The sequence below is a fragment of the Xenopus tropicalis genome, chromosome 6 (assembly GCF_000004195.4).
Source record: "Xenopus tropicalis strain Nigerian chromosome 6, UCB_Xtro_10.0, whole genome shotgun sequence".
Classification (NCBI taxonomy): Eukaryota; Metazoa; Chordata; class Amphibia; order Anura; family Pipidae; genus Xenopus; species Xenopus tropicalis.
Window position 1 is genome coordinate 89,278,953 of NC_030682.2, and position 117,286 is coordinate 89,396,238.

Genomic DNA, 117,286 nt, shown 5'->3' on the forward strand with positions numbered 1-117,286 from the left:
GCTCACGACTCTCTGCTTTCCCACCTCTTAGTTTCAGGCAGTGTTAGGAACCACTTCACATAGGTAAATTTCCAACTTTAGCAACTTTAGGTTAATTCCACGACCTTTCCGCTTCCCTTCCCCTTCTGTGCACTTAAAACAGAGTATAGGATGCGCATGTCAGGAGTCACTTGACGTGCACAAAAGGCACAAAAGGGTGATATAAGTAAAAGTCATCACTGGTGTTAAAAAGCACATGAGAGTGCACTTTGTGAAGTAATAACAGTATTACACTATATATTTTTTTTTTTTCTTCTTCTTTTCCTCATAAGACCTCATCGCTAAGTCTAAAGCAGAAGAGGGCACTTTGGAGTTATTTATTGAATTTTATTTAACCTGGGACACGAGGTATCTGAAGTGAGGAGCATACACTGAGAATTGCACTTATTTATATTTGTAAAACCTATTATGATACACAAGAGCCTTGAATAACATGAAAAATATACAGTGAATAATGATGAGCAAATCTGTTGCATTTCACAAAAATTTGCGAAATGGTGAAAAATCTGCGAACCAGATTTGTCACATGAATTTCTTGTCGTGTGCGTCTTTTTTTGTTGTGTGTGTCTTTTTTTATCGTGCACGTCTTTTTTTTGCCACAACTGCACCGACTTTGACCTATTTGTGACTTGGCCGCAACTTTTTTTGATGCGCAACAAATTTTTCAGAGGTGGATTTCCACTGAAGTTTCGCAAGACAATTCGCCAATGGCGAAATACGGAAATTCGCTGTGTTTTTGCGCCATGCCTGGCGAAAAAATTCGCTCATCACTAACAGTGAATAATGTACCCCCCATTATAAAAGATAAAGATATTATGTCACCAAGGAGTTCCCTGAACAAATAAAGGTATGAGGCTGAACGCTGAGTGCTTTAATACATGCATTCTCTCTCACAATATTTATTTTTAATAAAGCAGTTTTTGGGGTGATTAAGCAAATTAATGAAAATATCACCACTCCCTGCTAGAGGTTCTGCCCCATCTTGGACCGTTAGTTTAGATTAAATCAATAGTAATAAATAATATGTTGGACTATTCAAATACCTGTGAGTGAAAAATAAAAGGAGGGTTTGCAGCTGCATTTCATATTCATGTTATGAAGTTACTTATCCTCTGTACAGTCCCCATGAAATTACCAACAGTATTCTTCTTCTTATTCTGTATTTCTCTGTATTGCATACACAGTGCCAAAAAGCTCAGCATTTGCCTTGCTACTGTTAACGGTACCATATATGAATAGTTTATGTAGGAACTATTTCGTGTTTTTTAAAGGCATTGGTTTTTATGCAATGCCTTTACCATAAAGCTTTTTTTATGTGATATAAATATAGATGGTTATACAGAGGTTCTCATACTCTCTGCACCTCCAATTTTAACATATCCCTACCCACAAGAGATGAGTGGATATTTATGGATTTACCATTGATTTAAACACATTTTTGCATTTAACTATTACAATGTAAATCTGCTACTTACAAACCAGAGGAATAATATAAAGTTATAAATCCACATACATTGATACTCACAGGCACAATACCTAACCTGCATGTAATTTATATCATACTAAGTGACATATTATAGAATCTTATCAAACTGTCATATACATATACAGGTATAGGACCCGTTATCCAGAATCCTCGGGACCAAGGGTATTCCGGATAAGGGGTATTTCCGTAATTTGGATCTCCATACCTTAAGTCTACTAAAAAATGAATAAAACATTATTTAAACCCAATAGGATTATTTTGCATCCAATGAGGATTATTTATATCTTAGTTGGGATCAAGTACAAGGTACTGTTCTATTATTACAGAGAAAAAGGAAATCAGTTTTAAAATTCTCACTTATTTGATTATAATGGAGTCTATGGGAGACAGGCTTTCCGTAATTCGGAGCTTTCTGGATAACGGGTTTCCGGATAAGGGATCCCATACCTGTACCTAAATATTGCCCTTTTACCTTGAGCCACCATTGTGATGTTACGTGTGTCACTCACTGATCATATAACAGGAAATAATGCAGCTCTAACTTTAACAGGAACAAGTGCAGGAGTAAAAGGCAGAGCTCTGTTCATTCATTGGCTGATGTAACCTAGCATGTATGTGAGTCCTTGCATTGCGTGTGAGCATAGTAGTGCTTCATACTATACAGAGAATAGACTAGTACTAGCAAATACTACTAGTACTACTAGTACAGGTATCGGACCCCTTATCCGGAAACCCGTTATCCAGAAAGCTCCGAATTACGGAAAGCCCGTCTCCCATAGACTCCATTATAAGCAAATAATTCAGAATTTTAAAACTGATTTCCTTTTTTTATGTAGAAATAAAACAGAACCTTGTAATTGGTCCCAACTAAGATATAAATAATCCTTATTGGATGCAAAACAATTCTATTGGGTTTAATTAATGTTTTATTAATTTTTTAGTAGACTTAAGGTATGGAGATCCAAATTACGGAAAGACCCCTTATCCGGAATACCCTTGGTCCCGAGCATTCTGGATAATGGGTCCTATACCTGTACTACTCTATTCCTCTTGTATTGCTACTTTTATAAAAGAACCATGTATTGGGACACATTTTTCAGATGAACAGTCGAGCTGGACATTTTGAAGGCACTATAATATAGTTAAATAACAACACCACATAATAGTGCTTCATGCCTGCAGGGAACCATTATCTTTGCCCATAAAATGTTGATGAGGGTGCATTTCAGAGCTCTTCTTGGCAATCTGCTTTACATCCTACTTCCAGTCAACATAATTTTCATTCTAACCAAAACAAACTTTCAGATGCACTAAGAAAGCCTAACATAAGCATTTAACATAAGTATTGAAATACTTTCTCAGTTGTTCAAAACTACATCCTGTTCCTGTTTATATCTGCAGTTTTTAGTCACTTTTTAGACATTACAGGAACTGCTTTTGCAGTAATTGATCTGCATTTCAGAACCTGCACTGGAATCTCAGATATTAAGTCTATAGTCAATTCGCCAAACAGTGGGGGTAAGGAATTTGGACATTTTACACAAAACTTTCTGATAATCTGTTAACCCAGTAGTGTTTTGACCCCACATTTCTACACAGCCCCTTTCAATTGCCATGCTAAGTGCAAGGGCAGTTGGCCAGACCTGTAGGACTGGAGCAAAAATCTGTTGGCACTGATAAAATGACACATGATTTAATAAAGGAAGGGCTACTTAATATTTCTGTGTATAAAACAGGCTGCATGTTTTCCACTCAAAGCAGAAGACTGAATATATAAAGTTAAATTATTGTGGGTCTGGGTTTTATGAATATTCACAGTATGTAAAGAGAAGTACAGATTACTGTAGTATTATTAGTCTCATGCTAAGAAAGAGAAGAAACTTACATAAGGCTGAGTGGTTTGCCCATGTCTTAATTATATGGGATTTGGATTGACCACAAATAAACGTGTAACTGAACTGCAAACACAGCAATAGAACACATATGTTTAGTTTTATGAGTTTTAATATTTTGGTTAGCAGAATCTCAATGGGAAAAGGTAAACTTTTGGATCTTGGCATATACATATATATATACTGTACATATATATATATATATATATATATATATAAAATACAAAATAAAACACAACCAGCACCAAGGGTTTCATAGTTCAAACAATCTCAAGAGTATTGCATGTATAACCGACGTTTCGGTCCCTTTTGGAACTTTTTTCAAGGTAGGAACCGAAACGTTGGTTATACATGCAAAACACTTGAGATTGTTTGAACTATAAGACCCTTGGTGCTGGTTGTGTTTTATTTTGTATTCCGTGCACAAGGGCGGCTATCTATTAGCATTTTGGAGTGAGGTGCTGTCGTGAGGACTTATATATATATATTTATTTATTTAAATCAAATGTTCAAAGTAGGGGGAACCAAGGATATTATGAACATGAAGCCTCATTTAATATTTTACAAAAAATAAATACACATAGGATAAAAATAAATTTAGGAAGGCTAGTTTCATAATGATAATGACTAAAGGACTAATGAATGGTAACAATAATAAAAAATGAGTAATAATAAAAATAATAATAATAATAATGTACTAACGACTCCTGGTTTATTCTGTATACCCCATTATTTAACCCTACTGTTTTCATTTGTTTTTTCATCCTTTTTTATCCTGTGAATTTCTATCTCTGATTGTCTATTAGATTTCCCTATGTATTACAGGCCACAAGAACACTGATTGGTTGAACATCTGATAAATTCCTTAATAATTGAATTTTTCTCATATACTATATTAACCCTTGCCTAAACTCAACAATTCTAGTAACTGTAACGCTTGTTTGGCTATATTTAGACAAAACCCAGGCTAGTGTTAGAGCATGGGTTACATGCAACTCTCTTTGACAGGATGGGCCTTCGCTATATGGAAGAGACCAGGCGGAGCAAGGGTGTAGTGACACTACAACTCACTGTAGCAGTGTAGTGCAATTTAGCAAGGATGGACAGAAGATTCTTGCAGTTGAACTATAGTACAGTTTATTGTCCAAGACAAATGATATGCAGGGTTATACTCACAATGCAGATATATACAGTATGTTAAATGAAAGTACTCTCTGAGGACAAACAAGGGAGGATGCACACTGGTTTATCCCACCTCTTTTGGAGTCTGAGCAGGGTAACTGTCCCCGACTTCACTAGAGTGGATGGTAACACTCAGTGGCAAATGGCTTTACTGGGGCCTAGTTCTGCTCCCAGGCTCAGTGGACCTTCACCTGAGATACAGAGGCAGCCAAAGAGGAAGCCACACCTCCTTGCCAGACACTATATGAGACTGCAAGGGGTGTGGACAACCATAATAAGTGCAAACTAGATACAATGGGACTTTGCCCAGTTATAGTAAAAGGAGAAAGTTGTAGGGTTTAAAGACATAGGGGAGCTTAACCCTATGGGTCCCTACATAATATTAATCACAAATTAATTATACATTCATGTTTAACATTCTTCTAAACATTTAATTTTTGGCTTTAAAATGTTTAGCCAGGCTTATTAGCTGTACTTCCCTAACATAATATTAGACTTAGGCTCTAACAACTTCTCTTCCCAGCCTGTAATTGCTTGTCTCAATGCCAGAGGCAAAGCTAAAAGAAGGGAAATACTTCAAAAGCGGTATGTATTTATGTATATTTACACTACTCATGTATGCAATGCTGTACAACAGAACAATAAATTAATAAACAAAGGGTAATTACAATAATAGATAAATTCAGAATACAATAATGAATACAAATAAATAAAAAGTACAGTTGCATTAAAGAGCTAAGTGACAAAGAGACAAGAGGATTGAAGTCCCTGCCCCACAGATAAACAGTGACATATATATCAAAATTAGCTGGGCTATATAAAGTGTACAGTCACATTCCTGCAGAACATATTTAAAACACTTTACCACTTTTATATATGACAGCACTTTGATAAGACTAATGCACTGCCCTGTGGCACTGATTCTTGTCCTTTGTATAAACACAAACTTTTCCCAGTGCCTGGAGCAGATTGGGGCACCAATATGTGTGAGTATGCATTTGGACAATGAAATCCACTTTATGTGCCTGCACAATAGTTCAGGAGGCAGTCATAGGGAAAGGCTGATGCCAGTGTTGGGGCTGAATGAATCCTGTCTGGCATTAGCATTAGTTTCCCTTAAAAATAATTTATAGCGTCCTGTAGAATACAATGCACTGAGACAATTTGCAATTAGTCTTAATTTACCCAGCAATCCAGAAGGAGGGGGCCTGAAAATAAAGATAATCAATAAAAATATAAAAAGAATACCAATATTAAACATGTGTAATTTCCAATATCTAAGATCCAAGTAATCTGGTATTCACCAGAATACTAGCATCTTGGACTCCCTTCTTTATGCAGATGTATTTGTTGTATTTAAAACAGGATAATAATCTCCCTAACATTTTTTCTGTTCCACCATAGTGAATAAATGCCAGTGAATATTAATTTTAACACCAAAATGTAGTAAGTCATGGGGGCACATTTACTAAGACACGAATCTGAACAGAATTGGGAAAATTCCGATTTAAAAACGAACATTTTGCGACTTTTTCGTATTTTTTGCGATTTTTTCGGCGTCTTTACGACTTTTCGGAAAATGACGCGACTTTTTCGTTACCAATACGATTTGCGCGAAAAAACACGAGTTTTTCGTAGCCATTCTGAAAGTTCCGCAAAATCTGGCGATTTTTTCGTAGCGTTAAAACTTGCGCGAAAAGTTGCACCTTTTTCGTAGCGTTAAAACTTAAAAGGTGCGACGTTTTGCGCAAGTTTTAACGCTACGAAAAATCGCCAGATTTTGCGCAATTTTCGGAATGGCTACGAAAAACTCGTGTTTTTTCGCACAAATCGTATTAGTAACGAAAAAGTCGCGACAATTTTCCAAAAAAATCGCAAAATACCGATCATTACGAAAAAAACGCAATCGGACGCATTCGGCCCGTTCGTGGGTTAGTAAATGTGCCCCATGGTGTAGTAAAAGTGCAAACTCTATATATGTTGCTTCTAGACAGAAGAATTGGGGCAGACACATAATTCATAATGGACCCATCAGCCAATCACAGGATAAAATATTATTTCCTCAGTCTGTGGGACATCTGTATGGTTCAGAGAGCTGAGAGCAGGGAGTATGTCCTACATAAATGAGAAAAACTGAAATTTTCAGCTGGCTGGAATGTTATTCACTCAATTAATTTATCTGCATGTCAAGAACTCTTCCTATATAAAGAAAGGCACATTCAAAGTTGCACCAGAAAGAAAACATTGGCAGTGAAACTGCAGTTGCCTGTGGCCTTTTATTTTATTAACACATTCATCAAAGCAGTTTAATAGAGTAGAAATAAATTGATGAATATTTGTACCACATCCACTCAGCAGCTCCCAAACATCATTCCAGTTGTTGGAATGACAAAACCGGATGTCTTGAGAAGTTTATTTAAGGTACAAAGGATACAGGGTGATACTTTTTAAATTGAGGGACATTAAAAAATTATAGGGTGCAGTGAAAGAAGAAGGGAATGTTAAGCAGGCAAGCTAAAATAGAGATGGAAAGGGGTATTGCAGCTAGGAGTAAAAAGAATCCAAAATTATTTTTTAATTATGTGAATAGTAAAAAAATGAAGCTAGTAATTTAGCTACTGACGCATGGGTCACTCAGGAGGAAATTCAAAAGAGACATAAACATGTAAAGGTAAACAAAGGTCCAGGACCGAATGGGATTCATCCCAGGGTATTAAATGAGCTGAGCGCTGTGATTGCCAAACCTCTTCACTTAATTTTTCAGGATTCATTGAGGTCTGGCATGGTGCCGAAAGACTGGCGAATTGCTAATGTGGTGCCGTTATTTAAAAAGGGATCCCGTTTTCAGCCTGTAGTAGGAAAACTTTTGGAAGGGGTAATAAGGGATAGGGTACTTGAATACATTGCAGTTCACAATACTATAAGTTTGTGCCAGCATGGTTTTTTGTGTAACAGATCTTGCCAGACTCATTTAGTCTCCTTTTATGAGGAGGCTGGAATGGCAGTTGATGTCATCTACTTGGACTTTACTAAAGTGTTTGATACAGTACCTCACAGAAGGTTAATGATCAAATTAAGGAATATTGGCCTAGAACATAATATTTGTAATTGGATAGAGAACTGGCTGAAGGATAGATTACAAAGAGTGTTGTAAGTGGAGTACCGCAGGGGTCTGTCCTTGGTCCTTTGCTTTTTAACTTGTTTATTAATGACCTGGAGGTGGGCATAGAGAGTATTGTTTATATTTTTGCTGAAGACACTAAATTGTGCAAAACTATAAGTTCCATGCAGGATGCTGCCGCTTTGCAGAGCGATTTTACAAAATTGGAAAACTGGGCAGCAGACTGGAAAATGAGGTTCGAAGTGGACAAGTGCAAAGTTATGCATTTTGGTAGAAATAATATAAACGCAAACTATCTACTGATAGTAGTGTCATTTTGTGACTACTTAAGCAAATAAAGTGCTGTCTTATATAAAAAAAGGTATTGACTTAAGGGATGAAAACATAATTTTGCCTCTTTATAGGTCCCTGGTAAGGCCTCACCTTGAGTATGCGGTGCAGTTTTGGGCTCCAGTCCTTAACAAGGATATTAATGAGTTGATAGGGGGTGTTGTGTTTTCCCATAAAAGCGATCAATGCACCAGAGGCCACCCCTTTAGATTAGAGGAACGGAGCTTCCATTTGAAGTAGCGTAGGTGGTTTTTCACGGTGAGGGCAGTGAGGTTGTGGAGTGCCTTTTCTAGTGATGTGGTAATGGCAGATTCTGTTAATGCCTTTAAGAGGGGCCGGAATGAGTTCCAAGGCTATTGTGATACTAATATCTACAGTTAATATTAATAGTTGTATACAGGCCCGGATTTGTGGAGAGGCCACAAAGGCCCGGGCCTAGGGCGGCAGAAGTTTAGGGGCGGCATGCCGCCCCGCCGCAAAAAAAAATTTAAATTTGGCTCCCATACAGAGCAGTCGGGACCTCTCCCCACTGCTCCGTATGGGCGTTTTAAGAAACGCATGCGCACTGATGGGGTCGCTTTCGCGCATGCGCACGGGGGGGCGCGCTTTTGCGCATGCGCACTGGGGGGGGCCGCGCTTTTGCGCATGCGCACTGGGGGCCGCGCTTTCGCGCATGCGCACTGGGGGCGCTTTCGCGCATGCGCATGGGTGGGGAGGGGGCGACCGACAGGGGCGGCCTCGGGGCGCCCAAAACAGAAATCCGCCCGTGGTTGTATATATAGTTTGTGTATGTGAGTGTATAGATTGGTAAGTATAGGTTGTGTGTGCTGGGTTTACTTGGAAGGGTTGAACTTGATGGACTCTTTTTTTAATCCTATGTAACTATAACTATGTAACTATGAAGTATCTTATACTGGAGCAGTCTAAATGTATGGGTCTGTGTGGAGACCTACCTGCCAACTGTCCTCTTGGCTACAGCAGAAAAGGGCTAAATAAACATAAACTGTATGTTTGTTTAACTGTGTTCCAGAGTCATGTTACTGAGGATTCATGATTCATATTTATGATTCATTTCAATTTGTGAAATTTTGACAAAGTGCAAGTCACTTGGAAAGCAAAATTACATTGCAGTTTGTCCGGTCAGCATCAATCTTGACACATGGATATCAGAAAGGCCAATCTTGACTCAAGGGATGTTGCCAAATCAATCTTGACACAGCTTTATCAGAGAAGAGAAGTCAGTCTTGAGTCAATCTTGATGCAGGGGAATTCAGAGAATTATATTTTGTCTCCAAAGATATGGATGTTGCAAAAACTAAATCAGGCATGGAGGCATCAGCCGAGTGTCCAAAATTCAACTTGTTACACTTGTATTATCTGAGAGATCCTAGCAGGATTTGCTAGGAGAACTTCAGGAACTGCTGTTGGCTATTTTGAGACTAAACATAGAAATTACTGCATGGCTACTTCTAAAGGAGGACAGAAACATGTGAGCACACAAGTTAATCTTTAAGCACAGATGTTAGAGTTGCATCAGTCTTGATGAAGAGCTATTTGATCCTTCAATTTTGATGCCTGGTGAAACAGACCTCATGGCAAAATTCTAACGTGCTTTCATGAAAAAGTTTGCTCATGCCTAATTCGTAAACAAAATAATGTTGCTAGACTACTACAGAAATGGACCAGAATCCCATTATAAACCACTGCAGAGACAGACTGGAATTCCATGACTGGACTACTGCTGAGAAGGTACAAAGTTAAGTTATGGGGAAGGGATTTTTACTCCGCAAATCCAAATGGTCAAAATCGTAGAAGGACTAAATTGGGTTCCCATAAGGTAATTAATAGAGGGCTCTTTGGAGACTCCTTCTAGCTACTTGGGTTTTAATAAGTTTTTAGTGAATGTGAAGGGATAAAGTATTATTTAAATGATGTTGTTACCTTCCGCAGTGCCTTGTAGAGTAATTCGCAGAGTAATTCCACTTAGATTGTAAGCTAAACTTATAAACAAAATAACAGAACACAAATTTTATTCTAACATAAAAAAATGTGTCACAAAAAAGTTTGATTTCCCTTTTCTCTATTATAATAAGACAGTAGGAGTATTGATGTCCCTGGTGCTTAGGGCTCATTCACTTTTGAATTGTGGTGTTAGCAGGGCAAAGCCAATGCCATAGGCTTTAGCATTGACAATAGCACGTCCTAGGTACTAAGCAATCTAGATAACTAATCCCATACCTGTACTATATAAGTTCCTAAAAATATAATATTGTCTTTTGATCTAAAGGGCAGGCCTAATTTTTTTTTTCGTTCTAACATAAGAAAACAAATGCCTGGGAAACAGCCACTTTTCTCATGTGACATTAATGTTTTAAAAGTTAAAATGTCAATATTAAGGCAATACATGTTTTGTTACCAGCAGCTTTTTAACCAACCCTCTAATTACTTAGTGATCCCTTTTCTTTTCCTTTTTTTATAGTTGTATTTGTGCATTAAAATACCCATATAAATGCATAAATGCGTTTTTACACACTTATTTTCTTTTACAGAGGAAACTCACACATTAACTAAAAAGAACACCAGTGAATTGCACAGATTCGAGCATAAATAAAGAGTTTACAAGCTTTAGTTTATGTTTTTCATGAATTTATGGGAGTGGCTAAAATCCACTGCCAGCTTCTCCCTACAGGAGCAGTGAATAAAGCACATCAAGAACAAGAATATGCATCATGTTGTGTCTAAAAACGCAATGAAACAGGAAACAAAAAGAAAAACCATCCGTGTGTAAAAACCTTAAGACTCGAGGTATGGAACAAAAGGAGGAACACAAAAGCAATCATAATCAATTCTGCTACTTAGTGCAATGCTTGATATGCATAAACAAGCATAGAAAATCATTAAGAACAGGAAAGGACTGTTGCCCATATGTATTTATTCATCTATTTTGGGGCCTCAAAGTTAGAAACTTTGCAGCTGCAATATTTTAGGTTAATTGAGCCAAAGTACAAGAGGAACTGGAAGTGTCTGTAGATTTTAGGATCTAGTGGACTTCTGAACGCTGTGTATTGTTCCATCAATGCGCAAAGTAGAGCCTTATGATCCATTTGTAGACCAAAAACAAGCACAGATGAACACACACAATAAGACTAACTAACACAATAGATTTGGATATTATGTTGTTAAAAAAGCTAAATTTGAGCTCCAGAAGTTTTTAATTAAAATGTCAAACTGCAGAGAAAATGTGATTTTGTTTCATATTTAAATAAGCTAGGGATGTTCTATACCTATAAAAAGCAATGTCTATGGCTTACAATGCACACAATAACATCCGATCAGTAATACACGTTGGCTATGTAAGGTTTGGCCAGCTCCTTTAATTGGTTGCAGTTGAAAAGGTGATTACAATATACATTCCTATCCCCCTGTAAACTGAAACTGAGGGACTTACATAGTAACATAGTAAGTTAGGTTGAAAAAAGACGTACTTCCATCAAGTTCAACCATAATGCCTATATATAACCTGCCTAACTACTAGTTGATCCAGAGGAAGGCAAAAAAAAAACTGAAGCCTCTCTAATGTGCCGCAGTGGGGGAAAAATTACAAGATGGCAAACCAGTCCCTGGATCAACTTGTACTAAGAGCTATCGCCCATAACCCTGTATTTCCTCACTTGCTAAAAAGTCATCCAGCCCTTTCTTAAAGCTGTATAATGTATCAGCCATCAAGAAATGGCGATGATAAGGAAGACAATAGACTTCTTTTTTGGTAAATTTTTCAAATATGTAGAAGGATTTAGGAAAGGTAAAAACTAAGTAAGCTTTATCAAAAAGGTCTATGTAAATACAGCCATAAGCACTTTACAGTAATGCTGCACTGAGTCCTCTATCAAAAGAAACACAGGATTTCTTTTTGGTAAACATGTTTCAGTGTCTCATTTCCTCTTTCAGAAACATCCTTAATTCCTGGGGCCAGAGTCTGCGCAGTTCTTACCTCTCTCCCCTTTCCTGCTCCCACCAGAATGCTAAGAACTTCCTCCCCCCCCTCTCTTAGGGATGTGTGTTCTCAGATATAACGCTAGAGCTGGAGCAAGAAGGAAGCTACTTAAAATGGCAGCTGCTATCTTAAGCAAACGGAGAAAGCTTCTAAAACTGTTTACTCAGGTATGGTAATGGTTTCGGCAGAATAAATATTCTAGGTGGCACTAATGTGGCAAGTCTATTGGCAGTAAAATGCCAAAATGACTTTCCTTCTCCTTTAACACTTGTTTTTTAAAATCTGCATGTTTGATGCATACATTCTAGTGTACTGCACTACAGAACATGGTTTTCCCTTATAAATCATTGTTAATAATAGTTTTGTTTACATAACTTATTATTTAATGTATTATGTACCACTGTAAACTGTTGGTGCCACGATTATTATCAGTTATTACTAAGAATTTTGCAGGGAATGAAGGACACCATTTTACGAAAAAATACTTAAAAATAAAAAAAAGCTTGCAAATTCATGAAGTCAGTGGGGGCTGTCCTAGGGGATATTTAAGTGATTTTTTTCAATTCAAGTTTTTAAAACTTTTTGGAGATTTTATAGACTCATTGAAAATGATTAGTATGATACAAATTCAATGCATTTGAGTTTTTTCATCATTTTATTCAATTTAGTTTTTTAGATTCGATTTTTTTAAAGGAAAATTAAATCCCCCTACCTACAACAGCCCCCTTAACTGCCCTCCATCGGCCCTCCACTTACCTCTCCCTCCCTGCATAGTCTGTTATGTAGAAAGGTACCCCTATTTAAAAATTTGAGCTAAAAAAGCAGAGCAGCGCAGTGGAGTTCCCAGTGGAGAAACCCAAAAGGTCCCAAAAGCATTGGGGGAGCACTTGTGAGTAGGAACCCTTACAGAGGCTTCTGGAACTTTAGGCTTGTAATGCAGTTATTGCTGGACATCTTTTGTTTTTATACAACAAACTGTGTTGATGCAAGACTGATAATCCTATGTTGAAACAAGTGTGCTAAAGTGGTTTATTTGTTCATAATAAAAGCCATTCAAGCTGCATCGAATTTAGGTGGTGCTAAAACTATGCTATGGCTATGGTCCCAGCTAACCTGAACCTTGCAATATAGAGTAAATATGACATTGCTTAAGGCTGCTTAATATTTGTAAATGGTTTCATAGAAAAGAAGAAAATTGTCTAAGTTGCTGAGTAAACTTTACTTCAAATGAAGAAAAAAATCACTCTAGCTGGATTTATATTATCTAAAGGTAAAATTCCAATAGCCTTTTTTTCCCTGAAAATATAACCCCTTTGTTGGTATATTCTCTAAAGTTTGGCTTCTTTTAACATAATCTTTTGCTTTTTGTTTTTCCCAAATTCCACTTCCTGCTCCCCCGGGAAACACCTATGATTATATTATTTTAAAGCACCTTGCCCATAACATGCACACAGTGGGCTGGGTTTGACAGCTGCTCCTGCTTGTGAGTGGTGACATCAGGGTTAGGCAGTGTGTGTGCATGTTATAGAAAGGGGCTTCTGTTTTAGACTGATGTAGTACAGAGAAACAAGACTCACCTCTGAAGCTCCTAAGCAGCTACACCTTCACTACCTGACCCGCAGGTTGATTAACCCCTCTGCATTCAAGGACCTTTCAGCTACAAGAAAGTTCTTCTTTTTAACAAAGGTAAGTGCAGCTGGAATTATGTTTTTCTAAAGATATTTTTAATTGATTTTCACATGAATGCAATACTTTAAGCAGACAAAACTGGAGACCCTTCTCAAATTAAATAAGGTTAACAAATCACTCTGATTCATTGTATTGAATCATTTTTGCTCTGCTTGTCTAGATTCCATCATTCATTATATATTGGACTTTTCTGTCCCGAATTAATCAATGTTGGTACAGAAAATGCCAGTCAGATGGAGACAAGTGTAACAGTGCCATGATTAGAATAATGTGATGGCTAGATAAAACAAATGTCTGCTAATAATTGTAATCTTCGTATCACAAGGGATGAAACAATGGTGATGCCTGTTAAAACAAGCAACAAATCAGTAGTTTGCCTTTGTTGTAATAAAACTATTGCAAAGCAGGCTAGTATATAAATGTTTCTACCTATGCTTTGTATCTCAGAGTGGAAAATTAATGCCATAGGGCTCATTTCCAAAATGCAGGGCATGGTGCAAAGTGTAAAACATGGGCATAAACAGACCTGTTTTTGCACTTCTGCACCCTGTCCCACACTGCAAGCAGGACTCAAGAACAGAGCGCAAAGACCCACTCTTCACCAACATATATATAGGCATACTTGCATTCGGCAGCACCATATTCATGAGGGGAAGGCTTGAGGTGGCAGGTGGGTGACTTCTATTCTGCCCCCTAATGTAAGTATTGATCAGACATGCAAGTTACAGAGTGCTGGCAGACACAAGGTGCAGCAGCGCCCTTTACTTACCACCTTAAATTCCTCAGAAGTTTCTGTAGCAAACTTTGCTCCTTACATTGTTACACTACCCTGTGTAAGTTGTTAGTTTGTATAATTCTGCAGGAAGTTTACGACAACCCAAAATGGCCAATAATTTTGATATTATTGTATGTGTGCCAGGATGCCAGGAGATATAATTTAGGAAGTTCTGAACTGGGAAACGTATTAGGGAAGTCAAACTACCTTCTGAGTAAAACAGCTGGTCCAGTCTTGTAGTTTTAAGGCTTAAGGGGTAATTTACAACCACAAGTGCATTTGTGAAATTTTCCCCACAGTCAGTTGCATGGAACACCCCATTCGTAGGTGCAGCTTCAACTTGCAGTGAATGCAATGGGCACGTGTGTCACTCTTGACACCAAATACCAGGAGTAACGCCAACTAGATTTGGAAAACACAATTGCTCCTGATTTCCAGTGATTTCCAGGGAAGTTTGTGTGCAATGGTGATTAATTTGATGGATTTATCCACAACTACACCAGGGGCAACACCCCCTGTCAATTGCAATATTGCTGCATCTGTACTCAGCTCACTGCACTTGCAATGGCAATTTTTTAGGTCTCTTTATATTTAAAAACATATTTGCTTAAAAGCCATGTTACATCATAGAACAAAATTAATGTTTTAAAAAGTTTTTCAGATATTATCTTAGCACACATATTACTAAGTGATACATCCAGTGTAAAGACTCATTTACAACAGCAAAGGCATTGTGCAAAGTGCAAAACATTATTTCAATCCTTTTTTTCTTAATGATCTTGATAATATCTGCTTATCCACACCTATCACATTGTACATGGTTTGCGGAAGGGAAGTTTTATAGCATGACTTCAAAGGCATAGCCCTGTCATTGGAGTCAACAATAAGGTGAAATAAGATTGCCCTTAAGCTGCAGTTCAGCTCTGCAATAGCATCTACCTTGCCCTTAGAGAGGCACCTTCCTACTATGCTATAGCTGTTTTTCATAGAAAAAAAGGTGTCATGTTGCCATTTTCCTCCAAACATGGGCTGGAGAGGGCTCTATTCCCACTGGTTAACGTGGAAGGCAACAAGACCACTTGATGAAACTTTGGCACGGATTTGGGAAATTTTCACCAATGGCCAAACTGCGAATTTCACCATGAAACTGTGCCATGCAAAAAGGTTTGCTAGTATCTAATTATAAGTGCTTTCGTTTTTCTCATATCCATGTAATTTTCTTTAGTAAATATTATATAGATTTCATTTCATCTTCGGAATGAAATACTGTATTTAATAAAGTTCTGTATAGTAAAGAATTATACATTTTAGCACAATTGGGCTCTTTTAAATGTTTAGAGTGTGGTTTCAGCTATGCAAATACACATATTTGGATATGTGACCCTGGGGATATAAAAGGTGAATTTAGATTCAGAATACATTTAACTCATTATTCATTTAGATGTATAACTCATTATTCATTTTGATGTATGACTTCAGGCACATCTTCAGACACATTCACACTGAACTCTATCAATCACCATTCATATACTGTAAATCTGCCCTTATCTCTGGGTGAGTTTTCTTATTATGTTAAAAGTTTTCAGGAGCAGAAAGCTAGATGGCCTGTGACACTATCAATGATATGAAATCAGTCATTACATTCCTAAGTCATTACACTTAAGCACAAATCAGTAATTCAGCCTTTGGGCCGTTACATGCGCTGACTAGTTGCTTAAGTTCCTGTTTGGAATTCTGGAATACAAAGAGTATCATGGCACTTAATGTTGTTATGAAGGTTTGTGTGCATAACATCCTCTACTAACCCTGATGTGATACAAGACATAAGTACATAATTTCAATTATTTATAAATGTCTATAGATAAGGGTGGCCATTTAAAGAGACATGGGGGTTTATTTATTAAAGCAAGCCAGAATGAAAATGCCACTGCATATTTCTGTGGGATTTATAGGGGCATATTTATCAATGGGTTTACTGTTTGGTAAACATGCCCATAGAAATGAATTGGAAGTGTCAGATTTTCTTCATAGCTGTGCTCTAGTTTCACTCTGATGCCAGGTGCAACAGCATGAAAAAACAGTGGTGCATTTGTTTGCATTTTACCATTTTGAACACATTTCTTTCTTCATGGGTAAATGACGTGTATGTTGTGGCACATACTATTTTGCGCTCAGCAACCATTGTCCTGGTTTTCTAGAGAATATGTTGCATTATGGGCAAAACACGGGCTTTGCATTAATATGCTTGTTATGCGGAGTCCCTTTGAAGAATTAATTTGTGTCTGTAGTTAAGTAGGAGACATAGTGGGCAGTTACTGCATTCAGTAGTCCATGTCATTGTTTTTTTGTTGTTTTCTTCTCCATTATTAATGATGTTCTGTTGTGTTTTTTTGGCATCTAACCCTCAGAAGGCCTTTAATACTAATTTAATACTGTTAGCCAACTTTCTCATTACTTCTTCTCTTATCATCCATTTACTCTTATTATCCATTTACTGTAGTAATTATACTGGCACAACTGGGGTTAATATGCTGATATCCAATTTCTGTAGCAATTATACTAGCATGTCTAGGGTTAAAATCCCTGTTATCTATGTTATCGTCTGGGGTTAATATGGTCATTATCCATTCTGTAGTAATTATACTGGAATGTCTGGGGTATATTTTGGTAAAATTGGTGTGGTATTTAGGGGTGTGTTCACAAAGTGCATGTGGCCAAAAAAAAACTTTTTGTAAGGCTGTGCTCTGCTGATTTTCATGATGTATACTTTTAAATAGCCCCCCTAGTTATACAATCATGTGAGTTCAGGGCAAGTTTAAGGGCCTTGCCAAATAAACTGATTTTCTACAAACTGCTACTTAACAGGCATGTGTTTACAGACTAAGGAAACTACAATTAACTGTGTTGCAAGCTTCCTGGAATGAGATATTATATACATATACATATATATGCTTGCATCAGACCCAAACATCTTTGTGTTTAATATGCTTTTAAAATATCATAGATGGTCCCTATAAACAGTTCCTAAATAAGGCTTTAAGAATTTAAGAATGGCCATTTAAAGAAAAGGCAACGTCTGAAAACAAGGCTCTAGAATATGTCTCCCTTCTAAAATGGCACCGTGCTAAAAAAATCACAGTATTTACAAAAAGGGCCAAAAAAACCCACACCAGCCCACTAAATAGGAACTGTCTATGGCATCTTATAGCAGCCACAACTGCCAGTCCAGGCCTGCTGTTGAATATATCTGTAACCTGCAGTGAATAGATTCTATTTATAGTTGTTGCTTTAAGTAAATATGCATTTTCTGTTTGTTTCAGATCATTTGCAAAAGAAATTGAAAACATGAGACCTACATGCATATATAGAATATTTATGATGAGTCTGCTGCCATACCTATTTCCTGGACAAAAACTTGTTAATAATGATGCACAAGCTGGTATGTTATGTTCTTCCTGGCAATCCTTTTGGGGTACCTTATAAAATTTCATAGCTATAGTGTCAGCTTCCAGTACAAAAGCTTAGCTTCTCAGCCACAGCCCAGAGCACACTGGGAATGTACTGTGTTACTGGCAAGCAAAAGGTAGTCTAACAAGATCAGAGGATGGAGAGTTGTTGATGCCAACTTTAAAGGCATGGATTGTTAGTGTTACAGGGCTGCTGAGTTCCAGGGCTGGTACAGTAAGTACAGCGTTCCCAGCCATGTTTCTTAGGCAGCCATGTTTTTTAGGTTTTTGTTCTCATTATTTCCAGAGTGAGAAAAGGTTTTGCCGACTTAGATATAGTTCTGTGTGAATGCCTAAATAACTAAATTATTGAAGAAAAACTCAGCTAGATATGAAGAATACTCATATCACTATATTTTACTCACATATTCATAATATTGTTCTACAGACCCTACATTAGGAAAGTACAAAGCAAGTATACACTATGATCTCTTCTGACAGTGCAAACCAGAAATCAAACCTCTCTGTACTTCCTCCTAATCTGTCTCTCCTGGTTATAGGACTTTTCTAAACTTACAATGCTGATAAACTTCCTCACACAGGACATATGTGTGACATATGGTGATGTATTTCTGCACATGTTCTGTGTACCAATTGATCAGCATCATTTACTGTCAAAAGTTCCTTTTTAAAACCGATACAAATTTAATTTACAAAAAACACGAGGTCATGTTGTTCATTTTTCTCTAATAGGGCTGCTTTTGTAAGTAATTGTTACTTGAAGTTCCTAAACCTGACTGTTTTGCCAACTTGACTGTCCCTTCTCAACCTGTCAGTTACAGCTTCTAATGCTAATGGACTACTGCTGCACAAATATGCCATACCCTCTCCTAGAGGAACACAGGGGATCAGATAGGTAATATAAAAGCATCCGGCAAATACTTTTGTGGCAAATTATAAATAGCATGCAAAGACAATGTAATGACAAATGTAAAAAGAAAGATTTGATTTGTAAAAAGAAAGTTTGATTTCTGGTGTCAGTATCTCTTTAAGGTAAATTGGACAAGCAGGAAAACTAAAGCTACTCCATGTTTCACCCTTGCAAGGCAGATGATTAAATTAACAGTATACAATCCCTCCCTTACCTCTTCTTACCTCATTGCTATGACTATTTTGTTAGCAGGAGTCCATTATGCACTGTACAATGATACTCCACTATACTCAAGAAATAATGAAAACCATAGATTTTACATGGTTACTACAAAAACAATAGACGCAATGTATGTTCAGCACAAGCCCTATTCATTGTACCCATGATGGGCATAGTGCCCCTTTAAAGCATGCCCTTTGAGTTCTACTATTACATAATTCATGAATATTTAGATGTTTGGTGTCCAAGATCAAGACTGGTACCAATATATTAAAGCATACACATTACCAAAATTTTGGAACCAGATGACATTTTTATGTTACTGGAAATGTAGCATTCAGGAAATTAATTTATACTGTTTAAAGTTTGGACACACATTCTTTAGTGTAACTAAATTTCAAGTTTTTCTTTTTTTTGCCAATACAACTATACATTCAGTGCAAAAAAATCATGAAAGTCTAGTTGTGAGGAACATTGCAGTTCCATTCGTAATTATTTATTCTTTTTAGTTAACGTATAACCAAAACATATATATCTTATAACTTAGCATATAAATTCATTTGCTAGTTGCTGGGGGCGATAATAGGTAAGGATGGGCTTACTGTATCCTCTATGTAATTTATGTGTTACCTGCTTAATTACCAGTTTTATAAGTTATATGCAAATAAAAAGTACACCAATTAGTATAAGGTTTGTTGGGTTCTTTCAAAAGATTAGATGTACAGCCATGAAACCCATGATGTTGCTATTAATTATCCTTGTAAAATAAAAAAAATTCATATTGTAAAAGATGCGCTAATAAAAACACAAGTTGAACACTGAGTTGAACACAGCACATTGAATTATCCAGGCCCAGAGAGTTAAATTATAATCTTGTATAAATTTCAAGTGTCACAAGGAGATTTAATGGACTTGTCTAAGGTATATACAGTATAAGATTAGTAGCTGCTTACTTGTAGCTGAATAGAGACATATGAAATTGTCCTTTTAGTAGTTTATTTGATGGGTACATAATCCAAAGAACTCTACTTACAGACAGGTACATGTAACCATGTCTCAGAGCCTAAGGGACATTTACTAATCCACGAATCCGAATGGGAAAAATTCGGATTGGAAACAAACATTTTGCGACTTTTTCGTCGCCATTACGACTTTTTTGTAAATTGTCGCGACTTTTTCGTAGCTGTTACGACTTGTGCGAATTGTCGCAACTTTTTCATAGCCGTTACGATTTGCTCGTATATTGTCGCAAATTTTTCGTATTGAACACTCGTAAACGGCGGGCAAACCTTTCAGACTTTGCATGATTTTGGAAGCCTCCAATAGGACTCAATAGCACTCTGCAGCTCCAAACTGGCCCAAGGAAAGTCACGATACTGAAGCTTGAATGAATCCAAAACTTTCGTACTCGGCGCGACAGCTACAAAAAAGTCGCGACAATTCGCGCAAGTCGTAACGCTACGAAAAAGTTGCGACAATTTATGAAAAAATCGCAAAATACCGATCATTACGAAAAAAACGTATTCGGACGCTTTTCGGACGTTTGTGGATTAGTAAATGTGCCCCTAAGACTATAGCATTGATTTACTAAAGTGCGTTAAAATGAGCGCAAATTATAGCATGTGTTAAAAATGTTATTGCTTCTTATTTTTTGCGACTTAACTCACAATTCACTATAGGATACTTGCGTTAATTAAGACGCGATGTTGTTTGCGTTATTTAAGTCTATTTAAACGTTTTTCTTGTGGTTTGTTTTTCACAAACCAAACTAATGTTTGATGTTTTTGTAATTTTGTCATTGGTTGGAAGAAAAGTAAAAAAATACAGTCAGGTTGGCAAAACAGGTGTTGAATCATCAAATAACAATTACGGTACTTACAAATGATCAACGTGACCTATAGGTAACTTTTAAAGGAACAGTAACAGCAAAAAATGAAAACTTTATAAAGTAAATGAAATATAATGTACTGTTGCCCTGCACTGGTAAAACTGGTGTGTTTGCCTCAGAAACACTACTATAGTTTATTTAAATAACGTGCTGTGTAGCCATGGGGGCAGTCATTCAAGTTGGAAAAAAGGAGAAAAGGCACAGGTTACATAGCAGATAACAGATAAACTCTGTATAATACAATAATGTTTTATCTGTTATCTGCTATGTAACCTGTGCCTTTTCTCCTTTGAATGGCTGCCCCCATGGCTACACAACATTTTTCTTTATATAAACTATAGTAGTGTTTCTGAGGCAAACACACCAGTTGTACCAGTGCAGGGCAACAGTACATTATATTGGAATTTCTTTTATACACTTGAATTTTTTGATGCTACGGTTCCTTTAATGTGCATGTATATCTTTAATTCTAGTTTTCTAGTGTCTAGTGTCTAGAGACCACAATGTCACTGGTTATTCTGTAGTTAAGTCCAACTAAATTAGCAAATGTAAATACTGAGCAAATCTAAGGACATTGGTAACTGGAGTCCAAGTTGAGGTATTTTGGATTCAAGTGAGTAGCTATTATCACTTAAGCACTTGATAATAATTCCAAAACTAGACAGATAATATTGGGAATTAACATCTAATATGTTAAAGCTAAAATATATCTCTCATTCAGTATGCTGTTAAAGTTTCACCTATTTGCTAAGATTTATAAAACTGATCTTTTATAGGATGCCGAACTGCCGTGAATGACTTAGTTTTCATTGTGGATGGATCATGGAGTGTCAGATACAAAGACTTTGATACTGCCAAGAACTGGCTACTGAATATAACAAGCAGTTTTGATATTGGTCCCTCATATACTCAGGTGGGAGTGGTACAGTACAGTGACTTTCCCCAACTGGAGATACCTCTTGGGCATAATACTTCATACCAGCAACTCTTAAGTGCCCTGAAAAGTATTAAATATTTGGGAGGAAATACTAATACAGGACGTGCAATCAAATTTGCCACCGAAGAAGTTTTTCCTACTTCTAAAAGGCTGAATGTCTCCAAAAACAAAATTGCAATTGTCATCACCGATGGCAAGTCTCAAGATAATGTAGTTAATATTTCCTCAAGTGCCAGAGCTCAGGGTATTATTTTGTTTGCTGTCGGAGTTGGATCTGAAATAACAAAATCTGAACTGGTTGCAATAGCTAACATGCCCTCTACTCACTATGTGCTCTATGCTGAGGACTATACAACCATTGACAGAATTAAGGAAACAATGAGACAGAAGATTTGTGAAGGTAAGTTAATCTCTCTTTCTTTGCAAGTAAGGGGTGATGACTTACTAATGAATAATAGCAATGTAAATTGCAGACTTAACCATGTTGAACCATGTTCTTTTACTGAGATCATTCTACACTTGTAAAGTTTGTCTGAACCAAACACACAACGATTTACAAGTGGACAGTAGCAGTACATTATAGTTAAATGCATGTCAAACCAATTAATTCATTTTTTTTTTGCTATTACTTGTCTTTTAATAGATTTTTTTTCTTCAAACAACTGTAATAGAAAGGCTTCTTTACTGACAGAGGGTGGGGCAATCACCATGTTTTCTACACTTTGCACACTGCCCTGCCATCAACACTTCAGAATGGGGCACAAGGACCCCATCATCCTTCTGAATACTGTGTTGCATGCATACAGCAGAGCTGCTTATGAGGGTCAGACAGGGGGAGGCACATAGGCGTTCACCACCCCTACCCATTTTACAGATTGCTAGTGGATTTTTAATCTGGTGGTAAATGCAGAGTGCAGCAAGTAACCAGACTTCAAAGTGCAGATCTTTTTGAATGAGCACTAAGGGACTCAATTTTGTGCAGATAGTGCTGTAGCACTTGTGATTGGGGGCCTTTTTTAATAATTCCTAGAATCTTGTCAGGTCAAACATGATTCTAGCATTGTATTTCGGTGGTTGTGCTGTTCTTATGTTAATATTTCTTGCGATAAAAATTACCAACATGAACAAATACACTCCCTCTTTGATCGCTGACATTTTTTTCTAGTAAACAAAAAATCTAGCACATTTTAGTCTCTGAATTTGGTTTCTACTTAGCAGACAGAAATCCTTATAGGAACGTCTGTTTTTAGTCAACCGGACTGTTGATAATTTCCAGAATTGGGCTCTGGGTTGAGTATTTTGTTTCAGTATGTGTCTGCATTGGCAATACCATCATTTTTTGGTAGTTCCCCAAAACCAATATGGGCAAGTCTTGCTTATGTAAAATGTTTCAGGTTGAACAAATAAATGATATCACTGTGAATAGATTTGGCCTTAAACACAGCAAAGTAACAAATCCTTCCTTTGTAGTATTACTGAATATTAAATATGATGTATATGTACTCACATAAATATACACACAAAGATACCTACAGTCGCAATGGCCCTTATATTTACCATTTCTTTTATATTAAAAAAAAAAGAAAAAAGTAGAAGGAGAGGACAATGCGCAGGATATATAAACAATCAGCGGGTTTAAAATAGCACTGCCTGTCACAGAACTCAGGACTTCAGCAACTAGTTTCAGATGATCAGCTCTCATAGCCAGGAGATCAGTATTAGTTATACATATAGCACTTTGTTGTCCACAGGTAATAGAAATCCCCATTCTTCAGAATTAATAGATATTTTCAGGCACTTTGTTGCTTGTGGAATAGACAATTACCCATGGACAATCATTGTGCTTAAAAACCACAACAGTGGAATGGTTTGTGTTTTTCTTTGAAAAAGTACTAAGTTAACAAGCACTTTTATAGAGAACTCTGGTACCTTCCTGTAACTCAGTAACATACAGCACAACTCCATGGAGTAGATTTATTAGTGATGGTTATAGAATATTTGATAGCAATCAATCTACGTTGTGTAACATTCATCTAAAGCAAATAATGATTTAGTATTCATTGAATCAGTGAGTTCTCCATAGATATAATTTTAAGGATCATACTAAAAGGCATATCATTCCAGTAAAGTTGATTCAATCGATATCAATGTTGTTCAATCGTATTGAAAAAATATACTATCAATGCCTATAGCCATAACATTCTGTGGGATTCTATATCCCAACCATGTGGCTCTTCTGGGATAACAAATCTGCAGGCTCAGTCAACCAAAATATCAGTTTCATTAATATTGATTGATTGATTGATTGGATTTATAGAAGGTATAGAAAATTCTGTTTCTGTGAAACCACTTTCCTGACTACTGCAAATTCCAATCAATCTACATTATACTGTTGAGCGCAAAACAAGTTTCCTTCTGCAGGCAATTTTGTGCAACTTCAGAAAACCGAAGCAATGCCTTTGCACCGGCGATTCTTTTTGTTGTCGGTGGTGTGGCATATAGGAGAGGTTAGTCGCCTGCAGCAGCAGAGATTTATCATGGGCAACAAATCTCTGCATGGGACATCAGCCTAAAGGTGGTCTGTAGATAGGATCTATTCAATGGGTGCATACAGAGCAGGTAATATTCCTATTGGAATATTCCTTTGTGTTCACTTGACTGGGCCTGGACAATAAACATATACTGGACAGTATTCCTTTATGAATCCAAACCTTATATCACTGGGCTACAGTTCCCAGGAGGATGCTGGGAGCTAGACTCCATCAATATCTTTGTGGAATAACATTGTTGTAGAAGGTATGTAAAGGCCAGTTCGATATCATCTTCTTATATGGCAATTCTGTGAAAATTAAAAACTTTTTTCCAATAATTCTTACTCTTATATACATTTCAGCCTCTGCAGCTGCTCCTTGTAAAGATTCCTGATTCTGAGAGAAAGCAAGGAGTGTTAGAGTCAAGCTGTTTGTAGTTAGCAATACAGTAACACCACATATTAAGGCTAACTGCAGCATTTAGAAAGTAATTTATGTCTGCTTACTGAAGTTGTACATAGATTCAGGGCCGGAAATAGGGGTAGGCAGAAGAGGCAGCTGCCTAGGGCGCAACGATTGGAGGTACCTCTCCTGCCTACCCCTAGTGCTACTTTGTCATTGCCTCCGCTGCTTGTCATTAGCAGTGGAGGCAATGACCAATCTAATCGCACCGCCCCCCCCTGCTCCTCCTCATGTGCTATGGTGCGCATGCGCCGTTCGTGGGGGCGGGGAGGTGGGCGGAGTTGGCCCACCCCTGCATAGATTTATTACATTCAGGCATGATACCCACATTCTTCTTGTCCCAATGTACTGTACACTGTGTAAGCAGAAACTACAGGGTTGGACTATAAACAGAAACTATATCAGATTTGAGGGAACAAATCCTAAATGACACAGTCAGTCAGCAACAGGATTCCACACGCATGCTTAAACTTAGGCTCATAGGGTACTGTGATATTAACAATAGATAAAATGTCTCTACATAGAGACATAGAGGAATATGAATCTTCCATAAAAATGTTGCCATATCCAAATGTCATTGGGCTATAACCACCAACATAGGCCAATATATACACATGCTGATACTAACAGTAATGTCAGGGCTGTATGCCTAAATACTTTACCAATAAACTCCTTACCAGATTAAACTTCAACTAGTCCTCCACAGACATTTTTCCTAAATCCCATTAAGAGAATAATTTACTTTATACAGAACTCAGATTAGTAGCCATCAGTCCAACACATGTAAAGCAGAACCTAGACATAAACATCAAGGATCATGCCAAATTCTTGAGGCAACACATTGCGCAGAGCATGTTTATTTTACATTATGAAAAATTCACAACTGGTTTATTCCAAAAGCCTGACTTTTAAGAAATAAAAAAAAATTACTTTAGAGTACGGAAAAAGTGGAATTCCCTTTAAATAAATAAACTGAGCAAAATATATGCCATTTAACAGGCATGTAAGGCAAGCTTTATAACATGGGTTTTGTACTAGCAGAAGGTTTGAATGTCATGAAGAAGTCATGCGTTTTGTGCTCCTTTTAATGCTGAGATGATTTTTGGCAAGCAAAATACTGAAAAAAATCTAGTTAAAATTGATTCGGCAATGGTTTTAAATTCCCTTAATTTCCCACAGAGTCAGTATGTCCTACTCGAATTCCGGTGGCTTCCCGTGATGAAAAAGGGTTTGAACTTCTTGTTGGAATGAAAATTAACACAAAAGGTCAACTAGTAATGGGTTCTTTGGCTTCAGAAGAAGCCTACCTGCTTACATCCAATGTGGACATAACTGAAAATACAAGGTAACAAAGTGCCATAATCCATGAAGGATATAAGAGTTTTAGAGTAAAGATACATAAGACTGTTGACGTTTACTCATAATTGCAGAGGTATAGCTAAAAGGAAGCTCAAGTATGGCTGAAAATATATCCTAGAAAATGCAAAGCAACTTATTTAGGAAAGTACAGCTGATGGCAGTTGCAGCATTGTGATTTTCCTTCATTATTCATTATAAATAGCATTTTTTTCTTAGAGACATATTTCCTGAAGGACTTCCGCCAACGTATGTGTTTGTGGCAACCATACGTTTGAAGTCTCCTGGGAACAACCAGATTATTGACCTTTGGAGAATATTTTCCAAGGCTGGGGAAGTACAGGCAGCTGTAACTCTGAATGGGATAAATAAATCAGTGCTCTTTACTGCAGTGAAGATAAATACAGATGCCCAAGTTGTTGTTTTTGGTGATCCGAGGCTAAAGGTAAGATGATAAATATTTGCTGAAAATATTCTGTAGGTTTTTTTTTGTACTTCATGTAATGTATTATTTTAGTTTTACAATGACTTCAACACGAAGCTATTTTCCAAATTATAGCATGGGTGGTAAAACATAACTATATGCCATCACCTTTAAAAGAAAGAAATCAATGGGTCACTCTAGATATTCTTAAACTATTAAACAGGTTAAAATGTATTAGTAAAACATATGACATATGATTGGTAAAACATATGATCATTCAGCTCCATATTGCTCCATAGACTTGCATAATCACATAATGAACCATGACATAAGCTTTTCTTATCAGACCGAATCTGTCCCAATATTGGGTAAGAATAATAAAAAACACAAATACAAGAGTATTGTAGAAATGATAGCTATATTGGCTAACAATAGGAATACATTGCAAGCTTTCGGAGCTCTAAGGCCCCTTCATCAGACAAAATATTGGGTAATATTGGGTAAGGACAGCAATTAATATTGCATGGATTTAAGCTGATGTATTGGGTATTTTTTTAATTAAAGGAGAAGGAAAGGTACAATCACACAGGGGTGCCATAATGTTTGGCACCCCCCCCCCCCCCCCAGTGATTGTAATCACTTACCTTATACCCCAGGACAGAAAAACTGGCTTTTTCAATCTATTGCACATGCATTAGCTCTTGGATTGTGAATAAAGAAAACAGGAGGAAGAGGATCACTCACACCTCACAGGTAACCACCGGAGCACCAGCTCCTAACACTTGGCACCACCCCATGTGATGTACCTTTTCTTCTGCTTATGTTTTTTCAGTTCAATTGTGAATCATAATTAAACTTGTTTTTTTCTTTTCTTTTTTTTGTAACTTGAATTTTTTTATTGAAGAAGCATTTCAATGGTTTACATACATTCTTAAAAAGTAAATAGTAGAAAGATAAAGAAAAGATATGGTTTTTCTTTTCTTGATTGCTAGCATATTTGCAAAAAAAACCCTAAATTGGAATTCAACGAAAAGCATCAGTTGCAAAGAAAATCAAAATTTTACAGATTCAGGATTAACAGTGCCAAAAATAACATAACTTGAATGTTAAACTATACCTGCTATTTGCTTACAGTAAAAAGAAGCTCTCCAGGTTTTATCTGCCAAATTTTTTCATTCAGATTTTCTCGAATCACAGAAAAAATGCAATATCGGATTTTAATAGGCTTCTTAGTATAAAAGTTTGTATATTTATATTTTCTACTAGGATGTTTTCAGTGAAGACTGGCACCAGCTGAGAATTGTTGTGAAAAATAAATACACAGTGCTGTACCTGGATGATGAACGTATTCAGAGCCATCCCCTTGAAGAAACTGGACCAATTTTCATCAATGGCAAAACACAAGTGGCAAAACAGTGGAAGACAGATGAAACAGTAACTGTAAGTATCGCTATAGGGCTTATTAACAAAGTTGCAATCTGTGTAAAGTCACCATACTTTTTTAACTACAATGCGGTTTCCCCCCAGTATTGTGTACTTTTGTGAATGGATAATGCAAAAGTGATGTCACTTCTGATACATGCCAATTGTAACAACTTCTACACATCTTGCGGATATCATGCAAGAACTACATAACCCACAATGCATTGAACTGTGATTTTTTTTTTGAGTCTCAAAGTTGTCAGCCAGACCAGCAGGAGAACAGAGAGTTAGGCTTAGGTAACTGTTCCAAACCATATTATTACATTAAAATGTATTAAAAGACTGCATATTTTTTGTTGATGTATAATGCAAAGTTGCTTGAAATTATGTTTAATTTTTAAAAAGCTTGTGTTTAGGTGGAGTTCCCCTTTAATAAATACAAGCCTGCTTGCCATATGTAGCTTCTTCCGGAGGCAACGGAGGTTGTTAAATCCACTTAAAGAAATGAAAAATTGCCTTTTTGCTTATATTTTTCATGTCATATGCTGGTGGTAGAGTTACTGCAAGGTGTGTGGGCTTACTGTAAATAAAGCTTTAGAGGTAACATGTTATGCAATCAGAAGTTCTATGCTATAATATTTATGCACATTTGGCTGACATTAATTAACTGGGTGCCTTAAATGCTTTTTAAAGCAATATACGTATGTTTATATGTTTAGATTGTTCAGAACATTTCTCTTTATGTTTAGATGGAAATACAAAAACTAAGACTGTACTGTGATCCAGAACAGAGTGAGCGCGAGACAGCCTGTGAAATCTACTCTGTGGTGAGTAGCATAAACCTTTGTTATAGTAGTCATCTCTCCTTTTGCACTGCACTGTGGGAAAGTACATATTGGCTGGAGGAGAGCTGCCTACTGCTAGACTGCCACAATCCCAGTTGGTGCTGAGTTGGTGAAATGGTACAGAGAGTGAACTGTTAACCTGACTAATCTGCAATTTCAACTTGTAGCACATTGAAGCACATTATTTATCTGCAGGTATTACGAGGAAGGCTAGGAAAATGACAGTGCAGCCCAGTAACTTTTAGGGTGAGGACTTTTAGGACAGAAAAGCGCAGGGCTGAGAGAAGCAGATTTACGCTTCATCTGTCCTCGCCCTTAGGTATGGCCCTTCTGTAATCCTGTACTGTGCTGCATAGATTATATTGTTTACCAATTGGATATGCCTCCTCTTTGCTAGAATTGACATCAGTGCTTTGCATTGGTATTAATAAGCAAGACATAACCATCCAAACAGATCAAATGAACTGGCTCTTCTTGAAAGATATTTTTATATTGCAAGAACACTTACATTGTGCTTGAGTAAAATTGGTGTGTACAATTATTACAATAACATTTATTTGTTTTAATTGGCAGGATGATCCAAGGGTAAGTAGCAGATTTTTATTGTATTAATTTCCCACACTTAAACACATTTTTGCATGTTAACATTTTAATTGTTGTATTGTGTACAAATGACAGTGCCCTCTTGAACGAAAACAACCTATATCAATATGCCAGTGTCCTGAAGGCCCACCCGGGGCTCCAGGGCCAGAGGTAAGCAATATTTTATTTTACTTTACTGACATAATATAATCCAAATGGTGTAATATATGCAAGTGACTGTGCTTATCTTTTTATATAAAGTATATTGACCCATTTTTATACTGTGGCACAGTGTCTTGGAAAATTCTAGAGGGAAGTTACATATATCCTAGAATGCTCTATGATACCCAGCATATGAGGAGAATAAGAGAGGCTGGGTATTATCAGCATATAATAACTGGTGCAGTTGCTGTGAGTGATATCACCTCTTAGAGGAGGGGAGCTCTCTGCCAAGGGAAGAAGGAGGGAGTGTGAGGTACTTTTTTGAAGGCGGGAGATTGGAGATACTTCAAAACTAAATCTGTTAGGCTAACTACTTAAGTGGGAGTCGGACTTGGCGGCAAAGTACAAGACCTGTGAAGTCAGTCTGCTAGTTAACCAGCCTGTGCTGGTTAAGGAATAACCAAGTGAATTGCTGTTAATTTGTTATGCACTGTTACCATTTACTTCGAAAACCTCTGTTGTGCATATAACAGATGGATTTCTGTTTAAAGTTACCCTGGATGTCGATCTATTTTACTTTTAGACGTTATTACCAAGTCTGCCACTTGAGTGAATTCCCACCATGAATATATTGTCAGTATTGTGCATTAATCCTAGTGAGAAAACCAGGCACACTTCCAAAAGTCCTATATCAAAATCAACACTCCATGTCCATGCTACAAATCTGCTAACTCTGTTGGCGAAGCTACTGTAATAGAGCAGTGCTTTATATTGGTCCTGTGTGGGGCTGTTTGGGGTTTGTGCCCATAATGCCACAGGAACAAGGTTTGCTCAGTCATTAATCTGATGATGATCATGTGACTTATCCAGATTCATTGTTTTCTTTGTAACATGATTGTGTTAACCAAGTCTGCAGTTTAGAACTTCACAATGTTCCACTTTTTATTTCATAAAAAAACATCAGTGCATTAGTGATGAGTGAATCTGTCCCATTTTGATTGCCAAAAAATTCACAAAACTGCTGAAAAATTTGCGGAATGGCAAAGAAATTGACTTTTCTGATGTTACCACAACTTTTTTTTTTTTTTACATGACCCCAACTTTTTGTAACAGTGACTTTTCCCTCACTCAATGGGTGTTTTTCTTGGCAAAATTTGCAATTCCCAATTTCACAGCGAACCGATGCCTGGGTGAAAAAATTAGCTCATCACTACTGTGCATTAGATTCTCTTCTATTCAGTCAGGTTTCTATCAGATGAATACAGTTTGAAGTAGGTAATGAATTCTGCAATACAAAACTAAATCTGAAATAACTTATATGTATTGCAGAGTGAGGATGCAATGTTTGCATTGTACATACTGACATATTTCCAAATATTACCACTAGGATATGTATATGTGATTAGGGTCTGTTTCAACCAGTTATACATTACTTGTGGCTACTGATAATGTGCAACTAAATAGCATTCTTGTTAGATGAATTATAGAAATATAAGAAGCACAAAAAGCATCTGCTGTAAATGTATGTTAGGATTTCCTAACTATCCATTTTTCTCTAACAAACAGGGCCTTAAAGGGAATGCAGGTGTAAAAGGAAGCCCAGGTGCTGATGGGAAACCTGTAAGTTTTGTTATTTCATACAATGGCCATGATATTGCTGTGCAAGGATGATAATGTCTGAAGCAGATAAAATGCTATCAAGCATCTAATAATTTTGTAGATTATATTTTGCACGAGGATACAATAAATATATGTTAATTCTGATATAATATCCATGATGCCTAAAAATCTAAATCTTTCAGAAATGTTGACCGCATCAGTATGTTTAATGTGATGGTCTTTTTAGGAAGTATTGTTAAATGTTTTGCATAATTCCCCACTTTAAATCACCATGTAGTTCATTTGCCCTTTAAATATAAAATGTATCCTATTTCTTGTGTTTAGTACAAGGGAATACATATGCTAACATAGTTTATGGTATCTGTACAGGCTGAGAAGAATTGTGGTGTTTTTTCTGCAAGTGCACTTTGTAACCTAAATCACTGGGCCACAGTTATTAACTGTGATTTAGAAAGCTGCAACACATTTACTCATTAATTTACAGAGATAATACATCATTCACATCAGTCCCTGCCCCTGTGGCGCTTATTTTATCAGTAGCCAGTTAACCTTCCTGTATATTGTTGGAGTGTGGGAGAAAACCTGGGTACCTGGAGGAGATCCATGCAGACACGGGGAGAACATACAAACTCCTTGCATACAGTGCCCAATCCGGAATCGAACTCAGGACTCCAGGGAAAATATATCAAGACACAAGGATAGGTCATGGCCCCTTCTAAACCAGTCATAGTACAATATCTTAAGAAAGTAAAGCAGCATTCAGCTTGTAATATTTTCAATAAACATATTAATAGGGAAAATTAAAATGTACGGTTTCACACCCTTTCTAGAAAGTATTTTATTTGTGATAGCACTGTTCAGGAAGAGAAATTCACAAATGCATTGGTTAAAATGTAAAAAACAAACAAACAAAATAAAAGTTCTCTGATAACTGAGTGTCCCAAGAATTAATTGAATAGTCTCCTTGCCTATTTACACAAAGTGATTATATTGTTATTTTAAGGATCCATATACCCTTACATGTTCCCGAAGAACTGTTCTTAGTGTAGGGCATTACCCAAGCTGGCACAGACTTATGATCTCTCACTCAAGTCTATAAAAAAAACATAGGGACCTTGCTCCCTAAAAAGCCATTTATCTTTTTACGGAATCTATAGAAATGAAATAGCAAGAAACATAGAAATGAAGATACCATGTATTGTTTACTTATTACAGGGATTGCCTGGTCCCCAGGGACCACCTGGAAGACATGGGCCATCGGGAGCAAAGGTTAGTAAACATCCCATCCCATCACTTACTAAAGATTCTTTAAAAAAGGGGACTTGCATTGCTATAAACATGCACCTATATTGTAATGAATGTTTATGTAATTAACATTTTTTACAAAGAGTTGTTTTCTAGTTGAGCAATAAATGGTCTAGTCTAGTGCTTTCCTAGCCTAATATTTTTTCCTGCTAAAGGTGACTCATGCTGGAATCAGCTTGTTAGACAATATTATGACACGCAGTGTAAAAGAAATGCTTGCAGGAGGAAAAAAAAGTTATGTTAAGGGACATTGCGGAAGGATTTGTGAAATGTGATCATTAAACAACACTACCATTGAATTGATTATAAATACATTTTTCACAAAACCATTATACAAATTATGGCTTCTGGACTTGAAATGTAGAAGATGCTATTTATAATTTGCCATTTTGACCATGGCAAACTTTCTCCCTTTTGTCACTCATAAAAATTATGTTATGGGTCATAGACTCTTATGGACTTATTTATGATTTCCAAAGTTTGTGAATTCAAGAGTTTTTTTCTAAATCGAATAAACTTGCATTTTAAAAAAACTCGAATGCTTGCTTATTAATTAATATGGAAAACTCATTTGAATAAAACAAACTCAAATACCTTAAATTTTAAGTTTAAAACTCAAACTTAAAAAAACTTGAAAATCTCAAATTGAAAATATGGCTTGACTTTGCCTAGGACAACTCCCATTGACTTCTTTTTTTTTTTTACATTCGAGTTTTAGGTTTTTTTGCCCTTAATAACAGACAGTCGAGTTTTTGAGCCATAATTCAAATTTTAGCTAAAAAAAACTTGAATTGTGAAAAAAAATTGAATGATAAATAAATACATTGCATTTATGATGTACATATTGGCAGTCATGTTATATCTTATGTCCTCTAGGGTGACAATGGTGGTCCTGGACCTAAAGGAGATCGAGGCCTCCCTGGATCACAAGTAAGATTCTGTCATTCTAGTAATACAAGGCAGTATATAATGCATGTATGACTTTTTAGCAGAAACCTAATCATCACACGGATCATTGTTCCTTTGTAAAAGTATACCTGAATCATTTACATGCATTATATATATGATATATGCAACAATTCATATGCACCAAATAGTTGATTACTTTTAGAATGATGAAGTTATTATTGTGGGACAATTTCCAATTTGTTTTTATCTCAGTTATTTTGTTATACAATAAACCTTACACTAATACATTAACCCTAACCTAAGTACAATAACACTATCATTCAGGCTAATACAAGGACCATAACCCTAATAAACTAACTCACTAACCCTAACTGACCTGAACTATACTACATTGACTCTAACTCTAATCGCCTAACCCTTTTTCAAACTCTAACCCTAACCCAGTAGTTAATGCAGTAACCCTAACCCTAATACACTAACTAAAACATTATCCCCAATCGCCATACACTTACCCTAATACCTTATCCCTAATACCTTATCCCTACACTAAACTGAACCAAAATACACTGACTCTATTACCTAACCCTGTCTCTAACCCTAACCAACCAGCTAACACAGTAACCCTAACCCTAATACACTATGGGGCATATTTATTATATTGTGTAAGTTAACATCACAGGTGATGTTGCCCATAACAACCAATGAGATCTTTTGTTTCCTAACTTGTTGGTGACTGTTAAATTCTAATTGCTGACTGGTTGCTATGGGCAACTAGACTGGTGATGTTGGCTTACACACTGTAATACTGTATATTTGCCCCCACAACATTGTCCCTAAACCTAATACAATAACCATAATACACTAACTCGAACTGTAATACACTGACCCTTATTGCAAACACTACCCCTAACCACTGGCAACTACAGTATCCCTATCCCTAATAAACTAAATCATTAAACCTAACCCTAATACACTAACCATAACAAACTAACCTGAACCATAATACACTAACTCTAACACCTTGACCCTATCTCAAACCCAAACCCACTGGATAATACAGCAACCTTAATTTAACTTAAATTCCTAATACAGTAACCCAAACCATAATACACTAACTCAAATATAACACCACCCAGCACATGCCCAATTTAGTTTTCATCAGTAGTGAGCGTGGTGTTGTCTTTTACCCAGGGCAACCTAGAGTATGCTTTAGGTGCAGACACAGAGCAAGTGATTGCACTGTTAAGAAGTGTGTAGTGAAACTGGGCATGTAGGAAATGTCTGTAATGAAGTTAAATGCAACCTGTGTGGCAATTATGGCCACTCCCTGAGAACATGCCCTGAGGCACTGCACAATGCTTTCACTGGAAGAGTTTGGGTCACTATACCATCACCTGCACCATTGTAAAATGCTCCAAATGTGGAAAAGTAGGCCATGAAGCTAGCTCATGCCCAAAGATTTACTGCAGTCTGTGTGGAGAACCTGATCACATTCACAATGATTTACCTATGGCATGGCATAACTCATACAATGAGCTCATGGAGAAGGAGGCTGCTCTTTACTGGCTAACTGAGATTTTAGGGAAATATATTGCTTGATTTCTCTCCGGGCACTGAAAAGATTTGCCTGATCAATGTCTGTGGGCTGCAATCCCCTGCACAACAGAAGGCGTTTTGAGCCACAATCACCCAGTGATTGGGAGGAGGGCTGTGCACAACTATAATTACAGTATTTGAAGTTCATGGATTGATTTAATCTTTGTCAACCAAACTGTATTAAAGACTGTAAAGAACAACCTGGAAAAGGAATGTGGAGACTGGGGCAGCAAGCCCCTATTGATCCTGCCATTACAGATTAATACAGTTACACAAAAGAGACTTTTATGAATCCTTATTGGGTTGGTGAGAGCAACCTAAGTGTTCCTTTAAACATTTCTTTAAGTATAAGGCGTCAGTCAAAGCTACATAATGCTAGAGGGCTTACCTTTCTGTCAAAGATACATAATGCTATAGGGCTTACCTTTCCTCTAGGAGCAGGGTAGAAAGTGGAATTTCAGACAACCTATGTAAATCTGATGTCCTAACACTTAAAGCTAGGATGAGATAGCTGCAATATTTCCCCTTAAAGGGGAACTATCGTGAAATTAATAATCATTAAAATGAATCATCACATAAAGTTATGAAAATCTCTAAATATAATGTATTAAAAATTTTATACAGTTTTTAATATATATCAGTTTTCACAGTGCTCCCTCTAGCAGCTGCTTCTCTCAGCCCTGCTCCTAGCCTGCTATGAAGTCGGAGTCGGGTTTAGCTAACTGACAGGTATGCCTTTCTCTCATTGGCCGCCAGTGCTGTCAATCCGGAGCTAAGGAAAGCCAGCATCAGTAGTTCAATGGCTTCAGAGGCTCCGTTTGAATGCAAAACTCCTGCCTGCTCTCTCCTTTTGCAGTGCCCTCTCCCTAGAAAGGTTTGTAAGAAGTAAATCAGTGGCTGGTGAATAAAAAGCAGCTAAGCTAAAAGCATGTGCTGTGAAGGGGGGGGGGGGAACTACTTCTGACACAGTCGGGGGAAGGGGGAAGTTGAAGTAGAGGCAGGAGTTTTGCAGAAATCTGTCCCTGAACGGAGAGAGGAGCCTTTTGCAGCAGTGACCTACCAATGCTGGTTTGTAATGCACACGCTTTTGGGAGGGGGCGGGGTCAGGAGAGAGCAGGAGTTTTCTGTGAAGATTTCAGAGAAGGGACAGAGCTAAAGTTGCTGCCTTTAGGTGACTTTTGGGAGAGGGGAGAGGTATATATCTCTGGGTGTTTGTGTGTATGTGTATCATTATCAGTGTGTGTGGGTATATTTGTATGTATCTGTGTGTGTGTGTGTGTGTGGGTATATTTGTATGTATCTGTGTGTGTGTGGGTATATTTGTATGTATCTGTTTGTGTGTGGGTAAATCTGTGTGGGGGTAAATCTATGTGTGTGTGTGTGTGGGTAAATCTATCTGTGTGTGTGTGTGGGTAAATCTGTGTGTGTGTGTGGGTAAATCTGTGTGTGTGTGTGTGTAAATCTGTGTGTGTGTGGGTAAATCTGTGTGTGTGTGTGTGTGTGTGTGTGGGTAAATCTGTGTGTGTGTGTGGGTAAATCTGTGTGTGTGTGTGGGTAAATCTGTGTGTGTGTGTGTGTAAATCTGTGTGTGTGTGTGTGTGTGTGTGTGTGTGTGTGGGTAAATCTGTGTGTGTGTGTGTGTGTGTGGGTAAATCTGTGTGTGTGTGTGGGTAAATCTGTGTGTGTGTGTGTGGGTAAATCTGTGTGTGTGTGTGTGTGGGTAAATCTGTGTGTGTGTGTGTGTGTGTGTGGGTAAATCTGTGTGTGTGTGTGTGTGTGGGTAAATCTGTGTGTGTGTGTGTGTGTGGGTAAATCTGTGTGTGTGTGTGTGGGGGTAAATCTGTGTGTGTGTGTGGGTAAATCTGTGTGTGTGTGTGGGTAAATCTGTGTGTGTGTGTGTGTGTGTGGGTAAATCTGTGTGTGTGTGTGTGTGTGTGGGTAAATCTGTGTGTGTGTGTGTGTGTGTGGGTAAATCTGTGTGTGTGTGTGTGTGTGGGTAAATCTGTGTGTGTGTGTGTGTGTGGGGGTAAATCTGTGTGTGTGTGTGGGTAAATCTGTGTGTGTGTGTGGGTAAATCTGTGTGTGTGTGTGTGTGTGTGTGGGTAAATCTGTGTGTGTGTGTGTGTGGGTAAATCTGTGTGTGTGTGTGTGTGTGGGGGTAAATCTGTGTGTGTGTGTGGGTAAATCTGTGTGTGGGTAAATCTGTGTGTGGGTAAATCTGTGTGTGTGTGGGTAAATCTGTGTATATGTACGTGTGTGGGTATATCTGTGTGTGTCAGTCCGTGAATCTATGTGTGTCTTTCTGTGAGAGAGAGTGTGTGTGTGTGTGTGCAAAGAAACCCTTACAATGGGCCAACTGCGTATGCAACCTCACATGGGAAAAATAACCTCTGTTGTGTAACATTTGCCTAAAAAAAATAAACTTCAGATTTGTAAATGTTTTTTCCCAAATCTGTGTTTGTGGTTGTAATTCCTACTCTGAACCCTGAGGGGAGTTACCAAGGTCAAGTAATTAATTACTGTTTGGTATGGTACAGGGTTGGCCAAGTGTTACACTAAGGCTACTGCTACGCAGGGCTGGATTGTCTGAACGAAGACCAAGAATCAGCCCCTTCACTGGCATCAGCCTTCTTACTTGCCTGTGCCCGGTACCACTGCTATGTTCAGAGTGCACACACGCAGTGGATTTCAGCTCTGAAATGTGAGAGTATGCATTTAGGAACTGACACGTGTGCGCACCCTGGACAAAGCAGTGGTACCGGGCGCAGGGAAGAAGGCTGATGCCAGTGAAGGGGCCAATTCTCTGTGTGTTTCCATATGTTTTTCCATAGCCTTATATGAGAATGTAATGTAATGCAAATTCAGGGAATGTAATGCAAATTCAGGGAAAATTCATAGGCACTATTTTCATTTAGGGTCTATACATCCAACATACTTTAGCAAGAAATTGTATTGAGATGTGGCAAATTGCAACATTTTTAAACGTTTTTCAGAAAAGTCATGAAAACCACTAAATTTAGGAGAGCTTTGCAGATTGGTACTTTGGTGTAAAAAAAGACACTTTAACCTTTTTGGATTTGTCAGATTGTGTACTTTCCAAAAATGTGGTTTTCAGGGGTCACCCTACATTTCTGCAGATTTTACCCCACATAAAACTGCCATGTGTTTATGAATTAGGTAAAGGTAAGCCATGAAATTAGAGTGCACAAGGTATATTTTGGGGTCTCTAAGTGCCATGTGCTTTGATAAACCTATGTACAGTGGGCATCAAACTGTTCATTAGCCCCCTGGGGTTCATATTTAGGGTGTTTTATCTTGGTACCTAATCACCTGTAGAAAATAAGAGGCTGCATATTGGAGGTTTTGAGGTGATTTTTGGAAATGTCATAAAAATCGGTAAACTTAGAAAAGCTTTGCAGCTTGGTACTTTGGAATGTGTACTTTCCAAAAATATATGGCTTACAGGGGCAAGCACATTTTTTACTAGCTTTATCCCACATATAATGATGTAAATGTGTTGATTTTGCAGGAGCTGAAATGACAGAAATAATTAATCATATGGGGGTATGTTCCCATTGGGCCCCTACATGCCACCCACATACTTAGGTAAACCTATACATATTGGTCATCAAACTGGCGTTCATATTTAGGGTGTTTTCTCTTGGTACCTAGTGATTTGTGGGAGATAAGTTGCTGCAAAGTGGAAGCTTTGAGGTGTGGAAGGATGCTTTGCCTTCAGCATAGGGGAGGGCGGGACATTGTTACTGGTTTTGTGACATCACAGCACGTTGTTGCCACTCCCATTCAGCAATCTCTTGAACTGACTCTGTGAGAAAGGCTTCTAATAGTCTGTAATCATATTTCTTTTATTTAAAAAAGTAAGCATTTTTGGTAAACAAATATATTTGAGAATTTTATTATTTTGATTATATCTATCCATCTGAAAAATTAAATTTTCACGATAGTTCCCCTTTAATATTTGAGAGGGACTATTGGAAGTTTATAACCCCTGACACCTTTTTTCAATGTAGAGAGAAGGCATAATCAGGTGTGTAACAGGGTTTTTAGATTTAAATTTCGATTTCCAGAAGTCTAAAACTGAGTGCAATTACAGTGTCCTGGATAATTTATTAATTGGCTGCAGAGATTGTACCATATATTCTTATACCGTTGCCCGTCATGTCGGTCTGATTACAGGCTAATTAGATTCCCATAGAGTTCAAATGAAATCATTATAATATTCTTATACCCTAACCCTGATACCCTTAACCCAAATACATTAACCCTAATACAATAACTCTAACCATAATACACCCAAATACACTGACACTAGCCCTAATACACTAACCCTAAAATACTAACCATAACCGTAATCCATTGGCCAGTACAATAATCCTAATATCCTATAATATCCTAATAATCCTAATACACCAATTTCTAGTTTTTTTTTCAGGTATCTCATGTTTAAATATGAGCAGGAGAGGGACTGACTAGAAGTATAATTAATAAAATGTAACAATAACATTGTAGCCTCACAGAGCAATCGTTTTTTGGCAGCTGGCGTCAGGCGTCATTTTTTCCAGCTATGCTTTTGCAGGACAATGCGTAACTCATGTAGGCAAGTGTGATCCTTTTGTGTGTCAGCTGCTGGTTGTAGAGAAGTTAAAATAAGTAAGGATGGGCTAAGCAGTCGTTGGGCAAATTGATATAATTTATTAAAGGTACTTGCTCCTTGTACTTCCATATAGTTACACCAGCACGTCCATCCTGCCTCCTGTTCTGAATGGTGCCAAAATTTGCAGATACATGTGGGTGCCCTGAAGAATATAGCACTCACTATGCTCACTATATTAAAGGAAAAGTAACCCTAAGTAAAAAAATCTATTCCACCCTGCTCCAATAATTGCCTTATCCTTCCCAGTGCTTATTATTCTGAATTCCTTATTAGAAAATACCTTGTAAAACCTTGCTTCCGGTCATTTCAAATACGGCGATCCAGCGATCCAGAACATGCAGAATTCACTATGTGACGATCGACATCTCCTCCTAGCCCAACTCCAGAAGTTTGAAGTCATTTGTTTGCCTGTACAGAAAGAAGGCTAGGAGGAGATGTCGATTATCGCATGGTGGATTCTGCATCTCTTTGGATCGCCGTATCACCATATTTGAAGTGACCAGATGCAACGTTTTACAAGGTATTTTTAATAAAGAATTCAGAATAATAAACGCTGGGAAGGATAGGGCAGTTATTGGAGCAGGGTAGAATAGAATTTTTACTTAAAAATGGGGAGAGGAGGTGGGAGGCATGTATTTCCCCCCCATCTCTTATTCCCCATACCCACCACCCATCTGAATGATGTGCAAGTTAGGCGCACAGCCGTTTCCCCAGGCAGAAGATATGCCTGAACGAGCACTAAGGGGCACACTCTTGCATCCCTTAATGCTCTTGCACTTATGCTGGGGCAATTATAAATGACCTCTGTAGTACTAAAGTGCAAGACATGAAAAGTAAATACATTAGGAAATTATAATAGGAAGGGCACTCTTAAATTATATTATAAGTGTTACTTGAAAAAGTACACAACACAACTTAAGGATGTACTATTATGTTTCCAATTTTTTAAGATATACATTTTATACAATTTATTATATGGTATATAGTAGACTGCCATACCACTAATTATTAAATGTATTAACTGAATGTAAATACAGTATCAAAGGGTCCTATTAAACTTTTTTGTTTCATTTTATAATTTCCCTGTGGGAATTACTTTTGGTGGTGAGACTGAATTCCTGTGAGATATTATAACAGCAAATTACTGTATACTTTGGGGCTGATTTACTAATCCACGAACGGTCCGAAGGTGTCCGAATGCATTTTTTTCGTAATGATCGGTATTTTTTGTAAATTGTCGTGACTTTTTCGTAGCCATTACCACTGTTTCGCAAAATGTCGCAACTTTTTCGTAGCGCTACGACTTGCGCAAATTGTCGCAACTTTTTCGTAGCCTTCGCGTCGAGTACGAAAGTTTTGGATTCATTCAAGCTTCAGTTTCGTGACTTTTCTTGGACCAGGTTGGAGCTGCAGAGTGTCATTGAGCCCTATGGGAGACTTTCCTTGGGCCGCGTTGGAGCTGCAGAGTGCCATTGAGCCCTATGGGAGACTTTTCTTGGGCCAGGTTGGAGCTGCAGAGTGCCATTGAGTCCTATGGGAGGCTTCCAAAATCATGCAAAGTCTGAAAGTTTTGCCCGCCGGTTACGAGCGCTCAATACGACAATTCGCGCAAGTCGTAATGGTTACGAAAAAGTCGCGACAATTTACGAAAAGATGTAATGGCGACGAAAAAAATCGCAAAAAATATGAAAAAGACGCAAAATGTTCGTTTTCCAATCGGAATTTTTCCAATTCGGATTCGTGGGTTAGTAAATCAGCCCCTTAGCATTATGTATTTATAAAACACCAACATATTGTGCAACACTGTATAATAAATGATTGGAATATTGTGTGTTTTAATTAGTTATATTAAGCCTTTGCCTACCAATGGCATATGTGCTACATCAGTGCTGTCCAACTAATGGCCCCCAAGCCACATGTGGCCCAAAGGTACACCTTGTACACCCTGAACTCTCTCCCACTGTGTGACCTCTCTCCCTCCTGCTCTCTATGCTCATGGCCAAGGAAAGTGCTTAACCTTGTCTATAAGACACTGTTATTTATGACCTAATGCCACAAGTGGCACACTGACCTCTTCAAAAGTCCTAAAACTTTCCATTGCACTCCTCCTCGCATCTGCTAAAAACCTTCCCTGTGCTCTTGTGTATTGCAATCCATTAAGTCTGACTCTGGCATCTGACATAATCAATGGAGCGTGGAGATGCACAGGTAGGGTTGCGACCTATCCGGTTTTGATCCGAACAGCCAAAATTGGTAAAACCGGACGGGGCTGTGCCGATTGGCCAATCGCTGATCACCACATCATAGTTCCCCCGTGATGTCACTGTCCCGCCCAGTGTTGTCATGGCCACGCCCCATGCCTGAACATAGTTGTGGCAGAAGGTGGTAACCTTACGCACAGCATGCTACTGGTGGCATTAACCTACAACTAATTCTATCTTATAGGCAAGGAGACCATTTCTTACTTACCTTGCTATTTAATGTTGGTCAGTCAGTGCCATATGACGTTACTGTACCATTTAAAGGAACAGTAACACCAAAAAATTAAAGTGTTTTAAAGTAATTGAAACATAACGTACTGTTGCCCTGCACTAGTAAAACTGGGGTGTTTGCTTCAGGAACACTACTATAGTTTATATAAATAAGCTGCTGTGTAGCCACGGGGGCAGCCATTCAAGCTGGAAAAAAGGAGAAAAGGCACAGGTTACATAGCAGATAACAGATAAGACACCATTGTATTCTACAAGGTTTATCTGTTAGCTGCTATATAACCTATGCCTTTTCTTCTTTTGAATGGCTGCCCCCATGGCTACACACCAGGGTTTATATAAACTCTAGTAATGTTTCTGAAGCAAACACAAAACTTTTACCAGTGCAGGGCAGCAGTACATTCTAGTTTAATTTCTTTGAAATATATAAATTTTTTGGTGTCACTGTTCCTTTAATGTTGGGTGGTCTTTTGCAGCTTAGCCTTAAAGGTGGGTGTGGCAACATGGGCATGTCTTTAAGTGGGGGTGGTTTAAAAACCGGGCGTGGATAACACTTGCTTTCATTCTCAGCCCTCTATCACATAGGTCATAAAAATTCCCTTGGTACCAAGTTGGACAGCACTGTGTTACATTATTGGCAAGCAAGATGACGACTGTCAACAACATAGCACATGTGATTCTGGGTTTAAAGTTACCCTCTGGGAAATGCTAGGCAATGTGCTTTGCAATTAGTGCCTTTAATCTTTATCCTGCCATCTGTTTGCCAGGTTAAGACTAAGCTAAGGAACTTAAAAATGAACTTATTTAAAACTGAAAAGCCAATACATTTAAAATTGATTATGCTGTTTAATGCAATTAGGGCTTACCTGGAGAAATTGGTTTGCAAGGACCACAAGGATCCAAGGTATGTGATCATTATGGGTATGTAATTAATACAAATAGTATTCAGTATAAATAACTAAGTTGCTTCTGATGCAGAAAGTAACCCATATTTCATCATCCAGTCTGTTCACCTTTATAACTTTCAGCATAATGTAGTGTAGTGCTATTTTGCCAATTTGCAATTGCTTTTTCATTTTTTATTAATTGTGGTTTTTGAGTTATTTAGCTTTATACTGAGCAGCTCTCTAGTTTGGACCTTCAGCAGGTATTTGGTTGCTAGGGTCCTAATTACCTAAGGTCCTAAGGTAACCAGGCACTGATATAAATGAGGGAATGGAATACAAATAGGAGAGGGCTTTAATATAAAAATGATTAGCAATGACAAAAATTGTAGCCTTATAGAGCATTTGTTTTTGGATGTTGGTGTCAATGACTCCCATTTGAAAGCTGGAGAGAGTCAGGAGAAGAAAGCAAATAATTCAAAAACTATAAAAAAAGAAAAAAATGAAGACCAATTGAAAAGTTAAATACTAAAAGTTAACTTAAAGATGAACCACCTCTTTAAGAAAAACAGTTAAATTCATCTCCCAAAATATATGCATTGAATGTCCTTATGACACTGATGTAAACCCTTTTGGCAAGAAGGCATTTAAAGTAAGCCCTAAAGTAACTTTGAGAGACCTACAGACATTGTTTAAGTGCACTACGCAGTGTGCAAAATGCAAAAATAGTCAGTAGTTGGGCAGTAGCAGAGTGCAGCATAAGAAGGTGCATAGAAAGTTTGGAAAGGGTAGGGGATGGGAAGGGGGATGGCTACGTTCCTTGGCAGCCCCTCCCCCCTCACTAATGCTGTTATTGCTGTATTTGTGAGGGAAGCCGCAGGTCTCTTCACTTAGAAACAGAGCACAAAGGCTTGCAACCATTCTTAAAATGATTGAATGCATCTGTGCTCCAATTTTAGCCTTTTTGCACTTTTCACACTGGATGGTATATTGTCTTCAACCCTCTTTAGAGGGAACAGGATGCATTCAGACTTAAAAAAAAAAAAGTTCTTCGTGATTCCTAAATAAAGTGAAAAACCCTCCAAAACAAACGCTCACTGTTTTTCCCAGCTCTTTAAAGTAGGTGGCCAAAATATAATAATGCAAAAATCATAAATAATTACAGATGCATTGTCCAATAAGAATCCTGCTTGCCAGCACTATATCAGTCATTTTGCTGTTATCTAACATACAAAGATAACTTTATATTACATTTTGGCCCCTTGTACTCAAACCTCAAAAGGGCAGACAAACAGTTATCCCATTGCCCCTGAGTTTAATGCTTCCAGTCCTAAATTATGAAAAAGATCAAACAACGAGATTTACGCAAAGCAGGCAGGATTCCAGTTGCTGTATTCTTTTACGATCACTGGGCTGCTGGCCTGGAAAGCTGGAGAAATAGCACTGATATTGTAAAGCTCCAGGCATCACTTACCTCTTAATGGTGTTTTGGAGTATGCTGGGTTTTTGCAAAACTTGGGCAAGGTGTGGCTTAGCAACAGTGTTTATAGCCTAAATAGCATTATTTTTCATTAAGGGTTCTATAGGACCTACAGGACCACCAGGAGAAGCTGGAACTCCAGGCAACAAGGTCAGAAATGCATGCTGTTACATATACAATACTTTTGAGTTTTTATGAAAAAAGACTTGCGCAATGCAGAAATATATTCCCCCCAGTGTAAGATATTTTAGATGCATGCTGTATTCTGTATTAAACAGAGGACACTACCTTTCACTTAGATACAAGACATTAGAGTCACAACTCCCTCCAACTCCCTAAAACATTATGTGCAGCATATCTTGTCTACTTCTTTATTAAGCTTTAGTTCTCCTTTAGTGTCTCATTTGGCTCTCTATACCTTCTGGGCCCTTCAGTAGTCACAGAGTCTGTTTTCTCTTACATACCTGTCTATTATAATGCATGTAAAATCTAGAACAGCTGTTAGATCCTATAGCATTATGTGTCAGATTTGCCACAATGACAACTATAAAGTTTTCTACTACAGTACAATATATAAATTTAAATACTGTGCATTTTTCTGTTTGGAAGAGGATGAATACCCTGGTGATTCATTTATTCTCTCACATGCCCATTGTCCATAAAGTAACTAACAGAGATCATGTTACTTAGTTATTGTGTTTTTGGCATTTATCAATTGCAGGGAAATAAAGGCGATCACGGATTACCTGGGCCACCAGGAGTTCAGGGAAAGGTAGTAAGTATTGTAACAACTGGTGGAATTTGTTTTTGGATTCGCTCAAAAGTTGTACCTTTGCCTTTTGGTCATTATGTAGGTACATGATTTGGCTGAATTACATCTTCACATAGTATATGGTCAAAATTGTTGTGTTCTAAATTGTTGTGGTGTTAAAGGAACCAAGTTGTAGGTTGCATGATTCTCTGGTAGGAGGGTAGTGGGTTTTCTAGTAGCCCCCCACTGTAATGGTATGGGTGAGAAGGTAAGGTAAATCCTCCAATACCATATAAGGCAGGGTTGGTATTGTAAAGACTCTAGGAAGGGGAAACCATATAATTATTAACATTAACATTTATTTATAAAGCGCCAACATATTCCACAGCGCTCACTAGTGTGAGGGCTAGTAGGGCATCCCTAGCAGTGTGAGATAGAGAGGGTTAATTAATACCCAAGTGGTCTAGGGATCTGAACCAAATCAATGCAAATAGTTTTATATCTGTACTTCATATTTTGCAAAAACAGTTCACAGTTATATAGTGCAGGAAAATCTGTACGGTAAGAATACTTTTAAGCAGTGAAAGATGTATATAATAATAAGTGCCCTTTTAAAATATAATTATATTAGGAGTGTAAGATCAAAAAGAGGTGCAGAAGAAGTACTACCTTTTATTTCTTGTTCCCTTTCACATTCTGCTTTACTTTTTTCTGTATTTCTCCCTTTTTAGTATTCTATAATTCTTTTTCTCTCCTTTCTCCCTTATTCTCAATACCTAATTCCACATTTTGCCTCTTTTACTTTTCTTCCATTCTCTCCTATGTTTGTGCTGCAACAATCTTCTTCCCTTACCCCACCAGCAGCTCAATTTAATTTCACCCTCTTCCACATTCCTGTTCTCTCCTCTATCACCATGTCTCTTCCTTTAATGATTAGAAGTTAAGCCATGGCCAAAAGTGGGCTACACTCATATTTTACAACAGGTGGTACTTTATAATACATATGTATGTATATATGTATTAAAATATACAAGTTTTAGTGAGTCATGTGACAGAATTATATCACTAAGCTCCAATAATAACTGATGACATCACTAAGCACCATTTGTAAGGATATAGTTTACAGTTTGGTCCCATAGGGAAATGACCAAACTGTATATTATATATAAATATTTACAATAATTCTCTTATAAACTTACTCTTCAAGTCTTTCATAAAGTAATTTAAATTTCTTGCATTTTGTTCTAGGGGGAGCCAGGATTACCTGGAAGAACTGGAAACCAAGGACCAAAAGGATTAAAGGTGAGAGACAAGATTAATTATTATAAAGTTTCAAATTTGTAGTTCCAGAGGAAGATAAAAACACCCATTTGAAACTCAGCAAACCTGATCCAAAATGCCAAGCAGACCGCTCCCTAGATTAACATTTTACTTTAAGAAATATACTTTACATGGAAGAAGACATGTAACCCTATCTTCACCCTGTGTAACCCTTTTACTATAAGACAGTATTGTGCAGGCCCTTCTTGCTGCTGACTTCAATTGTTTGCTACAACCAAGTTTTCCAGTATTTTAAAATGTAACCTCATCTGCCATCAGTGAACAGATTAATGCCCTCCTTCAAGTCACTGATAAACAGGTTTATTAGAAGTGACCCTATTACAGAACCCTGCAATGCACCATTTAGGCAGGGCCATTAAAATATATATTTATATGATATATATATATACATATATATATATATATATATATATATATATATATATATATATATATATATATATATATATATATATATATATATATATATATACATATATATACAGTGGAGGAAATAATTATTTGACCCCTCACTGATTTTGTAAGTTTGTCCAATGACAAAGAAATGAAAAGTCTCAGAACAGTATCATTTCAATGGTAGGTTTATTTTAACAGTGGCAGATAGCACATCAAAAGGAAAATCGAAAAAATAACTTTAAATAAAAGATAGCAACTGATTTGCATTTCATTGAGTGAAATAAGTTTTTGAACCCCTACCAACCATTAAGAGTTCTGGCCCCCACAGAGTGGTTAGACACTTCTACTCAATTAGTCAACCTCATTAAGGACACCTGTCTTAACTAGTCACCTGTATAAAAGACACCTGTCCACAGAATCAATCAATCAAGCAGACTTCAAACTCTCCAACATGGGAAAGACCAAAGAGCTGTCCAAGGATGTTAGAGACAAAATTGTAGACCTGCACAAGGCTGGAATGGGCTACAAAACCATTAGCAAGAAGCTGGGAGAGAAGGTGACAACTGTTGGTGCGATTGTTCGAAAATGGAAGGAGCACAAAATGGCCATCAATCGACCTCGCTCTGGGGCTCCACGCAAGATCTCACCTCGTGGGGTGTCAATGATTCTGAGAAAGGTGAAAAAGCATCCTAGAACTACACGGGAGGAGTTAGTTAATGACCTCAAATTAGCAGGGACCACAGTCACCAAGAAAACCATTGGAAACACATTACACCGCAATGGATTAAAATCCTGCAGGGCTAGCAAGGTGCCCCTGCTCAAGAAGGCACATGAGCAAGCCCGTCTGAAGTTTGCCAATGAACACCTGAATGATTCTGTGAGTGACTGGGAGAAGGTGCTGTGGTCTGATGAGACCAAAATAGAGCTCTTTGGCATTAACTCAACTCGCTGTGTTTGGAGGAAGAAAAATGCTGCCTATGACCCCCAAATCACCGTCCCCACCGTCAAGCATGGGGGTGGAAACATTTTGCTTTGGGGGTGTTTTTCTGCTAAGGGCACAGGACAACTTATTTGCATTAACGGGAAAATGGACGGAGCCATGTATCGTGAAATCCTGAACGACAACCTCCTTCCCTCTGCCAGGAAACTGAAAATGGGTCGTGGATGGGTGTTCCAGCACGACAATGACCCAAAACATACAGCAAAGGCAACAAAGGAGTGGCTCAAGAAGAAGCACATTAAGGTCATGGAGTGGCCTAGTCAGTCTCCGGACCTTAATCCAATAGAAAACCTATGGAGGGAGCTCAAGCTCAGAGTTGCACAGAGACAGCCTCGAAACCTTAGGGATTTAGAGATGATCTGCAAAGAGGAGTGGGACCAACATTCCTCCTAAAATGTGCGCAAACTTGGTCATCAATTACAAGAAACGTTTGACCTCTGTGCTTGCAAACAAGGGTTTTTCCACTAAGTATTAAGTCTTTTTTTGTTAGAGGGTTCAAAAACTTATTTCACTCAATGAAATGCAAATCAGTTGCTATCTTTTATTTAAAGTTATTTTTTCGATTTTCCTTTTGATGTGCTATCTGCCACTGTTAAAATAAACCTACCATTGAAATGATACTGTTCTGAGACTTTTCATTTCTTTGTCATTGGACAAACTTACAAAATCAGTGAGGGGTCAAATAATTATTTCCTCCACTGTATATACATATATATATATATATATATATATATATATCCAAAAAAGACCAGCAACACCGAGTTATATTCCAAAAACAATCAATTGTGTATTAAAAACGCATGAACAGCCAACGTTAAGTTTCGGTCCCCATCGGGACCTTTCTCAAGGCCTTTCTCAATATTTATATATATATTATCCCTGTTGACAAGTACACTCTATACACAATCCTTTGCCCAGTTTCCATGTAAAAATAGCACCACCTGGACCAAGAAAACCTTGTTTAGAAAGAAAAAAAACCTTGACTTTCCAAGTTCCTTCTTATTACATTATAGAAAGTAAGTTTTCTTGACATGACCTGTCATTTATAAAACTGGGTCTTAATGCAACTTATTCTCCAGAATATAGTCATGAATTTGATCACTGTAAGCAAAAATAAACCTTCTATAGAAGCACTGTCCACCCAAATCATACTAGGTTTAACTAATTTGAATGCTTTAGTTCAGCAATATCAGAATTAATTCTACCAGCACTATGCAAGTAATCCTACAGTCATCTAATTATGACATTGCCATACAATTTGCTAGTGTATACACTGTAATCAAACGGTAGATCAGATATATTGTTTTCAAAAACTTGAAGAAATATTTGGCAATGACTGTTTAAGCAAGAATAAGGAGCAGGGAATACACAGAGAAGGCAGGATTTTACCATCATCTTGCATTAAGGGGACTGCATTAAGCTACATTTGGGAGATATAACAGTGATCTGTAAGGTTTATGTCTTGACCTGTGCTGTCCCCAACAGAAAATGAATAATATGTAAGTAGTAGTCTTTGTTTATTAGTTGTGGAAGGGACACAGGAAACAAAGCAGTGCACTAAACTGAACATTGATTTTATCAAAAGCCAAAGGTAAAAAACCACTTCGGGCCATATATTACTGCAAATACAATTTAAATGGGTAGTTAACCTTTACATTAATTTTTAGTAGGATGTAGGCATTGATATTCTGAGACAATGTGCAAATGGTCTTTGTTTTTTAAGTTTTTGATAATTTTGGTTATTTAACTTTCAGTTCGGTAATTCAGCAGCAGCAGTAATAATAATCGGCTAGCTAGGGTCTTGTTTATCCTAGTCGGGAATATAAATAGAAGAGGGCCTTCATAGAAAGATAATTATTAAATAGTAACAATAACTTTGTAGCTACAGAGCTATTGGTTTTAACTGCCAGTGTCAGTGACCCCCATCTGAAAGCTAGAAAGATGCAGAAAACCTATAAAAAATAAGTAATGAAAAGCTATTGCAAAATTGCTAGGAATAGGGAATTCTATAACATACTTAAGCTAAAGGTGAACCACCCCTTTAATGTGTAGTAATACTAGGACTGAGCTAAATATTTAAATTAATAAGATGTTTTGTTAATACAGTAAGGATTGTTCATATGGTTATAATGTCCTGTGATTATTATTTTGTTCATGTATTCTAGTATTGAATTTTGATATGAACAGTTGCATTTTATTTGGTGCGTTTGTCTATTATATATATTATATTGTATATCTTCATATATATGGCCTTTCTGCAGGGAGAACAAGGTCAGCCAGGCCAGCCTGGAACTGATGGGTCTCAGGGGATGCCGGTAAGTAAGGTGAAATAAATTAGCAAGGGATTTCGGAATGTAGTGAATAGTGCCATCTATTGGGGATAAAATGTAATTGAAACAGACAATGCCCTTGTGTATTTCAGTTATTTTATGTATGACTTTTTATGTTAATGTATATGACATATTTATTTTAAAATTCATGGTCTATTCAGGCAAACTAGAAAGGCAGATAATTTAGAAATTACATGACAAAAAAATTTACCTTCACCTTAAAATGTCCTGCATATCATAACCACTCACCATCAGGAGTTACTAGAGCCAAACTCTTTTTTGGGTTTCTCCCTCCACTACAGGAAATCTACACCTTGGATAGCTTCTATTTATATCTAGTTTATATAATGTCATTGCATTTAATAAACATATGAAGAATTTGTCAAATCTACGCTTAAAAGGGGATGTAAACCCAAAATCAATTTTGCTTAATGAAAGAAATAGAATTCTAAGCAACTTTTCTATGTATTGATCAAAAATTGTTAAAGTTATCTTTAAATAAATGACAATTGAAAGCAGTGTTTGTCCTATTTATGCTGGCTCTGACTCTTGAAACAATGTAGCAGAAATCATCTCTCCTCCAGGTAAGATCAGATCCCCACAATGCTATTTGTGCTTCTTCACAGGTCTGTAAATCAGCTTAATTCTGCTACAAAGATTCAAAAATTGGAAGTCAGTCTGCTTTCAACAGCAACAATATTTGCAAAATACTTAAAAGGAAAACTATACCCATTGAATGAATACTTAACCAACAGATAGTTAATATCATATTAAGTGACCTATTAAAGAATCTCCCCAAACTGGAATATACATATCAGTAAATATTGTCCTTTTATATCCTTTCTCTTGATCCACCATTTAGTGATGGACTGTGTGGTCCCTTAGAGATCACATGACCAGAAATAATGCAGCTTTAACTGTAACAGGAAGTAGTGTGGAAGCAAAAGGCAGAACTCATCAGCCAAAAATTAATTGGCTGATGTGGCCTAGCATATATGTGGGCCTTGGCTTGTTTGTGCGCACTGTGAATCCTATGATCCCAGGAGGCGGCCCTTAATTCTTAAAATGGCAATTTTCTATTTTGGAGTACCCAATAACACATACTACTAAAAAAGTATATTTTTATGAAAATAGTTTATTTAGATGAAGCAGGGCTTTACATATGAGTTTATTTATGCAATATATTTTTATAGAGGCCTACATTCTTTGGGGGTATAGTTTTCCTTTAAAAAAAGTGAACATTTGTAATAACTGTTTACAGCCCCATTAAAAACCACTAGTGTTAAATAAACCTTTAAAACAGCTGGTGTTATTGTTTCTTTAGGGTTTTACTGGTTCTACCGGTCTCCCTGGCCCTGTAGGTTTAAAAGTAAGTATAAAAATCTTTCAGTAACACAATAATGACAAGTTAAGACCCAAAGGTGGGATGTGGAGGAAATTTACGGTTATGTGTATATTGCATTTATATATACCTGTAAAGTGAACTATGTAACAGATCTGTCCATTATCGTATTCCTCTTCATTATAATGTTATTCATTTTGTTTCTAATATTTCTTTGTATAACTGTGACTTTTGTTAAAAATTAAGAAATCAACATAAAAAAAAGTAAAACAAAATCTTTTAGTACGTGTTAAAAATGTGTTATCTGTCTTTTATATGAAAATGTCTCCTTAGGTAAACATGCTGGTGCTTGTTTTTCTGTGTACAACAGAATTTGACATGCGCAGCATTAGGCTCTGATTGCTGTAACCGCTGGCCTTATGAAAAGAAATTGCCTAACACAGACATCTTTCAACCATTTATGCAGAGTATGACTTTTATTTACAGGGAGAAAAGGGTGCACCTGGTCTGAAAGGTAATCCTGGATCACCAGGCCCAAAGGTAAGGCCACAGGCAACATTTAATAATCTAGTGACACATACATGTATCTAAAATGATACCTTATTCAAATGTGTTGCAATATGCTAGTGCAGTGTATTTGTATAAACTACAGTAGTATTTCTGAATCACACAAACCAGTTTTACCAGTGCATTATATTTTAATGAACTTAAAACAATTTCATTTTTTGGTGTTACTGTTCCTTTAACAAAATGAACGCTGATATGATTACCTACATAACATATATTAGAGTAATTCCTATGCAGATATACATTATTATCCCTTCATACATGCTATTAAAAACCTATGAAGTAGTTCCTGCTACAGAAAGTGACTGTTTGACCAGTCAAACCCCAATAGCCAAAAGTATTTAGACATCTCCCTATCCAACATCTCATTCTGAAACCAATTTTTTATATCTGAATGATATTGGGCATGATAAGCTTCTTTCCCATACTGCTAAGCTCCATATTAACAGTTCTTGTGCTGTTGTTGTCCAGAGTATCCTAACTGAGGACATGCAATTTTATGCATTACAAACTTAAGCACTTGACTGTGGCAGCTCTATCTGGGCAGAAATGTAAAGAACTGAATTGTTGAAAAGGTTACATTTGCCAATGTTTATTACTGGAGGTTCCATGTTTTTTTGCTTTATTATACACTTGTGTCAGTAATATACATGGTTTAAATAGATATTAGTGAATTAAGTGCTGTTATTGCGTTACTGTTTTTCATGTTTTGTATATTTAAGGGCATTACATGAATTTATTTTGTACAGGGAGAACATGGATTACCTGGGCCCACAGGAGCGGAAGGACTACAAGGAATAAAAGTGAGATAATAGCCATGCTAAAGTTATTATTTTATTAATATAGAAGTTGTACTTAATCAATTTTGCTTTATCAATCTCAGGGTATTCCAGGTGAGCTTGGACCAAAAGGATCCCAAGGATTTTCAGGACCAAAGGTATGCAAATTAAATTCTTATAATATTTTGCTATTTTACACTGGAAACGGGTTCTTTAGTACTATGCAAAGTATACAGTATCTTATACTGCTTTAGGGTACATTATGGATCCACCACCAGTGGTACTCTGTTTGACTGCACTTAAATGAACAATTCAGTGTAAAAATAAAACTGGGTATATAGATATGCAAAATAATACCGTTTGTTATTATAGTAACTGACCTTACATATCCACTCACTCCAACCTTTAAAGGGGACCTATCACCCTGAGAAATAACTCCAAATTATTTTCTATATTGTTAGTTGAGCAAAATAAACTTTACTTACTCTATATAAATAATATAAATCTTGTTTCCTTCCGTCTTGGAATTACTAAATCAAAGCAAGCAGGCAGGCACCATTTTGTGGACACTGTTATGAAGGCAAGCTTTGTATCATGCCAAAATCTTGTTTATGTGCCAGAATAGGGGGACCTGATGCCCATGTCCGTGCACTGGCTACACAATTAGATGATGAGGAGGGAGGGGGAAAGTGAGATGTGCAGTGAGATCTAGGTAGTGCTGAATGGAAAGCTAAAATTATTGTCTGCCCCGCCTCTATGCCTAAGGCAGAGAGGTGGTGCAAGCAATATATGATTGACAGCTGGGATTTTTAATTGCCTTTATAATGGGTTTGGATGTGTTAATATAAAAATGAATTTGGGTTTCATGTTTAATTTGAAAAGGACTTTTATTATACAGCTTTTAATGTCTGGGTGACGGGTCCTATTTAAACATTTTTTATTTTGCAGTTTTTCCTCATGCCAAATGCATTAAAGTCTATAGGCATTTTTTTCCGCACAACTTTATTTTAACATACGCAACATTTTGCTCCAGATACATTAAAGTCAATGGGAATTTTTTATTGGCCAATGGCAAAATAAAGAATTTCGCCACAAATCCATGTATAAAATATTTAATGTACTGGACAGTACAAAAATCTGATGAACATATGATTCCAGTGCCTCTTGTTCATTCTAGAACCGCATGCAGTACCCTTCCTTTACCCTTCTTTCCGTTAACGGATCTTTGAGCCTGAATATCTCATAATTTCATGATAGTTTGGGTATCATGGTGGCTCAATGGCTTGCATTGCATCTCCAGTGCACAGTTTCTGCCTTTAAAAAGAAATGTTTCAAAAAAGCCTGTGAGTCCTACACTTCCTGTTAGTATTCCAATTCTGTAGCGCATTTAAAATCTATTAGCCCCCTGGTCTGGTTCATTAGTCTTCATTAGTCCCCTTTGACTGGTCAGTGCTACAGTGTGGCAATTTCTTTCTGTGTTTTTGTGTACATTGGCTTGACAAAGGGGTTTTCTGCCTCAAAACTTTGCACCTCCGCAATAAAATTTGCAAGGGCTTGCCCTGCTTGTCATTCCTCCGAGTGCCATTGCTTTTTTCGATTTGTGTACATTGGCACCTTTGCTTTTTCACTTTGCAGCTATGTGCTATGCTGCATTTTAAGCAATTTGCTGATATTTACATTTATCTTTTGTTCATTTAACAATCATATAACTGTAACACAAAAATATTGTAGGGGTCATTTCCTATATGCAGGGCAAGTTGCAAAGTCCTTCAGGTACAAATGGCATAAGTCTTGTGGTCAGCAGTGCTCAGTAGTGATGAGAGAATATGTCCCATTTCGATTCGTCGAAAAATTTGCGTAACTGTGAAAAAGTTTGCGACATGGCAAAAAACTAGCAAAATACAACTTTTTTTTTTGATGGCAAGACTTTTATGATGCACGCCATATATTTCACAGCAAATCTTTGCACCCGTTTTGCAAAAAAATTCACCAATGGCGAAACATGGAAATTCAGCGTGAATCCATGTCTGGCGAAGAATTCCGCTCATCACTAGTAGTAGTAAGAGTAGTAGATATTCCTCCTCCCACTAGCACATAATTCACATGTATAAGTTAGGCCACAGTGAAGCCCAGCATGTGGCACCTGCCTGACAGATGATAAGGACAGAGCTGCAGTGTGCCTATCAAGCTTTGCTGTGGACAGGGGTGCTCCTGTGATTGCGTCTGGGGTGTTAGACAACAAATAAATCACAAATGAGCATTATATAATATTTTTTTAGATTTTAATTATTCAAAGTGACTGTGGAATTTTAATTCTAGGGGGGTAAAGGAGAGCAAGGACTGCCTGGTTTGGATGGATCCATGGGACTCCCAGGACTCAAAGGGCATAAGGTAAGTTTAGAAAAAGTATGACAAAAATATGACAAAAGTATGACTGTACTGTATCTTTCAAAATGGACACATGCATCTGCCGTGGGCCAGATGTGGACCTCCAAAGGATTTTTATGGCCCCCAGCCTGCTCAGAGGCTCCATAGACTTCACTATATGCCATCATTATTTTAATTTAATCTGGCCCTCCAACATACCGTTGACATACAATTGGCCCACTACATGTAATACGTTGGCCACCACTGATATAGGTAATAATGCACCCTTATTTTAAAATATAAGGATATTTTGAGTCACCAAGAAGTTCCATGACGTTACTTTAAAACAAATATGTACCATAGAAAGATGTCATATTTGATTGCAACATTGTTTTTTAGGGAGACAGTGGTGATGATGGATTAAAAGGTGAATTGGTAAGTTCATGTTTTACTGACTAATTACCTTCAGAGTGATAGGTAACATTCAGATTTTGTAGGTCTACTAATGGGAGGCAGGCCTCTTCTAATAAAGCAGTTGTTCCTTAAAGGAGAAGTAAAGGTACAATCACTGGGGGTGCCAAAATATATTTCTGCTTTAAATGTGGGCTTGCAGCAATGGCATATAAGATTAATACTAAAGGTTGGACCTTTAAGAGGAGCCCTGGCCATAGGTTAGTCCTTGAAGTGGAGCTTGAATTAAAAAAAGTTTGACAACCACTGTAACAGAGGGTACATAGACTTGCATGTGGTGTGTATTTAGGTTGTCTTAAACTTTAGTATGTTGAGCGCCACTAACTTCCTATATAAAATATTTAATGTACTGGACAGTACAAAAATCTGATGAACATATGATTCCAGTGCCTCTTGTTCATTCTTGAACCGCATGCAGTACCCTTCCTTTACCCTTCTTTCCGTTAACGGATCTCTGAGCCTGAATATCTCATAATTTCATGATAGTTTGGGTATTATGGTGGCTCAATGGCTTGCATTGCATCTCCTTATCACTAGGGTGTAGGGTTTAATTCTGATCAAGGCACTTTCTCCTACAAATCAAAACCTCTTGGCTAAACCTGATCTTTGTATGCCTGTTTGTGTGATATAGAAATTACAGTAAATTGTAAATTCCACTGGGACTGTTGTGGCTTAATATATTTACACTCTGTAACATTTTTTCACTCTTGTTACAGGGAGAAAGGGGAGAAATGGGGCAACCAGGAAGTCCTGGGTTAAAGGTAAATGTGGTGCTTATTTTTCCATAGGTAGCTGAAATTTCATTTTGTAAGGGTGTTATTGACAGTTTTATTTTATCTGAAACACTGCTCAGGGTGAAGAAGGCAGGAAAGGAACAAAAGGTGAGGTAAGCCCTCAAATATAAACTTAATATAAATGAGGCTTTAAAGCTCTGTATGATAAATACTTACTTCTTTGCAAACTGTCGATACTAGAAACAGCAGAGATGCCTAGAGATAAGCAGCAGTGAGGTGTGGAATGTAACATTACAATCTGATTTAACCAGAACACTGCTGCTTCACTAGCCTGCTATAGTTTACAGCTGATGAAACCTTGGTGCCCAAGAGGACTTTCTACATTAATCATGTATTACAGATAAAATTCTGTGGCTTGTAGGTATTAAGAATCAGTGGAATATTTGTGAAACCATAAGTTCGAAGGTGTGCATTTTTTTTAACACTGCACTGGAGTATGTTTCCTACCAGTAAGGGCTATGACAGACCCTTGTCACAGGCGACTTATCTCCCCGAAATGCCATCCCACCGGCTGGAATGTAAATCGCCGGTGTGATGGCATACACGGTGCGGCGATTTGCCAAAATCGCCAAAGTTGCCTTGAGAGGAAACTTCGGTGATTTTGGCGCCGCTTATGCCATCCCCGTGGCGATTTACATTCTAACTGGTGGGATGGCATATCGAGGAGATTAGTCGCCCACGACAAGGGAGATTTGTCTAGCGGCGACTAATCTCCCCGTCTGTCACAGCCCTAAAAAGGTCCCAGGAGGGACCAAAACGTTGGAACGCACGGTGAATGAATAAATAGAAGAATTGCTGTGAAATGGTGTGCTGGTTCTGTTTATAGGTATATATATTTATATATGTGTACTGTGTAGGACTGGATTTTTAATTCATCTCCAAAGACAGTGGAAAGTATTACAGATCTTTACTTTATCATTTTATTCCTTGGGCTATTCTGCATATCATTGGATTCAGTGGGAATTGAACAGTGGGCTCGATGCTGGGGGCAAGAAAATGTATGCAAATATGCACATGTAAAAATGACCAATGCTACACAGAAAACACTTTGCTTTGGCAGTGTACTTATTTTATGCCTATTAACAATAATGGTGCAGGCACAAGGGGTGAAGTCTGGAGTTATTGGGGTTTACACCTGCAAGCCCTTTTATTTCAATTAAAATGAGTGCCAATTGAGAGAATGTAAGTAAATGTCCATGCCACACCATCACAATAATGATAGTGAATCTGATGAAAGTTGAGAAGGTTTTCAGATGGGCATAAGAATTGTGCATACATTATTTAAAAATGTAATGTTAGTGATATGATGTAGTTCTTAAGTGTAGAAATACAAATTTGTATTGGTAACACTTCAGGATAATAACTTCCCTTCAGACCTGGTAATAGAATGTAAAACCACAGAGGAAGTTACTATTTGGGCAAAAAGTACAGCAAACAGAATAAATGGAACCCAAGCCTGCGGTCTTTTTAGGGGGCCCGAACTTGCAGTTGTGCCTGTAAATAAGCCATATAATATCCTTTTAACACAGATATAACTTCTTCAAACTGCTCCATGTCACTGGAATTCTGTTGGAACCCATATGGAATAAAAGTCAACACAATGCCTTACTATACCTATTCATTATGTTTACCTAACTAGAATGTGTAAGTTTAAACAAGCATACAAACAACATCTGATACATATTCTAGTCCCAGATTTAATGAAATATTACACCCCCTGTAAATACATATTTAAAAACAGTGGGTTAAAATCTCAAACAATGATCATAAAAATGTCATACTACCATACCCATGCCAGGGTTAACCACATATGGTATTCTTAAAAATTTACATTTGGCCATATTTGTAGGTGGCACCCCCTCTTCTAACCAATCCATTGGTTCTACAGGCTAATCCACATATTGGGGATTTTTATAGTTCATAATATATAGGGGGAAAGATTACTACTAAAGGGGGCATGCTAGAATTGGGCTTGCTGTGAACGTGGCTTTTGGAAATGCTGTTTTCTTCCCAGTGCTCATGTTGGATTAAGCTTCTTTCACTATCTGCATTTTACTCACTCTTAAATTTTAGTATTATGTAGTATTTTGACATAGCATTGCAAAGTATCCGTGATTAAAAACTGTTACAAATGGTTGTATGTGTTTTAGAGAGGTGATACTGGTTACACTGGTCCTAAGGGTACAGATGGCAAGAAAGGAGAAGCTGGTTCTTCAGGTCCTCCTGGGTCTCGTGGCTTTCCAGGTGAAACAGGACAACAAGGAAGATCTGGACTGCCAGGCATTCCTGGAAAACCTGTATGTAAATATGGGTGTATGATTTCAAAGCAAGTAATATGTGTTTCTGTTTAAATAGGTTTTACCTGGCTACTTGTTCTTAAATGAATTAATCAGGTATTCATGGGTTGTGGAGTCAGTCCCAACCTACCATGGATTATCCACAAATGAAAAGTAGCATGGAGAGTTTGTTTAAGTGGGTGGTAAGCACTGTGACCAGCAGAACATGCTAAGTCAAGTGAGATGATACTGATGGCAATGTGGTATTTTATGCACATTTCTTGTTACACTGAAATCTAGGTTTGTAGATGCCCATCAGAGAATTCAAATGACATTTATTTTTATACTGTAGGGAAAATCTATATCGGAGGACTACATTATAAAGTTGTGCAGTAATGTTTTGCAAGGTAAGTACACAAAATGTTTGGTTTCATATTTGAGACTCCTTTACAAAATTTTCCAAGAGACCCAAGAGATTTTAATTAAAGTTGACTCATGTTTAAGTGATAGATTTCTCTAATTCTTTTTTTTAGGGCACAATTCTGGAATTTTGTTTGTACACATTTAGGACCAGCAGAAAGGGACAGATAAAGCTGTTATATTTACAAATAATTTTATAAGCCACTGAAAATATTTACTAATGTCTGTTGGACCGTTATATTCTCAGATATATCACTTTGCAAAAATTCCAATTACCTCTCTTAATAAGCAATATTGCATTTGTTTTCCAGAACAGTTACCTTTCTTACTCCAGTCTATGAGACCAAGCTGTTTACCATGTGAAGGAAAACAAGGTGCACCAGGGTTACCAGGCATACAAGGCAGAGCTGGTGACCCAGGACCAACTGGATTCCCAGGAAGGACTGGTAGAACTGGCTATCCAGGTCTTCAGGGTTTGCCAGGTTCACCAGGAAGAAAAGGTGACAAATTGATGCAATTGATACAACCTAAAATCTTTCACTTCATTTCGTTTTCAGTAGTCCTTTTGAATGTAAAACCATGAAGTAACTACACAAATTTTTAGTGGTGTGTATTTCAATATCTTCAAAAAAGTATTAAATATTTTTCTTAAATCAATGAAAATAAAGTTGAATCCCTTACTACACAGTATGCTCAAGGGTGATTGTCTAAAGCAGGCCATAAGGCCTAAGTTAAAGTGCACCTATCACAGAAAATTTGTTTCCCTCCCAAGAGGTGTGGGCTAACAATGCCCACATTCTGTATGGTGGAAACAACAGTGTTTTTTTCAGAAATAGGTCCCCACTGTGTGCTATGCCCTTTAAGGCCATGATGGGGCATACAGATGTGCATAATAAGTGGCTTCCTGTGTGGGCTTTCATTGCAGGGACACAGCACACAGTGGAAGCCTATTTCTGAAAAAATGCAGCATGGTCCTATGGACACTGGAGGTGATGAGGCTGCAGATTATGCTAGCCGGTATATGGCCTGTTTTACAAGATATCGGAAAACAATTATCCCACAGGTCAAATGGACATTAAGCCACTTGACTTAGGACAATTTAAACACACAAATGTTCAAATATGAATCAAGTGGACCGACCTCAGGCCAGTTAGTTGGATCACGTGGTTTAAGTATGAGGAAATTAAACTCATGCAGTTTCAGGTCAGTCGATAATCTCTTGTCAGTGTGTTCTTCAGGGTTTAGCTGCAGTAGATTTTCTGCATGCAGTAGTCTCTCTATGCCCAAGAAGTTGCATTATTTTCTGTGTTCAGTCCTCATGGTTAAAGAGGTGTCCAGCTTATCTTGCCAAGTGCAACATCAGCATTAAATATACATGGGTACGTACCATAACCCTCATATGTGATTAAAGGTATTTAATTTGCCCAGGTCCAGTAAGCCATAGCAACCAGTAAGATGTTTGCTTTTAACCAGGTAACCAGTAAATGCTTTCTGCTGATTGGTTGCTATAGTTTACTACACCTAGTAGTGTATTTTATTATTAACATGTACTTATAAAAAGTCAGTGTATTCTGCAGTGGGTGTACACATTAACATACAAAAACACATACAAGAACAACCAATAACCAATAAAAGAAGTATAAAGGCCCTTTACTTAAAATACTCCTATTAGTTCTACTATGCTTCCCATGTATGCTGGAATCTATATATGATGGTATTCTCAATATACTGTACATATTTCTTACAGGGGACACTGGAGAAAGAGGGGAAAAAGGATCCAAAGGGGAAGTTGGCAGAGGACAGCCAGGCCAACCAGGACCAATAGGTAATTTATGTCACAGGGGAATCAGATGTTGCTTTGTTAAAAAAAACTTCATATTTGAATATATTTTTTTTAACTGAAAATAAATACAAGGCAAGCTTATATTTCAGAGATCATTTGATTTAGACACAAATAAGGTCTGTGGCATTATGAGACATTTTAAATTTTCTTAGGGAAAACTTCAGTGGTTGAAATGCAATTCACTGTCTTTTATCACAGCCTCTGCCATATGCAATGTGTTTCCCATTTTTTATGAACGAATAGCAGATACAGCTGTGAAATTTGATTTTTATATCGTCAGGTCTCTCCAAGAAGCAAAGGCCTAAGAGTAAAGAAAGCTTTTCAAGTATAGATTGGATTTAACCTTTCCAACAGAGAGCAAGAAAGGCAACTATAAAGATAGACTGAAAAATGCCAGACTCAAATAATACTGAGATTTCTAAAACAAATTCTGAAAAACTAAATAATTTTCATGAATTTCTACACTAGTTCTGCAAATGTATGTGTTGTATTTTTGGCAGGCCTACCGGGATTAAATGGGAGTAATGGAGAAAGCCTACCTGGTCCTCCAGGTAACCCAGGAAAAAATGGTGTCCCTGGCGCACATGGGAAGCGTGGCCTGCCCGGATCTCCTGGTGTCTGTGACATCTCTTCCTGTTTCTCTGCATATGGCATGAGGAATAATCCATTCATCAAAGGACCAAACTTCTGAAGCAGGAAAGCTTGTTCAGTGATCATTTTTTACGACTCAAGGGAAGTGGCTGGATTTGCTTAATTTACAGCCGTGGTTTTTACAGCCCGTACTTTTGCACTGAAACTTTCATATTTTCCTACTCCTTTTCAGAAACTGTAAATAAAAACTGAACTCAGATCTGGGACCTTTCAGCCACAGAACTTTAAATGTACATTTGTTCTTTACAAAATACAGGACAGACTGTAGGAAGTGGAGGGTGTAAGACAATTGTCTGCTGTGACTGCTGGTATGTTGAATGCAATATACTTTATTCTAAAGGATAACCATTATGCAATAAATGATACTGTACAGGACTTACTACAACGGCCTCAAAGTACAGCAGCAGTATGAAAGTGAGGATGAATGCTTCTGTATGTTCTTGTCCCATACATTAATATCTCTCTAATCTTGGTTGGACATCTCCCTGGTGATGCCATCACTAATGAAATGATGGCTGAAGAACACATTTGGGCTCCTGTACCTCCAGGATGGTAATGAGTCCTAATAATCAAAAATTAGTATATCTAAAAAAAAAGTAGATAATAGTTTTTTAACTTAAAGGCATGCACACTGCCCTTTTAGGGGTCCAGGATTAAAAGAGTGGATCATCGCTATGATCAGATTGGAAAAACTAGCACCATGTACGGCTGTCATAAGGTATACCATCATTGTTTAATATTTCTATATTCTGTGTAAACATACAACAAACTAGTTATACACTGTCCTAACTGCAAGTAAATTGTTACTTACTGTGTTATGTACTGAGGCAGAATAACTGGGACAGTCACTTACTGTGGGGCTTTGAGATGTTTATTTTTAAGAGCTTATTAAGTGCATATATTTATATTTATTAAGGCTAGATACCAAACTAAACTCATTTTAATGCAGTATGCATTGCAAACTTGAAAGTGTGATATGAAGTTGACTGGATTTTGATCAGCATTACATTCTTTTTTACCAATAGTTTTTAACTTACAGTAAGCTATTTTCCTCGGAACGTGAGTACTGTAAATGTGAGATTCAAAAAGAATAGTTTGCAGCAGTGCCACGGCCCCATATAAGTAGGGGAAATTTAATAAAGGGGTGGTTCACCTTTGAGTTAACTTTTAGTATGTTGTAGAAGGGCCAGTTCTAAGCAGCTTTTCAATTGGTTTTCATTATTTATATTTTATAGTTTTTGAATTATTTGCATTCTTCTTTTATTTTTTGCGGGTGTCACTGACCCCTGAGGCAAAAACTATTGCTCTGTGAAGCTACAGTTTTATTGTTACTTTATATAACATATTTTTCTATTCATGTCCTTTCCTATAAATATATCAGTCTCACATTCAAACCCATCCCAGGTTGCTAAGGTAACTTGTTTTTTTGCAAGCAGATAGCTGCTGAAACTCCAACCTGAAGAGTTGCTGACCAAAAAGTAATAAGAAAAAATGCAAATAATAAAACATGTAGACCAATTGCAAATTGTCTCAGAATATTACTCTCTGCATCATACAAAAAGTTAACTCAGAGGTGAACAACCCCTTTAAGGACATTTAACCTGTAGTCCTACTCCTACAGATGCTCGTTAATTTTAACTCCCAACATTGGCTTGGAAGTTAAAGAACAGCTGGCCAACTTCATACCACCAATGTATAAACTGAAAATATCAACCAACTGTTACACAATATGTCCATTGTCCTTTTATATACAGTATTTTCTCTCTTTCCAGTGACTCTCCAGTGCTACAGGACAAATAACCTTGCCTAAAACAGAAATGACTAAAGTGACTGCAAATAATGTGACTATGTGACTGCATAAAGCACTAATGTGCTTTATACTCTGACTCCTCTTACAATAAGAAAAATCTTTATATACCAAAAAAGTGAAGAAGAAAAAACCTGTACTGTGATGTGCAGGCTTTCTCTGCCACCTAATGGCCAGTTTTGGGATTAGACACAGGTCACACAATTCTTTTGCATATGCAGCTTCTCTGAACATGTGTTTTTTTTTGCTTAATATTTTTACAGTCTATAAATTATATTTAGTAATCCAGCCCATGTATTTTAACATGTCCTTGAAGCCTACTGCATACCAATATCTTTTATGTTTTACCATTAATTGTGGTATCACAGTGCTGCCACTTGCACCAACGTTACAGCAACCTTAGCATGACGGTTAAAGTGTAATCTCACCCAGTTGCATATTTAGAATACTCATTGTAACTTTAGTGGAAAGTCTGTTGATGTGAGTGCTCTGTGCTCCTGCATACAATTTTATATGCAAACTAATCTATCACTACAAATTGATATTTTCTTTACTTACTGAGCACTGATCAAAGAGATTGGTTGACTGGTTGCTATGGGTTACCACAATGGGACAAATCTGCCTAATGCTGGTAAACTAGGTTTGTTATATTTGTTTTTGCTTTCAATGATCCAGTTTACACCAGCTGCTCAGACAGAGTATGTTGGTTATAGTAAAATGTCAGATTTGGCACCAAACCCTACATTTTTTTAACAGTATTTCAACAGTATATTAGTAATACATGTCATATGTCCCTTTTCATTTTTGTAAAATCCATGTTATTATCGTAGAAGAACCATAGTTCACTGACAAATGAGTGCTTTCAATTTTGAAAATACAGGTTCAAATATGTTGTTTCTTTAAAAAAAATCTAGCATGTCTTGTTCTATTGTCTTTTTGATCTTATATTCCTTGATCTGTGCCAGTGTATGCTAAACATTTCTTCAGAAAATTATTTAATGTTTAAACTGCCTTCATACGTGTATATCTTTGTGCTATGATTTTCTATATAGCCAAGATGATAACTGCAGTTGCTTGGGTCTACTTGTTGCATGTGTTCCATGCTTGTTAAAATAAATACTCGTTGAAACTTGTTTGCCCCTCTTTACATTTTTAAAATGTTGAAAGGTATGGAGTGATAGTGCTTTGCCCTCTCCTGAGTAGCACTGAGCACCAACTTCCCATAGAGTAGAATGGAGTTGGACTGCTTTAAGCAGTCAAACAAAAAACAAAATGTCCTGATATTTAAGAAAGTTTTGATAAATCCTAAAAATTATTACTGGTAATGCTTTTGGATTTCCCATGTATTCTTAATTTTGCCCCAGCCTTTACCCCAACATTATAAATATTGGCTCCACTGCAAACCAGAAAACTTGAAACTTAAAATCTTACAATGATGAAGGTTAAAGTGGCCATAGGTGCAACAAACGGCAAGTTTGTATATGGAATTGACAGGTCAAGAAAGTAACAAGGCTCAACTGTCACTCATGTTTTGTCAGATTCTGGGTTACTGGTAAATAAAGAGGCTAAATAAGATAATATTTTGGCATTTAATATATTTGCTTCATGAGTAGATATTATTACCCCCATGGTATGTGTATTGCATTAAAAAATCATTAACTGAATATACTAATACTAACTAGAAGCTACATGATTTACAGGCAAAGTTAATTTGGTTGTTATAGCTCAAATTCAGTTTCCATTTGTTCTTTAGCATCCACTCAATGTGCAATATAGTTTGCTGGTCCACCAGCTTTATCCAGTGCTTCTGTTATGGTTTTCTGGATATATTAGTTGCAAAAGAAAAGGAAAACAACCAGCGGTGTCCAAATGAACACCTAATGTCTTTTCATAAGCAAATTAGGAAAAAGAGCAGTCTGTACTGCAAAATATTTCAATTCTGAGTAGTTCTGTGACACTATGGAAAGATGCAATTACATTGGATAGATGGGTAGGCCTTTTGCAGTTAAAAGATTGACAGATTGATGCTCGCCACCTTTAAATACTATGTGCTTCTGAATAGTTATCTGATAGTATGGATTCATGGCATCATTGGTCAGATCAGCAGTAGTGATGAGTGAAATAATTTTTTTGCCAGGTTTTGCTGCGAAAAAATGCCCATAGACTCCAATGGCCAAAAAAAAGTTGCGTGGACAAAAAATCGCCCATCAACTTCAATGCATTTTGCAAATTTTTGTAGTTTCACAAAGTATTTGGCATAGCAAAGCCAGACAGATTCACTAATTAGCAAGATTGTGGGGTTTTTTTTATTGTGGGGTACCTGGCAGTAAAGTTTAGCAACTATGAAAACCCATAAGTACCTCTAGCTACATGTTTAGTACTCTAAACTGGTGTGGTCCTACCATACAGAATGCTAAATTCTGAATTTTCAGATACTGTACATTGGCAGGTAGGAGACCAATGTTATTTCATGAAAAAGTACTTGTCAGCATCCTCCAGGATGAGTGGACTGGAAAGGTATGTTGCATTTCTTGTCCAAACCAATGATATGTGTTAACATGAAATAACAATATGGACAAGGGCCTGAGATACATAGGACCATTGCATGTCTGGGGCAGAACTTTTTTGCACAAAAAGTAGTTGTTTATTGCCTAGATGAAAGGATGATCCCTACTAAGTTTCATTAAGGCATAGAGTCATTTACAGAGAGGCAAGAACACCAAGGGGTGCTGAAGTGAGCTGTTAGTGGTAATAGGGTTGCATTCACCATCTAATGCAAGACTGAATATATAAATTGTCAGATACACTGGCGGATGGGGCATGGGGGACCAAAGTTTTGCATTAAAAATAGTCATCAATATAGTTCAAACCAATGATTAAAAGGTAAGATGAAATAACCCTGCAGACAGGTCTAATATGTAGGGCCAAAAGGTTTTTTTCATTTCCTGTTTATCTCCTGGATGGGAAGATGATCGCACAATATCCTGCCATGCACTCTGGGGTTATTATACATGGAACTGCCACTGCATTTTATGTCATGTGTTCTAGGAATATACAGAAAACTGGCACAGTATTTATACTACAGTGTACCATATGATTTGGGGGCCTTATATATGAAATTGGTACTGTATTTATCCTGCCGTGTGTGGGGTATTATTCATGAAAATGTCACTACATTTATTTATATATATTCAAAAGGCATCTCTAAATTAATAACTTTTTTATGGTGGGGTTAAACATTTGCCAACATGTGAAATGAACTCAAGAGTCTGGGCCTGAAGAGAGTCCATCTGATGCCCCCTGGCACACTACTTTGACCAGTCAGAGGGAAGTTACAGTTGCCATAATTTCCTATAAGCTGCTTTGCTGTGTCCATGCATCATCCCTGGGCAGATGGGCAGTCATGGGCAATTTACTTAACAAACATTACTATCAGGCTTCCATGCATTTGCAGTGACTTTTTTTACGGTATACGTATATCTATGACTGAGGCTGGTAAGGGTGAAGGCACACTGGGCATATGGGCCACTTCTGTCAGGCTGTGTTTTGTAGGCAGGTGGAGAGAAGCAGACGCACTCCTATATGCTTCTGTGTGTAGGTTTGCTGACAGGCATGGTGTTGGCCTGAGTGCAGCTACACGGAGTGGCGATCAGCCTGATAAACATGAAAGCATGCAGTTTTGGGCCAATCTCTGCTCTGTGTACTCAACACCAACATACACTGTGTACGTCCGCCTCACTTCCTGTGGCTCACCTCTCCACCCCAACATGCTCCATCTACATCCACCACTTCCTGTAGCCCACCTCTCCACCCCAGCATACTCGTCAACCTTTATTCCCGTGGCCCACGCCCTCAACTCCAGACTTCAACTGAACATTGGCCAGGCTGGGCTCTCCCCAGTAGCAGCAGTAAAAAACGGCAATTAAACTTTATTTAGCAAGTGACAGCATGCATGAGCAACTACTAGTTTACTAAGGAGGCAAAAATAATGCATCTGTTTCCTTACACCACTGTCAGAGACTGACCAAACCAATAAACACACAAATAAAAATCTATACAGTGTATTAAATATATGCAATGTACAATTCAGTGTAATTAACTTCATTTTGAACACCACTTTCCCACCAATGTCCAAAATGTTTCTCTAACAACTATGGTACGAAAAAATAACGGGTTTGTTTCAGGCATGTCTTGGTGTTAAACCTTTTCTGTCTCAGCCATTCCCAATGCATATTCTATCTTGTATTATGTTATTTTCACTTTTCTGGATACAATACAGATTTTGTTGTGGATAAAAAAATATAAGGGGATATAAAAACCATTATGATAAATTTATTATACAGTTCAGATCTGTTTAGAAGAAGAATATTTATTATCTTGCAATTAAAGCTTCCAAAAGTCCAGTTCTATTTTTTACATTGTTTGAACATAGAATAATGGAAGCATTTCTTGGTTGATAAGGAATTTGGCCAAAACTGACCCACTTTAAAAAACATAAGTGCAGAGAAGTATGCAGGTTCCCTAAATACTAAACTTCCCAATAATCAGACCACAAATCTCTAAATGTTGGAAAAATGTTTTTAATAAAAACATATATATATAATACTTCCAACTCATATTTGTAAAGTTGTTTAAAATCTTTCTCCCAAAAAAGTTTCAAAAGTTGGTGCAAAAAAAAAAATGGTTATTTGAAAAGCTTCATTGTAGCCCTCAACCCTTGAAGATGCTGCCATCAGACAACATTCATTGCCATTCATTGACGACATGTTTTTCCATAGAACAGAACCATTACACAACTTAATAAATATGTGAGATTTACTGGATAATTTTCCATATCTAGACTGTAAGTAGTAATTAACATTGAGTTGTACACATTAATTTTGTACCATGCCCTAATAATAAGATATATAGCTATTTGTGTTCTTTGTGTCCAATCAGGTCAGTACCCACTTGTACTTGAAATTTCCAAAGCCCTTTATCTATCCCCAAGGCACTCTGGCTTGAATTACAGGACCCTGCTATTGGCAATGTGGATTGTGGGAGGCCAGATAGTAAGATGCCCATGGTAACTACTTCTGTTGTGGTGTTATATAAATAAAAAGCTTAAATTTATACCTTTTCATTCATCACACACAACAGTTTTAACCCAGTCAGGGTCGTTCCTGGGCCCGAGCTGCCCTGAGGCAGCGCCTGTGATGCTTCCCCACCTCGGCCCCCAGAGCTCAACTTTTCTTGTGCCAGAGGGGGTCTGGGGAAGGGGGTGCATCACTAGTACACAGAGTGCAGTTGTGCTCTATGCACTACCAGAGACAAAAGTTTAAAACCAGAAATGAAAGTTGTCAGGAGCAGCTGTTAACTTTGGGGGCACTGCCTCATACTGGCAGCAGAATCCAGCTGCATCTGGGGAAATCTTCCTGTATGCAAATGTTTATATTCTAAAATAAGCTTGCGCACCTATACACATTACCCTGAGAGGCAGAAGGACTATTTTATAAAATTGGCTTTTTCTTGCCATTTTGCTGACATACTAATTAAGCAACAGGTTATTCTGGGCTCCCACAAGCCTTTCTTGCACCAACATTGATCATATTGTGTGCATTCTAACTAGAGAGAGATTGGCACCATGGTAAGCAATAAACATAATCTGCTATGCTTGTAGTGTCGTTTATAAAATAGTAAACAAAATAGTACCTTTATTTTTTTATAAAATCATAGTACAGTGCAGCTAGTAAAGTAAGTTTTGTATGTTAAATACACAATTTCTAGCCTCATTCTGTATAAGGGTTTAGTTCTCATTTAAAGAAGACCTCAAAACCCCCAGAAATGTGTTCAAACTTTACATAACTCGACTTTACATAACCTGACAACTTTTGTAAAATGGGAGTGGTATTTAGGGGGTGTGGTCACAAAAATGGTCAAAAAAAATGTTGCCTCCCTATGTGCAGCATTTGTTTTTGCCCCTCTCAATCTTTCAAATGTTGGGAGGTATGATATATAACATCAAATAAAGTTGGTTAGGATTACCTCATTGACTGCCAGTTCTGTCCATTTATTTGCAATTATTCTTGTCTTTGCCAGTGCTACTTCTAATATATTTATATAAGTCTTGCAATATAACATTTTTCTATAATCTACATGTCACATACTTTTGTAATCATATGCAGGTATGAAATGATTTAGGGTGAACTCTGCATTCTCATCTCTGATTGGCTATTTGCATCAAAGGACAAGATAGATATAATTCTTTTTATAGATATCAAAATCAGGGAACATCCAGATCCTAATATATTTTTAGTAGCATTTTTGTAGCTACCAAATATTTATATGTCTACAAAACTTTTCTTATTTTGACTCATATTAAAACTTGAGAGCATGACAGCTCCAACTTTTACTAATAACGCAGAATACAATGTGCAGAGCAAATTATGCCATTTTCACACACGTTCACCTAATAGTTTTGTGGAAAGTAAGCAGTATATACAGTAAGTACTATATAAACACATTTGTATAACGACCCGAAACTCAATCTACACGTCTGTAGGAGTATCAGCTCGCCCTGTGATACTCGTCGCAAGTCTATCTTTGAAAAGAGTGTTTTATTGCATATAACCAATCACACGTTAGATTTAGAATGAGGCTTGGAACTCACACGATGTTCGTAGAAAAACTTTGGTATTCTGCTTCCACTCGCCAGCACGGAAATCAGGTACGGTCAGCACGGTTGTACTAATATTTCTTAAGCTGCGGTGAAAGATGATGCTTCATTACGTGGTTTATTTGCCTTGCAAAATACATAGCCATACAATATTGATTAGACCATATTTTGGAGATATACAAAGGGGAACATATAGCAGCAGAGGACTTTGCACTTCATGTAAAGCTGTGACATTTGTACAGCGCTTGAGGTGGAGCTATTTATAGTATAGATTGCATGACACGTGATATCTGAAGGAATTTTGTTAATGATTCTGCAATACAATAATAATTCTGATATTGCCATATATTATGCAAAGCAGTAAACACTCTAACAGTACCAGTATGTGTTTCTTCTGCCACTTTCCAACTTTTAAATAGGGGTCTAGCTATGTGAAGTGACAATTTTAGTGTTACTGTTACTTTTTATTACTTACCTTTCTATTCAGGCGTTCTCCTATTCATATTCCAGTCTCTAATTTAAATCAGTGCCTGGTTGCTAGGGTAATTTCGACCCTAGCAACCAGATATCTGCTGAAATTCCAACTTGAGAGCAGCTAGATAAAAAGCTAAATAGTTAAAGCTAAATATCAGAAGAATATTTAGCAGAATATCACTCTCTAAATCATACTAAAAGTTAAATGTGACCAACCTCTATAACTCAGCACAGCTTTTTTAGCAACCACCATAGCCACCCCTCGTTACCAGCTAACGGCTGCTGAACTACCTTCGAAATTTCCCAAAGCTGTGACTACCAGCTTATTTACCATCAGCCTCCAGTAGGCACTGATGCTGCTTTATCAGCATCACTGCTACTGCCCACTCCCATTATTGCCTATATATCAGCTTCTTGCAGGACAATTACTCCTAACCCACATTCAGTCCCTTCAACTGAATCCTTGCAGCATTTTTAGACTCTTTTAACAGTTGCCAATTAACAGTTAACAATGCCATTGCTGCCTTCTATAGAAAGATAACACTACTTAAATACATTTTAGCCTTTGGAGTTATTAACCATATTATGCTGGCATTATTAATGTCAGGTTGAAAAAGATGTTAAACTGGCAAAATTAGTTGTCTCAAACTTTTTAAACAAAAAAAAGGCTTTGAGATTATTGTGATTTTGTTACCAATTTTTACACCAATTTACTGCTAAATTAATCTGCATTCTCACTGGTCACTTGGTCATCTGCCTTAAAGAACAAGTGGTGTAGTGGGATAGTTTTATAGAATTTTATGTAAAATAAGTAAAATCATCCTTACATCAAATCCTGGATAACCAGGGAATTATAATTTATATTTATCAGGGAAACAATTTTGAATTGTTTCCCTGTCTCACTGTAGAGACTTACAGACTTCCCCCAAGGCTCGTGTGGCCGTTGTCTCAGTAGTTGACATCAGGCTTGGGGGGGGTGGGATTAAGTTCTGATAGGCTCCAAGCACATCATCAGCTACTGCAACATAGTGGACAGGAATAAAAAGACACATTGAGATGGTGGTCTGGAAGTTAAAGGGGCACAATACCAAAGTAAAATGACTTTATTTTGTAAAAGAGATTTTCTTCAAAAATATGTAGTGTTATTACTCACAACAGCATATCCTGTCACTAGTAACAACAGCATATACATTCACTTGTTTTACAGATCCTAGAAATACCAGTATTGCACTTATTACCTCTTTTACATGCCCACGGAGCACTCTTTAGCCTAGCTTATGTAAAGCAACAAGCAAATCTTTGTGAGAATGTGGGCAGCAACAGAATTCAAAGTCCATGTTCTTTACTGTCATGGGGCTGCTGTATTACTGCTTTTGTACACAGCTCTTTAACAAATATACATTTACTGTGTAATAATTAGGGATGCACCAAATCCACTTTTTTGGATAAATCTTCATTAGCATATGCTAATTTGGTTACGGAAAGGTTACATTTCCAACTTCTGTGTTTACGTGACAAAAAGTCACGCGATTTTTAGGATTGGGTTCGGCCAGAAGCATGGATTCAGCCAAATCCGAATCCTGCCGAAAAAGGCCAAATCCCGAACCGAATCCTGGATTCGGTGCATCCCTAGTAATAATAATACTAATAGTAATAACATTTTTATAGGAAGACAAGGCAATGTGTAAGCTGCATACATCTTATTCTACAGTGCTCAGTGGCATAAATAGTGGACCACGGGCCCTGATGCAAAAACTGAACATGCACCCCCTGCTGGAAGATGTGCTTGCTTTTACCTCTGACCTCTTGTGTGCATGGTGACTCGGCAAGCCCTATTGGGATGGGGGGTGGGGCGCAAGCCTAGGTGCAATTGCAACCGCTGCTCCCACCAACCATTTTTTTATGTAGTTGAGATACATTTTTGGCTGCCTTCACAATTAATTTTCTATATTTTTCCAGCTGTGTAACATCAAAGCATGTAACCAATTATCTCCTTACTCATTTTATCAGTTTTCTTCACTATCAGCTTGGAACGTCTGTGGGACACATTTTTGATTATTAGACTGGGACAAGCTTTACTATATTATCTACTCTCCAAAACCACAATCTGGCTGTAAGGATGTCAATAGCGGCTGTTTTCAGAATAAATGTCTTTGCTCGTCAAACCCCTTGGTGTGCATTAAGTGAGGCTGTAATTTCTGCTAATATTGTCACTTCAAGAAGAAGGCTGCACCGCAAGGCCTTTTATCACTCACAACAGAAGGGACATAATGGTACGTAAACACATTGTAATTCATAATTGTGTTATGCTGTGAATTCTGACAACACTCAAACCACATTGTCTGCTTTAAGCCTTTGTTTGCTTTAAGCCTTAACAAAAAAAAATTATGCATATGCATGATTTTGTTATTTTGTTAGCTAAGCGTAGGCTAAGGCGGCCATACAACCTAAGAGCCTGTTGGATTTGTACCTGATATGACCACCATACGGCAAATTATAAGATCATAATAGGCACCTGTGCAGACCGTCGGGAGAGTACTGCATCAACTAGCCAATGCAGGCGTCAACCCAACTGGACTCGGGCTGAAGGAGCAAGCTAAAATCTGTCCGTGTATGGCCAGCATTAGTCCACCTGCTTGGTGTGTTCTGTTGGTTCATTAAAGATGTCATGTCTAACCATTCCTGATATAATTATTGGTAATTTGGCCATTAGATCTATTTTGCCATAGCAGCTTTTAACTAAAGACTAATGTACAACTATAAAACTGGCAAAACCTATTTCTTTTTTACATTCAAGTAAGTGTCCTTTATTTTTGCCTTTATAGAAATGACAAATGTGATAACCCAGAGACATGGAACTATTCTGACAATTGGAATTAACAGGCCAGAAGCCAGAAATGCTGTGAATCCAGAGACAGCTTCCCAGCTTGTTGAGGCCTTTAATCAGTTTGAGAATGATCCAGGTCTGACTGCGGCTGTAGTCCATGGAATAGGTACACACCACCTTCTTCTTGATAAGTTTGCACTTAGTTCTGCTGAGCTCTAACACACCATGAACTGACACGCAAAATTAATCTGACGGATTACTATGTATATATAAGAACAATAATAATAGCTGTTATCATATTGCCTTTGATTTATCTCCTAGGAGGTAATTTCTGTGCTGGGCTTGATTTAAAGGAAATAGCTCACGATGCAAGTGCATTGAATGTAGAGCAAGATGTCACTAAAGGACGTGGCCCAATGGTAAGCATATTCATTACACATAGTCACACAGCAACAATGGATATTTTTTAATCTACGATGAAGAATGAGCAAACTTTTTTACTTTATACAGTGCACCACTGAGCATTTATTTCAAATGAAAAGGTATAATAAGCAGTTCAGTGACATGATAAGACATGTTAAGCCAGGGTCGGACCGACGTGTTAAATTTACACGCTCGAGGGAGGATGTCGGGTGGGGGGGCCCTGCGAGGGGGGTTGGGGGGGCCCTCCGGGGGGGGGGGCATGGGCACCTGCAGGACCCCTGGGGCGGGAGCCCCGGTGGGCCCTTCACCCCCCAGTCCGACCCTGTGTTGAGCCTTCTAAGACAAATGGCCGGTTGAAGTTTCCTCTGTATATAGGCAGTAGAGAAAAAAAAAACTTTAGGCTTATGTCACACAATATGGTTTTTTTTAACCCTGGTGAAGAAAATAGCAATATTTACTTTTGCAAACTGCCAGTGCAGGCAGCTCTTGATTTTAATGGCATGTTGTGAAACAAAAATACATATATTTCAGAGGACTAAATGATGGCTCCTGCAAAGCCCCATATTTTGTTTCTATCAAGCGTGTGCTCAATATGTGTATTGGTTTTGCCTTTATAGGGCCCATCAAGGATGCAGTTTACCAAGCCAATAATTGCTGCCGTGAGTGGTTATGCAGTTGCAGGAGGAATGGAGTTATCCCTCTTGGCAGATATGCGAGTTGTAGAGAGAAGTGCAATATTTGGAATCTTTTGCAGGCGTTTTGGTATGTTTCTATGCAAATGTATGTACCATATTTAGCTGTTCCATAATTTTTATTAGTCCCTCTTTCATAAAAGCTCACAACCATGCACAAAAACACACACACCTATTATATTAGGAACAAATTACCCTACCAACCTGCTAGGCCCAGATTTGTGAGAAAGCTAAAACATTTGGGCCTGCAGGGGTACAAAGGAAATCTCTGGATTGCATGCATACAGTTGCCATTGGATTATCTTGAAAAAATCATGCAAAAAAATTTAAATGAGAAATACATCTTTATTTAAAATTAAAAAGTGATAGATATATGATAACTGATTATAGAGCTGGGCGGTATGACCAAAAATTTATATCACTGTATTTTTCAAAATTATATCGGTGTCACGGTATTTGACGGTATTTTTTTTTTAGGTATGCAGCTGTTCACAAAGAGATGTTCTCCATCCCTTTGGGAACATTGACTGGGTATTCTTAATAAGGGAAATATTCTTTCCTTCTGGTCATTTACTTAGATGCAGGTTTATGAGACCTTTCGTCAAAGAATTCTGCTTTGCAACGCATTATCAAGAATTAATGAGCTTGGATATGCTGCTGATTATGTTTTTTTAATGTTCTTAGGCAATTTTAAAGTGGACCTTTATTAAAGATACAAAATTGTCTAAAAGAGCACTGCCCTCATAAAACTAGGGTCACAGGTGGAATGTAGCAGGGCTAATATGGAGAGTAATGGTAAAAATCCACTATTTGTGTTCTCTTCTTAAATGTCATGGTTTGGTAAATGGATTTCTCTACTTTCCTAGGAGTGTGCTTCTACATTAGTCTAGCAGCAGTCGCAGCCGCTCTCTCCCCCTCACTGCTGACGTGTCACCTGTGCGCTCATTTCTTCCCCTTCTGCCCAAAGACAAGCGGCGATAAGCCCTTTTATAAAGTTGCGCCCGTGCGTACTGACGTCACATACACACGGGGCGCCCGTGCGTACGTGACGTCAGTACGCACGGGCGCAAGTTTATAAAAGGGCACGCCTCAACCGCAACCCCAATCTACACCGGTATGGGGGTATTTGAAAAACTAATATCAGTTTTTAAAAAAAAAACGGTATTCGGTATATGGCGGTATACCGCCCAGCACTAACTGATTATATCACCTCTGAGTCCTGATTTAATTTCTACACTATAGAAATGATACATGGACTAGGCTACATGGGCTACTCAAATGAACCACTGCAGAAAAAAATTAATAGTTGTCTGTCCTAAGCAAATGTCAACCCATTGATGTATATTTACAGGTAGCTGCATGGGTCATTTACATTTTTTGAATACATGTCAGTCTACACTGTTTAGGGCTTATGTAGACTGGACTAGGTGACTAAACAGCTTTCCTGCTTCAGATTCTCAATGCTTTCCTGCAGAGCACTGCCTCTGTAAATTTCTGTAATAACAACTACATTATAATATAGCTGCATCTGCAGAACACGCACATTGTAAGTGCGAATCAATACAAAAATTGTCATTTATGAAGTAGAAGGCATGGTACAAAAAATGGGTTCAATCTACCTTTTTTTGCTATTTACACTCCACCTTTCATTCTGTTTGATTTGCTGCAGTTCTCTGCGCACTGTTTTGGAGGGGGCAGAATGTATGCACTCTTGAACTTCTGGGTTATAATAAATTACCCCTAAAAACTCTGTGTACCTCAGTCAGTTCCATTACCAAACATAGTAGCTTTTCCATGGCAGCTTCATAGGGAATTTTACATTTGCTGTTACCAAATTTGTTGTATATGCCATTCAATATTTAACAATTTATATTGGCAGGTGTTCCTCTAATTGATGGTGGGACAGTAAGACTTCCCCAGCTCATTGGGCTTTCCCGAGCCCTCGATCTTATCCTTACAGGTCGGCCAATCAATTCTCAAGAAGCATATGAATTTGGATTAGCTAATCGTGTGGTACCTGATGGCCAAGGTGGGTATAGTCTTATTCACAAGAACAATATCTGGCTTTCCAAATGTATATAACTTATGTAATTAATATGACCTGTGTGTGCACAATGCACCTGTCACTTTGAATTAAATATATCTTTTTAGTTAGTCAGATCAAAATTCTGGCAGCCAAAGGTACTTCAATTAGATACTGAATTGCAGTTTCTTACCATTGTGACTCCTTGGGCACTGGCATTAAAGGTATGGGACTTGTTTTCCAGAATGCCTGGGACCTGGGGTTTTCCGGATAAGGGATCTTTTCATTTAAATATTGAATAAAACCAATAGACTTGTTTTGCCCCCAATAAGGAGTAATTATATCTTAGCTGGGTGACGCTTGCAGGTAGCCCGGGCTGGTGCCTTTCCTTTTCCTTTAAGGATGACATAACAAACAAGTAGTTTACTACTGAGTAGAAGTAAACTTGTGAAACGTCCATTTGTAATTTTTTTTTTTAATTTCAGTTCCTAACTAAAAAAAAAATAATATGGATCTTTGATTTGCTGAAATGATAAACAACTTTAATGCCATCCTCAGGGTCGGACTGGGCCGCCGGGACACCGGGAAAAATCCCGGTGGGCCCCGGCGGCCCAGACCCGACCCTTGCCGGCGCTCCCCCTCCCGAACGCTCCTCCCCTGACGCGTCAAATTTATGCGCCCGGGGAGGACGTCGGGTGGGGGCCCTGCGAGGGGGGTTAAGGGGGCCCCTACGGGGGGGGGGATTTGAGGACGCGCCCGGATGAGTGCACATGAAGGGCCCCCGGGACGGGAGTCCCGGTGGGCCCTTCACAGCCCAGTCCGACCCTGGCCATCCTTGTGTAACATTAGTATGTTCCTAATCTTTTTTCAGTTTGTCTTCATATAGAATCTGAAATAATGACCTTTTTACCCATGTGCATTCTATTTTTTGGAAATATTAATTGAGAATATTCCACATTTAAGCACTGTAGATAGTTTGACAGCTGACAGGATGCATTTGAAATAGTTTACATGTATCATCAACATATTGCATGTAAACTGCATCATATGCAGCACCCCGAGGCCGCCCCCCCATCCCCCCTCCCGCAGCGCAAACGCACATGCGCCAAAGTTAAAACTCCCATACTATGCAGTGGGGAGAGGTCCCCATTGCTTCGTATGGGAGCAAATTTTTAAAATTTGCCTGTGGCGGGGCGGCATGCCGCCCCTATGTTTGTGCCGCCATAGGCCCAGGCCTTTGTGGCCTCGCCACAAATCCGGGCCTGATCATATGCAACCTGTCATATGTCACACTAACTTCGCTGACTCTTGCTGGAATATTAGCTACAATTAATTAATAAAAATACTTCAATAATGAATTATTCTTTAATGTAATTTCCAGTGTATCTTCATGTTTTCATTTATTATAAGGAAAACGTTTACAAAATTTTTCTTAACAAATGTTTAACTTTGTTTTTCAGGCTTACAGTGCGCTATTGAGTTAGCACACAGTATATCATCCTTTCCACAGAAGTGCATGCTCGCTGATAGAGCCTCCGCCTACAACAGCACATTTGACGCATCAAGTTTTACAGATGCAATGCAGTATGAATATGATTCTGGAGCGAAGGTTCTGGTTGAAGAGTCTGTTCCTGGAGCCAAAAGATTTAGCGCAGGAGAAGGAAGGAAAGGAAAATTCTAGTTTGCATTTGCATGAAAATTGAATTTCATTAAATTAGAAGTGGGTCCTTGGCATTTAAGGCAAAATTGGTGCAATATTTATTTAAGTATCATGTCATGCTAGAAGACAAGGCAGGTTTGGTCCTTTCTATTAACTTAATCATGTACAAATCTAGGAACTCTGTGCAATCATCTATACATGAATCTCATTATCCTTGGTGGCAAAATTCTGTTTGCTTCTGCATTTTTTAATATTATATTTTTGAAGTATAAGGTGCAATGTACAGGGCACATGGAATCAATGAAGCCCTGGTAGTCACATTTGCATTGAGGAGGTGCTATTTTCAGGGCACCCATTGCAGCTTTGCGCACCCATTGATGCCAGCAAGTTACAAACAAACCTTGCACATAGCTTACCAACACAGATGCCAAACTGGGTCCACTCTTGCAAGGTGTACTATGTGCAATTGCCCTAAAAAGGAAATCATTGAGAGAAATTTCAAAGTACCTGTACTGTGAAGAACAATAATAGATAAACATTATTACTTGCCACCAGCTCCCTTTTGTGACATCCCATAATTTGATGATGGAGTGCTACCAAGAAGGGTATTGCTTCTGGTTGACTGTTGTTTCCCCCTCTTGGCACCATTTTAGCTTTTTTACATTCTTTACAGTACTACCAGTATTAACAACTACATAAAAAGCATCCCAAATGATTACCTCCTCCAGCAGAACTACAAGTTTATTTTCCACAAAAGCTATGATTTATACAAGTTTAACCTCCCCCAAAAGCTATGATTACAATAAGATCTTTGTGCCAGACCTGGGGCTGATTACATCAGTACTGGTGACCTCAGTGTACCGCATGCCAGTCTGTGTAATGAGTTTTATGCAGACAATTTTTTTCAATATTGGCGTAAATTTTGCCTTGAAGGATCAAAGCAGCATGCCTTATTTTCTGATAAGGAAAAGGCAGCTAAAAGGGGGAATTAGGAACAGAGCACAATTAGGTTACTCTAACTAAATGGAATGATTGAAAGATGTAAAAGATTTCCAGTACCAATCCTAAAAATTCTGTTTAGTGGCAAAGGTCGGTACCACAAATAACAGCCAACACAAACAGAATCTCAAAACCTAAATGCTGAGACACATGGGCATTTGCAATAAACAAACAAGTTTACACTGGCACCCAGGGCTTCCATCAGAAACTTTGGGGCTCCGCACAAGTTTTTATATATATATATATATATATATATATATTTATATGGGGCCCCCACGAACAGAAGTACTCAGTACCAGAATTTTGGCCATACCCCTTTTGTTTGCAATATAAACAGCTAATGGTACTCTATAATAAGCAGTTCATATAAAGAGTTCCATTAATTAATGTGCTAATATGTCATTCAGCTTATAGGGGGTCAGTGGCGTTTTCCCTAAGTTTAAGCACTTCCCACCTACCTGCTCTGTGCTGTCATTGCTTGTAAATTGCATAAGTTATATAAACTGTGTAAGTTAAGGGTCCAATGATCTTTCTGTGGGGCCCAATAACTAGCCAGTAGTAGTTCATAAAAATAGTAAAAATAATTAATATGCTAATAGGTCAGTTTTTTAATTGGGGGGTTAGTGGAGTCAATATGTAAGTTGCATAATTTTCTTTGAAAATAACATACGTTTTTGTGTAAGCATAGGGGCCTAATGATGTTGATGTGGACAAAATAACCAGTCATTCCCTTGCTACAAAGTTCATGTAGAAGATGCTGATATAATTCAGTAAATAGATCCTAATATAAACAGCTGATGTTACTCTATAGTAAGCAGTTCATATAAATAGTTAAAATGCTAATATGTCAGTCAGTTAATTGGGGCAGCGGAATTCACCCTAACTGGTGGTCAGTGGAGTTTGTTCCTGCAAAGCTTCCCTGCATTGACTTTTGCTTGATACGCAAGTTACATAGCTTTCTAAGCAGTTTTGAGGACTTTATGTAAATTGCATAAGTTTTGGCATAACTTTATGCGTAACTCATGCAATGAGAATGTTTGAGACATGACCAGGCCCCCTTACAGAAGAAGATTTCACAGGACCAGGCACAATTCTACCCCTTCGGCCCCCTGATGGCAGACCTACTTGCACCTTGTCAGTTATGAGAAGGGTGTGGCAGGCAAGCTAGCCAGTTGCATTTGTATGTTAGCATGTAGAACATTTAAATCTTTCTATGTTCAGCATTGTGTTTCATACTTATGGGTACAAGCAGCTAAATCAGTTTTAAAACTACATACAGTGCCCTGTGGGTAGGACCCATGCAAATCACTATGACACACCACAGACAGTGTAGTATGCAGTAAAACTCCATAAGCTTAAAGCTGGCTATACACCTAAAGATCCACTCATTTGACATGGTCACCAAATACACGAATGCTTGCCTGCTTTAGCCACATATGCACTGAACCAAACTGGGCTAATCTAATTGCTTGCCCATCGGGCCACCAAGCCAAACACCAAGCCTATGGAGAGTTGTTAGGAGAGGACCCCATCAACCAATGCGTTTCTTCCCATACATAATATTGTATCAGGCTAATATTGGTCACAGAGCCTATCAGCTCCTTCACTCTGGAAGGGGTATATTGGCAACTTGTTTTGCCCCATGTATGTCTTCTGTGAACAATTACTGACTGCATCCTTTGCAGTGATTGATCTGAAACCTGCTACTTTGCCATGCGTAACTTGCCTTAAAGGTGTAGTGCACCTTTCAATGAACTTTTAGTATGACATTGATATTCTCAGACAGTTTGCTATTTTTTATTTTGTATGGTTTTTCAGTTATTTTGCTTTTTGTTCAGCAGCTCTCCAGATTAAAATCTCAGCAGCTATCTGGTTGCTAGGGGCTGGCTTACCTTAGCAACCAGCCAGAGGTTTGAGAATGAAAAGACATTCTATAACATACTAAATGTCGACTTAAAGGTGACCCACCTCTTTAAGGCAAGTTTCACATAGAAACACAGACAAAGAAAAAGCCAGTCCCAATGCAAACATCTGTGTTTCCACAATAAAATCCACTCCATGTATGCTCACAAGTAAATGCTGTGCCTGTCAGAGCATTGATGACAGAGCAGATGGAAGCAGATTGGCATTTTCTTCTATGCAGGAGTAGAAAAGGCCTGGTGCACTTTCAGTAATCAAACACTGGCCTGAGTGCAAGTCACTTATTATTACTGACTAAAAGGATAATCATTTTTTAATGCCATGTACTGAATTAACAAGCACTGACTACTGCTGATTTAAATTTCTACCAATTCTATTTCTACCAAATTGTTTTAACCTTTTTCTACCTATGGAGTTATTTTTCTAGGAAAGCTACATTTTCGTTCCAGTAGATACAATATGCAAAATTTAGTAGGTGTCAGGGCCAGAGTTAGACATGGGTGGGCCCATAGCAATGTCCAATGAGCAGCCTTCCAGCTGTTGTTGAATTTCAACTTTCAACATCTGCATGATGCTGCAGTTTATCAACGGCAGAGGGTACAGGTTGGACACCCCAACATATAAAATGAAAATATTTTGTACTTTTGTTTATATTCTTCTTCCCTGGGGGGACTCTGGCCTTTAATACCCTTTAGTGGCTGTGGTTAGTGAATCAAAGTTTACTGCAAATAATGTTACAATAGATACCATAATGTATGTTGTGAAACAAATATTAGAATGGGCAGTTTGGGATTTAGACAAGTCAACTTTGATTTCTTTAGCATATGTGGACCATAACCCTACCATTTAACAGTTCTAGTTTCTTGTACTGGGTAACATTTTTTTCATTTAGTAGAAAGTAAGCAGTAACTACTGTTAAATAGTGATGAGCAAATTTTTTCGCCATGCATGGATTCGCAGCGAATTTCCGCATTTCGCCATTGACTAATTGTTTTGCGAAACTTCCGTGCAAATTTGCTGTGGAAAAATTTGCCGCCTGTAAAAAAATTCCGTCACACGTCAAAAAAGGGTGCATCGCTTCAAATTCGGCACGGTTGTGTCAAAAAAGGGCGCAGTCACGTAAAAAAAAGCACAAGCGACACAAAAAAACCCTGCGGGCAACCAAAAAAGACGTGGGCGACAAAAAAGGCATGCGACAAATGCGTTTTGCTAATTTTTCACTGTTTCACGAATCTTCTTTTCGTTTTGTGAATTTTATGGCGAAGCGAAACGGGACAGATTCGCTTATTACTACTGTTAAATAAGGATGCATATTTTCAATTTCATTAATAAATCTTTTAAAAAAAAAGTAATCAAAACCACAATATTCATGACTACTATGTTGACTTATGACCACAACTAAAGAACTATAGAGAAACAGAAATACTTTTTGACAGTGCCCATAAACAATGTAGCTTTCTTCAAGTTACCTTGCCTCCCACAAAGTGAAATTGTCTTAAAGAGAACCTGTCAGTTTTCAGTTAACAATAGGAATGTGTTTAGAGTGTTAAGTGTAATGACATACCATAACTTTTTAAAAAAATAAAATAACCATAAGCAGTCAGAGTGCAAAGTCCCATGGGAAAAAAAATAGCTGAACTCTCCCGAGATTACGTCTCAACCCTGAATGTGCAGGAGAAGAAGCACAGAGGAAGTGGAAGAGAGGGTTTTTTTTCCATTATTAGAGAAGGACTCCAGGTTTACTGTGCTACAGCCAGCGCTGTACAATCCCTGCATCCTCCTCTTTACAAACAGAGGAGTTTCAGTGAGGCACCATTCCCCCCTGCAGCCCCCTCCCTGTGCCTGTGACCAGAGGAGCTTAGCTGATTCCGTGTAATGCTCTGTTCCCTTCTGCAGCCCTCCTTGATGTGCCTGTGACCGGAAGAGATCACCCTGTGACCAGAGGAGTTTCCCCTTCAGCTGCCCCCACTGCCTGTGACCGGAGGAGTTTCAATTAAACTGCGTAAGGCTCTGTTCCCCAGCTGCATTCCCCACCTATTTTTTAAAACTACAGCTTCTGGTCATTTTTTTTTTTTAAAAAAGTTATGGTATGTCATTACACTTAACACTCTAAACACATTCCTATTGTTAACTGAAAACTGACAGGTTCTCTTTAAACTCACAGATATTCCAAAGCAGGTCTAATTACAAAAGCAACGTTTAGCCAATCACACAGCAGAATAAGAACAAGGCTTGGGAAACACAGTGTATTTGCCGATTAATGTATCCTGCGTGTCTGCATAGTTTAAAGGTAGGGTTTGCCGGGAAATGTAATTATTTTGATGGTGCTATAGAAGAGGATTTTATTAGGATGACTTTGTTTTAATGGTGTTGGGGTAACGATTTGAGAAAGTAATCTTCTGAAATGACAGAAACCAGTAAAGTAAACAAACCATGTTAATGAGAAAAAAACATATGGGCAAGAGTTTGAAGTTTCATTTCATGGTCTATTTGTCCCACAGATAATACAGAAATAAGAAAATTTTAAAAGACTTGAAAAAAATACCATATCTCTGGGCGAGATAAAGTGTCCTTAGAAGCAGAGGACTTTGCCCTTCATATAAAGCTGGGGCTTAGCTGTACAGCTTCAGCGTTTCAGTGCTATAGGGGACTTTGCTGCAGAGTCCAATTAATCATTTTCATACCTAGAAGGCAACTAGGAAGATTTAGGGTAAGTGCTGTGGGCAAAAACTTGAAAACAAAAGAATCTTGGAAAAAATTCCATTTTGTTTGTCTGGTTAATGAAAGGTACCCTCTATATACAAATAATATTGCAGTGTAACCCTAATAGCAGCAGAAAAGAATGAAAGTACTAAAAGGAACACTAAATTATATTGTACTGCTATTCTTAATCAGTTTATACAGTTGTTGCTGGACTACAAATCCCAGCATACTGTAACAAATTATCAAGGTTTAGGCATGCTGGGAGCTGTAGTCCAGCATCACTAGCATCAAAATTGCTCAATAAAACTTTTCCCCAGCTTTTCAGGGCCTTGGGCAGCATTATAATACAGAATAATCCTCCAATAAGAACCACAGTGGATCCTTGTAAACCTGGCTCCATGTTCTTTGTTCCTACAACTGCAGTTGGAAGCATTATGCACATTTTTCAAGCACTGAAGTCTGTATTTTATGTCTGATTAGAGAGTAATATAATAACCTTATGCAAGATAAAAGAAAGATTAGTGCACTAATGCTGGTAATCAGCATTCTCATTGGTGAATTTGCTTGCAGTTATAATGAAGTTTTAAGTCAGTACATTTTTTTATTGCTGATTTTTTTTTAGCATATGTAATTAAGTTTTGCATTATTTAGTATCAACAAATTTACTTAGTGTTTTACACAGATTATTGATCGTTCACTTCAGTCCTTGCTCCAATAGAACTAACATTCTAAGGTCCCCATGATATTTACACAATACTCTAGGTTAATGATTGTCAGTTTAGGCTGATGTCCCATGAAGAGATTTACTTGCCTGCAATAGATCTCTGTTAGGGCTCTGGCACACGGGGTGATTAGTCGCCCACAACAAATCTCCCTGTTCGCGGGTGACTAATCTCCCTGAAATGCCATCCCACCAGCGAAAATGTAAATCGCCGGTGGGATGGCATACACGGCGGCGCGACTTCAGTGAAATTGCAGAAGTTTCCTCTCAAGGCAACTTCACTGAATTCGCTCCACCGCGTATGCCATCCCCGTGTGCCAGAGCCCTTACTGTGGGCATCTAATCTCTCTAAAATGCCTTTCTGCCGGCAAGAATATGCATTGCTGGTGGAAAGGCCTACGCATCGCTTCGGATTTCCGAAGTTGTTTTTGGAAAATGGGGGAAACTAAGGAACCTAAGTAAAACCACCAAGGCTTGGAGAGTGAACATACAAAGCACTTGCAGAAGTTGTGTAGATAGTCTCAAGATGTCTAATGGTGTTCAAACACCCATTAAATACCATGTGAATGAAAATGGCGCCAAATTGCGTCACTGTGACTACCTCTCCCCCATACAAACGGAAAATAACACAAAGGCAAAATTAGAAAAGTGTGAACAAGAAAAAACAAAAGAAAACCTGTAGAAATACACAGAAGCCTGTGCAAATAAGCGTGAAGTCAAAGTGCCCCATAGAAACATAATAGCAGAAACTGAGAGCAGCGATTGCAACATGTAACATCAAACAAAGTAGGTCCTAGAAATGTAGCAGAACAGTAACATGAGTAAAGGACCTTAGCTGTGCAGGACTAAGTGGAAATAGTTACAAACAAACCAATGAAGGCAGGAACAACGAGAACATTAAGCCATGTATGGTGGCCCATCTATTCATTACTACATATGTTTACAGCTCTAGATCCCAACATTTAACCCATTCTAGCTACTGATTACTATCCATTCTTATCCTTTTCTTTTTTTTGTACAGCAGCTTGGAGAAACAAGCTTTTCATCCAGGAAAAGAGTAGGAAAGACTCTGTGCAACACTACAATCCTGTTATTGGGATGTTCATAGCTTCTGCATTCAGAATAAAATTATTCACTTGTCAAACACATTGGTGTTTATTAAGTAAGGCTGTAACTTCTTGGAATACTTCCACTGTAAGGAGGCTGCAAGACAAGTCCTTTGAACAATCACAACAGAAAGGTGCGTACACTATTATATGAAGCTATTATGATACAGATGATATTCTAAGATAAATGGCAGTTTGTCTTCATTTTTAATGTTTTTCAAGCTTTTGAATTATCCAGCTTTTTGTTTAGCAGCTGTCCAGTTTTAATTTGCAGCAGCTATCTGGTTGCTGGGGTCCAGTTCACAATGAAAGACTGGAATATGAATAGGAGAGTGCAAACAGAAAGATAAGCTATAAACTGGAAAAAGGCAAGAGAGATAAACGAACAATTTAAAATCTGTCACAAATGAAGACCAATTAAAATGTAAGAATAGAGCATTTTATAATGTACTAAAAGTTAAGTACCCTTTTAATATAAATTCGTTATTATCCCTGTGAATGATAAATAACATGAACATTTACCAATAAGAGCAGTACATTGGGGAATATTTACTATAGCATGACAGAAAAAAATTGGAGTACTTTAAACAAAAATCTCCAATTTCCTAAAAGCTACTTATACTTTTAGCAAATTCACTTCGTATTGCTGAAAATTCACTTTGCACTTGTTTGAATTCACACCTTTACGCCACTGCTGGGCTACTAAAAGACAGAGCAGTCACTCATTATCTACTTCACCTCCTTCATTCTCATATCTTTGTGGTGAAAATTTAATAATCTTAACACTTACAATTTTTATATATATGTGATGTATTGTAAAAATACTGACTAATTGAGGCAAAGTTTACAAACAAGAAGAAAATTGTGAGGGGACCAGGGCATGTGGGCATGGGTTTGGGTAGGAGTTGCTGTGTGCTGGGCTCCTCTGAAGATTTTTTTGGAGGGGGGGCCTGCACTGACTAGTTAGCACCAGTTCAAGGATTGAACATTCACCCTCTTTCTTTTCTATGCACATATATATATATATATATATTAAGGGGCAGATTTATCAAATCACAAGTTCGAATCCCGAAAGGGAAAAATTCGGATTAGATACAAAAATTTCTGAAGATCGCAAATATCATGAAAATGCTTTCCCTTAGAATTCATAAAACTCCCTCCCCCCACCCTTAGGAATGTGTGATATAAGCTGCAACGCTAGAGCTGCAGCAGGAAGCTACTTAAATGGCAGCTGTTGTCTTAAACAAACAAAGAAAGTTTCTAGGGTTCTTTACTCAGGTATGGTAATGCTTTCTGCAGAATAAATATTGTGTTCTAGGCGGCACTAATGTGGCAAATCTATTGGCAGTAAAATGCCAAAATGACTTTCCTTTAAATGTGTTGAAACATGCACCAAGAATTAATGTTGGCATTTACCACTTGTGTACCAGTAGGATAGAGACTGATTTTACACGTGGTGCATCCATAGAGGGCATTTTCCAGACTTTTACCCCAACCAATAAGAGGTATAGAAAGACCTTACATGGGCAGATGCACAGAAGCAGCGGATGCCATTAAACATGGTTGTGTTTTTTATGCAGTCTACACCGTTACCTTTTTCTCACTTTGTTATATACTGTTTGCTGATTTAATTATAAAATACAAAGTTTTGTTTTTAAATGATGCAAGAGTTGAGAGAGTTTATCTGATGTGAAATAGATCCAAAGCCAAATCACTTTAAATGGAAAGTAAGTACAAGGCGGATCCACATAACTAAGCTGTGACATGCTTAAATATAGCTTAGGCACTGCCTGTCTCTAGTGCACAAATCTGTATACCCAGAACCCTGACCAGCATGTGCAGTGTGCTGGGGGATTTGTATTTCTTTAACTTCTTTTGTCCCTGGTGCATGGCAGTATTGTATTATCAGACCCTCAGCTGTTTTACAGTATACTGCGACAACAGATACATATATGCACTTCTACAAATGTATTATTAACCAATAACACATTCGTAGAAGTGCATATATGTATCTGTTGTATCTGTTAACAAATGCACAATATATTGTGCTTGTTGTTTTCTTTCTCATTTTATTAGGAAAGAACAGAAACTGATATTGCAAAGATGAATCCAAATCTGACATGTCACGGTGATGGGGTTGTTAAAGACAGACATGGGATAGCCTCCCATTAACAGAGGATCTACCTTGTGCCCATGTTCTAGTGGGTCCCAGGTTTTTCACATCCTTTTCTTCTTTCCACTGTAGACCACTGTAACCCCAATTTGGTTTGCCACTCTCCCCATCAAATAGCTCCAAGATTGGGCCCTGAATGTCAGGGGCTCTACAAATTCTATAAAGTTACTACCTGCAGTATGCTGCCAGGACAGGGCAGCAAGGGTGGTTCTATTACACATTCATGATTTTCGCACTCTTAGGGGCTGATTTACTTACCCACGAACGGGTCGAATGGAGTCCGATTGCGTTTTTTTCGTAATGATCGGTACTTTGCGATTTTTTCGTATGTTTTGCGATTTTTTCGGATTCTTTACGAATTTTTCGGATCCAATACGATTTTTGCGTAAAAACGCGAGTTTTCCTATCCATTACGAAAGTTGCGTAAAAAGTTGCGCATTTTGCGTAGCGTTAAAACTTACGCGAAAAGTTGCGCATTTTTCGTAGCGTTAAGTTTTAACGCTACGAAAAATGCGCAACTTTTCGCGTAAGTTTTAACGCTACGCAAAATGCGCAACTTTTTACGCAACTTTCGTAATGGATACGAAAAACTCGCGTTTTTACGCAAAAATCGTATTGGATCCGAAAAATTCGTACAGAATCCGAAAAAATCGCAAAACATACGAAAAAGTCGCAAAATATTCGTTTTCAAGTCGGAACTTTTCCAATTCGGGTCGGATTCGTGGGTTAGTAAATCAGCCCCTTAAACTGATAAATTTATATCAAAATTACTTTTTTACATTAGGTTGGATGGATGGGTATACTGTATGTATGCTTTAATACATAATGATAGTAAGCACGAGTATATAGATAATAGTGGCAATCTGTGTCTTCTTTCAGAAGTTGGGAAAGGTCAACTAGTGGCTGTGCTGGTGATAATATGGCCCACCACTTGCCCACGACCTGTTGCAGGGGAAAATTGGGCAACCTGAACCAGCTCAGTTTGGTTCTTTGGGTTTGTCTGACCTGTGTATCACTGATTTTAAATTTATTGGGTAAATAAATTCCACATTATGCCAATTTTTATACAGGTGTCTAAATTAAAATGAAATAAATGGTTGTTGTTTTGCTCTATTTAAACAAGAGAGAAAATACAAAATACTGCTCCAGCATGTTATAAACATTACAAATTGTTTGTAAGACCTCCAAAATGATACATCTTTTGCTACTTAGAAAGTTTAAATTGATATCAATGCCTCTTGCATCCATGTTATTGCCACGTAGCCACAAAGCCAGTATTGTGTTTTTCTTCCTTAATATGCATTCAGTTGTTTGCTTTAGAAAAGGTCTAAACGCCTACATACTGTATGTCTATTTCTCAGATCTCGGTTACTTAGTATACTGCCAATGTAAACTGGCCTTGGCCCATAACGTCTTGTAGGCTAATATAAGGATAATGGAACTCTGTTAAATACAACTGATGGGATAAATTAGAATCCTGCGAGTGAACAAATCTGACTAAGATCAGGAACCATTGGTATCTACTCAAGATCTTCTTGCACCTTGTATGAGACCACATTTCCTTACTTTCACGTCAAAAGAGCGAGGAGACAGCAACCTGTTTTGGAGCTTGAGAGACTTGTGGTAGATGGTTCTTTTGATAACCACACTGTAGTTTTAGTCATTGCAAGTGGATATAGAATGCTCACTGCTGTTTTAGTTAAGAATTCATTTACTTGACATGCACAAGTAAAAGATAAACTTTTTTTTTTACTATATTACACCTTTTACAAAATCATTATCAGAAAATATGCCATGTTCATTTTCCACATTTATCCCTCAGTAGGTAAATCATCCAGGTCATCTTGTTTTCTGCCAAATGCTGCTGTAAACATGATCACAGAAAGACTAACTCCTAGCAAAATCAGCTTGTTATGTTTTTACATCATGGCAAGGGGTGCAGCAATTGGCAGTAAAAACAGAAAGAAATATGTGTGAAATCAGTGTGATAATGTGTTAGCACTAAATAAATCTGTCTCTCTCTCCACAGGTTATATATCTGTGTAACTTGAAACAAGATCTATATGATGCATAATCATTTCAGACCAGGAATACTATTACATGTATGGGCTTATCCAGAAAGCCCTGAATTATATGAAGGCAATCTTCCATAGAGTCCATTTTAAGCAAATCTAATTTTTAAAAATGATTTCCTTTTTTTTCTGTAATAATACAACAGTACCTTGTACTTGATCTCAACTAATATTTACTCCTTATTGGAAGCAAACCAATCCTGTTGAGTTTATTTCATGTTTAAATGAATTTTTAGTAGACTTAAGGTATGGAGATCTGAAGTCCAAAAAGACCCCTTATCTGAAAAACTCAATGTTCCAAGCATTCTGCATAATAGGTCCAGTGCTCTGTACTGTGATAACAATACTTTTGATTCTGCCTTAGTAAGTCTATAAAACACAGAGGCAGATTAACAGGCAATGCCACTACTTTCTTTTGTAACTGGAGGGAATGGGCATGTCTGCATTAAGCAAGGGCTAAACAGAGATGCTAGATATTACCAAGCATAGGTTAGGTCCACCTGCTTGTTGTGTTGTCTGTTTAATAAATATTCCATAAATGACATAGATAACTAGTGAACCTAGAGAACTTGGCAATAAGTTGTCAGAAAACACTAGTATAAAATCTGGGATAATCTAAAAGGAACTCAGTGTATGTGGTTCTACATCAAACAGGCTGCAGAGTTTTCTACCACTAGTATCTGACTGCTGCTAGAAATGCAAAGCTAATTACAGAGGTAGAGGAATATGGCACATATATACAGAGGTAGTGCCCACAAACTATCAGATTTCAGACCCACGTTTATAATGTAATGTTCTCTGTTTTGCAAGGGAATCTAAAATGGGATCCTTATGTGGCCTTGATTGGGACTCTCCCAGAGGGAGTAACAGTTAAAAAGCACTTAATAAATCACACATTCTTAGCAGCTAGACAGACCATGTCGGGTAGGTAATTGAAGGAAGGTCTTCTTCCACGTGGTAAAGAACAAAGTAGACTGGATTCTGACAGATAAAAAACTTGCTACTATAAACCTAGATTAAATTGCGCTATTTTTGAAAGCCCTATATATATATATATATATATATATATATATATATACAGTATATATATATATACATCTTTGGCAATTGAATTGTTAAAACTCGGGTTATATCCACCCAGTTTAAAAGGTTTAATAGGCAATTTTTAACAGTACACAAGTCAGATGATAAAAAAAGATGAATTTTTTTTTTTGTTTTGCACAGATGTAATAGTATGGAACATATTTTATTGCTGTTATACTTTAAACAAAATTTATTTTTGCCTTTGTAGAAATGATGAATGTGATAATCCAGAGACATGGAACTATTCTGACAATTGGAATTAACAGGCCAGAAGCCAGAAATGCTGTGAATCCAGAGACAGCTTCCCAGCTTGTTGAGGCCTTTAATCAGTTTGAGAATGATCCAGGCCTGACTGCGGCTGTCCTCCATGGAATAGGTACAGACTGACTCCTCTAATTACAGTATATAGGATTATTTTTCTCTTCTTGATTATTCTCTGAAAATTTGTAGTGATATCCAGATACCATATTATTTAGCAATGGTGAAAGCATGCGTTAACAAGCAAGTTTATTTGGATTAAAAACACATGCACTAGATTACTAAATCAGGCTTTAGGCTTTAGTTAAGTTTCCTTGTCCTATAAATTTTATTCTGTCTTTAAGATTTGTAGCACCTGGGACTATTGGTCCAAGGTAGCATGAGTTATAGGCTAATGCCACACCATGCGTAGATTTTCAGCAAGCCGAATAACGCTTGCCAAAATTACACGCCACGTGGAATACACTCGGGTGCAGGCACATGTAGACTATATCCGCATAAAAACGTGAAAGAGTGCAAAGTATCACGTTTTTATGTGGATATCTGCTACATTTGCCTGCACCCAAGCTTTTCTCGGCTTGCCGAAAATATAGGCCAGAGGCATGGTGTGGCATTAGTCTTGTAACTTAACAGTCAAAATGAACTGAAATAAAATGGGACTTAATGGCATTCTGCGCCGCTTTTAAAGTTTAAGACAGAAACCTAAACCTGAAAATTTATGATATACAATGTTGTCTGATATTGAACCTTTGTAAGCTTCATATAAATAACTGTACGTAATATAACCTAATGTACTTGCTATTTTTTTTGCCTGGTCTGATGTGGTCTGATATATATTTGGCACAAATATTAAAGTAGTGTTTGAAATATGCCATTGCTTGATAAATAGCCCATGTTATCTGTTACACTGACAGTACAGGTATAGGGCCACTTATCTGGAAACTTATTATCCAGAAAGTTTAGAATTACGGAAAGGTCATCTCCCATAGATTCCAAATAATTCACATTTTTAAAAATGGTTTCCTTTTTCTCTGTAATAATAAAACAGTACCTTGTACTTGATCCCAACTAAGATATAATTAATCCTTACTGGAGCCAAAACAATCCTATTGGGTTTAATTACTGTTATAATAATTTTTTTAGCAGAGTTAAGGTAGGAGATCTGAATTATGGAAAGACTCCTTATCCGGAAAACCCCCAGGTCCTGAAAATTCTGTATAACAGGTCCCATACCTGTACTCTGATTCAGGGTCATAGGCCAGTCAGATCTTTACACTTTCACCATCAGCATATGTAGCAGACTGTATAATATCCTCCAATGCCACCAACTTTTAGTATATCTGTGCCTTATACTTGTTATTGTCAGAACCCAATATCTTGGGGTGGCAGTTAGTTCTGTCCAAAGAGCTGTTTAGAGCTATAGCAGCCTGAAAATACAGTCAGGTCAGTGCTTTGAACAAAACTAAATTATATGCACTGAAGATCAGGTCCTTGGGATTATATTTCCACATTAGTTACAAATTAAGAAATTTAATGTCAGTATAGTTTTTATGCTATACCTAAAGTTGTATGTAGCATCTTAGTGAATAAGACAAAAAAATATAATTATAATATATATAATTACATTGAAAATTTGTCATACTAACAGGTCATTTACAAATGTTCAAAAAGCTATTGTTTTACAGCTCAAAATAAAAAAGACCCTAATTGGGGTTATTTACATAAAGCCACTACATTTGCCCAGGAGCAGTAACCCATAGCAACAAGGAAGCAGGTAGTATTTACTGGTCACTGTTTAAAAAAAATAAAAATAAAACATCTTATTGGTTGCAATGGGTTGCAATTGGTTATTGGTTGCTCCTGGACTAACTTAGTATTTTTTTTTATTACATATGGGGGTAGTGTGTTAATTGAGGGCACAGTTGGGCTGCTGTAATATATTGGTTACTAGCTCATTATCAGCTAGTAGATATCAGTCTACCTTTTTTGGCACTGTTGCCTTGCTAAAGCTAAAAAAAAAATGATAAAACCTTTCCTGCAGAGTTCATGCCTGTGTAAGAATAGCTACAAAGGGTTTGATCTTGCTCTACAGCAGGGGTAGGGAACCTATGGCTCGGGAGCCAGATGCGGCTCTTTTGATGGCTGCATCTGGCTCGCTGCCAAATCTTCAATAAAAAAAATAATGGGGGGCGTGGCCTGCGCTCGGCAGATAGAAGACGTGTTCTTAGCCTTAGAACACGTCTTCTATGCGCCAAGCGCAGGCCACGCCCTCCTCCGCATTGCATCTGCATCTGGCATCCTTGGCACCCACCCTACCTTGCTCCTGCGCTCGGCAGATAGAAGACGTGTTCTAAGCCTTAGAACACGTCTTCTATCCGCCGAGTGCAGGCCACACCCTCCTCTGCATCGCATCCGCATCCGACATACTTAGGACCCACCCTACCTTGCCCCGCAGCATCTGCAGCCAAACATATTGTATGGCTCTCACGGAATTACATTTTAAAATATGTGGTGTTTATGGCTCTCTCAGCCAAAAAGGTTCCCAACCCCTGCTCTACAGTTTCCCTGGCCACCAGGTGGCATTATATCCCTTCTTCTTTACAGGTGGTTAAATTATCAAGACCATTATACTAACAGTTTTACCTACAGTTTGGTTACTAATCTTTGAAGTTAAAATAAACAAAGTCTTTATGGTTGCTGATTCAGGGGCAGTTCTTGGTGTTTTTTTTCAGTGAGCAAATTCATCTCATTTACTTATATTGTATACATTTGCATTGGCGCAAAAAGTCCAGGATTGCAAATTGATTGTAATGCATTACTACATTTGTACCATGTTTAAAAATTAAGTAACATTTCTGGCAGTCAGAAAAGTTCAGAAAAGTGTTTTAATGAACTACTTATTAATCAAATGATCAAATGTGTTCTGGTGCTTTGAGCAGCTGCTTTATTGTCAGTTATAGGTATGCACCAATGCCAGGCTTTTAACACCCCAATTATTCTTTAATGCATGCTGCAAATTGTGGTTTCAAGCAATTTTTTCGATGCTGCAACAAATCATAAAATAGATTTGATTGTAAGCTCTGTGGATCAAGAACTTCCTTCATCTTGTCTATTTGACCCTTAGCTCTTCATTTTTAATGAAACTGTACTTTGTATTTTTTAATGTAATAACCCCTGTTCTATTGATTTATTGTTCTGCTGTACAGTGCTGCATGTATAAATAGTGTTATATAAATAATAATATACATACATACATACAAAATAAATTGTTAAATATGTAAATAGTAATTTTTTTAATCAAGTTTTAACTATTGTTACTGCTTGGTAAATAAATATTGGCCAATAGTAGATCTGCAACTTAGTTGCAAATGTATTACATGCATAAAAGAGGTTAATTTGTATTTCTGAGTTTTTGCTTTAAGCTTGGGGGCAGCTTTACATTTCTGTACATTCCTTAAATAAACAAAACAAAATGTGAGACAAGTTTGTTTCAAAATGGATTTGCCGTCAGACTCTGTAATTCTATCCAAAATATACTAATTCCACTAGTCCTTTTGACGTTTAGGCAAAGGGGCCAGGTGTAAGTTTCCATGTTCTGCGTCAGTTCACTCTGCCCAGAGATACAGGCAACTGTTTTTACAATGTTTGCAAAGAAAATATGACTTAAACCTTTTGTTAGAATGCCGGGATATCAAAACTTCACATTAGGAAACTATTAACCTCTAAGCTCAAAGATTGTGTGTGTATATTTATATTGTCTGGCAAGTGTGTTCAGACCCTTGAACAGTTCTCCCATTTTACCCAATAACGAATTCTTAACTTGAAATTAGTTAAGTTTTTTTAATTTTAGAAATCCTTACAAAAGTCAAAAGCAAATATGCTAATGGAATAAATGTTCAGTGCCTACAATTTAATAAAATAATGTGCATACATCCATTATCCAAAAGCTTGGCCCTCTCCCATATACAGTATTCCAGTTTAATCAAATAATTAATTGAGATATAATTAACCCTTATTGGAGGCAAAATAATTGGGTTTATTTAATGTTTAAATCTTTTTTTAGCAGACTTATAGGCATATTTATTATGCTGTGTAAAAATTGGAGTGAAGCATTACCGGTGATGTTGCCCAGGGCAACCAATCAGCAATTAGATTTCAACAAAGCAAAGGATCTGATTGGCTGCTATGAGCAACATCACCAGTAATGTTTTACTCCACTTTTTACACAGCACAATAAATATACCCATTAATGTATGGAGATACAAATTATGGAAAGACTCCTTATCCATGAAACCACAGTTCCCGAGCATTCAAGATAGCAAGCCCCATACCTGTACCAGCTTTGCAAAAAGATCCGGTGTAACTTTGTCCTATTTTCCTGGTTGTTCAGGTTACTCAGATGGCACTTCAATTTTCAAATCCTGCCAGATTCTCACTTGAGTTTAGAACTCTAGTTGGGCCACTGTAGGACATTCCCCTAATGCACTTTGTTATATTAGACAGTGTGTTTTGCACCATCTAGCCCTTATTCTATTCTAACTACTAGAGATGTAGCGAACTGTTCGCCGGCGAACTAATTCGCGCGAACATCGGGTGTTCGCAAGTCCGCAAATTCGCGGACTTTTGCCAATGTTCACCACTTTGGGTTCGCCGCAGTTTTTTTTGGCGCCGCGTTTTTTCGCCTTGGTTTTTCCGCCGCGTTTTTTCGCTTCGTTTTATCGCCTATGCATATACATAGGAATAGCTTGCGTTTTTTTTTTGGCGTTATTTTTTGGCGTTTTTTTTACAAAGTATTTTTCAGATAAATTTTTGCCCTTGATCCCCCTCCTGCATGCCCCTGTCCAGGTTGTGGCACCCTTTAAACAACTTTAAAATCAGTTTTCTGGCCAGAAATGGCTTTTCTAGGTTTTAAAGTTCGCCTTCCCATTGAAGTCTATGGGGTTCGCAAAGTTCGCGAATATTTGCGAGTTTTGGCGAAAGTCCGCGAACGGGTTAGCGAACATTTTTGGCGATGTTCGCTACATCACTACTAACTACACAAAAAGCAGCCCCTCCATTTTAATGCAACACCACCATAATGTGCTGGTGATGTCAGGCAGTGATTGTTCAGGAATGCCTTCTTTTGCAAAAGTTCCAGTGTCATAGTCAAGAGAGTAGTTTTCAGATCCAAGATGTTTTATGGGACCCAGCTGAATCAACCTACCTTTTAGATGCTGGATGAAAATTTTAAATCTCTAATGAAAACTGCAAGTTACTGATCCAGAGGATTGCTGCCCAATCTCATAAGGATACAGAATTCCTCAACTCTGTGTAAGACTTTAATATGACAGTGATGCTTACATCAAAGGACTGGTTTATCAGCCTTAGTTATTTTTTATGAGCAGTAATGATAGGTATCACTTATGTTCAACATATAAAGAAACTTGTAGGTAATTTTCTTAAAATCGTTTTGGCTTAAAAAGAACACTAGAAGGCCTTATTAGCCTCATTTGCATACCTTGAACTTGTATATAAAGAAATAATTCATAGCAAAACATTTCTGTTTAAAAAAATGTACCAAAAGATTCTGTAGGCTCAATGCACTCATACCTAACCTGACAAAAGAGCAAACTTAATAAAAAAAAACCTAAATTTCGCACTTAACTGTTTTATTCTTGTGTTTGTGTTTTTGGCCATCCAGTGTTTCTGGTAGATAGTGGGGATTTTTTCCCCATAGAAAAGATTAACACACCAGAGGCTACCCCTTTAGACTTGAGGAACAGCGGTGGATCTGGATAAAATGTATCTCTGACAAAGTCATTTCACATTTCATAATTACAACAGTGTTCATGTTTTTTGATTTCATCTCCTAGGAGGAAATTTCTGCGCTGGGTTTGATTTAAAGGCAATAGCACACAGTACAAGCTCATTGAATATAGAGCAAGATGTGACTAAAGGACCAGGCCCAATGGTGAGCATATTCATTACACACAATCACAGAGCAACAAAGTGTATTTTTTGCCCTGCCTTGACGAGGGAGCAAATTTTTTTTGTGCACCACAGAACAAGAGCATTTTCACTGGAAAGGGTGTCATATGGATTTGTTGAAATAAGGTGATAACAAGTAGATACATAGAACCATCTATGCCAAATGTCTAGATGTACTTTGCTCCATTTGTATTAGCATTTCTGAAAGAAACTTTGATGTAATTTTTTTTTTGCTGTATTATTGTGTTCTTTTGTTTCTAAGAATTATTAAAGTAAATGTTTACTTCAAACCCAACATTTTGTTTCCATCAAATGTGAGCTAATTATCTGTTTTGTTTTTTTTATTTCATAGGGACCTTCTAGGATGCAGTTTTCCAAGCCAGTAATTGCTGCTGTGAGTGGATATGCAGTAGCGGGAGGGCTTGAGTTATCCCTTTTAGCAGATCTGCGAGTTGTAGAGAAAAGTGCAACATTTGGAGTATTTTGCAGACGTTTTGGTGAGTTTTTACAAATCTTTGTGCAAGTTATTCACACAGGTCCCTGCATCATTGAAGTTTGCATGCAGGTACAAAAGCAAACACATTATTTTTATTAGAAACTCCATGCAAAAGTTGCAGGGGTCAAAACTGAACCCATGACCAGGGCTGAAGGCCACCATTGTCCCACAATGTGTGCTTCAGTATTCCAAACAGTACATTTTCCCTCTATATTCTAGTTGCAGATTTTGAGATGTATGACTGATCCTTCTCAAACTTTACACTTTACAAGGTATCTACAATACAGTGACATCATGGTTAAAAACCCATTTATTCCAATCAGTGTTTCTTTCTTTGGGACATGTTTTCACCACTGTCTTCCACGGCTAAGATACCCTAGGGCTCCTTCTTTATCATTTGTCTGTTCTCTATTGACTTGACAAATATAAATCTTGTTAAAGGCATACATAATATACAGTATCTAGTGTGACCATATCCTGTCTCTCATCCTTCTTACAGCAATTCAATTTCATGTAAGTGCCCATCCTCCATATCTTCCTGGATAAACAAAGCTCTGTTTTTTCATTATATTTCATTTACCACTTCAAATGCATTCTTGAAATATGCCTTACTACAACCTTTGATTTTTTTTGTCTTGGACCATCCAAGAATGTGGCTTTCCTCCATTTGTCTTCATCCTCAGTGCCCTGACATTTTAATTTGTGGAACATCTATAGAACTGCATTTATTCTCCTGCCAATGACTGGAAATCTCCCAGTCCTACTATTACACTGTGGTCACAATTACCCTGATCTCTATTACCATGTTCCTTAACATCATTAATTCCTTTTTATCTGCTACTCTGCTCCTACATTCATTCCCAGCATTTCCAGTATGTAGCTTACTGTAATATAAGGTAATGTCACACTAGACATATACTGCGCCTGCAAAGAAAATGGCAGTGCCTCTCAAAGCAACATATCTTCCAGTCACTGCGCATACAGGACTGATTTCATCCAGATGTGTGTTTAATGATAAGATTCTGTGTCAATTTTATAATTCAAAAAGGAAAAGGGGTGGGAACGGTTATTTGGCTGAGCTGGCAGAAAATGTGGACTCTCTTTGGTTAAAGTGTATAGCAAAGAGCTTTATAAATAGAATACACACAGTAGTATCAGAGTTTGTCAATTCTGTAGAAATGTATACAACAGTGACATTGGAAAAATCAGAGAAATCTGCAGACTTTGACCATTTTGCCAACTGAAGGTTTAGAGTTTTCTTTTCTGAGCCATCACTGAAAGTGTTATAGGATATACCCTAACCATTAAAATCATTGCACTTTGATAAATGGGCGCCATTAATCCCTACCTTCTTCCATTTTGATTTAAAGCCACAAGGATTCCAGAAATGTATCACTATTAAGATATGGGATATAATAGGATTAAAGCCTCTGATGTGGCTAATTGTTTGCCAGTATTAGTGTTAAAAATTGAAATAATGGGCAAATCAAAAATATTGCATTTGTATTTGGTATGTTTTATAACAAGCTGAGATCTGGTAGCTAAAATGTTTCACTGAAATAATTTGTAATGCAGATTGACAGAGGTATTTTGGAAGTTATTGTTCCAGCAGCTGGAGTGTAAAAGCCTGCCTATGTCTGTGCATGTATTAAACTTACTCATTTAGTTAGTAGACTAAATTTCTCCTTTTTTTGCAACAAATATTTGCTAACAGCTGTACTAGTCTTGAACACACCACACACAGTGAGTGTAAGCAACGCTCCTGGATCTTCTGCTGTGTGTTTACCCTTATGTGGTTTGTCTCACAGCCACACAAACAAAGTACATATTTTGTATGTATCACTTATTTTGAAAACTGTGGTGACCACACCTGCCTTTAAATTTTCCAGTTCCAAAGCTACAATCTGCTGCCTTAATTCTCTCACAGGCAGGCATGCCCAAGCTGATCTTGGCTTGCTGATTTTGTGAACACACTATTCTGTGTAAATGATATTTGGAATGTTAGTGTTTTTGCAGATCATTGCCACTGTGGCAGTAACCTGCTGTTAAGATATTAAGTGCAGAATTGTCTGAGCACTGGCATAACACAGATAACTGCACTGAAAGCAAAGATGTGGTGCATTCTGTGTGAAGTAAGTACAGGTATTACTTTCCATACTTTCTGGATAACGGGTTTCCGGATAAGGGATCCCTTACCTGTATATGTCTTAATGATGTAATACCTACCTACACTAGCCCTCCAGCAACAGTGATTTGAGTAATGGTCCCGCCAAATGTACATCACAAAATATCTGCAGGGATGCTTAATGAACACTGTACTTTCATATTTTACTTTTTCCCTTACTGTTTGTCCTGATTGAAAATGTGTCATTGTTTTTTCATTTGCTTTTATGTAGGCGAAGGGAGCCACTTAACCAAATTATCCCCCCAAGTACTTCCTGGGGAGATCTCATGACTGTCGTGCATGAGATACAAATATATAGTCACTCTTTAATGCGGAAAAGCTGTAATACAAGAAAACCAAATCATAGTTATCACTGAAATGTATTTAATTGGAAGAAGCTTTTGATGGCCTTTGTCTTACACGCTTAAAATTTTCTGTTTTATATAACCAAAGATGAAATTTACTTACAGGCATAGCAACTTAACTTATGCCAAAGCATCTCTGCCTGAATCTTGTACTGAACCCAAAACTGAACTAGATAGTAGTCAGCTCAGCTCCACTATTATTCATAGCAGCTTCTCCATGGCAGCATCAAAGACAGTTTTCACAGTTCTCACAAATTTTTTTTAAAACATCCTCCCATGTTTAAAACATTGTATTAATCATAATAAAGGTGTGAAAATACTGATTTGTTTTGGCAGGTGTCCCTTTAATTGATGGTGGGACAGTAAGACTTCCCAAGCTCATTGGGCTTTCCCGTGCCCTGGATCTTATCCTTACAGGTCGGCCAGTTAATTCCCAAGAAGCATATGAATTTGGATTAGCTAATCGTGTGGTACCTGATGGCCAAGGTGGGTATATTCTTATTCACAAGAACAAAATCAGGTCTTCCACACCTTTTTATCTCACGTAATTACTATTATGTATGTGCCAAATAAAAACATTATTTTAAATTTGGTATATGCTTACAGCTAGGCAAATCAATGTACTGGCAGCCATATAATAAAATATGACACAAGTCTAAGAACAACTCTAAGCACAGTTATAGGGGATAAGTCACACTGACCTCCTTTTCAAGAAGCCTGTTCACTGAACATCCAGTGTTAAACTTCTCCAAACTAAAAGATATCTGTGAAGGGGGTATAGTGTCAAAATATTGATAACAACTAGAACACAGAATCCATAATTGTTAGATTCTGCTTAATACTGAACTGAATCAGAGCTCTTTTTTTGCATATTCAAATGAGAGAATATGATAAAAATGTAAAATACTTCCATCTTCCGTCTTCCATTAAATACGTACCCTAAAGATTTGCTCAAATTCTGCAATAAGTACTAAAATCACGAGAAATATATTATTGTGTTTAATTCTGACTACAGCTATATCTATATGATATTTCTTATAAATTGTATCCTCACCAATTTGCAGAATAAGTTTGGCTGCAGTTTCATACCACTGTGATAAGGACCTGCACCTGTGTTTCAGTGCTCAGTTTATAAAGATAACAATTACAACTAAGGCTACCATTTGAGAATTGACAATAATTTACATTAGTCTGTTTGTTACAATAGTTCCTGAACTGTGAATAATTTCTAAAAAAACATATAATATTATTAACAAATATACCATTGTTATCAAATCCATTCCAGTTAAATATGAATTCTTTTTTCAATGTGTCATTCATTATGTATAAATCTAAGTGATGTGACCTAAGAAATAATTCAAAATGTTTTTCTAATGTGCTAGTCAAGCAAAATAAACTTTACTTATAATATATAAATTATATAAATGTTGACATTCACAATCAGAACAAGCAGGCAGGTTTTGTATATGTGCCAGAATGGGGGATGTGATGTGCATGCCCATGCGCAGGCTACAGAGTTATAGGTTGTGGGGAGTGCAGTGACATATAGAAAAGTGCAGAATGGAAAGTAAATGTAACTGCCTATCCTGCTTCTATGCCCAAGGCACAGAGGTGGGGAAGGCAAAGTATGATTGACAGCTGAGATTTCTAAATGAGCTTATAATAGGTAAGGATGTTTTAATTAAAAAAGAGTGCTGTGTACTAGAATACTGACAACATTCATAAAAGTTACAGATATATATATTATCTAATACAGTACAGATGTGCTTGCTCTTTTCTTCCAGAACTATTTTTCATTGTTTTTAGAGAATCATGTAGTTAGTACGAGCACACCCATACAAAAATCAGGCGTTGATCTCAGTATTCTCTTTGGCTGGATGGCAGTTTACAAATGACTATAAATTGACTGTTGCACAACTATATAGTGTTATGTGCACCAAATGAGGTTGGGAGCATGGGACCAAGACAAGGGAAATTGAAAGGGTCTGCTTTAATTTTACCCACAGCAGTATTGATTAAACATTCTAAATAGTTGCTAAATATATATAATACACGAGAGCCATGAATATTCTGTAAATTAATTGGTGCATGGTGACATCATCAGGTGTCATTGCTTATAAATGGTGCTTAATGATGTAATGTGTGCCACAGGACTTGCGTTTCTCTTAAAAAAAGTCTCCCTGCTATAAAATATTTGTATATAAGCAGTCACCTCGCAGTTTCATGACCTGTATAAAAGCACTTGGCTTATGACCATGTGACTTTATATGGTCATGGATCACCTTTGTGAGTTCTATTCAGCGGCGGATTTCTACTTGGGGCACCCCCTATCGCCACCCTGCCACACGAACGCGCATGCGCGAACAACCCCCCCACCCCCCGCGCGAACGCTTATGCGCATGTGCCAAACTTAGAACTCCCATACGGAGCAGTGGGGAGATGTCCCCATTTTCTCCGTATGGGAGCAAAATTTTAAAATTTGCCTGCGGCGGGGCGGCATGCCGCCCCTGTGTTTGTGCCACCCTAGGCCCAGGCCTTTGTGGCCTTGCCACAAATCCGGGCCTGGTTCTAATAGCCTTATTTTTTAACATTTTTCCAATAAGAACTCTCAAAAATGTAGTTTCACATATTGTCTTGCTAATGTCATAAATATTGGTTTCCACATCAGTGTTTATATTTATTTAGTATTATTCAAAGCCAAGAAGCTACCTGCCTTCAGCTGGTAGAGCTGATTCATACAACTTTGTATCAGTTTGGTTTCTCCAGATGTCATGGAGTTACAAACATGTATGATATAATTATAAACAGACCCTAACTGAGAATTTACTTTTATGCAAATACATTTACGGGGAGATTTAGCAATGCTCAAGTTTGATTTATTTTTTTCATGATTTGAGTTTTTTAGCGCTAAAACTTGCACAATTCGTATTATGGTTAAAAAACTTGAATGTCTAGTATTAAGGTACAGCAATCAAAAAAACTCTTATAAACTTTGGCATCAAAAAGCTTGCAAGATTATATAAAAGTCAGTAGGAGTTGTCCTAGGCAAAGTCAAGCCATATGCCATATTTCCTTATTAATAAATAAACAAGCATTCGAAATGCGAGTTTATTCAAATTAGAAAATCTCGAATTCACAAACTCGAAAATTGAAAACCATTAATATAAATATTTTGATCAATACAATTAGGCACAATCAGTACAGCATATCCCATTATATTCTTATTATTTGTGCTATCTTGTAGGAATTATTCTGCCTGTGAAACAATACTGAAAATGCAGTTTCTAGAATGCTTCATAGAAATATAATTGAAACTCAAATCAAAAATTGCCAGTAATTTTTTCTCTTTCCTTTTTTTCTTTTCTTTATTGTATAATACCAATGCATTTTAGTCTTCTAATGATCACTTCTCTGGACTAGTACAGTAGGGTTACGTTGTGATGAAAATAAAAATTACAATGGTGCTTTAAAAACTTTTCATCTTGGCTGAGCTAAACCTTAATGCTATAGTTTATGATGTGATGAAGCCTAATTAAAGAAGCCCCTGACGTTTTTATAGATCATGTTCCCATATAATTTTATCTAATTCAGAATAAGGGACTGGGTGGCAATTATAATCCTGGGTGTGTAAGGGAGGAATATATACAATTTTGCTTAGCAATGCTGAGTACTGCTGCACAGTGCAGTATTATCATTTTCTCTGTAAACATAAGGCTGATCTCCAAGTATTGGATTTCTGCTAAATATCTGAGAGACTTGGGTTCAGTAAATAGCTGAACAAATTCATGTTAGGTCTTATATTAATATTTAGTCATTTTAGTCTGAATGCCAAGCTGGATCAGTCCTCTGACTCATTACTGCTGCTAAAGAATTCAAGGACTTCAAGCTCACTTTGGAGGGTTTCTCTTCCCTCTTGTACAGAACAGGCCTTTGTCACACTTTCCAAAATTTACTTGCATCAGGGTACAACAAATGCGCGTTGAAATTTCTCTATTTTAAGTCAATACAATTTTTCCATTCCTTCATCCACTCTATAGCCGTTATTGCCATTCTTCTCTCATACATCTGCAACATAAATTAAGTGGTCAAAAGGTGAATTTATAAATGTGACCCAAAGCCTTCTGTTTCTTAATGCCAAAGGTCGTTTGTGGCTACTCAAGAGACCAGAGCAGAGTATTAGTCATAACTGGTGGTGCTTGGAAGAAATGATTTTTGTTAAAAGTATCACGCCATATACTCATAGTCAAAACATATTCATAAATTTGGAAATATGTCTTTGGAATCTATTACTGCTTGAGGCATTATGATTTACACAGTTTAATAGGAACCTAGCATCTATGACAGCAAATTTAGTTTTTTTCAGTTCTAAACTTTATAGTGATATTAAAACAACAACAATCTATAACAGAAATAATTGTTATGTTGAGAGAAGCATTTCATTAATTTCATTCATTTTGCTAGCAATCCAATATTCCTTAAAATATATTTACTATATTTACATTGAAGTCAATATTGTTTTTGATGCTATTCCTTAACTACTACGTACTTGTGATTAGCATGCTAGAGCCCCTGGCACAGCTGTTGATTCAATTCCAGAGAAGAGGTTACTTGACTGTTACATGTTTTATTACATTCTTGCCAAAATTTGAGATTCTAGAGTTTTACACTTGCATGTAAGCCTATGTGGCATCATCCTACTAGCCATGTGGAATGATAGGAGTAGCACAATTGGAAAACAAATTTCATTTCATATACATTCCTATTTTGCCCCTGTGGGAGGTTCTTTACATAGAACAAGATTAAGCAAAGCCAAGATCGTTTTGCATAACATCTTATTTAACTCAACTTATACAAAAGCTACAGCTATGTTAAGACATTAAACAGATGCTGACCGTGAATAATCCATAACCTGGATGTAAAATACCTCAGGCTTAACTCTCCAGTCAGCAACTATCATTATACTCAAAACCTCACCCAGCAAAATTGCTGACCCAGGTGTACAAACCCCGAGTGGCCCGAGCCTGTAGCTTGGGGTGTTATGCAATGAAGGATAAAGACAGCAAGCCCTTCCTCCACCACTTGTGAGGTTAAAACTCCAGTTTTATTTCATCTGCTAAAAACCATTATAGCCTATATTATTTTTAAAGGAGAAGGAAAGGTACAGTCACTGTGGTTGAATAACATTTTCGCACCCAGTAGTGATTGTACTTTTCCTTCTTTAAGCTGATGAAATAAAACCAGAGTTTTAACCTCAGTAGTGGTGGAAGGAGTGCTTGCCATCTTTATCCTTCATAACAGCTTATTTGTATTAAAAGGTTTAATACACTGCATGGATAATGGGTCTTACTACATGTCAAAGCATTCGGTGTTAATGTGAAGCCCGCTGTCCAAGATGGCAAGAAAGCAAAACGACACAAAATGTGAAGTAAAAAGAAACAGTACAGTATGTGTGAAGTAAAAAGAAATAGTACAGTAAGAAAACCTCTTGCAAAAGTCATCTGCAGTTATCCCATGCGCCCAAATAATCCTTTTTAAAAAAAGATTCACAGCTGAATGGAATACTTTGGGACATGCCCCCCAGCCAGGCCATATATAAACTGACCATTAACGATAACTGAAATCTTTTGGCAGACATGGATTCACAGCAGATTTTTTCACAAAACAGGTGGAAAAATTTGCAGAGGAAAAATATTTGACAGACAACAAAAAAAAGTTGTGTGCGTCAAAAAGGTCGCGTTTCACAAATTTTCACCGTTTCGGAAATCAAAATTGGACAGATTCCCTCATCACTACTGACCACAATCTGATATGAGTGAGAGCGTTCAAAAATACCTATAGCATAAATATAGTATGACATAAGCATGGTGTGTATGACTTGATTAATTAGATATGCACAAATTAGTGTACTGTTTATCAGAAAGAATAACTTCAATATATCAATATCAATATATCAATATCAATTATGTAGTGCTAATTTTGTTTACCATTTTAGTGTCCTATTTGGCAATTTCTTTGGTGCTTTGGTGCTATGTCCTCCATATTAGATGATTTAATAGTTTTATCTGTCTAACCTCTGGCATTTGTATATCAATATGATTCTCATTTTTTTTACATTTTAATAAAAAAAACAACAACTCACATGGATTCTGATGCTGACATTTGCATTAATGTTGCCCAATACTTCTTATTTATTTATGCAAGAAACCAAAGATAGACACTTTGGGGCACATTTACTAACCCACGAACGGGTCGAAATGAGTCCGATTGCGTTTTATTTCGTAAAGATCGGTATTTTGCGATTTTTTCGTATTTTTTACGATTTTTTCGGCGTCTTTACGAATTTTTCGTTACAATACGATTTTTGTGTAAAAACGCGAGTTTTTCGTAGCCATTACGAAAGTTGCGTAAAATCTTGCGATTTTTCGTAGCGTTAAAACTTGCGCAAAAAGTTGCGCTTTTTTCGTAGCGTTAAAACTTACGCGAAACTTCGCACCTTTTAAGTTTTAACGCTACGAAAAAGGCGCAACTTTTCGCGTAAGTTTTAACGCTACGGAAAAATCGCAAGATTTTACGCAACTTTCGTAAAGGCTACGAAAAACTCGCGTTTTTACGCAAAAATCGTATTGGTAACGAAAAATTCGTAAAGACGCTGAAAAAATCGCAAAACATACGAAAAAGTCGCAAAATGTTCGTTTTCAAGTCGGAACTTTTCCAATTCAGGTCGGATTCGTGGGTTAGTAAATCAGCCCCTAAGTGTTACTAGCTAATACTTCTAAAGAGACTAGAGTTAGGGGGGTGTCTATTAAAAAAAATAGAGAATATGTTGACTAAGATGTAACCTTTCTTTTTCACCACCCAGATTTTAGTAGGATAATCATACAAAGCATCTGGACATTGCTACAGGGTATTTATAATAATTTTAGGGCATATGTGTAATAATATTCTGACAGTTCTAATAACACATAGACGTTTGGTGACCCACACTTGGGAAATGACACCACTACTAGTGATGAATCTTTCAAAATATTTGGGAAAACGGCAAAAAAATTGTTGTGCGCATCAATTTTTTGTCACCCATTTCATGAAAAATTTCACCCATTACTAACCACTGCAATTGTTTCCATTTTTATGTTTTACAGCTTTGCTTACAAACCATAATGCATGGCCTTTGCAGCTGTAGTTTAAAGATCTAAAATTAGTATATATTTTTTGCAGAAGTTTTTCAGAGACTTGCAGGTATATTGCTTGGATTGAAACCTGTAGTATGTATGTTGTTTGTTTGTACGTTAGTCAACCATATATCCTTTGATGTGCTGATTTTGTTATCTATTTTATATTGATAGTTAGTTTCATGCAAAAGACAAAGGATTCTTACTAAAGGGAAATATCAAAGCAGTTTCATGCTTATTCATCTCCTTCAAACAGGGTGCTAATATTTCTTTCATTACAATGAAATGTAGTATTTGAAGTTTTTCTTCCAATAAAAACCTGGTGTTTGCCTGCCTTTCCAGTTGCTTCTTATATGTGGTTTTTATATTGTCCAAGGCACCATCAAAGGTAGAGTCAGTATGTTCTAGCTCAGTGCTGTCCAACTGGCGGCCCGCGGGCCGCATGCGGCCCGCGACCCCCCTCTGTGTGGCCCCCCACCTGTCTGGCTGCTTTGATGGCTTACTCTTGTGTAAGCTTTGAATGGTATCAGTACTGTGATTAACTGCCCCCCCCCCCCCCCCCCCCCCCTGCATGGTTCTCACCTCAGATTCAGGCTGTAATCAGGCTGTATTGTTTAAATATGTAATCCCCTGTGTTGTTCACACCTTTTAATCTCTGCATTGTTCACCCCCTGCAGTGTTCACACCTCAGGCTCAGGCTGTAATCACCCCCATTGTTCCCCTGTTCACACCTCAGGAGGAGTAGAAACCCACAAATAATCCCTGCACACTAAAAAAAGAACATATACTGAGGTGGTACTGCAATTAAAAAGTTTTTTAATATGTAGTTATTGTGCAGACTGTAGGAGCAGTGCCAGCATTGTGTCACTGTATGCTGCCTGTGTGTGCCATACACACAGGCAGCATAGGGCAAGCAGAGTATGGCACACACAGGCAGGGTAGGGAAGGCAGAGTATGGCACACACAGGAAGAGTACGGCAGGCAGAGTATGGCACACACAGCCCAAGTTTGGCACAAACCAGCCAAGAATGGCACACACAGTGAAAGTATGGCACACGCAGGCAGGGTAGGGAAGGCAGAGTATGGCACACACAGGCAGAGTAGGGCAGGCAGAGTATGGCACACACAGGCCAAGTTTGGCACAAACCAGCCAAGAATGGCACACACAGTGAAAGTATGGCACACGCAGGCAGGATAGGGAAGGCAGAGTATGGCACACACAGGCAGGGTAGGGTAGGCAGAGTATGGCACACACAGGTAGGGTTGGAGAGGCAGAGTATGGCACACACAGGCAGGGTAGGGAAGGCAGAGTATGGCACGCACATGCAGAGTAGGGCAGGCAGAGTATGGCACACACAGGCCAAGTTTGGCACAAACCAGCCAAGACTGGCACACACAGTGAAAGTATGGCACACGCAGGCAGGGTAGGGAAGGCAGAGTATGGCACACACAGGCAGGGTAGGGAAGGCAGAGTATGGCACACACAGGTAGGGTAGGGAAGGCAGAGTATGGCACACACAGGCAGGGTAGGGAAGGCAGAGTATGGCACACACAGGCAGGGTAGGGCAGGCAGAGTATGGCACACACAGGCCAAGTATGGCACAAACCAGCCAAGAATGGCACACACAGTGAAAGTATGGTGCGCAGGCAGGGTAGGGCAGGCAGAGTATGGCACACACAGACAGGGTAGGGTTTTTGCTGTACTACAACCATTAATATGGGTATGGTCATGTGATAACATGGGTGTGGTTTCAAGTGGGTGCGGTTTCAAAAAGGGGAGTGGTCAAAACTGGCTTCCATTATCGGCCCTCCACCACGTAGGTCGGAAAAATTCCGGCCCTCGGTACAACAGAAGTTGGACAGCACTGTTCTAGCTCCATTTATATGCTTGGCTATGATTACAGACAGGTCTTCAGCACTGCATAATTATACTAAAATAAAAGGAAACCGGTGAAAATTATAAAAATGGAGGAACAGGAAAATTAACAATACTATGTAAACTGATAGATACATTCACATACAGGACCAGTACAGATTGAGGGCAAAAGGATTAACTGTCATAGAAATCAGCACAATATGTATTAGCCATTCGAGCACTGTATATGCTTTGCGAGGCATAAGCTAGTGCTAGAACAGTAAATTAGCTTGTATAGACAGAGTTTCTTACCTCTGTTAAGTTTAATTACTGTCCTAGCAGTAGCTTTTGTCTTCAAAGCTCTATGTACACTTGCAGTCCTATATAACTAAACATAGTAATTTACACAGTCAAGATAATTTTGATCCTAAATCGGTACTATAGTCCAAGTATAGAGTGAGCGAAATAAGTTAATAAACTTTTACTTTACTTGCCTATATGGGCTGTGTGTGTGTAGTTAATGATATTGTATCCTTCTATTGTAAAATATAAGGGTATTAAGCTGGGCATACATAAAGAGGTCTGATCTGCCCCATTTGGCCTCCAGTTCACATACTGCTGGGTCTCAGGGCTTAGCAGGCTGAAGAGACCTATACAGACCTGTTGCAAGGGGACTTCATCAACGGGCTGATTCAGATCAGATGAGATGTTTAAGCCTTTTGTATGGCTGTCTTTTGAAGTTACTGAGGAGTTCCATGAGGAGTTCAGCCTGAGGCTGAAGGCCAAATGTTTTTTCTTCAGTGAGTTACATAAAGCAATACCATTATGTGCAGATTAAAACTTATGACATAACTAAGCACCCCCTGTGGGGGACTATTGTACGTGCTGCTTTCATTGGTCTAATTGCTATCACATGATTCAATGAAACTTGTATATTATAAGAAATAATGTACCACCTGTTGTTGGACTACCAAGTGCTTTTATATAGTCATAAACTTAGAGTTATTTTCAAGTACATAAATTAGCATGACATCACAAGATAACCATTGTAGCACAAACAGTAGAAACACAACTGCTAAAACCTTCATAATGTCTGTCTTAATGTCAGGATAAGGCTGTAATCCTTGCTCAACTCAAAAGAAAATAGCAATACAATTTTAGCTTAAGCCAAATTACATGCCTCTCCTAATGATCCCTAGCAGTACAAGCAAAAACAGGAAATATTTTTGAGAATAAAGGGCTCATTTAGCAAAGGAGTGGAAGTGCAAATATAGGCACAATTTACTGTGTTTTTTTTCTCCCTAATTCAACATTAATTCCCAGAATTCCATCATAATTACACCCACTGCAACCAGGCACAGAATTTTGCACCAGAAACAAGAAGTGCAGCCTTTTCCACTGGTTGGTAAATTGTCCCTGTAAGGGAATGGGTGCTACATGAACAGAGCATGGTTGTACCTGGTTATAAGTTGTGCAGCATAGAATGCCTATAATAGGCATCATGCAAAGGGAGACCTGTAGTTGCTTCCTGGCCAAGACACCTGTCAGGTACAGGGCTTTTCCTTGCACACTTGTCTTTGTGTCTAATCTAAATGGGTTCTTTTGTTACCTATCAGTCTTCTTGTGTCAATTACTGCTTTATTAGATTAAGGAAATACTGAGTAAACCATCCAATATTCTTCCATCTTCAAAGTAATTCCCAGCAGTTATATATTAGCAAATAGCATAAAGGGGAAGGTTTGTTCATTTTAAGGTTTGTTTCACTGTATTCTTTGTATATCCTTGCATTCTGTTTCTTTGGCCCCTTTTGAGCTCTTTTCCATAGAGTGTTTATTATGCTTTGAGAAATGAATATTTTCTGGTGCAATTGTTGTGTTCTTATGAATGTATTGTATTCTAGTTCCATTATTTATATTGAAAAATTACTTTTTTCATTACCTTAATGATTCAAACAAAAAAGTGGATCATCACCAAACCTCCAATTTTTCAAACCTGAACAAATAAAATAATACCATTTGGTCTTCATTTTGTATTGTAATTGAGAGATAAAAAGAGATAGTTAAGATAATTTGCAACCATTCCAGACAGAGTGCCAGTGTGTGGACTGAAGCTTCCCAAGTCTGCCATATTTCCACAGATGAGGCTAATTATGTAAAAAGCAAATACTTTCGTATACAGAGCGATTCAGAAACTGCATGTGCACTAGAGTAGTGTTTAGAGGAGCAGACTTTGTTAAGCAGCTGTTAATATATGCAAAAGAAACAGTTTTTTTCTGAAGAGGAAGAGAAATCTCCATTAAACGGAATTAATTCTGGACACATCATGGAAGTTTCCTTAGAATAACAAACGTGTAACAGAGGAAAAATGACACATCTCAGCTGCTGACCTTGGGGGTATTGCTGTGGAACATTTACTTCTGTGAGGTGAACTTGTTACTAGAGTCGTAACATTTCCTGCAGATGGGAAAATGAACTCCTACTACTAAGTCACCACAAGTAAAACTGTCATAACAGCACATTACAGTAAGATATAGTTCACTTATTTTTACTTTAAGAGAGCTTCCAGATTAAGCCGTAGCCACAAAGTCATATAAGGACATAACATTATGATCCAAAAAAAGGAAAAAACATAGTTAATCAATAGTATAGAATCTGCTATCCAGAATGCTTGGGACCTAAGGATTTCTGGATAAGGCAATACGATTTATGCAGTTCAGTCTTGATCAAGTACAAGGTACTGGCTTATTAATAAAGAGAAAAAGAAAAATTTTTAAAAATCAGAGTTATTTGCTTAATATGGGTTCTATGGGAGATGGCTTTCCCTGTAATATGGAGCTATCTGGGTAAGAGGTTCCTGGATAAGGTATCCAAAATCTGTGTCAACATTTGTAGAAAACAGCTTAATGCAAACAAGTGGTAGTTTCCCTCTTGCTCTGATTAGGGTGTTGAAAAGTAAAATAAAGCAGAAATGTATTTTATTCTCTCTGGGGAGGTTCATAGTATTGACTTTATCAGGGATTTTCAACCTCAGTAACAACCACACAAGCAGGCAGACAGGCTTTCTGGGGACAGGATTAGGAATATAATCAGTGTGGTTCTTGGATCTCAAAGGCACTTGTGGTCTTAGGGGGCCACTGTTATTAAAGGCAGGGCTGTGTGACTCACACTGAATATCACTACTGAATTCTTTATTAGCCTTCAGGTGCCTGCAATAATTAGTTTTTGTGTTGTTATATAGCATTTATAGTTACATCTATAACAAGTGGAGCATACCATCTACAGTGTATATGGGTAGCAAGGGTTCCACTCTGGCTTCTCTGATATTGCAAGTGACATACAATCATGAGGCCTTTTACTAAATACTGTATGATTGTTACAAACTCTGCTTTCATCTTTCAAGGTTGTAGTGTTGTGCATTAAGGCTGTAAGGCATTTAGTTTTCCATCAGTGATGGAACCAAGTCCTAAGAGGGACAGGGGAGGTTGGTTAGCTGCCCCAACCTCAGTGGGAAGCTCTAAGAGATTGACTGTACTATGCAGCACTGCAGATTAAGGGGCTTATTTATCAATTTTCGAATTTGTGAATGCGAGTTCGTTTTTCTAAATCGTTAATCCTTAAAACGTTTAATACTCATTTATCGAATGTTCACTTATTTATTAAAGTGGTAAACGCATACAATTAAAAAAAAAACTTGAATTATAAATTTGAATACTGGAATACAACTTGTAAACTCGAATAAAACTCGTAAACTCCAATTGAAATTATGGTTTGACTTTGCCTAAAACAAGCTCCTATTGGTGGCTTCTATAGAAACTCTCAAGCTTTTAAATGGCGAAGTTTTATATTCGAGTTTCCAGATTGTTTGCACTTAATAAATACCAGACATTCAATTTTTTATAAATCATAAGTCGAATTCAAGTTTTTTAAACAGACTCCAATCGAAATAAAAAAATCAAACTCGACTGTTCATAAATCATCCCCTAAATGACTAATGATAGGTTGCATACGATACAGTTGACATGCATCATGGTGCATTCATCTTTCCTAGATCATCACATCTTCTAATATATGTTAATCTTTGTATGTATTATTAGTAAATCTTTAAAAACCTTTTCTTAAAACAAATGTAACTTTGTTTTTCAGGCTTACAGTGCGCTATTGAGTTAGCACAAAATATATCGTCCTTTCCACAGAAGTGCATGCTCGCTGATAGAGCCTCCGCCTACAACAGCACATTTGACGCATCAGAGTTTGCAGATGCAATGCAGTATGAATTTGATACTGGAGCAAAGGTTCTCGTAGAAGAGTCTGTTGCTGGAGCCAAAAGATTTAGTGCAGGAGAAGGGAGGAAAGGAAAACTATAAATATTTTTAATAAAGACTGAATTTCAGTAAATTACAATTGGCCTCTTCCTCTTGGCTTCCATTATTAAAGCAAAATATTTGAGTATTATTATTAATCTCTTGTGGTACTAGAAGATGACAAAGCTTTGTTTCTTTTGTATTAAAGGGAACTTCACCCAGATAACTAATTACAACAAAATATATTTTGCCTAATAAAAAAAAAATTCCTGTATGCATTTATGAAATATTTTAAAATGTGTTAAAGCTATTTGTAAATATAATTACAATGAGACAGTATCTGTTTGTCCCTTTCTGTTATATCACACTGCCAGTTCTGACTCTTGACAGTGTATCAGAAGCCAGCTCTCCTCCAGCCAAAATTTATTTTCCCACAATCCCTTGCATTTTTCTTCACGGGTCTGTTGACCACAGAAAATGCAAAGCTCCCCAGTGTGTATAGAGGGAGGGGATTTTTTCTGACATTAGGAAAGTGTTTAACTAGGATATCACTGGTGGATCACTGTAAGTAGAAAAGCAAGTTGTTTTATCCTGCTTATATTAAATATATTTTATTAGAAAGTCAATTATGTCATCAATATACATGTATACTAATAGTATCCAAGGCTATTGTGATACTAAAATCTACAGTTAGTATTAATGTTGGTATATATAGTTTATGTATGAGAGTGTATAGATAGGGTATAGGTTTGTGTGTGCTGGGTTTACTTTGAAGGGTTGAACTTGATGGACATTTTCAACCCTATGTAACTATGTAATGGCATATTCTATAAATCTACTGTAGTATTACAAAAAACAAACTAGCTGAAATTAAAAGATTAAAGGGATAGTAAGGCCACTTTAACAAATGAGAAAAAGTTGCATGGCAAATGTGCTGCTAATCAGCCATTACATTTTCAATAACCTGAATGAAGAGTCTCCCTGATATGAAAGAAAGTTTGAAGAAAATTTCCCATAGCCTTATCCCCTTAGTGCCCACAGCATCACCTTCAGGACACATTACAGGCCAGGAATACATCCATAGCCTAGAAGAACTGACAGAATGCCTATACAGACAGATTAAATAAAATCTTTTTCTAATAGCTTTACTTATATGAGCACAGAGGATGGGGGTAGAGGTGCAAAAACATACCACCAGGCCAGTATTTATGTTGTTGACATTTCCTCTTCAAATATTGGAACCACAATTACTAGGATGGCAGCTGAATACTAAGGGGCACATTTACTAACCCACGAACGGGCTGAATGCGTCTGATTGCGTTTTTTTTCGTAATGATCGGTATTTTGCGATTTTTTCGTATTTTTTTCGGCGTCTTTACGATTTTTGCGAAAAAACGCGAGTTTTTCGTAGCCATTACGAAAGTTGCGCAAAGTTGCGATTTTTTCGTAGCGTTAAACTTGCACGCAAAGTCGCGCCTTTTAAGTTTTAACGCTACGAAAAAGGCGCGACTTTGCGCGCAAGTTTTAACGCTACGAAAAAATCGCGACTTTGCGCAACTTTCGTAATGGCTACGAAAAACTCGCGTTTTTTCACAAAAATCGTAAAGACGCCGAAAAAATCATAAAAAATACGAAAAAGTCGCAAAATGTTCGTTTCCAATCGGAATTTTTCCAATTCGGATTCAAAATCGTGTCTTAGTAAATCAGCCCCTAAGTGTTATTGGCATGGAATGATCAGGTACAAACACCAGAAGGAAGGGACAGTTGCAAAGTAGAAGAGAACCCAGGCAGGCCCACCAGGAACTTGTGAAATAATGCACTGAGAACCCAGACCACCTTTGAATGCAGTAATTTTTTTTGAGAAACCCATTTTGGCTCATATACATGGTGCAGATTTACTCCAGATGTTTTTCTTGTGTATTGTACTTATTGTACTTATTATTACGTATTGTAACTAGTCAGCTAGTTTGCTTCTCTTGGCCACGGCACCATCACTGCTTTGTAATTTCTCTGTTGAAAATACATTTCTCAGGTTTATGTACTATTAAGGGCAAAGTCTGCTCCTGTTCACTAGGTCAAACCAACCAATTAGATGATTGGTTTTATTATTCTACATGCAATAGTAAAAACCCAATGCTTACTGGTTGCAGTTGTTTTCTGACCATAGTTATCTTTGCCCATGTTTATATCATAATACAGCATTTTTGAAAACGCTTGAGTCAGTGAACAGGTACCAGCAATGCAGCTAGATAAAGGGCAACATTTGTATTATTGTCCAACCTGAGTTTCTGTTAAGTCATTTCATTGTTTAGTGCCTTTCATACTCACAAATAGTGCCTGGCACAGCAGACTAAACCTTCTGGATGTCCCCTAAGTTCCTCATGAGTCTCTTCCACAGACACACTTGCTCTTGGCACCACTCATCAGCATAACACTATTGGTGCCCAAAGCTGGTACCCTCCTTATTTATGGACCCCAATAGTCCAGACAGGGGCACTGAAATAACGTTCTCATTAGCGTACACTGGTACAGTATGTCACAAAGGCATAAAAGAGCCCTAGTGGCAGATTTGGAAAGTGCTACAGAACAATATATCTCTATATATATATAATGAGATCCTACTATAAATACTCTGCTGCTTTTAAAATTATCTGTCAGAATTCATCAACAAATTCTGGTGGGAGAAATCCATACAAACTTTTCCCTAGTCACAGGCATCGCCCAGAAGTTTAGTACTAGTATTTGGTTATCATTAGAATGCTGAGCTGAGAGTTTCCCTTGCATTCCTACATCCAGCCAAGCCTAGCCAGGATATCAGATCAGTTATCAGTTCAGATAATGTTGACAAATGTCAGACATGCATGGCAACAAGTTTATTTGAATTTGTGAAAATATGAAAAAAATCAAGTTTTAGTAAGTTTGCCTCCATGTGGCTGAAAAGATTATGGGAAATAGAAATTTAGCATTCAGTACTAAGAGAAACTACAAATTCTGTGAGTTTCTTGCAACACCACAGGATATTATATGCATAAGGTTCATTTATTGCAAGGACTGTCAATATTGCATTAACATTAAACAATGCTGAAGTTTCATCTGACCATCATCCGCCTTATTAGTGTAAAGTAACAACCAGTTCATATGGTTCAAACTTCTAATGCAAATATTCCTAAGGCTGCAAACTGATCATGGGTGGTTTAAAATGTAGTCTGGTAAGTTCACTGTGTGCCCGATGTACATAGATGCAGCAGCTGTTTACACAACATTCTAGAGATTATAAAATATTAGAGAATATATTGCAGTGGTTCTCAACCTGTGGGTCGGGACCCCTTTGGGGCTCAAACAACCCTTACACAGGGGTCGCCTAAGACCATCGGA

The 117,286-nt window shown here is 37.6% G+C and overlaps 3 protein-coding genes across 11 annotated transcripts; all 3 read left to right on the forward strand.

Moving 5' to 3' along the window:
* The first annotated feature begins 13,583 nt into the window (after positions 1-13,583).
* Positions 13,584-63,204, forward strand: LOC100491712 (collagen alpha-1(XXI) chain). 2 transcript variants are annotated; one of them, XM_031904425.1, is made up of 30 exons: positions 13,584-13,730; positions 17,829-17,947; positions 21,769-22,329; positions 26,102-26,267; positions 26,498-26,723; positions 27,969-28,142; positions 28,874-28,951; positions 29,543-29,554; positions 29,648-29,722; positions 31,280-31,333; positions 32,549-32,602; positions 33,515-33,568; positions 43,167-43,211; positions 44,768-44,821; positions 45,393-45,446; positions 46,671-46,724; positions 50,421-50,474; positions 51,814-51,858; positions 52,318-52,371; positions 53,148-53,201; positions 53,282-53,335; positions 55,497-55,568; positions 55,944-55,979; positions 56,732-56,776; positions 56,869-56,901; positions 58,960-59,106; positions 59,438-59,492; positions 59,817-60,005; positions 61,253-61,330; positions 61,849-63,204. In XM_031904425.1, exons 2-30 carry the CDS (start codon positions 17,854-17,856, stop codon positions 62,037-62,039), a joined length of 2,862 nt encoding a protein of 953 aa, XP_031760285.1. In that variant the 5' UTR covers positions 13,584-13,730; positions 17,829-17,853; the 3' UTR covers positions 62,040-63,204. The 2 variants fall into 2 exon arrangements, with proteins under 2 accessions (XP_031760285.1, XP_031760286.1); XM_031904426.1 differs by having other exon boundaries at positions 45,393-45,443.
* A 7,227-nt stretch (positions 63,205-70,431) lies between these two features.
* On the forward strand, positions 70,432-79,570 carry LOC100488770 (probable enoyl-CoA hydratase echA8). Its single transcript, XM_002932671.5, has 7 exons — positions 70,432-70,512; positions 72,946-73,208; positions 73,761-73,928; positions 74,084-74,181; positions 74,803-74,947; positions 76,757-76,906; positions 78,361-79,570. The coding sequence occupies exons 2-7, from the start codon at positions 73,055-73,057 to the stop codon at positions 78,579-78,581; spliced, it is 936 nt and encodes a 311-aa protein (XP_002932717.2). The 5' UTR covers positions 70,432-70,512; positions 72,946-73,054; the 3' UTR covers positions 78,582-79,570.
* Positions 79,571-82,690: 3,120 nt separating this feature from the next.
* Positions 82,691-114,250, forward strand: LOC100135367 (uncharacterized loc100135367). Of its 8 annotated transcripts, XM_031903210.1 has the most exons (9): positions 82,691-83,283; positions 83,376-83,481; positions 83,644-83,769; positions 85,925-86,143; positions 91,546-91,713; positions 97,448-97,545; positions 97,915-98,059; positions 100,924-101,073; positions 113,754-114,250. In XM_031903210.1, exons 4-9 carry the CDS (start codon positions 86,002-86,004, stop codon positions 113,972-113,974), a joined length of 924 nt encoding a protein of 307 aa, XP_031759070.1. In that variant the 5' UTR covers positions 82,691-83,283; positions 83,376-83,481; positions 83,644-83,769; positions 85,925-86,001; the 3' UTR covers positions 113,975-114,250.
* Positions 114,251-117,286: the final 3,036 nt, after the last annotated feature.

Bases quoted from the DNA above. Each gene is read 5' to 3' on its own strand.
- LOC100135367 (XM_012964258.3), top strand. From the start codon at position 86,002: ATGTTCATAGCTTCTGCATTCAGAATAAAATTATTCACTTGTCAAACA. The intron at 86,144-91,545 runs GTGCGTACACTA...TTGCCTTTGTAG, and splicing joins TGAACAATCACAACAGAAAG to AAATGATGAATGTGATAATC. The intron at 98,060-100,923 runs GTGAGTTTTTAC...TTGTTTTGGCAG, and splicing joins AGTATTTTGCAGACGTTTTG to GTGTCCCTTTAATTGATGGT.
- LOC100488770 (XM_002932671.5), top strand. From the start codon at position 73,055: ATGTCAATAGCGGCTGTTTTCAGAATAAATGTCTTTGCTCGTCAAACC. The intron at 73,209-73,760 runs GTACGTAAACAC...TTGCCTTTATAG, and splicing joins ACAACAGAAGGGACATAATG to AAATGACAAATGTGATAACC. The intron at 73,929-74,083 runs GTACACACCACC...TTTATCTCCTAG, and splicing joins GGCTGTAGTCCATGGAATAG to GAGGTAATTTCTGTGCTGGG.
- LOC100491712 (XM_031904425.1), top strand. From the start codon at position 17,854: ATGAGACCTACATGCATATATAGAATATTTATGATGAGTCTGCTGCCA. The intron at 26,268-26,497 runs GTAACAAAGTGC...TTTTTTTCTTAG, and splicing joins GACATAACTGAAAATACAAG to AGACATATTTCCTGAAGGAC. The intron at 60,006-61,252 runs GTGACAAATTGA...TATTTCTTACAG, and splicing joins AGGTTCACCAGGAAGAAAAG to GGGACACTGGAGAAAGAGGG.